Source organism: Cucumis sativus, chromosome 3 (genome assembly GCF_000004075.3).
Source record: "Cucumis sativus cultivar 9930 chromosome 3, Cucumber_9930_V3, whole genome shotgun sequence".
In the NCBI taxonomy this organism is placed as follows: Eukaryota; Viridiplantae; Streptophyta; class Magnoliopsida; order Cucurbitales; family Cucurbitaceae; genus Cucumis; species Cucumis sativus.
Genome location: NC_026657.2, coordinates 14,969,495 through 15,113,673, shown reverse-complemented (window position 1 = coordinate 15,113,673; position 144,179 = coordinate 14,969,495). Strand labels below are relative to the sequence as shown.

Here is a 144,179-nt window from a genome sequence, read left to right as displayed (position 1 = left end):
GAACGTATGTTCCTACTGATAGTGGTCGATCGTTTTGTATGTCTGCCCTTGAATTGAATGACCCAAGTCCAATAGGATCTAATCCAGAAAGAAAATCTTAACAGAATTCAACTGCCTCCTCACATATGCTTGCTTCTGCAATGCATCCTTTCGGTCGAGTTCTATTGCGAACATAACTTTTCAACACTTTCATGCATCTTCAAATGGGTACATCCACCACAAATATACAGGTCCACAAAGCTTTACTTCTTTAACAAGATGAACGACAAGGTGAATCATGATTGTAAAGAACGAGGGTATGAAATACTTATCAAGATTGCATAAAATCAGAACTATATCTTATTGCACTGCATCAAGATCTGAGACGGATAAACTTTTGGCGTAAATCGCATTGAAGAAAAAGCAAATCTATTGATAGTGTACCTCATATTCTTCGGTAGAACTGAACGTTTTGCAATTGGAAGCAGTTGCTGCATTAAAACATGACAGTCGTGTGACTTAAGGCCAGTCAGTTTTAAATCATCCAAAGAGACACGACTGCTAATATTTGATGAATAACCTTCTGAAATTTTGATTTCTGACAAAGTCTTACACAACTAATACTTCTCTTCTCTTGACATTGTATAACATGTCGCAGGAATGTAAGTTCTATTACCAGTAAACATTGGTGCCAATTCTGGTCTAATTTTCATTTCAACCAAGTCAAGTCAAGTATTCATCTCATCCTTACTTTTTCCTGGTATATCAAGCAAGGTGCCCACTATGTTCATGCATACATTTTTTTCAATATGCATTACGTCTAAACAGTGTCGAACATGCAAGTGTTTCCAATATGGTAGTTGAAAAAATTCTGGTCTTTTTTTCCAATAGTCATTGCCACTTTCATTATGCACGGTCTTCCCACACTTCTTTCCACATGAAAATATCATGTATTTCAGCTTAAGGTACATGGTCCCTATTAATATAATTAGATTATTCTGAGGAGATATTATTCTGGAGATATTATTTGATATTAAATTTTTTTTTTTTTTATGGAATTCTAGCCTCCACACCCCTGCCTCCGTTGATCATTCATCAACGGAGGCAGAATCATCTCTCATTAGCCATCAACGGAGGCAAAATCATCTCCCATTAGCCGAAGCCACCCCTTAGATCTGCAAATCTGCCGTTGTCGTTGCACCTTCCCTTTGCCACTCATTGCTGTTCAAATCTGCCACTATCCAAACCCCAGAAACCCCATTTGTTTTTCACTAGCGTCCGCGGCGGCCATCTCCTTCATAGTTCTTCGTCCGACCTCTTGTTTTTCTGTTAGCCAAGCAGCCGATTGAACCTCTACCAGTTGAAGCCGAACGCCCAGCCGAAGAGTTTCGGTTTTGTCCGTCGTCCAAGAAGCTCCGCTCGCCGCTGCGTTTCGTTGTCGTTGCTCCATCTTCTTATGTTGTCTCGACAAAACCCATGAAACCCCATGTCCTCAGATCCTCGCGTCCGCCTCCAATCTGTTCCAGACCTGTCTGATTTCGTTCAGACCCATTCTTCATGTCTGCCTTTGAAGTTTAGATCGAAGCCCAGATCCAACGACGCCTCCATTCTGTTTTTGTTCAGATCCGCTAAGCCTCTCTGCTCCATTCAGTTCAGTTTCCGTTCTGTTCGCCCCAGATTTCCCGTTTAATCTGATTCTGACTTGCTCTAGTTTAGTTCGTTCAGTTCCATCTGATCCGACAAAAACACTTCTGTCCAATTCCGACCCTGTTTTCGTCCAGCTTTGATTCTACTTTGCTTCAGTTTTGCTCTTTCATTTTGCCCCCGGAGTTCTTGTTTCGTTCTTCCTAGGTTCTGTTATAGATCTCTATACGAGGATCTATGTTTCTATCCCAGAAGTTCTTCGTTTCGCTCTTCGTGGGTTTGTTTTAGCCTAGAAGTTCTTTGTGTGTTTGTTCTTCGGGTTTTTTATTCTATTCTAGATATATTGTTTCTTTTCTTAGTTCTTAGCAAACTCAAGTTTGTGATTTCAACCTTGAGTTTGAGGGAGGGTATTAATATAATTAGATTATTCTTAGGAGATATTATTGTTAGGAGATATTATTCTGGAGATATTATTTGATATTATTTCCTTAAGTGTATTTCTCTATGGTATATATAGGCTTGTATCTCTATTAAGTAATGAATGAAATATAGATTTATTCCATAAAATCAACAGTCCCCTCCAAGTGTTGGGATAATTTATGTCCTAAAACTCGTAGATTGTAAATATAATCCATTGACCTTTATTAATAAAGTGTTATTATTGTAATAATTGTTATTGATTAAATTATTAGTTTTTTCTTAATAATCCAAATCCAATAAACTAACATCCTAATTGTTTAATGAGTCTTAAACAGTATGTAGAGACATACAGGGATCAATGTTCAAGATCATCCTAAAGGGTCTATAGTATAAGGATAAGGTTAGGTACCTTATCCTAGTAACACTATTGATACGGCTCACTTTGTATTTGATACAAACGCAATGATTCAACGTGTTCGTGTAGTTGACATGCGAGTAAGGGTATCCTATGCAATAAGTTTGCATAAGATCGGACTGCGAAATAGTAACCACTAAATGTAACTTCGTTAACTAGTTAGGTTTCTATTTCACTAGGATGACCTAGGTAACTTAGTCTTAATTCTAAGTGTGTTATGAACTCTTATTCGCGAGGGATTGTCCTTTGATTTGTACGGGTGAGAGTGGTTAGATCGCCGACTCAATAATCTTATCATTTTGGGGATAAGACCGAGTGGGGAGCTAGAAACATAATTACACAAGATGAAATTCACTAATTCCCTACTTTAGGGTAAGTAGATGAGTGTTGCCTTAAATTGTGTCTCCAGGTCTTGAACAAAGAGCCCTACCCTCTCTATGGCACGAAAGGAATTTCTGTTTATTGGTAGGACCATAAAAAGGTTGTTCATTGGAGGAACACTGATATTTAAGGATGAGAGGTAACCTAGGGATGAAACGGTAAATTGACCCAACTAGTGTTATAAACACTCGTGAAGACTAACTTACTGTTATTGGTCTATATTCGTGGACACATAAATATATCTACAGTGAGAAGAATTCAACTGTGAGTCTTTAGTGGAGTGTACACACAGTTAACGAATATTGATTAATGTGATTAATGAGTTTAGCCAATTAATCTCAGATCGTTGTAGCTTCTGATATGTAGGTCAATTAGGTCCTATTCCTAGCTCGTAAAGGGTAATGAGATTTATTTATTGGTTGTAATTTGAAATGTTCAAATTTACTTAGGGAGTTAGTTTAATGTATAGTGATACATTATAATATAAAGTTTGTGAAACTTTATTATATAAATTTAACTTTGGATATGATTCAAAATTAATTTATGAGAGAAAATATTTAAATAAGTGCAAATATTAATTTAATGTGAATTGAATTCATATCAAAATTATTGATCATGAGAGAAACTTATATTTGAATATGATTCAAATATATATATATGATATTTAATTTAGTTATTAATTAATTGGAGAATTAATTAATAATTTAGTTCATTTAATTAAATTTGATTTAATTAAATTTGTAAGATATTGTAGAGACATTAATTAAATATGATTTAATTAATTATATTAATATAAATCTATAAAATATTGGAGAAATATTTATTCAAATAAGATTTGAGTGAAATATTAATTAAATATGATTTAATTAATTATTAACTAATTGATTAATTGTTAATTAATTAGTAGATTTGAAAATTGAATCTTATGATTCTGTCCTACTCCTTTTCCTATTCCAAGAAGGAAAAAGAGTTACAAATATCTAGAAGAAAATAGTTTTCTTTAACGAAATTCATTAAGAAAAAAAGCTAAAGTTTTTTTTCTTTGTAAAAAGAGTTTCCCTCAAATATCTCTAAACTTTTTCTCATCCCAATTGATTTCCACAAACCAATTTCATCCCAGACGATAGGAAATTCTCCGACGGGTGGTGTCCCAATTTGGAGATTGATTTGTATATTCAGAGACTTTATCGAAAGTAAGTTCTGGTATCTTATCTTTAAAAGCATGCTTAGAATTTATTTAGAATTTTAATTCTAAAATTTTGCCAATGTATAGATATTTTAAGATTTTCAAATTAAATTGGGTAATGGTAATTTAATTCTTCTGCTGCCGTACGGCTTTTATCCCTTCACCGACAAGGGTTGTGGAGGAATTCCATGATCTTGCTTCCCATTAATTTTTTTTTTTTTTTTTGTAATCTGTATGGATGATGTCTGGGCAAATACTTCATGTGTTCCATGTATGACATTTTTTTCCATGTTGCAATCTTATTGAAGTAGTCTCCTCTCCATATATTGAACAAGTCTTATATCCTTTCACACTAAAACCGCATAGATTACTATATGCTGGAAAATCGTTGATGGTCCACAATAAGACAGCCCGCAGTGTGAAGTATTCTTTCTTATATGCATCGAAACAAAAAACTCCATCTTTCCAAAACATTTGTAGGTCATCAATTACGGGTGCTAAGTACGTATTGATATCGTATTTCGGTTGCTTTGGACCTGATATTAACATTGTCAACATCAAATATTTTCTTATCATACACAGCCATGGTGGAAGGTTGTATATTGTAGTGATAATATGCCAACAATTGTACGTCGTCGACATATCTCCAAATGGGTTAATTCCATCAGTAGACAAACCCAAACGAAGATTTTTTTGTTTTGACCCAAAGGTTGGTCACATGTGGTCAATCAACCTCCATGTGGAGTGTCAGCCGGGTGTCTCAAAATACCATTAACTTTTCTATCTACCGCATGCCAACGCAAGTTCTTAGCATTTTCGAATCACTTGAATATTCTTATAAATCTTGAAACTATTGGAAAGTACCACATGATCTACTTGGCAGGCACACTACATTTCTCCTTGTTTGAGTTCTTAGCGATCTTCCACCTTGACAAACCACACTTAGGGCACTTGGTCATGTTTTCATATTCTTTTCTGCTCAAACAACAATCATTAGGATATGCATTTTGGTAACTTAGTCCTAAGGCACCTAGTGTTTTCTTCGCTTCGTATAAGGAAGATGAAATTTCGTTGTTATCAGGTAATAGATCACTTATTATGGACAGTAATTCAGAGAAGCTAGTGTTACTCCAATCATACCTAACCTTCAGGTTATACAATCTCACGAGGGCTGACATCTTTGTGAATTTCTTACATCCTGGGTATAAGGGTTTCTTCGCGTCATTAAACATAGTGTCAAAGGTATTTGATGCATTAGAATATTGTTCTTGAATGGATTGAACCATATTAACTATATTAAATAAACCTTAAATAAACCGTCGTTTTCATTAGTTTCATCCACTGTATTTTCCATCGTGTTGGTAACATTATCTGAGTTCAATTCTTCACCATGTCAGAACCATACCTTGTAACTTTTATCATTTTCATTGGTATACAAATGATACTGAGCTGTTGAGACATCCTTAAGTAAACGATTGTCGCAATTCAAACATGGACATCTAATTGAATTAGAACCTTTGGCATGACTCAACCCAAATTTAATGAACATTTTGACTCCTAAATCATATTCTCTTGACATCCTATTTTGGGTCATCCATGACTTGTCCATTGTGTAGATGTCTAAGTTGGCCTCGAAATAAACCTGATTACAAAAGAGATTATGGGCAACAACTTTTAAAACTCAAACTTTCAAAACGGTAGATAATCCTCAAAATACTCAATAATTTATTTGATACCATTCAAAAATTTTCTATCCCAACTCATTAAATCGAAGATACAAAATAGTACTATATAGATAGTTGTATTTGAAATGATTGTGGTAGGAAAAAACATCACACACACACAAAAGTATATTTTCCAAAATAGTTAATCAACAACAAACTTATATATACTAAAGAAAATATTGTAAGTATATATACCAAAAAAATATCGTAATCAACATCAAACTTAGTCCTAACAGCTGGTTTTCAACTTAATCTTAAAAGTATACTAAAGAATAATTCATAACTCCAATGATCCCCTAAATTTCAAAACCAAATACTAGAGCGGTATTGTTCAGCTTTTCAATCCACCCATAATTCCTCACATCTATATATCAGAGTTCATCAAGTTGAGAAAATTTGTTCAGCTCCCCAACTTGCCACCTTCCCAATCAACAACAAATCATTATTTCTTAATGCAACATTACTACCACACAGAAAACAGTTTAACAAACTTATTGACAACATTATATTCATTTCTTCAAAGTTAAATCAAATCATTATAGCACAAGAGAGAAAATTATGAAAATAAATTGAGGAAAGGGGTAATTTTTCAAAAAAATTGAAGTTTCATTCTTTTTTTCAACTTGAGCTTTTATGATCTACACATTTAATGTAGATTCCCTCTTTCCTTCTCAATTTCACCTATACCTTCATCACTTACCAAATATATAACATATACTGCCAATATTTTCCTTCAAATGTGAATAAAATTAATAATTGCTAAATAACAAAACATACTCCTAGTCCTACACTCCATCCCTACTTTAAAAAAATATTAATATTCTTGTAGATATACATTTACCTTTTTACCAATGTTTCAAAAACAAAAGCAAAATTAAGATATGAAATGAAATAGTATGGCATAAATGATGGAAGGGAAATTCACCAACAACTCATTCGTAATATTATCTAAAATTAATGCCTATGAGCTAGAATCACATGCATTCATCTTTACTCCAGACATGAATATGCTCACAAAATTTCTCATATTTCGAGTGGCTAAGCTACAAAGAAATAGTTGCAAATAATTTTTAGCAATTTAATATTACTAAAAAGAAAGCAAAATCGTCTAAATATTTTTTCTCCTATTTAAAATGATTTACAAAATATATTGAAATTAGATGTACATTTCACTCTTTATCATTCCAAACCCTAAACAAAACAAGAAAAAACTAAGAATTCATTCACCCATTCTCAAATAGTGATCTATTTCGGCTATAAGTCTGATATATTGTTTGTCCAAAATTTAAAATTGCACACATTACATACATTTTGACATGGAGTTGAGGGAAAGATTACAAAGAAATAGAGAAATAGAAAAGGAAGAGACGACTTACCGATAGAGGAGGTCACAGATGCAGATTGAATATTCAAGAGAATGCGACAGATTGGAGATTACGGCCACGACTGGATTGAACTGAATAGGACTGATTAGTAGATGTGATGCAACAACAAGAATACCATCTGCATAAAAAAATTCAAAACAGTTTTCAGTTATTTAAATATTCAATTAAAAAAAAGAAAAGAAAAAAAAAACGAAGGAAGGTAAAATCAATTTTCCATCACAATGATAAATGAGGAACAAACCTCTAATTTTTCCAAATACTAACTTCTCATAAGCAGCAATTTCGAACTTCACCTATGAAAAGGAATCCTGGACGCGTGTTATCAATGCATAAAATGATAAGTCTAGAGTATAATGTTCAGTAAAAGAAGAAAAAAGAAACAGAAGAGCCAAAAGTAGGCAAACAGAGAATGAACAAGGTGCCATCAAATGAGATCTTCATTATAAAGAGTATGAATCATTTAGTTTAGCAAGAAAACAAAACAAAATAATATAAATCACAACTATTTATCGTGGGAAACAAGATATTTCAATGATTAGGATATGAAAATGTCATAAAGTCGAGATAAAACAAGCATATAACTTGCATCTAAAATTCCAAAAATATTTGATTGACACGTCTTGGGTTCTGAATTTTAGAAGCAAGCTTGAGGATGAAATTTCTGAATAGGTCTTCATCCATCAACTTATCTCCATTCTCATTCTTCCTCACACTGAGGGAGGACATTTAGAGCTGAATTGGATAATAGTGGATTTTTTACTATCAAATCCTTAATATCACAAAACCTTTAAGTTGGAAATTTAGTGAAGCCTGAAGCTTTAAAGGTATTCTCTTCATTTATAGGCTTAAACATCCCACTTTTAAGTGGCAAGTTTTGTTTTGCGTATCTCTAATCATTTTCCACTTTTTAATTAGGTTTTGAAAAATGTACTGTCTCTGTTGTTCTTAGTTAAAGAAATTCTGAAAGATTGATGTTTGATCTTTGTTTAAATACTTTTATATCCTTACATTTAGTTTGAGTAATTATACTTGCTTAGTAAGATAACCTTTATATCAATCTCTATAGCTTTTCTGTCTCAAACTGATGATGCAATACATAATGTGTTATTGTACCTTTGTAGAAAATGATTCACTAGTTTTTGGAGGGTTTAATTACAAATTTGGTTCGTGTGTGTCTATGATTTGATAAAATCATGTAAAGCCTACTGTTGAAGACAAAACAACTTTTCCCTAAAATCAATTTTCCATGTATATAAAATCATGTAAAGCCTATTGTATATATGTATATAGATATGTTAGGACTTCGGAGTTTTCATATATACTTGTGTGTCTAGAACAAAACAACTTTTTCCTAAAATCTCTCTCATTCTAGTTTCCATTTTCAATTAAATAATACTCTCTTTCTTATTCATACATAAACCAAACTAAGATTTGATATCTTGTACTTCTTCTATTCTATTGGATTTCATTCATATACAATACCCATTTTCTAAAAATAAGTAATGAATATCCAGCTGTAGGTGTACAATATTTCCTATAAAAATTTAGTAGGTTGTTTTATCTGCAAAGCTTACAGAATATATTGCAACAACTCATTCCATTTCATTATATTCAAAATCAAATCTATCCTACAACAACATATAAACTTGGCATAATTAGTTTCTAATAACATCCAATGATTTGTATGTTAACTCCACATAGCACTAGTACTACTACTATATATGTTGGTTATTGTAATAATATTTAATACATCCCCCATCCATGAACACATGAAACTTGGGTGTGTGTGTATGGATTTGAAATAGAACAAAAGCTAAGGTCTAGGGACGAAGGGTAGATCTAGATTTGAAATAGAAATTGGATTGGGTCAACCATATTGGAAATTGGAGCCAGTCAATGGGACTTTCGATAAATAAAATTAAATTTCAATGTACACTATCAACACAGAATCAAACCGTCACAGAGAGAGGAACAAAGAGAGAAAGAATAGAAGCTTACCAGCAGAGGAGGTGACGAGGGGCACGAATGGCAGCGACGAAGAAGAGGGGCACGAATGGCAGCGCCGAAGAAGACGGGAACGAATTGAAAAGGTTTGGAGATTGCGCAGGGATTGCGGGGGTTTCGTTGTTCGTTAATGGCAGCGATGGAGTGAACAGATCGGCACGTCGAAGCAAATAGACGGCCACGCCGAAGTGAACAGATGGTCACAAATAGGGGCGGATGGGGACGGGGCCGGAAGACGGTCAAATTGGAGATGGATACTTCGCGCGAGAATTGAAGAAAATAATAAGGGTTTAGAATTTGGGCAAATATTTTCTAAATTTCTAATCTTTATTTATTATTTTTTAATAAAAAATAAAATATTATTTTATGTTTTTTTCTATGACATCAAATAACTGTCGCCGAATGTATTATCTGAAAAATTTCGTCTTTTTCTATTAGAAATGCGAAATTTTACATTTTGTGACAGTTTTTTTTCCTCTCTCCATTTTGTGATATACACAAATGTCATAGTAGACATGTCGAAATGGTACAATTGTGTAACTACCTTGGGAAGGAAAACAATACTACAATGTGTAATATTAATATATCTAAAATATTTCATCTTACCAATACACTTGGAAACATGAAAAGGAAACTCCAAATTCAATGTTCGTAACTGCAAATTACTAGATAGGTTGATTTCTTCACGAGCACAGTTCAATCTTCTCAAATTCTTTGCCTCTATTAATGATTATGCAATGAGTTTCCATCTTGTCATTGAGATGAAAGCCCAAATTGACACATGTTGAGTCCTTTTGTCTATGGACTTAGTGTATAATGTCATGCATCTTGAACTTAGTGTACAACAGACCATGCAAAATCGTGTATAATGTCATGCATCTTGAACTTCTTGATCTCTCCCCATTTGTTTTTTCTTATGTCTTGAAAAAATGACCTCCCTAGTAGTTCTTTGAAATAATCATCACCAACATCTTCTATTGCCTTTTTAATCTGTGGTTAAATGAAACCTTGTGTCATCAATTATTTTATATCAAATCATTTTTTTTAATCTCATAATCTTTAGGGAACAAAGCACAATATATAGGTGAAACATTGCTTCAAACAACTGGATGAGAGGTGGTTAAAACTGATCTTTAGTATGGATTGCATTTCATTTTCTTGTTGCATAATTGTGCCAAGTTCATTGTCCTTGAATGACAATCTTTTTCTGAATTTTTAGAATACACATAGGCTCTCAACTACCCTTATTGCAAGAGGAGAACCTTTTAACTTTGCCACAATCCTAATCGATCACAACCAACTTTGAATTTTCAAACACCTCTAGTTAGTTGGAAAATGTCATTTATCTAAACAACTCCCAAAAGTTGTCCTTGTCTAGTTCACTTAAATGATGGGGAAAACTGTGTCGAAAGTATGTACAACTTGATAAGTACGAGTTGTGATCAAAATCCTACTTCCCTTTAGCTCCACCCATAAGAAAAAGTTTTTAGACTAATCCATTTCGCCCGGTTAAGATTCCACACATCATCCATAACAAACAAGTATTTTTTTTCCATCAATTTTCTCTCGAAGCATACTTTGCAACGTATCGAAATGAAGATTGAGCTTAAGTCTCTTTTTTGTGAGAGACTATAAAATTTTCAACAATTACTTTGATATCAAATTCTTCAGAAATACACACTCACGTTGTCAATTCGAAATGTTTATTTTCTTTCATATCGTCGTAGATAGATTGAGCAAGAGCAGTCTTTCCTAATCCTCTCATTCCAATAATGGCAACCACAGTAAGACTTTCCTGGCGATGTTGGTATCCAATAGAAAACGTACAATATCTTTCTTGTCATCATCTCGACCAATTAATTCTCCTTCAAGTATAAAGAGGAAGTCTTTGATCGTTTCGTTGCTTCATCATTTCATATCTCTCTCATGTTATTAAAAAGATTGAATTGAGCTTTATCCTTAACGATAGTATTTAGTTTCACCCTGACCCTTTGATTTGATGACCAATTTTCAAACGAAATACAATTTGATTAGATTCTGAGAAGAAAATACATATTTTTTTGGTACTGTTAGTTCTATGTTTGGCCATAACTTGCCTTTTGGAGGATTCATATAGGATAAGTTTTGTATTTGATCCTTGAAACCCATTCCTCCACAGCATAAGTTTTGTATTGCTTCTGTTCTACGTGGAGTAGTAGTGTTTGAATGAGGGAAAGAGTGTCTTTCAGTTTGTGAAGTTCTTCAATGGAAACTGGTCCACAACAATCCAAGCTCATGGAGTGAGAAAGAACCCAATTTGGTGGCAATATTTGCTGCAAGGCTGAACAGAATTGATTCTGCCATATAGATGACAATTAAACAGTGTGAGATCTTTTGGTCTCACACTCAACCCATTTTTAATGACTTCAACTACCATGCATATTAATAATTTTTTGGGTTTCTTTTGAAAACGTACATGTGTTAATTTTCGATCTATATATTCATTGATGTGTACTATGCTTTTATTATGTATCTGTTTTTCTTCCTTTCTTTTCACATGGAGAGGTCAGGTGAGGTTGGTAGGTTGAATTTAAGCTTTTCCAATACATGAAAACAAGCAACAAAAAGAATCCAATGATACATAACTCGGTTGTTCAATTTGAAAAAAAGAAAAGAAGACATACATGGCATTAAAGTTATGTCAAGAACTAAATAATTTGTCCATTATTTAGAGTCTGGATAACAATACATTTAGCAAATAAAAGATTGTCAAGAATTTTATTATACAATAATACACCATTAATGTCAAGTTTGTTAACATTCTTGGCTTTACCTTTTCCCTAGCCAAGTTATCACATTATTCTTGACAAACTGAATTACTTGACACATTGTCGAAACAAATGGTATGCAACCATTTGTATAAACTAAAGTTGTATTGTTTCATGTCTTTTTGTAATTGTCAATATGTGAAGAAGAGACATAACTATTCTAATAGCTAGCCACAAATAATGAAGAAGCGTGTTTCTTCCTCAAATTACTTGGGAGAATTTTTTTCACCATTATTTTCTCTCGCAAAACAATTTTTTTTTGTATATTTACTTTATTTTCACAAAGCAGAGTACGTGGCATTGTATCGAAAGGTGTTGCTTTAATGAGAAAATAAATTTATTATATCTTGAGAGACAATTGCTCAGAAAGCTTATGCACTAAAGTGAGTGTATGAAATTGTCTTAAGGAAATAACATGATTTCTTTGGACACTGATTCTATTTTATATACCATGTTTCACTACTACAATAAATATCAGCTTATGATAACGTTAAAGAAAACGAATCTTATTAAGATGTTAATTTTTTTATTTAGAATATTCTAATAATACAAATCTTAAAAAATATAATTTTTATAATAATAGTGGTAAAAGTGAGCTTAGCTTAATTGGTAATTATATATATATATATATATATATATATATATATATAACAATTAAGTTCAAACTATTAAAAACTTAATCTTATAAGAAAATCATCTCAGTTCTATTAGGAAAGATTTCATCAGATTTTCTAATGTGACAACTGAAGTTAAAATATCAAACAAAACAACATTGTTTTGGGTAATCTCTATTTCCTTCCCCCCTGAAGTTTATTTAATAGTGAGTGCAAGACTTTGGATACAATTTACGAACAAACTATTCCTTCTGTTTAAGTGCTAGGAATTATTTTAATCCTGCACTATTGAAAATAATATACACAGGTACACAACAATGACAATTTAAATGTGAACAACAACCTAAAAAATGGAGTAAAAACCATGTGACTCTATTCAAAATCTACACCAACAACGATATAATTATAGCTAGCATCATAAACAAAATCATCCAAGATATATATATCTGAACTGTTGGAATGTCTAGAATTCGTTATGTGTAGCCTTACGAACAACCTAGTACGGAAGTCTTGTTGATCAAGGTTCAGGGGGTAACGGACTTCCTAGTGTGTGTTTGGGGGTAACGCCCTAGAAAGCTCTTTGGTTTTCATAATAGAGCACATGTACTTATTTATGAGCTATTTACGATTTTGGCCCTAGAGTTCAAAAGAGTGCAATATATAAACTCTCTAATCTACTGGTGACATTTTGTAATCTGAAACATTCTCTCTAATAATATTTGTTCATCCTCTACTCTGTGGACATAGCTACCACACTATTATGAACAACGTATATCTGTATGTCTTTACGTTTTTTGTTTTTGCTTTTCTGTTGATTGTGTAACATAAACAATTTGACAAAAATAAAAGTAGATACAATATAAAGATGTATTTTGTAAAAGTGACACCTAATCCATGGGTTGTTCCTTCATGTTGTCCATCTCTCACAAATTGTTTTAATTGGATCATCTTTGACTAACGGGTTTCATCACCCAAACTCAGACGTGTCAAATAATTAACTGAATTCACCCGGCACTAGTCTTAGTGGCAAGTTTGGGTTGATCACGGGAAGCACAATAGTGCAAATTCTCAAACAAATTAAACTAATTTTCAACCACGTGAATGTGGGGTTTAAGTTGAAATTGATGTCAGAAATTAAATTGCAAAGAAAAAAAATAAAGCTTGTAAAAATCTTATATTAAAAAAATCTAGCTGGGTTGTTACAGTTTCTCTCTTGTCCAAAGAATTCATTCATCAAACGACTATCATTACTTACCAATAGGTAATCTTCAACCTAACCAAATTAATTGAACCTACCGATTAAATTATCCTAAGGTTCTTATTTGTTCTAATTCAATAGCATGTGATATCGAATTTTCCAAAAAGCATTACATTCCCTTAGGTGGAATCCCTACACTATAAGAAATCGGAGTTCTTCCAACACCGTCGAGGATGTCGTCAATAGGAACGTCAAGGATAGGCAAATCTAGCAACGTTGAAATGTTACCATCAGCAGTGTTGTTGTTTTTCGACGATGTAATTAGTAGCGCCGGGGCTGGCTACGTGAAAAGTGAAATATATTATTTAATTGTTCAACCATCCCCAACCGTACCCAGGCAGACGTTGAAAGTAGGACCCTATTTTCAACGGACTACATCATTGCGTTAGGAAAAATGGACGGATTAAATAATAAATGACATTTCTTTTGACGTCGTTGCATGGCATTGGGAAAGTTTGTGCATACTTCCGACGCCATAACTGAAACGTCGGTGTTTGAGGACTTTACTCCTGACGCTTTATGTAAAGCATCAGGAGTGGTTGTGTTTCCTGACGTTTTCGATGTGCGTCAGAAGTGCCCCACACATAAACCCTTTTAGTTCTGTAAATCACAGAACTCACATAAGGGAAAGAAAGAGAGACGAAATCGAAAGAGAAGAAGGATTTGTCGAGTTTCACCGCCTATTGTCGTTTCTTTGTATGTCATCATCTGCTGCCGTTGCACCTATTTCCAATAAGTAGTTTAGTTTTAGTTTTATTTTAGTTTATTTTTAGTTTAGGGCAATTTTGATTTTGAATTTCTTTTAATTATTTAGATTATAAATTTGTTTTAGGAATAAGATTTTTGAATTTCAAGTGTTTCTTGGATTTATGAATTAATTTCAAATTTGACGAGGGGGTTGAATAGAAAATTGGGGGGGGGGGGGGGGGGGGGAGGGGGTACCCGCCTGTTCAGTTAATTCAATAGCTTTTTTCATTGCTTTGCGAAATGAAACTCTATTCTTTAATTGTCCGGCTATAAATTCTGCGAGAATATTAGGGTGTCCATAAGGGTTTCCTATTCTTGTAATAGCAATGTTGAGTTTTCGGTTCCCAGAATTGAATTCTTTTTGTACATTAATCTGTAATTCTTCGATTTTTCGAGATGAAATAAATAAATAAATGGATTTTTGTTCAAGAATGAAATCTTATTGGAACTGTCCATATCCAGTTCATCCTTCGGAACCATATCACATCCCTGTATTGAAGGCTTGAAGGGGGAGGGGGTTGTATTTAATTGAAATTTTGTTTTGGCTATTCTATAGTTATGATAGTCCTTAGCCTTTAGACGTTCAAACTTGATTGTTGTTTATTTTTTTATAGTTTTGTTTGTTAGAACGATTAGAAATTTGTTGTTGATTTATTATGGTTATCCTGCAGTTATGGTAATCTTTTCTCTTTAGTGCAAACTTAGTTTGAAATATGTTAGTAGTTTTGGGGGGTTTAAGGTTTAGGTAGCTTGTAAAGTATGTTGGTAGGGATAGGTAGGTTGTAAATATTGCAGTTATTGTATGGTTAGTTTTTTTTTACTATCATGCAATTATGGTAGTCTTTTGTAGTTTAAACTTAGCTTGAATGAAAAAATGAGGAGGGAGGGGGTTGGACATAGCTTATTCATGGAGGAATATCCGACTAATGATCAAATATATTTATGTTTTAGGTCTTTAACGATGGACAAGGGTTGGATGAAAGTTAGGAATAAGTTCTCGGTTGAGTATAGAGAGGGTGTGTCCCAATTTTTAGAGATTGTCAAATTCCATGTCGATGCTTACGAACGAATAAGGTGTCCATGTAAGAGATGTATGAACACAAATTGGGACTCACTAGAGGGTGTGGAGTGACATCTATTAACCATTGGAAATCCCCCTCCTATACATAATGAGTGTATCATGGAGAGTCCGTGAACTTACATAGAGGTATCAAAAGGTTTGATGAAGGAACCAGGTTACTCAAAAGGTCTTAGTTGGGGACCCAAGCCCAAGTCCTACAAAGTTGTGCTAGCAGTTCTTCGACCACACATATTACAAAAGATGTTAATTGCAAACACGTGTTTGAAGTTCATAGACAATTTCTTGATATTTTTATACATTTATACGTTTGTTTTAAAGCACGATGCTAATGTAAATATAGATAATATAAGGTTAAAATGTCATTGTCTTTTGTATTTTAAAGTTTGTTTAGTTTTAGTCTATTATATATTTAAAATAACATTTCTATTAAATATTTAAAATGGGATAATAATGTAAATATAGATAAATAAGGTTAAAATTGTAAGATTCGTTTTTAATTTGAGTACAGGAAGTAAAATTCAACTAAGTATTAAAGAAATTGACGTTTGAATAAATCCATGGAAATGATTAAGCGATAAAATCTTTTATGGTTAAGTATAAGTTTTGCAATTAAGAAGTTAATTCGTGAGAAAGTTTTTAGAAAATAAGGATTTACAGTAGAATCTATAAGTTTAAACCCTCTCAAAAGAAAGTCTTCGCGTAAGTTAAGAAGTGAAGTTTTGACTAAAACGACTAAGCGTTTGGGTAGTCTTTGCGATAAGAACCAAGAGTTTCACAATTAAGAAGTCTGCGAGGAATAAGTGTTCTAAGTGTTCTAAGCGAGTAAAAGTTGATTAGTTCGTGTGGAAGGTTTCTTATAGTACAAATATAACCATACTATAAGGTAATTCACGAGAAGTGGTAAGTGGTTAAAGTTATTTGTAATACGGGGCTAGGTGAGAAGTAAGGTTTGACAAAGAAAATAACAAATCTTATTTGAAAGGGATTAACGTGTAAGATTAAGGAGTTAAGCATGGCTGGGCTGAGTATTAAATTTACACGTGTAAAGTTTTAAGTAGGAGTTGGCAAACTGAGAAGAGTTTAAGCATGACTAAGATAGTTTAAGGGCTCTATAAATATAGAATTCAGTCATTAAATAAGCACAAAAAGATTTTATTTAAAAAAAAAAACTAAAATGTTGCCATTTTGTTTTGGCGAGAAGAAGAAAAACAAAGTGTTAAGTATGACGATTTGTTCCAAGAAGGCTCCACGAGAAGAGAAGGAAGAGGAGGATTTTTGGTAAAGTGTGGTGAGTGCTTTTCTTTCAAAGCTTTGTGAGTATTTTCTCTCAAATGAATTCATGTTAAAATCTTTATTATGATATCTCTTTACTGATTTGAAAGAAGAATTCAAAAGAAAAGTGTTTCAAAAGAGATTTTTATGAAAAGTTTATATGTTTTCAAGCATGATTTATAATGTTAAAGCTTGATTTGATGATTATGATTTTTATACTACAAAATAGTTTTCAAATTATTAGTTGTTTCTTTGAGATGATGCTAACTTTTATGTGCACATAAAGAGTCAAGGTCACCAAGGAGTGTACGAGCTACATGATGATAAGTAGCTGACTTATGCGTTGAAATGAGCGTATAAAGCTTAGCGGTCTGAGCAACAAGGACGAATTTGTATGTTCTCAGATGCTGTTGATACAATAGTCTAAATATGAGGTAATGAGACCAAGTATAAAAAATGATTCGGGATCCTTGGCGAAAATAATAATTAACTAATGTGCTTTTGTTTGAGATGATTTTTGTTATGCAAAAAAGATATGTTATGTGAAATGTATATTGATATGATTTAAATCTATTGTGAAAATGATTACATGCATTTTGACATGTTTTGTGAAATAAAGTGTTTAATTGATACACTGATTTGTGTTGGTATTTATGATTTGACGAAAATGATTTATCAAAGGGCATTGCAAAAAGGGTTTCATAAAACGTCACTAGTCATTTAGACTTACATTTTAAAAATCTCATTCCAAGATTAGGCGTTTAGGTCAAGTAGAGAAGCAGATTGAAGGATTTGTGGTGAGATGACTCCATAAGTTTTGGAAATAGTTAAACATTAGTTATTTAGTCAAAGTGTTATAATTATGTATCAAACGTCTGTTATTAATAAAGTATACGTTTTGGTATGTATTTATTATACGTGGCATTTAGGTTTACCACCGTTGCGTTTTGAGTTTTGTTTCTAGTTTAAAATGAGATGAGAATAAGATTTTGCGATAAGAAAATTTCAAGGTTGTAACAAACTCGCATCCTATTTGTACTACTTCGGCATTATCATCGTAGTACGGTTTGAGGTGTGTGACAAAAATATCATTATTTTTGTATTTTAAAGTTTGTTTAGTTTTAGTCTATTAACTTACTTGAAAAGTGTCAACTTTTGGTTGGTTGCAACTATCAACCTCCACATTTTTATAAATGAAAATATCAATTTTTATAATTTATAGTTGGTGTGATATTTTTTTAATAGAAAAACAAAACAGAAATCAAGAGGAAAATAAACAAACCCCATTCTTAGAGTATAAAATACAAAAAGCTGTAAATATCATAACAAATTTTAGGTTAATTTACATGTTTGCTCTTCAACTTGAAGTTTGGTATTTCTCTATTTGGTCTTCAAAATTTAAATTATTTATAAATAGCAAAACTCTAAATTTATGTTCATATATAAAAAAGAAAATATTCAAGTAAAGAAAGTTAAGCCCAAAATGCATCCATTTGATAGAGACCTGGGAGGAGTATACAGTATGATGAGGTTTGTTTTGGAGATTTGACAAATTATATTAATTAATCTACACATTTAGATTGAACTTCTTAACTCTAGAATAGGAAGTTATATATGTCAATTATCGATGAGCAAAACTTACTCTAACATTTTCGACGATTTCTTATTATAATAAAATAGTGTAGCCTTACACAGGACATGTGTGTGATATGTTGTTTTGATAATTTTATGTAAGAAAAAAGAAATCTCAAATTTGAGAAAGTAGGTTAAATCTCATTACAACCCAATGTTTTTAGACCATTATGCATGGAAAATGGTGGAGGAGAGAAGTTAGCTTTTTTTTAATTAAAAAAATCTAATTTAATTGTAATAATAATATAAAAAATTTATTTCAAAAAACAAAACTCGAAAATATTTATAAATATAACAAAATTATATAATCATCGATGATATATATAGATAGACACTAACATACTTCTATTGTTGTTTATCAATATTTATCATTGATAAATTTTTTGACATGTGAGTATGGATATAATTTAGTTCTTAAATTTTGAGTTTGGATTTAATTTAGGATCTTGGTTTAAAAATATTACAATTTTATCTTTCACACGTGAGTTTTATTTCAATTTGGTTTCTATTTTAAAATTTTCATTTTAAACCTCATTTGTTCACTAAATCGCGCTTTTTCGAAATCAATTCACACAAATATAAAAAAATCTTAAAACCTAAAATCGCCCTTTTTCGAAATCAATTCACACAAATATAAAAAATCTTAAAACCTATTGAAGTAAAATGTAAATCTCAAATGTAAAATTATAATACCTTATAAACTTAAATACTAAACATGTAATATTTTTAAATAGGTTGGCTAAATAGAAACTAAATCAAAAACCTAATACTAAAAATGGTTTTTTTTTCCAAAGAACTCCTTAACCCACTTTTTAAACCCAATGTTTTAAAAGTGGAAATCCCATTTGGGAACTCAAGCACAAATGTCATCAAAACGCAAATTTTTAATTATCTGTAGTATATATAGAAGTCTCGACGTGGAAAAATCTATAGTATATATAAAAGTATGGATGAGGAGAAACTTTTTGTTTCTAATTTTGTCTTTTTTCGTAGTAGATTTGTTTGTTTCTTCCTTCGGTTTTATTGTAATTTGCTTTTCATTTACTTTTAATTTGAAATTAATTATTGACAAATATTTGGACATAAATAATTTTAACATTTTCTCTCCAATTAATTATATCATTAAAATATCTCTAAAAACCATTCTCATTCCCTTAACTTCTACCTATTCACATTCCACTTTCATGCAAATTAATTATTTTATAATTACTTCAACCTTTAAAATTCTTTTTCCTTTTCAAATCTTTGGGTATAAATATCTCATTCTTTTTCTTTTCTATGCATGCTCACAATAAAAAGTTAAAAGTGTGTGGGTATAAATATCTCATTCTTTTTCTTTTCTATGCATGCTCACAATAAAAAGTTAAAAGTGTGAAGAAATTAGTCTTCTAACAAGTTCAAATGAAGATTTGTGAGCCAAAGTTTCTACAAAAGAGCCCACAAACCCTTCTTCATATTTTTGCGACGTCTAGGAGCAACCAATCAACCCAATGAAAACGATGCAGAGAAATTGATGAGAATTCAAGGATGAATAATGTAAAAGTGAGAGACTAAAGAGACAACGATCAGAAACATTATTTCCAAAAAATAACAAAGTGACATGCGGATACCAAATAACTATTTTTCAGTTTTTAATTATTGTTTTATAATTAAGTTAAATGTGAATAATACATTCTTTGCTCATGTTATTTTTTTCATTTAATTAATTTTTTATTAATAAAATGGTGAAGTGTGGTTAATACAATTTTATTGTGTTTGAAATATGTAACTTTTGTTAGAATCTAATTATTAATTATAGTTAAAGGTAATACAACGTGTAAAAGTAGAAATATGAGAGTAGTTTATCCGTTTTGTCCTAAAAAATTAATTAAAAATAATAAAAACTTTAAATTTAATTTATTTTAGAATTTTAAAAGTTTTAGAAGTTGAATAGTTTGATCGAGTAATTATTAAAAAGTCATAACAAATTTATAATTTGACAATAAATTCTAATAAATTTAAATTTTTGAAAAGTTTGAAAATTTTATAATTTAACCGACTACTCAACTCTTGAAATTAAATAGACATCATCTTTATGTACATTTTTCTATAAAAATCTTGTATGTGTATTTGTTTGTTTTTTCCAAACTCAGCCCCTTTTCCAAACTTAGTTGTTTGATGTATAATGTGTTAGAGCATAATGGATAATCACACTTTTCTATAAAAAGTTACGTATGTTTATTTTTGTTCTTCTTGAGAGATAATTTATTTATTCGGTATGATATGAGATATTAGATAAGTGTACTAAGTTTTTTTTTCTTCCTAGAATAAATTATAAAGTAAATGCTTTAATAAATAATGCATGGTTATATTTGAAAAAATAATTTTAAATTTGATTCTAAACATCAACAAAAGTAGATAAAAAAAAAATTATCTCAAGTGCATATACTAATATCTTCCTTCCAATATATGTTTTCACGTTTTCTTTAATTAATACAATATTCTTCCTAATAAGAAATGATATAAACTTTGAAAAAAAATATTTTTAAAATGAAAGTAGTATGTTTTACTGAAAACAAAGTTTTGTTATAATTCAAGAATTTAACATTAATTGTAAGTTTGTTTTTTAATGCATTATATCTTATATAATATATTAAACCTTAAAATATTAACATAAAATCAATTTTTATTTTCTTCATTTTCCACTCTCATTTTGGAATACCTATGAAAACATTTTTACTTTAATAAAATCATTATCCAATAATTTTAATGATAAAAATAGTAAGGTATCTTTTATACCTTTTATTTTTAAATGATGTATTTTTTGTACTTTTGAAAATTAATTTTGTTTAATTTTGTTAAATGTGATTTTTCTTATTTTTCATATTTTTTACATTCATTTAAAAAGTTGAAAGAGTTACGCGCTATGTGTTGAAGGACTAGTATATATAAAAGCCTTAATGTGGAGAAAATTTTTTCTCTCCATTATACCCTTAAGTTTAATTTTGTGTTTCAATTCACTTTTTGGTTTTATGGTAAATTCATTTTTTATTTTGTTTTTTTTAATATAATTAATTATGGAAGATTAATGGTTTTTCATTTACATTTTAGAAATTAATTAAAAATTAAATATCTTTTTATTTTTAATTTTGTTTCTTATAATATAATTAGTTATGGAAGACTAATGGTTTTTCATTTACATTTGAGAAATTAAATATCTTTTTATTTTTAATTTTTTATAATATAATTAATTATGGAAGTGGTTTTTCATTTACATTTCTTCAACTTTCATTTTTCTACACATTATTGAGTATTTTATTTCATTAGTTTGTTATTCTTTTCCTCTCAATTTTTTCTCCAAAGGTTTAATATTTAGCATGTAAAGATGGAAAATCATTTGAGGAAATCGAGTGCATATAAAGAGAGGGTAAAGACACAAAGATGCATTTAATTTCTTGACACCCCTAGACCCTATCTCACCTAGCTAGCTATGCATACTCAAGAAGAAGACAACATTATTTATTACTTGATTTTTTTTTCATTTCCTTAAGTAACATAAGAAATAGAAGATGATAGAGTGTGTTACTCACATGAAGCTAACCTCTTTAATTTCTATGAATATGTATTTCTTTTTTTATACTATATATAAAAGCATGGATGAGGAGACATTTTTTTGTTCCAACTTTGTCCTTTCATTATAAGGTAATTTTGTCGTTTAAATACAAAAATTAATGTAGTTTTTTTATAAATTAAATTAATTTTTTAAAATTGTTTTATTAATATGATTGTTGAATCTTGTGATTATATTTTACTTTTATGTTATTTAATTAATTATTTATTTTTCTCTCGTTTCAATGTTTCTTCCTAAAGGTAAGAAAATAACTCTCTCCACATCTAAAAAAAATCACTTTTCTCTCTAATCAATTATTTCTCTTATTAAAACTTCTCTTTTCCACATTCATTGTTTTCATCTCTCTCTTAACCTCTTATTTTTCAACTATTCAGATTCTCTTCTCTCTTATTAACTCTTCAATATGATCTCCCAACCTTTCAATTTCCTCGTGTTTGAATTCTTTTAGTATAAATATTTTATTCTTTTCTTCCCTTCAAACTGATCATAAGTCACAACAAAAAAAACTAAGATGTAAAGAAGAAATCAAATTATCATTCTCATGTTCTCTTTTGTTTTTTTTTCATTTTTGTTGTATTTATTTAATTCTATATATAAATATGTTTGTATTCCTTTCTGGATGTTTAAATCATGTAATCTTAGATTTTCTTTTGTTGGAATGTAAACATGTGATCTAAATATATGTTTGTGTATTTTTTCATGAAATATGTTTGAGTCGTATAACCATGAATTTTTTTTTTTAGAATGTAATAACAGGGAATCTTGAACATTTTAAAAGAATACATTATTTGCTTATGGTTTTTTTCATTTAATTAATTTTTGTTTTCTATTAGAGTTGTTTTATTGATAAATTTGTGAAGTATGATTAATAAATTTTTATTATGTTTGAATTATGTAACTTTTATTGGAATCTAATTATTGATTATAGTTAAAAGACAATACCATATGTAAAGGTAGAAATATGAAAATAGCTTTTTCTTTTTTGTCCTAAGAAATTTATTATTAATAATAAAAACTTTAAATTCAATTTATTTTAGAGTTTTAAAAGTTTTAGAAGTTGAATTATTTTATCAAGTATTTAATAAAAAATCATAACAAATTTATTTTACAATAAATTTAATAAATCTTAGAATTTGAAAAGTTTAAAAATTTCAATTATTGAACAAGATTACTCAATTCTTAAAATCAAATAAAAATTACATTTTTGTCCCTCCAATAAGCTTTGGAGAAAAAAAATTATATTTTAAAAATGAAGTACATGTTTTGCAAAAAAACAAACAAAGTTTTATTATAATTCAAGAAATTAATTAACGTTCATTCAAAGATTATCTTTTAATGCAATATATATATCTTATAGAATACATTAAACATTAAAACATTACCATAAAATTACTTTTAATCTTACATTTTTTCTTCAATAAGCTCATAATAATGATAACAATAGTAATGTGTATTTTTTGTAATTTTGAAAATTAAATTTGTTAAACTTTGTTATATGTGATTTTTTTTAATGACTTCATATTTTTTACATTCATTTAACAAGTTGTTAAAAGAATCACGTGCAATGCACGTGTTCAAAGATTAGTTTATATAATAGATTTATAAATTTACATTCTCAAGTTTGCAAACTAAATAATTATTCTTTAACTATTGGATAACTCACATTCAAGGAAATTAATAAGAAAAAACTTTTGGGTAACTCAAATCTAAAGTTAATGAACTAAAATTATAAATTAATATAATTGTTAATAAGAAGACCATATTTATTGGGGAAAGAAAAGGAAAGAAAGCATAACGGTAAAGGCAGATAGTACGGATCAATCAATGACCAATTTAGCTTTGAATATTAACAAATTCACTACGAACAAAACAAACCTTTCCTATGTTTTTTTTATTCTTTTTTAGAAATGCATCCCATGCCTTTTAACCAACATGACCTTATAATTTTTCATTCAAATGTTATTGTTTCCGTTAATACAAAAATAAAAGAAAATTGTTTTAAATGATATGTTTTTGTGTTATAAATGTATTCAACTATATTTGTAAATATTTTTTTTCGTTTAATTTTTATAAAAGAAATGAATGTCTGTAGATAAGAATGAAATTCAACATCCAAGTTGGGGAATTTTCATTAATCTCAACTAATAATTCTCTCGTCAACTTTTAACATTCCCACCAGAGAGAGAGAGAGAGAGAGAGAGCAAGAAAAATGTAATACATTCATTCCCATGCCATGCATTTAGTCCACATTATGCATTTTGCGTTTCTTTTCCATTCCCCCTCTCTTTCTTCCCTTTTTATTTCCCTTTTTCACTCTCTGATCAACACCAAAATCCCCAATCGCCTCCATTGCTGAGATTATCCCATCACAGATTTTATTCAATATCCGCCGGTTTCCCTATTTGAGGGTTTTCAATATCTTGTTTTGGGCATGGAGAACCAGTTTTTTTCCATTTTTCAACGAAACCCATGTTGGGATCAAAGGTTTATAGTCTTTCCTTTGATCTTCCTCTCTCTCACTTGCTCCTTCTCACCTTCCTGTAAGTATATTCCTCTCTCTAATTTTGTACGGTCATGCATATTTGTGTTCTGTTTTGTCTGTGGATTATGAGGGGATAGAAGAAATTTAATACAAAAGCGTAGGTTGAAATGCAGATGGATATGATTCATTGGACCCTTATGCTAACATTACAATCACTTGGGATTTCTTGGTAGAGAATGGGGACACTTATGATGTAAGTATAACTGTTATGCTCCATAATATTTAATTTACTGGTCAAGTTTTAGTTTATCGCTGTTATCACTTATCATCTTAAACTAAGTACTTAACACTGTTTCTAAAAGATTATAATTATTATTGTGTTAGTCGAATACTTTATCTTAATAAATCAATGCCAATCTGAGACGTGAACGTCATTGGCTTACATTTAGTGTTGTTATGTACTTGTACTGTCATGGTCCACTTTCAAATCCGTAATCCAAAAACACAATCTGATTGATGAGTTGAGGATGACAATTAGTTCACTTTCCGAAATTATGTTACTAGTTCACTTTCGAAAATTATGTTACAAGTGTTACAATATAAGAACTATGAATCCATTACATTTACCGATACCGTTACTATTTGACCTTAGACAATAATAATAAGGATAACAATAAATGTGACGAAATCATTAATTCTAAGTAGATGCAATCAAAAGCAATCCAACTAAGTTTGAGATTGAGGAACGATTGATCTATCGATAGATTCTCGTTACAATTACCTCAATTTTCTTTATGAATTGGTTAACACGGGTTAAATGTTAGTCGCATATTATTCTAATCATATTGTTAGTTTGTTTCATTTTAGAATGATCTATGAATGAGTGGATCTATGAAGTTTTATTTTATTTAGTATAGGCTACACATTCAATTCTCAACTTATATCAAGCTTAATGGAGTTCGAAAAATAGTCGACTTGAAAACGGTATCTTATTTCTTTTTGCTTTAAGATGATGCAATTCCAAAATAGATTTATTCTTGTATTTTTTATTCTAGAAGTTTAATGTTCATGATTTTAAGGTCAATTCAAGCATAAGAATCGAAGGCTTAAATCGTCACCCACATGTGTGATGTAATACCCTTTTAAAAAAAATCATGACTTTGAGATTGCAACTGTAGACTAAAACTTATAGCTTCCAGTTCTCACTTCTTGAAGAGCTGAAGTTTCTCACTTTTGGCGTTTTCTAACATCTTATACTTTTCAAAGTAACGAATATCCTAATAAGTGGAAGTGTTTGGCCATTTTGGCTTAAAAGTGTTCTTTATTTATTTTCACGGTCTCTTTTAGTTCTTTTTGCCCTCATTTCTCATATCTTTGTTCCATCTACAAAATCCAGCAGTTTGTTTTAGTGGTTTCTCATGTAAGTTTTGCTATATAATATAATTGTTATTAACAAATCTTCGAGGAGCACATCTAACTATCTACACATGATCAAGACAATAGCAAGGATAACTTGCCACCTTTTTTCTTTAGTTCTAAATCAATTGATCAAGAATTGATCATCATGTTAAACTTCACAGGTGAGGGTTTCATTGTACAATTTCCAACTGTTTCGCCATGTGGAGCTGCCTGGTTGGAAACTTGGGTGGTCATGGAAAGGTGAGGAGGTTATATGGGGTATGTGGGGAGCAGAGACTACTCAACAAGGAAATTGCTCCAAATACGTAGGCAGAGAGCTTCCTCATTGTTGTGAGAAGAAGCCGGAAATTGTTGATCTAATGCCGGGAGCTCCTTATAAGTTGCAAGTGGCCAATTGCTGTAAAGCAGGTGTTCTATCTTCCATGAGACAAGAGTCTTCCAATTCTGGAGCTGCCTTCCAAATGAATGTTGGGAAGTCTTCTGGAAAGGATGTAGATAGCAAAATGCCAGCAAATTTCACACTGGGGCTTCCTGGATATACTTGTAGTGAACCATTTCAAGTCCCTCCAACCAAGTTCAGTAAGGATGGTGGTCGCCGGTGGATGCAAGTTCTAGGTAATTCTAATTACTTGAGATGACTGACACAAAAATTTGTTCTTCTATGGTTTTATAAAAGATTTTAACTTTTTTTGTTAAAATAAATCGTTTGGGTTCTAATCAATAGAAAAATTAAACAAAATGTGAATCGAACTGGCCCTTTATCTTGTTAGTTTAAAGAAGCAAGAACGGAAAGGAGATTTTTTCCCACCTTCAAGGTCACTTCTAATACCAACAGTAGATCGAGTTAATGCAGAAATGAACATTGCTCAGTTATAATTGGCATGTACTTCTCTTCGGTTAAAATCATAATGGGAATTGATATTTGTGTGTTAGTTTTGTGAGATTCTTTTTGACATTTAGAAAGTAACTGGATTATTGTAGGTTAATACTTGATAGAACTCCCTCTGAGATTTATTTGTACACTGTTTTCTGTTTGTAGAAACATGGAATGTGACCTGTGTTTACTCTCAATTCCGATCATCACCGACACCGGGGTGCTGCGTTTCATTGTCATCCTTCTACAACAGCACCATTGTCCCTTGCCCTCAGTGCAGCTGTGGTTGCCAAGGGCTAAAGGGAACAAAATGTGTCAAGTAATATGCCACACTTTGCCTCCCCTGCCATTTTTTAGTCTTGGAATAAGAGGTATTTCTTTGTGTGACTAATAATATCTTCCACTGTCCAAAAATATTTTACAGGTCAGGTGAAGCTCCTTCAGTGTTGCAACTTCCACATGAACACAACACTGCTGAAGTAGAAGCATTGGTGAGGTGTTCACAGCACATGTGCCCAATAAGGGTGCATTGGCATGTGAAACAGAGTTATACACAGTATTGGAGGGTAAAGATAACAATCACAAATCTAAATTTTGCTAAGAATTACTCTGATTGGAACTTAGTAGTAATGCATCCCAATTTGCGGAATATTACTCAAGTTTTCAGCTTCAACTACAGCCCCCTCAATCAGTATGGTAACATCAGTAAGTTTCACCACTGTCCATTGGATCTTATCTCTCACATTTCTCTTTTTTTATCAGAATTCATAGCATGTTTAAAAGTAATTTTTAACTCTTTAAAATGGCAATTAAACTTATGGAAGATGCGTACATAATGTTGGAAATTTCTACAAAACGCTCTTTTATATATTTGAGCTACTTTTGAATCTATCAAAAGCATTTCTTATACTTTAAATGCTCTCTAAAACTTGTCTTTAAGGCCTCATAATTTATAAGAGACTGATTCTTTTCTGGAAAAAAAACATTCTGAGTATAAACTGCTGTTGTGCTTCTGAAGATGACACGGGGATGTTTTGGGGGATACACTTCTACAATGACTTATTACTCACATCAGGAGAGAGAGGGAATGTCCAAACAGAAATTCTTCTCCAAAAAGATTCAGAAATTTTCACTTTCAGAGAAGGATGGGCATTTCCAAGAAGAATTATGTTCAATGGGGATGAATGTGTAATGCCACCTCCAGACCAATATCCAAGGCTCCCAAATAAAGCACACAGGAGCATGACAGCCCCATTGGTAGTTTTCTTCTTCTTGTTTCTTTCTCTATCATTATGACAGTGGAATTTAGGAGATGGCAGTTCAATACCACAAGTTACAAGTAGTATAGCATAGTTTTGAGTTTTATTTGTCATATGGTTCTGATGATGAGAATATTAGTTGAGATGATGAGCCTTTTTCATACCCGTTCACTATCATTGTTTCTAGACTTGATTCTTTAAACTTTGAAAGCCAACCAAATGCCAAATGATGAAATTATTCTAAAAGTGACCTGTTCCTGTTGTGATGAATTCTTGTACATTAATGGCAGCAGAGGTGTGAGATTTAACAACTGCACAAAGAATCTGAGATGTTTGCCATGTTGGTGTTAAATAATAGCAAGTAAAGTTTATTGAAGTTTTCAAATTTATCTTGTAATTACTTTTCCTTCCCTTTTTCTATTTTGCACCTTAAAACTTTATCTTACAATTCTATATCCCAGACAAATTCTTCCTAACTTAAACTTCATAACTCAACTGGATGTTCCAAACAACTTCTCAACTATGTCGACATTTCAAGATCTTCGTATTGAAAGATAAGTTCAATACTTAGATGAGATGTACAAATTAAAGAATGATGTAACTCGAGATGCACCTTATCCCGAAATAAGGAATTTTAAATAACCCGCAAAATTGGATTAAATATTGTGAAAGAAAAACAAAAATAAATATATTGAAGTGAAGTACAAGTGTCTCACTGTTTTCAAGTCATTGGCTGTGTGCTAATATATTTCTTTATTAGTAGAAGGAAGCACTGAGCATCATATAATCTCATGCATGTCTTCATTAATACAACAATTCAACTAAAGATGATGCAATTGCAAACCACCATGCAAGTTCAAAACTCCACAATTAAACAGGTATCTTGTCATTTAAGAGAAAGGAAAGACAAAGTATTTATATTCATAGAACTGTTGAATTAATATGTAATTAATAAAATTTTCCTAAATACGTTTTTTACACTAAACAACGAAAATACTCTTTTATGGCTGAAATGAAACTCATAGGAAAAGAACTTATCAAACATTAAAAAATGTAACATTGTTGAGATTGGTTGCCTTATTTTATTAAAGATAAAATTGAAGCTTAATTTTCTATAGTCAATTCGAACATTTTTTAAAAATAGCAATATTTACAAGTTATAGCAAACTTTATCAATGATCTATCATTTCTATCAATTCTGGTTAATAAGGTTAATAAAGATATTTGGTTGGTTATTGCTGTGGTCGAAGATAGAAGTGTGGCAAAATATGTAGAATTGTGGAAGTTTTGGTGTGTTCCTTCCTTGACCTATGAGTTAGGATACTGCCAAATCAAAACTACTTGATGATCAGATTGCAAGTGAATATTGATTAAGGGGGAGTGATCCTGTTAATGTTATGACTATTGTTTTTGTACAATTGAAATTCAGATATTTGAGTGAGTTCATGGTCAGTGTACCTTAAATCATAACATTGGCCCCATATGTAGATGTTGTGTCGTTGAACTTGGTTACCATTCTTCGTGCTTTTATATGTTTCATAGTTGTTCTTTGTGTTGTTAATGCACGGTAAAGCAAAAGCAAACAGTACAACGATAAGTGTATGTTTTCTCAATTGCTATTAGAGCAGATTGGGTTCATTGAGTTTTCAATGGGATCGATTAAGGAAGGTGGGTCAACAACTTGTCCTTCAGTCTTAGATAGAACAAACTACTCATATTGAAAAGCTCGAATTGCTTTTCTCAAGTCTATTGATCGAGTGGACAATCTCCTTCTCAAACATTGTGCTAGGATGTGATTGATACAATGAGTAATTTTTGAAAGAAAAGAAAATGTAGATTGTGAAATGGAGAAGGATAAGAAAAATAGTTAAAGAAAGTTAAGAAAATAAGAGGGAAATTATCATAAACTGCGTTTAATAGGTTTTGTGTAGGAAAACTAACACCCTTTATAAAAAAAATCGTTTTCAAATCTATTAGACAAGCAGTGTAACAATTTTTCAAATCTCAACTATTCTTTTCTATAAAATTGGAATAAAACTAATTTTTCTTCCGTAATCTTTCCTAATCTTATACCACATCATAACTAATTGTCTTCATCTTAAATCATAATTTATGTGTTTTATAATTAAGTTGACAATCTTACTATACAAATCTTATTTACAAAATAATTTTATATAAAATTTAGGAAGATTATAATAAAAAATTTGACTTGTTAAAAGATTTGGTTAATTTCAATTCATTTCGAATAAAATTTTAGAAGTGAGATCTATAATTTTTTTTTTCAAAAATTGATTATCTGCATAGTTTACTAATTGTATTTTTAATACTTGACAAAGTAAGTTTAATTTTTTTTAAAAAAAAAATTGATTATCGGCATAGTTTACTAATTGTATTTTTAATACTTTACAAAGTAAGTTTAAAATTTTGAAAAAGAATCTCAGCCTAATCATAGATTGAAAATCTCGACAACGATCTCACCCAAGATGAACAACAACACTGATCTACAGGATGGAAGGAGTGTTAGAGGGCGAGGTGCCCTTCCAGCCTCGTATCAGAGTGGAGTTCTGAAAGCTCTCGTTCTTGTAGTAGTAGCCCTTGATGCTCTTGTTGATGGATTTCTTGTGAGATGGGTGTAGCGAATTGCTCTTTGAATGAGCTCAAATCACCTTGTTCAATGATTGTGCTCTTTAATTTAAAAATAAGAGCAAATTTTACTAGACAAAAACTATTAAACGTCATTTCTAACAATTTTCCAAAACATACCAGAAAGAAAAACAGAAAAATAATGTTAAAAGGTGAAATTTTTGTTTATGCATAGTCGTGTCTTTTAAGTATTAGAAAGCATATGAAAAACGAGAAAATGAATAGTCATCACCAACTCCATTAAGCGACAAGGAGAATTCTTCACACTCCCTCCCTCTCTCGTTCCTTTGTGTAACCAGGGATTCTCAACCCCCCACAGTATAAGTTTTCAACACATCCTATGGGAAAAAGTCACCACAACAATTATGTTTAAACCCTCACATATATCTATATTGAATGCTCTAACAGTAAACTAGAACCCTATTTAAACATTTTAATGCTCGAACCAAAGAACTAAATAGATAGACTAAACAATTCAGTCTAAACTTGTAACCACTCCACACCACTGAGTATCAACTGGAAAAAAGAACATCTAAAAATGTAGATCAACTCAACCATAAAAACAGTTTAAGCAATTCTAAAGTCCACGAAAAGAGAGAAAAAGAGAGAAAGCACTAGGCAAGCATTCCATCAGTAAATCAGGGATTTCATTGGAAATCACAATAAGTTATTTCTCACCATGGATGCATTACACAGGTACTGAATGTCTGTTCCAAACAGCACACAGAAGATGTTCACACTGTGGAAGCGGAACCTTTTTCTTCTTTTTTTTGGGGGTGGGTGGGGGGGAATGAAACTAAAAAAAATGGTGCTTATAACTGATGTAAATTATAATTGATTAGACATACAGTACATACAGATACCACCTCCGGTAGGCCACAGAACCCATGTAGAACAAACAAATACTACGGCAATGGACCACCAGGTGCATTCAATTCATATGAAGATGTTAACTCCAGAAAAGGCAGGAACACAGCGGCAAAGAATTAAAAGGGTAGAGAGGAGAGAACGAGATAGACAGGTCTACGGTACCAAGACTGGAAGAGATCAGCAGTGTCTTGCACGAAGGGACAAACATTTTTCGTTTCACCAATTTGGCAAAAATCACCCAGGCACAAACACATTTGAAGCCAAACCAGACACCTAACTGCGCACTGGACCTGTTACCGAGTCACGACTTGAACCAGAATCCTTTTGCTTCAATGAAAGGTTAGCAAATTGATTGTCAAGGTCTTTGCTCGAAGTACGTCGATGACTCGAAGAAGGTCGTAGTTGTTGCGGTTGTTGCTGCTGCTGATGCTGCTGGTGCACAGTTCTTAACCTTCCAATTTCCCTCTCCAGTACTTCCTGCTCCACTGGATATAATTTCATCTCTTAGCTTTCTTGTACAAATAAAAGGGGGAATATTGTATTTCTTGAAGTACGGGTGGTAAGAGTTCTTTAAAAACATGGAATTAGCTACGAAATAGCAATCTCCGTCTCCAGTAATTTATATACACACAATAAAATTCAGAACATTCAACCAAATCTGAAAAGGTTGGTTACAAATTCAACTGCAAAGTAAAAGTTACGAGGCCACAAGAAGGGAAACAATACTAAGACTCCCTAGAAGCCAAAGGGTAAACAACACAACAGTCTTCTCAATATGAGAAACCACACTCCATTTAAGAAAGCAAACATAACCATTTATTCTGAGCTAAAAGTCAATGGCAAAGTGATGAGATCGTGAGTGGAGGAAAGTCACTGTATGGAGAATTACTTCCAACCATAATTAGAATCGAAAAAAGTCTCAGGCTAGTGTGAACAAATGAAAGGAAGCTGCCAATTCATCCTAAAAAGTATAACACTCAAGACAGGAAAACAAGCTTCAATGAAACTTCTGCTATGTACCTAGACAGATGCCACTGCCGCAATGAGAATGACCAGTCATAGTTTAAAGCTACCAAAATAATTAGACAAACCTAAACTACCGAAATACTGTTTTCGAATGGGTTTAGAGAGACTGTTGGGGAGTATTTGGAAAGCTGAAATGTAATCGGGATTATTGGAAATCAGAGGGACATTAGAATGCGTGTCGAACTGAGGAAAAACAAAAATGGGATTGTAAAACATGAAAACGATGGAAAATAGGTTTTAGTTGAAAACTACAAGAACTGAATGAGTTTAGTATTACAATTCGGGCTTACAACACTCAACCCAAACATGAATTTTGGATTACATTACATTGCATTCCAATTCCTTTACAAGTGCCCAAACGCCCCTGTAATGCGGCAGTCTGCAGTTGCCATGAGCAGGGTGATTGTTTGATCTGTAACCATCAAAATTCAAAGCTTCAAGCCACTGTCAGATTGTATGTCATCGCAAAAAGCTTTGGGAGGAGCCTATATCAAAACTTGGCAATAATTTTTAAACTCGAACTTTTGGCATCATACCCAAGCTGTAGTATCCTCCTTAAAAGATCATGTCTTGCTAGTTTTTTTTTTTTTTTTTTTTGGCTTGGGACCACTCAACCAACAGTAGAAAGATGTCTTTGTCACATAGGCCTTTGATACGGAATTAGGGAGCTTCATGTCTAGTTCAAGTTAATAACTATTCAGCGTCATCTTCCAAAACCCAGGAAGATAAACCCATCTTTTGGAAGATAAACTTATCTGAAAGATAGTAGTTGCTCCTATAAGATAGGTTCCTTATTAAGGGTTCTACTCAAAAGCAGAATTAATGTTTTTCTATACTTTGAGAATCTCTCATGATTTGTTTCTACCATTACTATTAGTTAGAGAGATACATAAGAGAAAATGCACCATGTGGCTGCTGACATGGCATGCAGGCTTCAGCCCTAACATACAAATACTATTTGAAATCCCAAATGTAATTCTGTAGGAAGTATAGAAACCAAATTGAAATATTTAAAAGTGCCGGACTAAAATGGTATAGCAACAAAAGTACACAATTAATCCACATTTTACTAATGCTAACACATTGTTTTGTAATTTTATAGCTATTTCCTAATCTAAAAAAAAATAATAGTAATTAATTCTTTAAATTAAATTTTTTTAAAAAAAAGGATACTGTTTCAAAATCAATGACTTCGTTCGCCAACATGTTTTCGTACTTGATAACAGTTCATTTAGCATTTGATTAGTATTATTTTATGACATGTGCTCATTAAATCAATCAGCGACGTTTTTTAGTTATCTTTGTCAATATATATATATTAGACAACATTATTCTTCGATAAGTCTGAATTAATCTGTGGATCATTTTATTCACCCTCAATATTAGACATTGGATTTGGATATCCACTCGTTTGTTTTCTTGAATTTATTTCTATGAACATATAGAAAATGAGTTCTAAGGTTTGTAAATATAGAAATCAAATAATATGATCAAAAAATTGAGTGTTGTGATCCAAAATGAACTTAGCATTGAAAATAAAGTTACATACTAATAAAGATAAAAATAATGTTGATGAATATTCTTAAGAAATCATTTTTTAATCAATAATATCAATGAAGATAGCACATGAATTGTACTGGCGTTACTCACATACAATAAATCAGGGCAGTTCTGTATTCACGTGCAAATATATCAAGTTTGGATAACTAAAGCTTCAATATTTTCAAATATTAGTTAATTACTTGTTTGTGCATGCAATCCAAAAGCTTTCCAAATAAAACACGTACTTTCAGAAAAACATATAATTTCTGAAAACCTAATAATATGTAAATATATTAAAAACAAAAAGGTGTAAAATATGTTCAAAATCTTTTAAATGGGCCCCTCTAAGTGATGCAAGGATCCACATAGAACCGTATCAGCTAACTAATGATGTTGCATCATTCATCAAAGTACAAGAACTCAAATGAAATAATTAACGTGCAAGGATAAAATAGTGACCAAGGATCTAATGTCTACCTATAAATCAAAACTATCTTAACATCTACTTATGTGGATCAATATATAGAGAACGCGAGATATATCGGGAATAAGGGCTTACAGTATTTAATTAGCTGCTCTTGAGCTAAATTCTCCAACCGCTGCTTGAGGGCTTTATTTTCCATGCTAAGAATAAGATTTTGCTGGTTGAGAAACTCAAGCTCAGCTGAGACCTCAGTGCCCTCTGCCTATGGAATAAAATATATTGAGGTGATATTTGAGCTTTTACATCAACTGTATGAACCATCTAATTCATAATTTCAGCATACAACACTGACCTGCAAAGCTTGTACTTTCCTTTCAAGCTCAGCTATATATTGAAGTTTCCGAACCCTTGAACGCTGAGCAAATTGCCTGTATCATTCAATTTAAAAATTAAACTAAATGCAAGTTACAAATGCACTTAACAGGATCACGGTTATCCACTCTTAAATAAAGGAACAACATTATCAAGTATTAATAAAATCATCTCAAAGTCATGCTATGTCAGATTAATGAAAACAAAAATAAACAAATAAAAGAAGAAATCATTAAAAAGCACCCAGTGAAACAGTATACAGTATAATTTTTTTACAAAAAAAAGGTGACCAGCAATATATTATATATTATATATTAAGAAATAAAACGAGGCTAATGCTCAAAGTACAATAGAGATAAAGAGACATAAAGAGAGGCTGTGCTATACACATATATTGGATTAAAGGCTGTACAATATATCTATGTATGTGTGTGTATGTATACACACTTGAGTTCTTTTGATTGTTGCCATTGGAATTGAAAACCAGAATTTAAGCCATGCTACTCGAATTTGAGCTCTCTAACAGCTATTCACTTTGTGTGTGTGTGTGTGTGTGGACAAAGAAAAACTGTAGTAGCTTTTCACTTGTTGACAGGAAAAATTACGACAATTCTACGTAAAAGTTATATCAAACAGTTTTGGATGAATTATTTAGAAATGTTTTAAGACAATTGATTCTTCTGCATTAAATAATATATTGTAGAAATAGGACTCAATAAAGTCATTTACTCCTATACCAGTTGAAAGATTATGGATGATGGTAAGTGTTCGAAGATAGAAATACAATTCTTGGTGTGGAATTCAAGTAAAGAGATAATATAAAATAATCTTTCCAACCTAAAATAAAAATACATAATAAAATAAAAGTCATAAAATAATCTCTAGTAAGACATGGGTTTTAAAAAAACACTCCACGGCATACATACATATATATACATATATAAAATCTTCAATGAATTATAAAAACCTAAAAGAATCTAAAATACAATTATAAGTGGAAGCAGGAAAAAAAATAAAGCTGAGCATATTCAATTAAAACAAGCACCGTAGGTCTAGACGTTAGCCTATTCTGTCCAGCGTATATATCCAGATATTAAAATAAAGTAAAACATCATATATACATACTGTTTGGCACGTTTATTTTCGGTATCAGACACAGTTGATTTTCCATGAGAAGTATCCTTCCTGTCAGAAGCGACTTTTGGATCGTGTGAACCAGACTCAACTGGATCCTGTTTCTCACTTGCTGTAGAAGGCAAACCATCTGCTTCCTGCGGAGTGCTTAATGGTCCTGAGGTATGAATACCTATGGTCTCCCTAGGAGAGTGAAGGGCAATGGGATTATTCATGGTAGATAAAGAAGACTCCCACACCCTATTCTTCTGTTTTGTTACATTCGGTTCAGTATAGAATGAAGCATGCCTTGCATCTCTCTGATGATCAAATTCTTGTGATAACCAAGAGTGTCCAGGAACTGCATTTGCATATCTAAATTCTTCTTGCATAATACTATCAAAATTTACATTAGCAGCATCCGTATATGCAAAGGAATCACTTGATGAACGTCGATGACCAACTCTGCGAACAGGGGTCTCTGGCTCATTGAGAAGATCATCAAGCCAAGAAGGCTGCTCCTCTATTAAAATACTTTCGGAAGAAGTTCTTTGATGATAGATGTTACCATCTCTTGGTCTCTGAACAGCTTTTGCTCCAATTACAGTATTAGGAACATATTCAGTATATGATGGAGAAACACTAGGAAATGGACTTTTAGGAGGAAGTAGTGCATGTTTCCCAGAACTCATAAAGCTTCTAACGTTGGATGACCCTTTAGAATTTGCCATAGTAAGAAATGTGAAAAATTCCTTTTCCTGTAACATGAAATATGTCAGAAAATAAATATAGTATGTGGTATATGATAAGAAATATGCTAAAATAACGTATTGCTTTAGCATTCAGTATATGGTGCACGATTATGTTGCTCACTCAGAATAAAAAATAAATTAATAAACTCTCAGAAACTATTAACTATGCCACAGAGTGGCACTCAAAAACAAAGAACATTCAAATAGCAGATCAGCAAAAAAAGAAAATACATCAAATAGTCCAGGACTGGACACCAAAACTTCACAAATTATGAAAAAAGTGGAAGTGGCTAACGTATAAATAAAACAAAGGGAACCCAAGTCAAATAAAAATCGAAATCCTACACAACAATACCTACCCTAGGTAATAAAAAACCATATACCCTAAGATTAATATCGATCATGAATCATTATCTCCTCAACTAAATAGAAGCATCAGGTCATTCAAAAGAATAAGATTTGTAAGGCTTCACGTCACCAACTAACGAAAAGAAAAAGATGCAAATTCCTCCCCTTCAATCCCCTCCTACATTTTCTCAGCAACCAAAATAAAGAAACCCAAAGGACATATTAAAAATTCAATCAAATTGAAAAACAATTTCAGAGATGAGAACAAATCCAGAAGACAACCAAACAAAACCGAGATTTGAAGGGTAAACGAGAAAAGTGGGAAGAAATGGCATAAAATCAGAACGAATTGAATATAAAAAAAAATGCAAGCGGGAAAATGGGAAACAATTCATGTGTTTGACAAAACATAAAAGAGAGAAAAACAAACCTTTTGTGTGTAGCGATTGAAGAAGAAGGAAGATCTTCGAAGCGTAACGCGAAAAGGGAATGAAATCAAAGCGAGAAAAAAAAATAAAGAAAAATGTTGTGAAAAATTTTTACCTTCTGTTTAGGGTTTGTATTTGGGGACCCCCAGCTCGCAAGAATCAAGATGCTCAGCTCTTTCTCTCTCTTCTTCTTCTTCTTCCTTCTTTCTTTTTTCTTCTTCTTCTTCCTCCTCTCTCTCGTCTCTCTCCCCTCTTCCGTATGTCTGAGAGTGAAATTAAGTGGGTGCAGGTGAAGGAGGTTTAGGAGGAAATTTTTGATAAATAACACCTTTTTTTGTTTTATATTTAAAAAGTAACATTGTTTTATAAAATTTGTAATTTTGTTTTTCTCAATCAATCTCATACCGGCTTCGAGATTTTTTTCAAATTTTAAAAATCTCTTTCGATGAAATTTCTCGATCTCTCTCAGTCGAATGCGTCAATGAGATAATACGTTTATTATTAAAAATTTAAAAATAAAGAGATATAGCAAATGACCGAAACACTCCTGGAATTCCAAATTGTTTGATATCCTCACAGAATCATGAACCGTAAACACTTTTATCATTTTTCCCTAGAATTTCTAAAACAAATCAATTTCCCTCTGATTCTTGCATCCCAAAATTTGAAGAAGTTATCCTCGAACTGAAATTGGTCAAGGTGAATTACTTTAAACGATTCCATAGATTTTATCTTAGTTTTTAGTTTATGTTTTTAGGTTTTTCGTTTGAAATCTTGAGTGCATGGACAACTCTGTAGTTTCGGTGCTCTAATTTAGTTATTGTTGAGTTAAACTAGGTCGATTGAGGTTATTTTCGTCAATTCAGTGTAAATCTCGTTATGGAATCCACCGAGCAAGACAGAAAATGCTCGAGTCCTAAGTTTCTTGGGCACGACTTCGGGCAAGATTAAACTGAAATTCATAAAATATTTAGAAGTATGTTTTAGAACTTGGTGCCTCTTGGGCCAAATGTGCACCGATTATGTATTATATGAATTCCTTATTTTAAACTTGGGGTATCTCATAACAACAATGTCCTGAGTTAATCTCTTATTTAGAACTCAATGCATCTCAAGCAAACGATGCCTCAAGATATCACTTCTGTAAAATCCTTATTTAAAATTTGGGGTATCTTGAGTTGATGATGCCCCTAGTTATGTACTCTAAAGCAATTGGTAATGGATCTCAATGTATCTCGGGCGACCATTGCATCGAGAAACATGCATTTCAAAACATTATGTGATAGAACTGAGACTAATTACAAGACATTTATTATGTGCTAGCCCATAAATCAGGTCATTGATTGGAAGAATGAATTTAATATTAGGTAGCAATTGCAATAATAAATTTAAGAAAAACGAAATTTCAATATGTAAATGATATTTGTCAACCTTACTAGAAGTTCTTTAACCTAAACGAAGTCAATTTCTAAATCATCCAGCTCACACGATTTCAATATATAAAAGTAATTTGTGAATCGTATTACAATTTCTCTAAGCATAGATAGGCATCAATAAAAAAAGGTCAATTGTTGATGAAATAGAGGGATATTTTTTAGTTTAGGGTTTTAAAGAAGAAGTGGTTACATCGTGTTAAAAAAATTTACAACAATAAATCTCAAAATCACTCGTTGTCATTTGTTGGGGTGCATCAATCACACGATATACCTTCCATGATGTCGAAGGTAAATTCGGCTTCACTGTGAACACATCAACGTGCTACATCAAAGTAGGGACAACGCACCTCATGTTGTCGAGTTTGTTATCAAGGTTCGCTAACGTCAAATCAATAAATGAATCCCAAACGTTGATTTGTCTCTTGATCATGCCAAGCACGATCAAAATCCAATGGCATCCCCTGATGTTGTAAGGCATGTATATGAAGTCCATATCCATTCATGCCTTGTCACAATCCGATAACTCGCCCATCACGTATTTCAATACGATAGCGTCTTTAACCCAAGTGTACTGAACGTCAACTAGGCGAGTGTCCCTTTTAATTTCCTCGTACAGACCTGAGTTACGCCTTAGAAAATTCTAAAACGTTGGGTGAACCAAAACACAAATTATTAACAAGTTAAGAATAATAATTGAACCGAAAGTTGTTTAAACATACCGTGATGGCATGGCCAGCCGTAGTGAATCATTTCTTGACGTGTGAGGGATCGAATTAACCTGTAACTTCTTATAGGTGAACAAGAACAATGTTTCAATTGTCTGCAAATGGTGAGAAACAACTAATTAGTATCAGATGATGAAATACGTAATGAAAAACATACCAAATTTGAAGTACATACGTTGTCGTCTGTGAATGTATGCAGGGTTAGGAGGTTCATAAACCACAGAAGCACCCTTGAGAATCTAACTATCTTTCGCAACTTCGTAGCTCTTCGAGGGTCCACGAGGTATGCCAAGAATTACTTATTGAACTTCACGAGGATCTTGCAGATGGTAATTATAATTTGTAGGGGCGCACCCCTTTTTCTTCTCTTAGCCCCTTGTCCTTGTTCGAAAATTAAGGAATGCAATTTTCACGGTATACCTCTCTTCCTTGTCGTCTTATCCTTAGGTACGACATTTGAAAAAACCAGAAGGCGAGATGACCTTCATGTCAAACTCAATGGGCTGTACAATTCATAATTCAGTTTATTAGTTAGTTTTATTATTACTAAACTAACCATATAAAGGAATGCAGAGTTTGAAACCATTTACCTCATCCTTCGACTTTAGCATGGGTTAAGGAAGCAGTACTAGCACATCCTGGCCCCCTGATGGTATGTAGATGGGTATGATACCATCCTCGAGGTCGCCACTGATGGATGTCCCCTTCTCCTCGTCAGCAAGCTGGTCATCAATGTCCAGAGCAGGAACATCCACAAATGCATCGCCAACAAAAGTCTAAGACTCTGGTGCATTGAACGACGTACCTTTACCACCGTCGTAGCATGGTTGGGAGTCAACTGCCTTATCCTATTAAAGAAGCAGTAGCCTTGCATAAGTGACAACTAATACTTAACTAAGGCAAAATAATAAAGTGTTCCAAGTAATTGACAATAATACCTTAACCAATGGCATCAGAAGCTTTTTTAGGGTCTATAACTTAGCTAAAATGGACAACAACTCAGCTGACACAGATGACTCTATTTGTTGTGAGGAGTCCTCCATCTGATCTAATCCACCTTCCATGTGACATACATATTGGCTGCAATCACACGTCGTCTAGGGATCAGGCTGGATAGAAGAAGGAGAGGGATGGTCCATGTGATGGGGAGAAGGAGAGGGATGGTCCACGTGAAGGGGATTGTCGACGTGAGTGTGTGGCAAGGCATCCTCGAACTGCTTAGGAGGAGAGACATGAGGGTCTTTCTAGTAACCTTCCATCATCGGAATTTTAAGATGTTGATTGAGATAAGCACACTCCTCATTCGTACATTCAATCTCATGTATTCAGGCTTAAAAATGGAACATCAACCGGTACTAATTAAGAGACTAAACCCTAGAATACTATAGTGAATGTGGAGGAATAAGATGAATCATAACATACAATTTGCGACTCGAAGACCTGGGACTCAATCACCTTCAACCCAGATGAGTGTGAGCAACTCTACTGCATGATGCTCATGAAAGGGTAAAAGCCCTATGGTAGCGGAAGATTTTACAGAACCATTACTCAATTTAATTTCGGAATCCCAAAATACGAGTACATTGACAAAAATTTAGAATCAAAATTCTAAATAAAAACTAAGCAATCTTTTTATTTAAAAGATACAAAGAACTTACTTTATTGATGTCTCTGAATCTGCAAACCACCGAACTGGGACACCACCTGTTAGAAACTTTTCTATTCTTTGAGATGAGATTGATTTGCGGAAACCAATTGGGATGGAAAAAGTTTAGAGGTATTTATAACTGTTTCTTAATATTAATATAATTAATTAAATCATATTTCATTAATATTTTATTCAAATCTTATTTGAATAAATATATTTCTAATATCTTATATATTTATATTAATATAATTAATTAAAATTTCACTCAAATATTTATTTAAGATTTGAATGAATATCTCTAAAATATTTTATAGATTTAATTAAATCAAATTTAATTAAATAAAATTAAACTATTAATTATTTCTTCAATTAATTAATATCTAAATTAAAAATCTTATATTTAACTTAAATTAAATTTAAATCATATTCAAATATAAGTTTATCTCATAACCAATAATTTTAATATGAATCTAATTCACATTAAATTAATATTTGAACTTGTTCAAATATTTTATCTCTCATAAATTAATTTTGAATCATATCCAAAATTAAATTTTATAATAAAGTTTGATAAGCTTTATAGTATAATGTATCACTATATATTAAATTAATTTCCAAAGTAAATTTGAACATTTCAAATTACAACCAATATAAATAAATCTCATTATCCTTTACGAACTAGGAATGGGGCTAATGGACCTACAGATCAGAAGCTACAATGATCTGCGATTAATTGACTAAACTCATTAACCACATTAATGAATATTTGTTAACTGTGTGTACACTCCACTAAAGACTTACAGTTAAACTCTTCTTATTGTAGATATATTTATGTGTCTACGGATATAGACCAATAATAGTAAGTTAGTATTTCACGAGTGTTTGTAACACCAGTTTGGTCAATTTACCGTTTTACGCCTAAGTTACCTTTAATCCTTAAATATCAGTGTTCCTCTAATGAACAACTTGTTTATGGTCTTACCAATAAACAGAAACCCCTCTCGTGCCACAGAGAGGGTAGGGCCCTTTGTTCAATACCTGAAGTCACCATGTAAGGGAACACTCATCTACTTACCCTAAAGTAAGAAATGAGTGAATTTCATCTTGTGTAATTATGTTCTCAACTCCTCACTCGGTCTTGTCCCCAAAATGATAAGCTTCTTGAGTAAGTGATCTAGTCACTCTCACCCGTACAAATCAAAGGACAATCCCTCGCAAGCAGGAGTTCATAATACACTCAAGATTAAGACTAAGTTACCTAGATCATCCTAGTGAAATAGAAACCTAACTAGTTAACGGAGTTACATCTAGTGGTTACTATTTCGCAATCCGATCTTATGCAATCTGATTGCATAGGATACCCTCACTCGCATGTCAACTACACATACGCTTTGGATCATTACATTTGTATCAAATATAAAGTGAGTCGTATTCATAGTGTTACTAGGATAAGGTGCCTAGTCTTATCCCTATACTATAGACTCTTTAAGTTGATCTCAAACATTGATATATGTATGTCTCTACATACTGTTCAAGACTCATTAAACAGCTTAGGATGTTAGTTTATTAGATTTGGATTATTAAGACAAAACTAATATTATAATCAATAATAATTATTACAATAATAACACTTTATTAATAAAGGTCAATGAATTATATTTACAATATACGAGTTTTAAGACATAAATCTCAACAGATCGGTATCACAGATGATTACCATTTGCAACTCGAAAACCTAGGACTTAATCACCTTCAACCCAGATGAGTGTGAGCAACTACACTGATGCTCGGTATCGCAAATGATGAGTCCCTATGAGCAATCCGCCTACTGATCGATGACACTGTCTCGTAGGCCCAGATCTACATATACAGTGATATTGTTAACATAAGCATATAACTAATAAAATAAATAAAACACAGTGAGCATGTAACTAATAAAATCAATAAAACAAAGTAAGCATATAATCGCAAATCTAAAAAACAAAGGAAAATCGTAGAGGTTATACGACTCTGGGGACTTGTGTGTTATTGGCAGGTTTCTTCTTGTGTAAGGCTACTTTTCCATGAAGTGTCCCATTCAAACTTGCAAAGGTCTTGGTCCATACCAACTCACCCTAGTCATAGCTGATAGAGGTGTTCACAATTCGATTCGGTTTGGTTTCAAATTGAAACCGCACCGAACCACGAAATGTAAAAAAAAAAATCTAATATGAAACGGAACCGAATCGCATGTTTGTGTCAAACCAAATTAAAATTGAACCGCATATGCGGTTTGGTTTCGATTTAAATTCCAAAGAATCTTAGGCCACCAAAGCACCGAGTTCTATAAAAAGACCCCTTTCTATTTTGAATCTCAGTGGATCTCAAATCAACATATTTAACCGAGTTTTAGAAACAAAACCTTTATGCATATTTTTTTAGTTTATTTAATTTATTATAAATGAAGCAATTTAGTTCGATTTATAATCGGTTTAAAACATTAAACCAAACCGAACTGCATAAACCAATATTAACTTTGAACTGCAATCAGTTTTGATTCGATTTCGATTCGGTTCTGTTTGTCAATTCGATCCAGTTTTCAAATATTTAATGAAGTCCTATCACGTCTAGGCCTTAACCCCATTATTATGTCGAAGTCCTCCTTCTCAAAGAGACCTTCTCACCTAATAACTTGAAACTAATTGTGTTCTCTCATCCCTCCTCGATCTCTCTTAACAAAATATAATGGTAGAGATCAGGTTCATTGAACACCAACTTCACTTTCCAGAAGTATCCAAAGATGGTTTTCCTAAACATGTGAAGTTACTTGGGTGTTAACTTATTTTTTATACTCGACACGGTTTTCAATAGATGTGAACAACATGTCAAGTTTGCAAGGAAAAAGTCCTTTGAATTGATTTTGGTCACAAGAGGCATCTGTAAAACACAAAAAATTGATCAAAATAAGTATTCTATGGGTTAATCTCTGAGCATTCTCAATCGAGATTACATTACACTAGGAGAGTACATTAACTTTGGCTACATTACACTAGGATGCCACGAGGTTAGGGTTTTGCATGCATTCTATGTGATAATCTCGATCCCAAACTGAGGCATAATCGACCACGAGAGTACCCTACATAATGCATATGAAACTCATCTAATCTCGGGACTTCTTCAACAAATCTAGAGCACAATTCATGCATCTCAATCGAGATTCATCATCTCCACTTACCAAGATTCATGAAAAAGCCGAGATTCTTAAAAGGAGCCCACGATAAACAATAACATAAACCAATATTAACTTAAAATCTCAATAATAACTACATCAAATTTCTCATCCGCCTCAAATTTGATCAAACTAAAAATCTAAAAACATAAACTAAAAAACTAAAAACAAAGTAACTCAACTTGACCAGTTTGAGTTTGAGGATGACTTCTTCAAATTTGGGAAAGGAAGAATCAGGTAAATTTGAAAGATTTTTGGAGTGTTCTCGCTTAGTTCTCGGTCGAAATGAAAAAAGTTTTGAGGGTTTAGCGCATTTTGTGAGAATATCAAACAGTTGGTATTTCAAGGGCCTTTCGATCATTTGCTACATCACTTTATTTTCAAATTTATAATAAAAAAACACATTATCTCAGTGACGCACTCAACAGAGAGACCGAGAAATTTTATTGAAAGAGTTTCTTTACATTACTAGCTAGAAAAATGGGTTTTAATGGCACTACTAATCAAGATATTGTGTCTTTGAAAATTTTAAAAAAATGGTGGAGTGAGGTAAATCGTATCGTTGAAAATAAAAATACGGATTATTTCTTGACACAATTTAATTTATTTTGACACAATTTTTGAATGTTAAGTAACGACAAATTTTTCATGTCATTAAAAAAAAATTCAAATGAAAAAATCCCAAATTTCAAAATTTTTTAATTTCTCTCCCTCACACAATTAAAACTAAATAAAAACTTCAAATTTTCTCTCAAGAAAAAACGTTGTTGAAGGAAGCCTTAACGCAATTTTTTTTCTCTCTCCACCAAAAAAGCAAAAAAAAAGTTATCGTCGAACCAAATGGACTACCACGTCGTTGTGAAGAACCTTACCTTTCAATTTTCTGCCAACCGCCACCGTCAATTACACACTTCAATCACTGTCATTGTTAACGCCACAACAAGCCTTCGTTGTCGAACCCACCAATCTAGCCACTGCTGTCAAATAAATTTATTTAGAAATATGAGTTTTAATGACACTTGAAATCAAGAAAAAATGGACGGGAGGGAATAAAATATGTTGTTAAAAATAAAATGTGAAATTTTTCGTGACACAAACTAAGTTTTCTTGAAACAAACTGAGTTTTCTTGAAACAAACTGAGTTTTCTTGACACAAACTGAGTTTTCTTGACACAAACTGAGTGTACTTGACAAAATTTTCGTGTCGTAAATTAACGACATAAATTATGTGTCATTAAAAATTACTCTAATAAAAAATCAATGTTTTTCTTCATTCGTATGCTTTCTGATTAAACAATAATAATTCAAAACTTTCATTCCTCTTGCGAACCACGACAGAAAAAAAGCCCTTACTTTATCCCATGTCGCCGCTGTCTTTCTCTCTCGCAAACGCTCTCCGACGACGTTTCTCCCTCTCTTGCAAATGCTTGTCAGGATTTTCCCTATCTCTTAAAAGCTCTGTGTCCGCTGTTTGAAGGAGCACACCGAATTTGCAGGTAGGTGAAGAATCTGTGGACAATGAGATCGATCAAGTCCATTTATGAGTTAGTTTTATTAGATTAGATCACACATACATGTATTACAACTAATTTATCTTTTGGATTATTGTAAAACCTTTACCGAGAATGTAACTTACATTTTTTATTATCAATAAAAAAAATATTTCTGAACATATGTGGGTATAAGTTGAATCGTGTATTTAATTTATTTATATCCATCATTTATATGTCAAAAATATGTGTTGTGACTTGAAAAATAACAACACCAAACAAGTGTCAACATATAGTTTTTATTAAACAAAAATAGTATTTTAACTATATATCATAAATTTGCCTAGCAGTAAAAGTTAAAAAATTAACTAAGAGGTCATGGATTTGATCCATGGTGACCACTAACTTCATGAATACATTTTAATCTTTTTTTTTTCTAGCTACTGTATTGGTATGTTATTATTTTTTACGTTAAACTATAGAAAATATTCTTTTGAAATTTTGTATTTTATTTTAAAATTATCTCTAGATTTTCAAAATTTTCATTAATACCCTTTTAACTTAGATGTGTCGATTCTTTTACATGTTAGTTTTTTTTATAAATTTGTGTTAGAAGTTTAAAAAATCTCTTTAATATTTTTCTCATTTCTCATCTATTTTTTTTCCTTCACCTTTTTTGTACTATCTTGATATATTCTCTTCTTCTGGTACACTTTAATCTCCCTTTTTTTTTCTCTAAAGTCTGTATAAAACTTTTCTCAATTCTCCTCTTTTCCACGTCTTCTAAAATGTCATAATTTAAAATAAATCGAAACCTTTCTCACATTTATATACACATCTGAACCATAAAAATAAATAAGAAAGTGACTATTGAATTGAAAAAAAAGAAACAAGATTCAAAACAACTCATTTGTGTACATGCATATGCATATATATGTATATGTTTAGTTTAATAAATATTTTGCTTGCAGTTATTTTCTTCTTCTTCTTTTTTTTTTTCTTTTTTGTTAATAATCTCAACAAGTTTACAAGGTGAATAATTGGCTCAACCACATTATAAAGGTACTGAATAATAAACCCCAAATCCAACACATATTGGTTAGGAATTAAAGATGAATAGAGGTGTCAGTACTCCTTCTCTAGCCTCCTTCTTCAACACACTCAAGATGAAAGCTTCATGAGAATAGAAACGGTCGTTCGGATTCTGAGGAATCCTTTTGTTTTAACTAAATTAGTCAAGAGAGATGAACCTACACCACATATGCATAACAATCGAATTCACTTTTAGGACAAATTAGGAGTGAAATGTTTAAACTACCCTTATCTAATTTTACATTCTCTTCTCTTCGAAGTTAAGAAAATAGTAATAATAAACATTTCATGTTCTTCTCCTCCTCTCGAAATTTTTCAACTTTCTCGCGCGCTTCTATTCCAATGTCGTTCATTGCTCCATCATAGTCTTCGCGTACTTCTCCTTTTCCTCAAAATATTTGAACTTTTCTGCGCGCTTCTACTCCAGTGTCATTTGTCGCTCTATTGCAGTCTTTGCGTCCGCTTCTACTCCAATGTCATTCTTTGCTTCTCCGGTCCCATTCGTCGCTCCGTTGCAGTTTTCGTGTTCTTCTCCTCTTCCTCAAAATATTTGAACTCTCTAGTGCGTTTCTACTCCGGTGTCATTCATCGCTCCATTGCAGTTTTCGTTGGGACCTAAACGTCTCACGGTGAATGTTCAGTTTTTGTTGATTCGTTGAACGTTGTCTCTTACGATCAACGTTCACCATTGCAGTTTTAGTTTTTGTTGGGACATTAACGTTTATTGTTTTCTTGTGGCAGTTGAAACCTCTCCTCGCGACTTTTCTTCGTCAAATTTCAATAGATGATTTCCTCTTCTATGTACTATTTTTATAAATTTATATAAATATGTGACAGTTGTTGGGTGTTTATTGTTGGGAAATTGAAACTAGTTAGCATTCAATAGGATCTTTTGTAAATTGAAACTAGGTAGCATTGAATAGGATCAATTTCTTTACTAAAGGTGGAAGATATGAAGTTGTAGTTTGGACTATATGTGTTGAATCTTTTGAATGGTAGGCTTCCCTCTTACTAGTAATCTTATAAACTTGTTGTTGGATAAGCTTGATCTTGATTCCACTAAAGCTAATTGAACTTTCCTTTAATCCCTTCTAGCCTATGATTTTATGGATTGGTCTTTCTTTTTGCTTGAATTGCCTCATCATAATATGTCAGTAGTTTTGCACTCCTTGGACATTTCAATGCCAATTTATCCTATAAGTTGCAACATTATTTTAGAGCTTCTGAAAGAGACGTTAAGCAACCTTATTAACCTTATTAGTAGAAATTTTGTTACATGTTCTTAGTATTTACTTGGATGAGAAAGATTCTTTAAAGAAAAATGCAACGTTTATATATGTCTAAGAATCATTCAAGGTGTTACAATATATGTTTAGAAGTGCAAGCAATTCGGTTTAGTAAGCCTCTTATATACTTATGTCATTATGAGTTTCAAAATGAAATTGCTAACATTCCTAAGTCATTTAGAGTGATTCTATGTGTGTTTAGTAAGTTTATTAGGCTCTTATGTTTTATCTCGCACATTTCAAAATTTCACTACGAGTTACAAAATAAAATTGCTACTCTTCCTAAGTCATTTAGAGCAATTCTATGCATGTTTAGTAAGTTTATTAGGCTTTTATATTTTACCTCGCACACTTCAAAATTTCAGTATGAGTTTCAAAATTTCAGTATGAGTTTCAAAATTTTCTACCCTTTCTAAGCCATTTAGAGTGATTTTATGCATGTTTAGTAAGTTTATTAGACCCTTATATATTATCTTGCACGTATCTCGCATCTATCTCGCACATTTCAAACTTTCACTATGGGTTTCAAAATGAAATTGCTACCTCCTTAAGTCATTTAGAGTGATCCTATACATGTTTAGTAAGTCTTAGGCCCTTATATTTGCATGCATGTTTAGAGAGTCTCTTATGCAATTATATTTTATTTGTTCCTTTTTTGTTCGGGCTTCAGTTATGACATCAACATCAACTGAGGAACTCATGTACAAGATTGATCTTTCTCATCATTTCTAGGTTTTAGTTAGTTCTTTGTCTCATTTAGAAAATACAACAAGTAATATTAAGGCTAAACTAAAACTAGATCAGTTAACCTTATTTAGGAAAACAAAGTTTGGCCACTTTTTTATCTTAATATTGTCTTTAATAAGTCATCCATCCACTACTTATTGTTAAGGGAGGTGGAAGATGAGGGGAAGGATCATATAAGTTTTTTGCTAGGGGAGTTGTGTGTACTTTTGGGTGGGAGAGAGTTTAACATCGTAATGAGTTTATGGGGTCCTAAAATGGAGTCTATTCAGTTGTTTAGGAATATTAGATTGTTGGACAAGTTCTTCAAAGACAAAAAGTCTATTTATGTAAGCAACTTAGTGGACATACTTTTGGAATACGAGGGAGATGACGATGACATGATTAAATTAGCTTTGGTGTACTTTATAGAGCTATCTTTTTTAGGAAAAAATAAGCAAACCAAAGTGGACAGGAATTTTTTAAAAATTGCATATGATTGGAACACATTTAACAATTATGATTGGGGAATGATTGTTTTTGGATGCCTGCTTAATGCCTTAAAAAGAGCCTTGGACATGCAACAAGTCAAGGGAAAGAAGAAGTGAACTAAGACAAAATATACTATCATGGGATTTTCGCATGCATATATGCTATATATATATATATATATATATATATATATATATATATATATATATATATATATATATATATATATATATATATATATATATATCCCAAGGCACTTCCTAAACTTGTTTGGGCATATGAGTCCCAACTATCATTAGATGTGGTGTAGATAAATTAAAAAATGATGTCATACCACGAATGTTGAGGTGGGTGTGCCAACTATCACCGAAGTCCCATGTCCAACTGAGTCAAGTGTTTGACTCGCCAATGGTAAGTAGCAACCAATAGTAACTAAATTAAGGAATGCATGACTTTGTGTCTTTTTTTTTTACCTAAATACATTTGCATTTTCACTTTCTAGTGCATAGTTAAGGTGGCCATTGAGATGACACCTGAAGAGGAGCAGTTGAGAATTTCTTCAGGCAAACTTTGTGACAAACTCACTCGTCTAACATTGTTCCTGCGAAGAACGGTGGTTCAAAAAGAGCAAGAGAAGTTAGTAATGACGAAGGTGACTTAAAGAAGAGTAAGAAAAAGAAGTTGAAGTCTAAGATGAAAGAGGTTGTTCAGAAACTCCAGGATCGAGTAACAGTTGTTCAAAATGAACTTACAAGTCTAAAATCAAATGTTCAAGAATTGAAGGTCATGATGTCCACCATATTAAAAACACATTGAACTTAAAAAAAAAATGTTAGGAATCAAAGTCTTGCTTTGAGAAACTGTTAATGCTCCTTTGATCTTTGTATTGAGTTTAGTTGTTTGATACTTGGTAAATTTCTCATATGTTAAGTTCCATGTTCTAGCTAATTTTATTGCTTAGTTTCTAAAATTATCCTTACTAATACGTTTTTCCATTGCCAAGACACTTAATCTCATTGACAAATCTCTCTTCCAAAAAAATATTTGTCCTACATCCAACTCCTCACTTCTAGAGCTTTCTTCAGACCAATCACTCCTTTTTATCTTCAACCTTCGGCTAGAGGAGTTGTAGTGAACTTTAGCGTTTCCTTTGCAATCTTTTGTAGAAGCATCTCTATGTTGTGGGATGTCAAGCGATTCATTGGTCATCTCAACTGACTCCCATGTAAAAGTATCATCTTTTTAATCATATGACTCATATGACTTTCATATAGCTAAAGTAGTCCGTATCGTGTTATCATGCACACGAGCCAACTTGAACTTCACCAATATAACTTTCATTCCCATCTAATGTATCCATTGCAATTGGAGAATGAGAGTTTAAGTTACGAAATTGGTTGCTCCCATATATGAAATTGCAATCTTTGTTTAACATTTTCTCGCTTTGAATGCTTCTAGGCTCCGTATAGGGGGACCTCCAATAGATTTTCACTAAAAATATAAAACTTCAAATCACAATAATTGCTTAATTCAAATGGAGAAGCTTCGTTTTCCACTTTTATCTCATATATGCATCTTATCGTTATGTCAACTCTATAGGATCAACTTTTGCAAGGTCAAATAATTCTACCTGTAAATATTTGTGTGTTATTTATTTATTGACAACAATGGCTTTTAACATACCTCCTTCATATTTTCTTCGCCCCTCATCCCATGCACCACCTTAACGCACTAAAATCCAAACATGTGACATCCTTAAACCACCTTAAACTTTTTAGTTCCTACAAAATTTGATTTAAAGCTAGAAGTTGACATATCACATAAAAAAATTAAGTGTATGACTTATTTTGCGAGATTAAAAAACAGTCGCTAAAAACTAAATAAAACATACATAGTCGCACCATAAATAAGTATATGACTAATTCAGCCTTGGACATTTAAAGTTTGGCAGTTGCAAGATGTTTATGAGATTGCAACATACAAAAACAGTAGTTAAAAGCACCCTAAATCACATAAGAACGAATATATAATTCATTTTCATTTGAACTTAAGAATTTGCGAGATGTTTGCGAGATGAAAAAGAAAAACAAAATAACTTGCTGACATTCTTTAAAACAACTTTAAATCAACTTGAAACAATTAAAAATTATATTAGGTTTATACACTTAAAATTAACATATTATATGTGTATATATATATATATAACACAACATAGTATGAAGGAAAAAATAACAAAAAAACTAAAAACCTAAAACCTTTTTCAGGTTTATTAAAACACAACACAGTCCGTGAAACGTTCACTAGAGGAGAGGGTGAACGGCACCAAAGTAGAAGCGGAAAAGTTCACAACTTTTTCACATAGGAGAAGAACGTGCGAATGTGTTTTTCCTTCTTCTTTGCGTATTGTTTTACGTTGAAGAGAATGGGTAAAATATTTAAGGGTAATTTAGACATTTCACTCTCAATTTGTCCTAAAAGTCAAATATTTCAAAATCAATTCCAAAATTCACTTATTCCTCTATTTTTGGCATATTTTTGGCAAATTTCCATCTTTTTTTTTCTTTTAAATTTGGTGTAGCTTAGCTTTTCAATTGTGCATTAAAAAAAATTGGACATTCATTGTTTGTTGACTTGAAACTTTTATTATTATAAAAAAAATGACTTTATAGGGATTTTCAAACGAAAACATTAATCATAAAAAAATATATTATTTATATACCAAAAAAAAAGAAAACGATACTGATCCCAGATACTCACAACATATGAATTCATCTCAACATCTCAAACACAAGCATGTAAACTCAAACAAAACAACTTCTTACCCTAAACACATACATATATGAACTCCATAAATATATAAACATCAACGGTCATACATCATATCTCAACACAAGGTCCCAAACAACTACATTCTATTAGAGTAATCGAAGTACTTCTAACTCTTTAACATACAACTTTAGTTAATCTAACCATATACAGTAATATAGTTCTAGTTAGGTAGAACTTGTTAATTAATTAGTTAGATATCAACTTAACTTAAATCATATCCCAAAACAAGTTCATATAAGCATTCTTCAATCTTCAGCTTCTTAAATATGGATCAAATACTAATCACTAGTTTATGGTTAATTGAATAAGTTATATATTCCCTTCCCATCACAATTTCTTGATTCTCCAATGGGTTATTTTGTGTTTTTACTTTTTTATTTTCCAAATTCTCATGTGCTTTTTAAAACAAACAAAAAGAAAATGTTTTTTTAAAAAGGAAAAGCTCTGTACGTGCAGAGCAATTCCAAAAGAAAAGAAATAAATAAAAAAAAGGAGAAAACATGTTCTACTGTTTGTTGGTAATATGAGAGAACAGATATTTAAATATTGAAGTAGGAATTGATACACATTATTAGGATCATTTAGAGACACCCACATAAGAAAAATATAACAATAATACTATATATAAAGATTCCATTTGCCAAGTTGCAGGAAACAACTAAATATGTTCCCTAAATAAAGTTGGATCTCATGGTGCCCATCAAAAAAAAAAAAAACTAGAGATATGTCGCATATGCCTATTTGTTGAGGAGGTGGTCGATCTTGAGTTTTTTAATCTTCGTGTTCATAAATTCTTTAATCAAATAGGAGTGCGTTTGCTTCTCAACTCAAACTAATCTCACAACATCACTTGATCTAATTTGATAATAATTTCATTTTCATTCTTTTGTTTTTCAAATTTATGTTTTTCAATTAATTTTACAAGATAATTTTATGGGTGAAGGTGATTTTTATAAATTTAATTTTTGAAAAGAAAAAAATTACAATATATATTTTGATAAAAAAAAAATATTTTAGCACATTCATAAAAAAACTTGTAAAATTTCAATATTTTATGTGGGTAATGATTTGCCATTAGATGGTGTATTTCAAGTTTAAATCGGATTTTTATGTATGGATTACTTTGTTATTTTTATGAGATTAAAATAGAGTAATTGTTTGAAGGGATTTTTTTTTACATCTATTCAAAATTTTACTATTAGTGGTAATAGATGTTTAATTATTAGCGTCCATCATTTTATAAAAACAAATTTGTTATATTTATAAATATTCAATTTATTTTGTTGTATTTAAAAACTAAAATATATAATATATAATATATTATACATTTGGAACAACTATTTAAACTACTATTTTCTTTTTCTGTGTGTGGGTGTTTTTATCCCTTGTCTATTCACAATAAAGTGTAATATTTTATTTTTTAAGAAAATTGATTTGACAGGTAAAAGTGTAATGTGTTTTAATTATTGTTTTGAAATCATAAAATGTATTAAGAAATAAATTAAAATCTACATGGACGGACAGTGGTAAGAAATTTGGCCAATAATTAAATTGTCATGTGACAAATGTTGTTATAATTATATTTTCATTCAATTTTGATAATTAAGTTTACTTATCCTAATCCAACCAAATTAAGCCCAAATCTAATAAACATATAGGCCCAAGCTCAAGCCCAAGAAATAGATGGATCATGAAATTTTTCTATAAATAGAGACATTTGCCACTTATTTGTGGAACAAGCAAATAGGCTCAATCCACCTAAACTCATGAAATTTCTCTATAAATACTTTGGTTGAATTGAAATTCAAGATGTACAAGTTCGTGTCAACACTTCATAAGGATTTAGCTTGAAAAGAAGAACATGCTCATGAAAGTCCTTGAAGAAAGGGATAATGAGATTGCATCTCTCAAGAATCGTGATGTTGTTGAATCAAGTCATACATATGACAAATCGTGATGTTGTTGAATCAAGCCATACATATGACAAAAGAAAGACAATTGTACAAGAAAACCTAAACCTTACATCGTTGTCTGTTCGGAGGAGATGATTGCAAACTCCAAAAAAGCTGGAAACTCCTTGCAAAATATGGTGGACCAAAACTCAATATGGTGGACCAAAACTCAAAGGCATTAGTGAGGGCAAACTGTAAAGGCATTAGTGAGGGCATTAGACTGCTTATGTGCATCCTACGATCACACGAGACTACTGTTATGATGTAGGGTACTCTTCCCTCTTCCGATGCGATCGTCATTCTTCAAAAAATTTCTTCAAGTTAGTTTTAAGGATTTAAAATGAGTTTTAGTTAAGAACATGTTGTTTTATTTTTTAAATAAACAGTACTTTAAAAATTTTATTTGGTTTAGAATAGGGTCTTTGATACGATTGTTTTAAATAAATTTTATCTATTTACTTCGACTTTTCTGGGTCGTTACAAAAATGAAGAAAGAAAAAAACCAAAATATGAGAAAGAAAAGAAAAGAAAAATAGAAAAGAGAAAAAAGAAAAAGAAGGAATCATATTTTTATAAAAAAATGTTTTTTCTTATTTTCTTTTCTTCAGCAGCTCTCTCTCTCTTCTCCCATTCCCGCTTTCCTTTTCTTCTCTTTCTTTTCAATTCATTATTGTGTGGATCACAGAAACAGTGCATAATAGTCATTTATTTTAAAAAATCCCTTATTCTTCTCTATTTATAGAAAAAATGGGAAATCAAATCTTCCAACCTTCTCAACAAACACGGTACGTAGTTAGATAGAAATTGAATTTTTAGGGGAGAATTCCTCCCTCTTCTCCTATTCTCTTTTTTCATTCCAAACAAAACAAAAAATGACATAATTATAAAAAAAATATTGAAACCATATCCACCTCATATCATTCCTATAATTAAATCCAACTTTTAACCAAACAAAAAGCCAAAAAGAATAAAATTCAAGAATAAAAAGAAGAATATTCCTCCAAAAATAATTCAGCAAAACTTTTCACATTTTAGTTTGGGGCAATTCAACTTTAGATTAACATAAGTTTTTAAAAGAAATTAAAACTTCCACTCAAATTTACATTTTTTTTTTTTATGAATTGATAATATTCCAAGTCTATCATTTTTTTAAGTCTCAATTATCCTATTAAATTTATTGATAAAAAAAAATCTATCGAACATATTTCAAGTGATTTTTATAAAAAAAAAAAATCACAAATCTATTGGTCATATTCTAAATGATTTTTATAACATCCTCAAGACCGAAGACCAAAAAGTTCTAAAGTTTTTATCTTGTATTCAAAAGAAAGTCATCAATTTCACAATATTCATCAATATACAAATTTCAATTCCACCAATTATTATTCTTCGAAATCTCGTGTGAACAATAGTGTTTGTGTAGATACTATTTTTTTAATATAGAAATGGAAAAAAATCAAAATTATCAACAAAATCATCCAATGATTTTAATATGGTAGTTTCAATTCATCTCTCATAGAGAAGGTGATACAAGATTCATATAAAATACAATACAAAAGGATGAAAGGGAAAGCCTTTTACAAATATATAATATATGAAACCTACGACGACTTTCGATCAATGAAAAAAAAAGTTAGTGCACGTTAATTACTACTAAATTAAACTCACTTTAAAACATGGTGGTTTCGAACCTTACTAATTTGATCTATTTTAAGTGTAAATTCTTCCGTAGCTTGATGTTTTCTTTTCAAGAAACTTTAATGAAAGTATCATTTTAGTCATTCTAACTTTAAAGTTTGAACTCCATTTATAGCTTATTGTTGATGACATGATAATTAATATTATTATTTAACGAATTTTGAGAAACAACATTTAAGATTGATTGAAAATACAAAAAAAAACTAAAATTGGACCGAAGTGAACAAACTTCAAGAGAACCAAAATGTAAGCTTAAATAGAAACCAAATGGTGAAATATTTCCATGTAAAAATATGTTTGAGATATCTTATACATGGGCCACTTATAACTTAGGGCCTCTATGGACTTTAAAATATCAAGTTATGGCATTCTGTGATGGCTGATGTATTCATTTTCTTACTAAAAAACAACAAGAGGTGAAATCATGAACCAAGAAGCTTCTTCCATTTTGCATACCCAAGAATAACCAGGAAAAGCAACAAACACCCTGCTGAAGTACCTCCGACAAAGTACCCGAACACCCCATCTCTCTCGTACAATGTACAAGGGATGTTCATACCAAACAACCCAGCGATTAAGGTTTCAACAGCTATGGCAAATGAAGCAATAGTCAGTGTTAACTGAAACTGAATGAGTTCATTTCTTTGGTTGTCAAGTTGAATGTTGACGTAATCTTCGGTGTCGTCGATGTACTCCCTAACCTGCACATTTAAAAATGAGATTAATTTAAGCCTTAAACTCAATACTGATTCTCAAAATGAAAAAACTCAAGAGAGAAAGAAAGCTTAAAGTGAAAATAAATATGAAGAAAAAATTCAACATATGAAACTTTGCATTAGTAAATACGATTCTTCTTCTTCCTTTTTTTTTTTTTTTTTTTTGAGGACAACAGTTGGGGGAGATAATGAAGATGGAAAACACTAGTTCTTACTATTTTCTACAAATAATGATTAAAAGAAACTGGACTTTGAGCCTTGAGGCTTCACAAATGGCGTCTTCCGCTACCAAGCGCCTAAGCACATACCAAGAGGGGTTTTTAAAACACTACTTGCCTTGAATAATTACTTTGACACTTTACACTCTTGAAAGTGTATCTGAACTGCTTCCCAATTTCAAACACAAGGGATACAAGTGAAAGATTAATGCCTTGTACAAAGCACTTTAGATACTGTTTGACTTTTATTAAAAGCATCTTTATGTTCTTCCCACACATGATAATTTTGGATGAGAAACCAAAATCACTCCCAAAATACTACTCGGTAGTTATTAAACCACAAATTCACCCAAAAGCTTAAGCTAGTGGTTGAAGAAAAATTTAATTATATATCACCAACAGTCTCCTTTACTTGTGGGCTTGAAATATTTGAAAGGCCCAACAAGTGAAAATCGATTTTAATTGGGGAGGAAACGACAATGGAGAAGCTTGAACACACCTCCCTAGACCACCTGCTCTGATACCATATTAAACTACCAATTTACCCAAAAGCTTCGTCGATGGTTGAAGACAAATTTAATTATATATCACCAAGAGTAATATAGCCTATAGGCTGAAACTAATTACTTCCTTAACCTAATGGTTTTTTTTTTCCTTTGATATCAGTGAGTGTCCAAACCAGCTTACATGCACTTAACCTAATCTCACAAGATAACTGTAAGACCCCCAATCATTCACACATATCAAAGGAGGGGCAGAAAAGTAAATGGACAAATAATTAATGATGAAGGAAGAATGGGAGGAGATCGTGCGTGTGTGGCTCAGGCACAGAAATAGGAAAAAGATGAGAGGAGGAATATAAATAGGTCTTTTAGGTCTAGGGGAGGCTAGGTTTTATTTTATCCTTATGTTGGATCGTGCGTGTGGGGCTCAGGCACAGAAATAGGAAAAAGATGAGAGGAGGAATATAAATAGGTCTTTTAGGTCTAGGGGAGGCTAGGTTTTATTTTATCCTTATGTTGGCGGCTGCTTAGCCTAGGAGTATATCCAGTTTTTCCCAAGAGGAAGCTGGGTTTGTTTTTATTGTTCTTTTGTTTCTTTTGAATCCTTATGTCTAGTGTACTCATTCTGGCTATATATAAATAAAGATAACAGAGTGCTGCCTCTGTTTATGCCATTATAAGGGAGAAACAGTTAAGTAATCACGTAGAATCCTTACATTTGGTATCAAAGCCTCCACACTGGGGGTTGATCACGCATCTGATGGCTCAGAGACAAATAGAAGAACGGGTAGAAGGAACTGAAAAGGAAATTATGAGTCTGAAGGAGATGATGCTGGAAATGAAGAAATCGATGGATCGAATGACGAACGAGCTGAGAGAAAACCATGGCGCCAAAAAAAGAGAAGAAGCCGGGACTACGGAAGGCCCCATGTTGAAACTGATGGGAAAGCTGGAAGATACCTAAACCATAGCCGAGTCTGGAGGAGGCAACGTAGACCGAAGTAAGTACAAAAAATAGGAATGCCATTGTTTACAGGGGTGATCCCTGAATCTTGGGCCTACCAAGCGAAACATTTCTTTGAGATAAACAACTTGCCGGAAGCTGAGAAGGTCAAAGTAGCAGTCGTTAGTTTTGGACAGGAAGAGGTTGACTGGTTTAGGTGGAGTCATCACTCAAAGAGGGTGGAATCTTGGGAGGATTTGAAGAAGAGGATGTTTGATTTATTCAATGATACTGGACAGCAGAGCTTGGGGGCAAGATTAATCTGTATCAAGCAAGAAGGGTCATACAGTGATTATGTTAAGAAGTTTGTTACATATTCAGCCCTCCTCCCTGACATGGCCGAAAGTGTTCTGCTGGACGCGTTTCTGACGGGTCTTGAGCCAGCACTGCAAGCAGAAGTAATCAGTAGACACCCTCAAACTTTAGAGGAGTGTACGAAGGAAGCTCAACTGGTGAATGATAGGAATATACATTAAAGCTAGTGATGGAAGAGATTGATAAAGTTGAGCCCAAAAGAAGTGAGAACAGTAGCAAACTTAAGGAAAAAGTGAGAAGGTAGAAACAAGGAAGACAGAGTTTGTTATGAAGCAGATAACTAACCCACTAAAAGGTGATTACCAGAAAAAAGACCCCCAATTAAAAGGCTGTCGGATGCGGAATTTAGAGCAAGGCTGGATAAAGGGATTTGTTTCAGGTGTAATGAAAAGTATTCCCCCGGTCATAGATGTAAAGGCAGAGAAAAAAGAGAGTTGATGCTCCTTATACTAAATGAGGAAGATGACAACGAAAGGGAATTAAATACAGAGGATGAGGCAGGCGAAGTAATAGAACTGAATCAATTGGAATTGAAGGAGGATACCCCTATTGAGTTAAAGGTTGATCACGGGTGTTACGTCCAAGGGAACTATGAAATTAAAAGGACATGTGAATGGAAAGGAAGTAATCATCCTGATTGACAGTGGTGCCACCAATAACTTCATCAGTCAAGTGTTGGTAAATGAACTACAACTGAGCATCGACCCGGGGACTCAATTTGGAGTTACCATTGGGAATGGCACCCGATGTGAAGGAAGAGGGATTTGTAAGAGGGTAAAAGTGAAGTTGAAAGAGTTAACGATCGTAGTGGACTTCCTGGCGGTAGAATTAGGAAGGGTAGACTTGGTGTTAGGGATGCAATGGTTAGATTCGACAGGGACCATGAAAGTACACTGGCCATCTCTAACCATGACGTTTTGGACGAAGGGTAGAAGAATAATCCTAAAAGGGGACCCTTCTCTAACAAAGTCAAAATGTTCGTTGAGAACCTTAGAGAAAACATGGCAATCTAGGGACCAAGGATTTCTCTTAGAATTTCAAAATTATGAAGTGGATTGTGAAGGCGAATCAGAAACAGAAGCATAAGTGAAAGGAGAGGAGGAAGGATTACCCATGGTTCAACAACTGCTCGAGCAAATATGCAGACATCTTTAGGCTGCCCACAGGTTTACCTCCAAAGAGAACCATAGACCATCGTATTTTGACCCTGCCCGATCAGAAACCGATTAATGTTCGACCATATAAGTATGGGCATGTACAAAAAGAGGCGATTGAAAAATTGGTGTTAGAAATGCTACATGCAGGGGTTATTCGTCCAAGCCACAACCCATATTCGAGCCCGGTCCTCTTGGTGAAGAAAAAAGATGGGGGTTGGAGGTTTTGTGTAGACTACCGTAAACTCAATCAAGTAACCGTGGCTGACAAATTTCCAATCCGAGTGATTGAAGAACTCTTAGATGAACTTCATGGGGCGACAGTTTTCTCAAAGTTAGATCTTAAATCTGAATACCATCAGATTAGGATGAGGGAGGAAGATGTGGAGAAAACAGCTTTTCGCACGCACAAAGGACATTATGAGTTCTTGGTGATGCCCTTCGGTCTTACGAATGCTCCTGCCACCTTCCAATCTCTCATGAACGAGGTGTTCAAACCATTCCTTCGAAGGTGTGTCCTGGTTTTTTTTTATGACATTCTAGTTTATAGTGTGGACATAGATGAGCATATGAAACATTTATGGATGGTATTTGCTATTTTGAGAGACCATAAGTTGTTTGCAAATAGAACTAAATGTGTAATTGCTCATTCCCAAGTTCAATATTTGGGACATTTGATTTCCAGCAGAGGAGTGGAGGCTGACAAGGAAAAACTTCGTAGTATGGTCAATTGGCCACGGTCGAAAGATATAACGGGGCTGAGGGGATTCCTTGGACTGACTGGGTATTATAGAAGATTTGTGAAAAGCTATGGAGAGATAGCTGCACCCTTGACTAAACTACTTCAGAAAAATGCATTCCAGTGGAATGAGGAAGCCACGACAGCTTTTGATCAACTGAAGCTAGCAATGACAACCATACCCGTGTTAGCATTGCCGGATTGGTCTCAGCCCTTCACGACCGAAACTGATGCTTCAGGAGTAGGTTTAGGTGCAGTTCTATCACAAGATGGTCATTCAATCGCATTCTTCAGTCAAAAACTGTCCCCAAGGGCCCAGGGTAAGTCGATCTATGAAAGGGAATTGATGGCGGTTGTCCTTTCAATGCAAAAATGGAGGCATTACCTCCTGGCAGAAAGTTCACGATTATTTCAGATCAGAAGGATCTGAAATTTTTGTTGGAACAGAGGGAAGTTCAGCCTCAATTCCAAAAGTGGCTCACAAAACTCTTGGGGTATGACTTTGTGATTTTGTATCAACCGGGTCTGCAAAATAAAGTTGCGGATTCTCTCAAGGAAGGACCAATCAGTTGAGTTAAACACAATGACAACCACGGGCATCGTTGATATAGATAGAGCTGATAGAGAAGGAAGTCAAGAAAGATCAAGAACTTCAGAAAATTATTGCCGAACTTAAAAGAGGGGTGGATCTAGGAGGAAAATACCAATGGAACAATGGCAGGTTGTTATATAAGGGAAGGATGGTGTTGTCGCGTAATTCTTCCCTCATTCCAAGACTTCTACACATGTTTCATGATTCCATACTAGGAGGGCACTCGTGGTTCTTGAGAACCTACAAAAGGATGAGTGGGGAATTATTTTGGAAGGGGATGAAGGCTGATGTAAAGAGATATGTGGAAGAATGTGACATATGTCAACGCAACAAATTCGAAGCTACCAAGCCTGCTGGAGTTCTTCAACCCATTCCTATCCCCGACAAGATATTGGAGGATTGGACCATGGACTTCATCGAAGGTCTGCCACTAGCAGGAGGATACAACGTGATTATGGTAGTCGTCGATCGCCTAAGTAAGTACTCCTATTTCTTGCCTCTTAAACACCCGTACACAGCCAAGCAAGTGACTTCCATTTTTTTGGAAAAAGTGGTCAGCAAACATGGAATACCCAAATCCATTATTACCGACCGCGATAAGATCTTCCTTAGCAATTTCTGGAAGGAGTTGTTCACCACCATGGACACAATTTTGAAGAGAAGCACGGCTTTCCATCCCCAAACTGATGGGCAAACCGAGAGAGTAAACAGATGCCTAGAAACCTATTTGAGATGCTTTTGCAATGAGCAACCGAAGAAATGGAATAAACTAATTCCTTGGGCGGAATTATGGTATAACACAACCTTCCATGCGTCCACCAAAACTACTCCTTGCCAATCGGTCTTTGGACGAATTCCCCCTCCATTGCTGTCGTACGGATGGAAGAAATCTCCTAACAATGACGTAGAAGTCATGTTGAAGGAGAGAGACTTAGCAATCAATGCCTTGAAAGAAAACTTATGCATAGCTCAAAACAGAATGAAGAAAATGGCAGACCGGAATCGCAGGGAGCTCAAGTTCAAAATCGGTGACGAAGTGTATTTGAAACTACGACCCTATCGACAAAGATCATTAGCTAGAAAGAAATGTGAAAAGCTATCCTCGAAATTTTATGGGCCGTATGATATTATTGAGGAGATAGGAGAGGTCACATATCGGTTGAAACTACCGCCAAAGGCTGCCATTCACAATGTCTTCCACGTTTCTCAATTGAAACTGAAGTTGGGGAAACAACATGTAGACCAGCAACAACAGTCCATCCTAACTGAGGATTTTGAATTACAATTGTGGCCGAAAACGTATTGGGAATACGGTGGAACAAGGAGTTAGAAGGAAATGAGTGGTTGGTCAAGTGGAAGAACTTACCAGATAGTGAAGCAACATGGGAATCAGTCTACCTATTGAACCAACAGTTTCCTCACTTTCACCTTGAGGACAAGGTGAACTTAGAACCCCGGGGTATTGTAAGACCCCCAATCATTCACACATATCAAAGGAGGGGCAGGAAAGTAAATGGACAAATAATTAATGATGAAGGAAGAATGGGAGGAGATCGTGCGTGTGGGGCCCAAGCACAGAAATAGGAAAAAGATGAGAGGAGGAATATAAATAGGTCTTTTAGGTCTAGGGGAGGCTAGGTTTTATTTTATCCTTATGTTGGCGGCTGCTTAGCCTAGGAGTATATCCAGTTTTTCCCAAGAGGAAGCTGGGTTTGCCCTTATTGTTCTTTTGTTTCTTTTAAATCTTTATGTCTAGTGTACTCATTTTGGCTATATATAAATAAAGATAACAGAGTGCTGCCTCTGTTTATGCCATTGTAAGGGAGAAATAGTTAAGTAATCACGTAGAATCCTTACAATAACCCGCTTGACCGAGTCAAGCATTTGAGTGTCAAGAAAACTTGTAAGATATTAAATCCAATGTAGATGGTCACCACGAATTGAATCCATGATCTCTTAACCCTTTCACCCTTTTACTTTCCCTTGTTACTACTAAGTCAACCCATAATAGTTGACAGTCTATCTATAGTCACAAGCCCCACAACTATAAACATTGTAATTTGCATTTAGATATATGTACATATCAGCCATTAGCTTCTATATTACGAGGGAGCAAATTAATTATCAAGGCTCTCTGAAGCTTCATTAATTCAAATGGGACTCCTAATTGGGATTGCCAAAGATTTACACATTAGATTATTTCTCAAGTACTCAACTATAAAGATAAATAATGGGTAACTAGTGACTTATGTTATTATCACGAGAAGCCCCCACCCCTTTACCCGAATAAAATAAAACCAAAGAGGAAAGAAACTGTTCCTGTTGCTGTCTCGTTATGGAATTAAATCAAATTATATCATGAAGAAACTTAGTTCTCACCGATAATATCCTGTTACGAGTCCCATCCAGCTGCATAAAGTATGCCTCGAGCAACATCTCCAGGTCCTCTACGTCATTATCATCCAAAAGATTGCTGGTCACCACACTGCCACTCCTGTTGGAACTAAGTCGACGAAGATGAGGAACAACAGCAGTTGTGCTGTTGGAAGCCCCACCTCCTCCCATCAAAGCATCGAATTGTTGATTCTGCATCCATTTCCTTGTCAAATATAGTTGTGCCATATCTTCATTATCATCCAATAGATGTTCTATCTCGTCCCGCACCTGCCATCATAAAAGCTATGAGTCTATTTCTTTTCCTTCTCTGTCGTTGTTTTATAAGAAACAATTTCATTGACAAATGAAATATCCAAAGAGATACACCAGTAAAACCTCATAAAGAGCAAGGTGAACCAAAGGGACACCCCTAGTTCTAGTAGAAGATAAAGTTACACCAAAAATCAAGAGGAATGGGGCAACAAAAAAGAGTGATAAAATAGAAAAATGTAAGCTGGATTGACAATGCAAGACGCCCTCAAATAAGGACAAGCCTGAACATAATAACAATTCGAAAATATCAATCATAGCCACAACAAAAAAAATTGAAAGACCAATCCGAAAGCATCATCAGGCAATCCAATAAACAATCAATACAAAAGCCATATCTGGGCCAACTTGTTGGAGGGAGAGCACAGAGCTTGTAAGCTGTAAGGGATCAAGCCAGTAATGACTCCTTTCTAAGCAAAGATGCAGATTTTTCCTCACAAGAGATTAAGCATTCAAGTATTGGATTTCTCTAATGCATTTCCTTTGTTTCGTTGTATGTTTGTTGCTCTTTTTCTCAACAGGGAAAACCACAATACAGAATCTGTTGTCTCCAAAAAAGGAGCCAATGCAATTAAATGATGCCCCATATAGAAAGGCTCGTTTGTCAGTGGAGGGTTTTAAACAAAATCATACAATTGTGTTTCAAGAGATTCATAAAGGAAGATGGAAAAGGAGAATCCAGCAGAGTTAGGATGGGGCTCGAAAGGTAGTCTTCAATATCATCTCTGTCGGTTTTCTTATTGGATAAGATTTACTATATTTGGTTAAATCAATGAAATATGAAAAAGAGTGATACTTCGATGATATATGTTAAATTGGATCCTTTTTTGATAAAACCCAATTGTCTTCTAGGGGATTTCTCATATTACAACTTGTCCAATTTACTTGATGGATAAAGAGTTCCATTTTCTCATGATAAGAAGATTAAATAAGAGGGACAGAAAAGCCTCGATGATAGGCTAAGAGAAGTTGTAGAAAATACTTCCAATAAGCATATATATCAAAATTGTAAAACTACAAAAAGAACTGCCCATTGTGCACCCAAAGAAAACTACAATATGTGTGTGTGTGTGTGAAAGTTGTTCCTTTCCTATATCTAAAAAAGTGCATGGGTTCCTTTGATTCCAAGTGGGAAAAAAATTGATAGGACTGGGCAAATTGGTGTTTAGCCTTTTTTTCTATTTAAGAGGGTGATAACCCACTTGAGAATTGAGGGTCGACGTATTTGATAACAAGGATTCCAACCCAAAACCAGCATTAAAAGGAGTAGCCAATCTATTATATAAGGAGTGTGAGACCCTTGATTTTTCCAATGTGAGATCTTCAACAAGATCCCTCAACTTGGTGCCTCTCAATCCCAATTTTTTTATTAGACCAAAATGTTCGTTTTGACTTCTTCATGAGCTGGTAAATTATCAATCAATTGTTAGGCCACCCATCATACGCCAATACAGTAGGAGAAAGAATAGGAAAGAGAAGAAGGAAGGGGAGTTGGTTATGTAACCAACTGCAGGTGGGGACCACAGACGAGTGGAGCGACGCACGATCCAAGGGGGACCACGGTAGGTGGGGGGGAAGAGAATATAAATAAGGGAGAAAAGGAGAGGAGGGGGTAGTTAGTTTTTGGAGTATGAAATCCCACTGTCTTATTCTTGAAAGATAGGATAGCAGGAGAGGGAGAGGAAACCATCGGAGAGGCTCGGAGCATTTCGGTTAGAGAGTGTCTTTGTAACTTTTTTTTGCTATTTTCATCTTAATATCAAGCATCCTTCAATCCTTTTATATCGACAAGTGGGAATAGCTGGAATCCCATCAACTTGGTATTAGAGCTCGTCGATCCGAAAAGAAGGGGAAGCCATGGTTCAAACCAGAAGTGAAGAGAGAAGGGATACACACGAACAAGAACTCAACAAGATTCCGGTGATGGAGGAGAAACTTACGGTAATGTCGCAGAACATGGAAAACCTGCAGGCCCAAGTGGAGAAAACACACCAAATGGTGATGATATTCATGGAAACGATGGCCAAGGAACGGGTATTAGCTAGCGGAAAAGGAATCGAGTCGTCAGTACAAGAAACATGGACGGGAAAAATGGCGGAGGGAGAGAGTTCGGCAAGTAAAGAAACGAAAAATGGGACGACGGAAACGAAGGAAGATGGCGACGGGGATAGCAACGATCGAAACAAATTCAAAAAAGTTGAAATGCCGGTATTCGATGGAGATGACCCAGATTCATGGTTGTTTCGCGCAGAGAGATACTTTCAAATACACAAACTCACGAATTCTGAAAAACTTACGGTTGCCACAATCAGCTTCGAAGGGCCCGCACTCAACTGGTATCGATCGCAGGAGGAGAGAGACAAATTTACTTGTTGGTTAAATTTAAAGGAACGACTACTGATCCGATTTCGATCTTCCCGCGAAGGGTCGTTGTATGGCCGGTTCTTACGAATTCAGCAGGAAACAAGCGTGGAGGAATATAGGAACCTCTTCGATAAGTGGGTGGCACCATTATCGGATATTCCTGAAAAGATTGTGGAAGAGACATTCATGGGAGGGCTGTTACCGTGGATTAAGGTGGAGATGGAATTCTGCAATCCCGTGGGATTAGCCGAGATGATGAGATATGCACAGATGGTGGAACAGCAAGAGATCTTGAGGAGGGAAGCAAATTTACCTGGATATTCTGGAGCGAAAGTCACAAATAGCAGCTATTTTACACCCAAAGCAAATTCCGGTCTAAAGGAACAAGGGAATAAGGAGAACACGGTATTTCCAATACGGACGATTACACTGAGGGGATCGCCGGCAAAGGAGATTAAGAAAGAAGGACCCTCTAAACGGCTCTCAGACGCGGAATTCCAGGCCAAGAGAGAGAAGGGACTCTGTTTCAAATGCGATGAGAAGTATTACTCCGGGCACAAATGCAAAGCGAAGGAAATGCGAGAGTTACGGATGTTTGTGGTCAGAGCTGACGATGTGGAGGAAGAAATCATTGAGGAAGATGAGTATGATCTAAAAGAATTGAAAACCATGGAGCTGCAGAACGACCCTGGAGAGGTAGTGGAGTTATGTATTAACTCAGTAGTGGGATTGACGAATCCGGGGACCATGAAGATAAGAGGCACAATCCAAAGCCAAGAGGTTGTCGTGCTAGTAGACTGCGGAGCCACCCACAACTTCATATCTGACCGGCTAGTCAGGACACTGAAAATATCCACAAAAGACACTGCCAACTATGGAGTAATACTGGGATCAGGAACAGCCATCAAAGGCAAAGGGGTGTGTGAAAAAGTAGAGTTGAATTTCAATGGGTGGACAGTCATGGAGAATTTCCTACCATTGGAACTGGGAGGGGTAGACCTGATACTTGGAATGCAATGGTTACATTCCTTGGGAGTGACAGAGATGGACTGGAGGAATTTAACCATGTCCTTTTTCCATGACAACAAAAAAGTGGTGCTAAAAGGGGATCCAAGCTTAACTAAAACTCAAGTGAGCCTAAAAAATCTCACCAAATCATGGACTGAAACGGACACGGGATATTTGATTGAGTGCAGAACACTGGAAGCATGCCAAGCTAAGATAGAAACAGAAGAGAACAAGAACGAACCTGAGAGCATCTTGACAACCCTGACACAGTACGAGGATGTATTCAAGTGGCCTAAGGAATTGCCTCCCAGCAGGGATATCGAACATCATATACATATAAGGGAAGGAGCAGACCCGGTGAACGTCCGGCCCTACCGGTACGCGTTCCAGCAGAAAGAAGAACTGGAAAAATTGGTGGATGAAATGATGGCTTCAGGAATCATCCGCCCCAGCACAAGCCCCTACTCAAGTCCCGTTCTCCTGGTCAAGAAAAAGGATGGGAGTTGGCGATTCTGCGTGGATTACAGGGCACTCAACAACATAACGATTCCAGATAAGTTCCCTATCCCAGTTGTGGAAGAACTGTTTGATGAGTTAAATGGTGCCAACTTATTCTCTAAAATAGACTTGAAAGCCGGTTACCATCAACTGAGAATGTGTAGTCAAGATATAGAGAAAACAGCCTTTAGAACTCACGAGGGACATTATGAGTTTTTGGTAATGCCGTTTGGACTCACCAACGCACCAGCAACCTTCCAATCACTAATGAACTCGATTTTTAGGTCGTATCTGAGGAAGTTTGTCTTAGTTTTCTTTGATGATATACTGGTGTATAGCAGGAACCTAGAGGAGCATTGTCAACATATTGAACTAGTGCTGGAAGTCTTGAGGGAGCATAAGTTATTTGCTAACTGAAAGAAATGCTGCTTTGCGGGTTCAAGGGTGGAGTATCTGGGACATGTATTGTCGGGAAGAGGAGTAGAAGTCGACCCTGAAAAAATTAGAGCAATCAAGCAATGGCCAATCCCAACAAACGTTCGGGAGGTTAGAGGGTTTCTGGGGCTGACGGGTTATTACCGCCGTTTTGTACAGCATTATGGATCCATAGCGGCACCCCTGACTCAGCTGCTGAAGCTTGGAGCATTTAAATGGAATGAGGAAGCATAGGAAGCGTTTGAGAAGCTTCAACGAGCAATGATGACCCTGCCTATATTAGCTCTGCCCGATTTCAATGCGCCATTTGAAGTAGAGACAGACGCATCAGGCTATGGGATTGGGGCAGTACTAATGCAGAACAAAAGACCCGTAGCGTTTTACAGCCACACACTAGCACTGCGCGACCGGACCAAACCAGTATATGAGAGGGAGTTAATGGCAGTGGTAATGGCAGTCCAACGCTGGCGGCCCTATCTCCTTGGGAGGAAGTTCATAGTTAAAACAGATCAGCGATCACTAAAATTCCTACTGGAACAGAGAGTCATCCAACCGCAATATCAAAAGTGGATTGCAAAGCTGCTGGGGTACTCATTTGAGGTGATGTACAAACCAGGGTTGGAAAACAAGGCAGCAGATGCCCTCTCACGAATACCACCAACTGCCCATCTCAACCAACTAACCGCTCACACTTTGGTAGACATCAAAGTAATAAGAGAGGAAGTTGACAAAGATGAATATTTGAAGAATATCATCGACAGAATTCAGAGGGAGGAAGAGGTAAAGAACTACACTCTGCAACAAGGCATACTGAGATACAAAGGGAGATTAGTAATCGCGAAGAACTCTTCATTAAGACCAGCCATTCTGCACACATATCATGATTCAGTCCTAGGGGGTCATTCAGGATTCTTAAGAACATATAAAAGAATGACAGGAGAGCTGTTTTAGGTGGGAATGAAGGCAGAAGTGCAAAAATATTGCGAAGAATGTATGACGTGCCAACGGAATAAGACTTTAGCATTATCTCCAACAGGATTATTGACTCCCCTCGAAATACCAAATAGAGTATGGGAGGATATATCCATGGATTTTATTGAAGGACTGACTAAATCAATGGGGTGCGATGTCATATTCGTAGTGGTGGATCGCTTCAGCAAATATGCGCATTTCCTCAGCCTTAAACATCCCTTTGACGCAAAGATGGTAGCTGAGTTGTTCGTTAAAGAAGTGGTAAGACTAGACGGGTTCCCACAGTCAATCGTATCTGATCGGGACAAGATCTTTCTGAGTCATTTTTGGAAAGAACTCTTTCGTTTAGCGGGTACCAAGTTAAACCGAAGTACAGCCTACCACCCCCAGACAGACGGATAGACAGAGGTGGTCAACAGGTCGGTCGAAATTTATCTAAGATGCTTTTGCGGGGAAAAACCGAAAGAGTGGATGAAGTGGTTATCCTGGGCTGAATACTGGTATAATACCACATTCCAAAGATCGTTGGGCGTGTCACCGTTCCAAGCTGTTTATGGGAGAACCCCACCAGCCCTGGTATATTATGGGGATCGGGAAACTTCCAACTCAACCTTGGATGAGCAACTGAAGGAAAGAGATATAGCATTGGGAGCTTTGAAGGAACACCTACGCATAGCTCAGGACAAGATGAAAAGTTATGCTGACATGAAGAGACATGTCGAATTTGAAGAAGGAGAACAAGTGTTCTTAAAAATTAGGCCATACAGGCAGGTGTCCCTGCGGAGGAAGAGAAATGAGAAGCTATCACCAAAGTATTTCGGACCGTATAAGATAGTGAAGAGAATTGGTCAGGTGGCATATCGGCTGGAGTTACCATCGGCAGCAACAATCCATCCTGTGTTCCATGTCTCACAGTTAAAAAAGGCTTTTGGGGAGAGTGCGAATAGCGAAGAGCTCTTGCCATTTTTTACTGCAAATCACGAGTGGAAGGCCGTGCCGCAGGAGATTTACGGTTATCAAAAAAACGAGAAAGGAGGATGGGAAGTTTTGATGAGCTGGAAGGGTCTACCGCATCATGAAGCCACTTGGGAAAGCTATGACGACTTTCAGCAATCCTTCCCCGATTTCCACCTTGAGGACAAGGTGAAACTGGACCAGGAATGCAATGTTAGACCACCCATCATACACCAATACAGTAGGAGAAAGAATAGGAAAGAGAAGAAGGAAGGGGAGTTGGTTATGTAACCAACTGCAGGTGGGGACCACAGACGAGTGGAGCGACGCACGATCCAAGGGGGACCACGGTAGGTGGGGGGGAAGAGAATATAAATAAGGGAGAAAAGGAGAGGAGGGGGTAGTTAGTTTTTGGAGTATGAAATCCCACTGTCTTATTCTTGAAAGATAGGATAGCAGGAGAAGGAGAGGAAACCATCGGAGAGGCTCGGAGCATTTCGGTTAGAGAGTGTCTTTGTAACTTTTTTTTTGCTATTTTCATCTTAATATCAAGCATCCTTCAATCCTTTTATATCGACAAGTGGGAATAGCTGGAATCCCATCATCAACCTAAAAGCTTAAGCTGGTAAATTTAATTTATATCAATAGTTTTAACATTTTCCTTCACTTATGGGTTATGGAATTAGTAGAAAGCCCAACAAGTAAAAATCAACATAAATCATGGAGTAAACAACATTACAAAGTTCAAACAAAACACACCATGCTCTAATACTAAGTTAAATCATCAAACAATCCAAAACTTTAAGCTACTGGATTAGGAAATGAAGTTATATCAAAATATTAGTTTAGCCTCATGCTTTCTTTTGGGGTTTAACCTAAGTAGATGATTTGATTGTTATCCAGCTTACTAAGCATTGTTGCCCCAAAGGTCATCTAATAGCTTATCAATCCCTAGAGTTGGAAATTTATCCGAGGATTTAAAGCTCTATGTTCTACAAATACATACTTATTAGAATTATATGCTTAGACATTGAATTCAACAGAAAACACGGTGAGGTTCTTTTAGTTTCACCAGATATTGAAATGTTAATATACATGAGATTTGGCAATGCCACCAATTGCATCTACGAGTTTTAAAGAAACAGATATCAATTCACAATCCTAAGTAACATATTCTACAACTTGCATACAGATTGGCAAGCACAAATCCTCAAACATTCCCACCTATAAACGTTTCACCAAGTCTAAATGAATCTGGATTTAGGATCATGGTCGGGAACTTTGGAAGGGAGAAAAACCTTTTTCCAGTTGCTACTTTAACGATCAGTTATTAAGCTTGCATCACATTACCTGATAACATTTCTGCCCCTCACCCTCCCCCTCCCCCTCCCCCCTCCCCACACACACCCACCCCAACACACACACATCATAGAAAACACCTCAAGCTGAGTATAATAATTAATTAAAAAGGAGGAAAATATTTCAACAGAAAACAAAATCATTCAGCATTTTAAAGAGTTTGCAGAACTAGAAAGAATAAGAATTCAGCACACCTTCTGAACACGTGCAAGAATACGAGTAAGATTACTTTTCAAACTCCTCACACGTTCTAAATTCTTGGTGCTGACATTCCTAGCCAGTTCATCCAGAACTGGATAAGCATCCCTCTCAAGGTCTGCCACGCTGGAATCTAAGTACAAGCACACTACCTCCAAAGCATTTTCCAGAACCTGAAACTCAAATGGGAGCTCATACTGCTCACCTTCAGCAGCCTCTGAAACTGGCAACCACTTTCCTCCTCTCGAAACATTCCCATCATTTTCAAGTTGAGATGAGCCTGTCTTCGCGAGTAGCTTCCTTAGCTGATCTACAAATGGAATAACCTCTTGGCGAAGAGGGTCAAGTAGTAGGACTTCTTCTGCAGTAACTATAGCTTTTATAAACTCTAAATTAACAACCATTGCCTTTTCCCTGGCTGCAAGAATACCAAAGAGAACCCAGTAAGGAATTCCAGACTTCATCTGACGAGAGAACACATGAATTGTTGAATACGACCTGACTTCGTAGTTCCCAAATTTAAACTCAAGAAGAAAAACAACAAACGAAGTGTAAAAAGAAGCAACCAAATCAAGAAAATAGCACATGTATAATAAAAAACGAATTAAAAAATTATTTGTTTTTTATGGTTTCTTAAAATGAATGTAGAACATGAACAAACTATTTAAGATGAAATGCCAAGAAAAATACACACGACCTTCTCTGTGATGGATAGACCGAAAAATACACACAATCTTACCTCTTCAAATTCTAGTTTTCTCCTCAGCTTTCTCTCTCAATTGAAAAAGACAAAACCAACTAAAAATACTTCACTTTCTTTTTTCATAGACTAGAAAAAGAGCTATATAGCTTCCTATAACTCCCCCTCGCTATGACTTCCAAAATCAGTTATAAGAGTTTAGGCAACAAACAGCACTTCTACAAAGTAAATATATAGCTCAAAACTTGTTGCAGCGTAAAATCAAAACTTACCGAGTATATTAGATGAGTGTGAGAAAACAGGACCAAGAATCCTCATATCCCTGGCCGGAATTCCAACACGTCTGATTATAGCGTTCTTGTCCCACTCTAAAAGCTCTGATTGCCCCCACCGGTCAAGACGCATCCACAGCCTACATCCTCCAGCCTTCTTCTTCACTTTTCCCACAGCCCCACCACCCCCACCACCAACCAAGCCATTCCCATTGTTGTTAATGGGAGGAGAACTGGTACTAATCTGCGGAGGTAGCTGTGGCGATGAGGATGGTGATGACTGAACCACCTTCTTAGGGCGGCGGCGACTACTGCTCCGGCGAAAAGAAAATGGTCCTTTGCCCATTTTCTCTCGCTCACGACCCCCTTCCTTCTCTCTTTGCTAAACAAAAGAACCTTAGAATTCCAGGTTTATCTGATTCCTCTTTTTCGAACTTTGTGGGAACGATCGCCAAATTTGTCAACTATATGACCTTAAACTCTTATACCCGCCCCCTTTTTCTCCTCAGCCTACTGCAATGACCTCCACCGCTTCCACTAGTAGGCAAATTTCATCTCTCTGTTAATTCCTTCAATTTTCAAAATACGTTTTCCACTTCATTAAATCTGTACTTCATAATTTTTTTTGCAAAGAATGAGAACGCCATTGAATACGAATAAGGCAGAGAAACCCCATCAAACAAATATGAAAATCAGACGCAGACGAACACACGATAACTGAAACCGATGACCAATTTCATAGACGACTGAAAATCAGACAACAACTCATAGCAGACTTCATAGAACACAAATAAAAACGTAGTAATTGATCATTACAATATGAAAAGAAAAAGAAATAGGCAAAACCTTAACAGGAGAATGAAAAACCCGCGGAGAGCAAGTGAGAGAAACCTTGGTGGCGAATTGAAAATTCGAAAGAAAACCAAATTTATGAAGCCGTAAATGGGATTGGGAATATGATGAAAACGAAAAGTTTTGGTCAGTTTCAGCCCAACAGTTCCAGACGCGGAGCTCCTCCTATTTTACTCACTCTTTTTCTCTTTTTTTGGAAAATTCTTACCCACTGAAATTAAGAATTTTATCTCAAAAATTATTTAACTGTTATTTTCCATTTTAAAATAAATTAAAATATTAGAATGTTCATTTAACTGTTATTTTCCATTTCAAAATAAATTAAAATATAGAATGTTCGTTTTAAAAAATAATAAAATAAATTAAAATATTTATAAGTTATATCAAAATTTTGATTTATATCCATTGTAAAAACTGATAGAGTTACATCTATTATTGTCTATCAATGTTATTGATAAATCATATCAATGTCTATTATTTGCTATATGTTGTACGTATTTTGTCAAAATTGCTATTTTTAATCATTTTCTATATTACTACAATGTTCAAATTATCAAAGGGACATTTTTAAAATAGCAAATAAATTAAAATATTGTAAGTTATAGCAAAATTTTGGATTCTATTAATGATACAAACGAATGCATTTCTATTAATATCCACCAACATCACTCGTAGAGTATATTAGTATCTATTATTTATAGAATCTGAAAATTTTAATGTGTTTTACAATTTATTGTAAAAGATTAGTTTTAATTTTGTATTGAATTGGATTTTTTTTTCAGTTAGCTGTCTTTGGATTCTTTTTTTGAAATTCTAGATACCCAGTCCAATTTAAATTAATTTGTTTATATGTACTTTTGTGATATTTGTTTGCATATAAATGATAGACCAAAAGAAATCAATATCTTATTATAACATGATAGAGCAAAGAAGAGTGTTCTCTCAAACAAATTGTCATTTTATTTAATAAAAAAATTTGAGATTTTATTAATTAAACTCTAAACTTAATTGATTTAAATCTTTTATTAAAGTTTGTCCATTCAAATTATAATTGTCATTCCTTTTAAGGAAAAAAAAAAGGCATTTTAAAGAAGTCTACCCATGCATGAAAATCGAGGTATTGACCATCTTCCAATACAATTCGAATAAAGATTATAAATCAATTCAATTGTAACCATTTATAAGTTTAATAGAAAAAAAACTGCATAACTTGTTATTTGCAAACTAAATCTGAATAAAAGTATAAATTGATACATTTAAATTTATATATTTATGAAAATTCCTAATTTAATACTATTACGATTTTTGAGTTTAAACTGAGAAGGGTGTAAATTAAAAATTTTCTTTAAAAAGTATTATTAAAATAAAAAAGAGACGACAATCTATATAGTAATGATTATCGACTAAGAATTTAGAGTCGGTTTGGATTGAATTAAGAAAAAAGTTTAAGAAACTCTTTTTTTTAAAACTCATTTTCTTTTTAAACTTTTTTTTAAAAAATAGTTTAAAATACATATAAAAATCTATTTTAAGTGACTTCCAAACACTTAGGATGTCTTTGGGGAAAGGGTTGAGTTATAAATGATTAGTGTTATAATAAAATTAGTGTTATGATAAACCTAAGTGTTATGATAATATGTGTTTGGGGGAAAGGTTATGTAGAAAGAGTTATGAGATGATTATGATAAAATGTGTTTGGGGTAAAGGTTATATATGAAGGGTTGTGATAACATGTGTTTGAGGGAATGATTATGTATGTAGTGTTATGAAATTTATTTTTTATACATTTTTTAAAAAAATTCATATTCTAAATCCAACCAAAATTTTGTATATTTAATTTACTAAATTATTCTATTTTCGTAAAACAATTTTCAATAATTTATTTAAACGTGACGTCTATTTCCAACATTTTTTACGTTGTCGTCATGTGCAAATAATTTATTGATTTTTTAAAGAAATTTGTATTCTAAATCTAATACACAAATTTCTTGGACGTAATTGTTACGTGCAAATAAATTATTAATTTTTTAAAAAAAATCATATTCTAACTCCAATACACAAATTTTGTATATTTAATTTACCAAATCATTATAGTTTTCGTAACACAATTTTTTTTAATTTATTTAAATATAATATTAACTTTTTTTTAAGTAATCGTTTCGGTTGAATAAATTACTATTTTTCTTTTAAGGATAAAACATTCTCAGTTTTCTTACCTTAATATTATGTTTTTTTTTTCTCATCTTTTTAAATTAAAGGATTGTTGTTCCAGGAGCAACAAAAATGATAAAAAAATTATAATAAATGAATGAAATATATAAAAATAAGAAAAAGAAAGAGAAAAAAAAAGTACATTTTGAAAAAATATAACATAATTTGGTAAAAAATTAGATTCAAAATTTAATTCAAATAAATCTTAAATCAAATCTCACCATTAAATTGATTTTTTTAAAAAGAAAATTCTTATACATTTAAAGTTTAAATACTTCCAAAAAAATATTTGTTATACATTTTTTAGGTTGGTTTAAGAATTCTAAAATTAGTTAATTTAATATTAAATTGCCTTATTTGATTTTGTTTTGATATTCTATAAGTTTAATAAAATTCATTTTTAGAAATTTATTTAACTCAAATTTATCCGAAATAGTTTAGATACATATAGATTAGTTTTAAAATAAAATATTTGAAAAGGTAAAAAACAAATAAAAGAAGAAAAACAAATAAAAGACATAAAATAAAATAAATTAAATTAAATACGAGTACTAAATGCATAAACTAATCGCAATTAATATTTATTTAAAATTTATTTTGTAAATAAAATAAATTAAAAACAAAATTTTTTTAAGATTATTAAATTAATTAAAAAACAAATGGCATTTGATAAATAAAAGAACAAGTTTTTTTTAAAAAAAATGAAATGGTAAAACTAAGGGGAATTGAAAATGTACGATTATGGATAATTGAAAAAGTAGGATTATGGAGGGTTGAAGATGGATTGAGAAGGAAGAGAGAGAGGGAAGAGAGAGGGAGAAGATGGGTTATGATAAACCTAAAACAAGGGCCGGTTGGGTTACCATAACCCCAATCCAATAGTAATAATCTTTTACTCAAACGTTCCCTTAAGTATTTTTCAAAACAGGGGATCCATTAGGATTTTAAGTGGCTTCCAAACAGTTATTTTTTTCAAAATAGTGGATCAGTTTGGATTGATTTACAAAAGAAAAAAGCTCATTTTTGTTTGAACTTATATTTTAAAAAAAAAATGTTTAAAATAAACTTAAAAATCTATTTTTGTGTGGCTTCCAAACACATCTTTTTTTTAAATAACTTAATTTTAAAATTAAACACAAAATGTAGTCAAAATACATCATTATTTTTTAAATTAAACTATTGAAAATGTAATCCAAACACACATTAGTTTCTATAACGTTAAAATCTACCTCATTAAGTTTTTCAACCAAACTTTTATTGTGTAATTTAGTTGGTATAGAATATAAACAAATTTAAACTTAACGTGTAATTAAGTTCAATTAAACCTTAATAATCTTTTTTATGATGGACTAAGCTGCAAATTATAATAGTTAAATTTTTACTTATTAAATTAAATCTGTTGTTTTCTATTTGAAAATTTTGAAATTAAATTTTGGATGAGGCCAGATTTTCATGTGTATATATCTAATACTTTTTAATTACATGTTTAATATAGTTTTTTGGTGCACGTTAAAGTAAATATAGCTTGACTTAATATTTATATTATCAAATTTAAAGTCAATTAAACCAAATCTCATACATATTTAACCATTTTTATATACATATTCGATAATTTTAAACACCAGCTATTTTTCATACGAAAAATGGAATTTTTTAAATTCAAATACAATTATTTTAATTCGAAAAATTGAATTTTTTAAATTCAAATACATGAGTTTAGAAGTTCATGAATAGGTATGTTATTAAAGTTTTAGCTATTCAAGTTAGTATTAACATATTCAAACTTTGTTATTTAAGTTGGACCAAAGTATCTTAGTTTAGATGTTTTTTTGGATACTTAAACTTAAAGGTCGATAGTAATTATGTTCTTTTAAAACAATCGAGTTTAATGGTGATTATGTCAATGGTCCAATATTTATGGTTGATTCCAAATTTTAACGTGTGAACTTGATCAAACCCTAAACATACTCTAAACCTAAGTGACAATTTGATTGAACCAATGTCAATTTGAGTAAGAAGTTGTCTTTCACCTTTGCATATGTTTATATTACTGACGTCAGAAGTAAGTTACTTGAAAATTGGGAACAATAAAACATGTGCTTTGAGCCAGTTTTAGATTCCTAGACCTTAAGCATGCGTTAGAATTTTTCTCTAACTTGACCTAAAAAAATTCTATACAATTGAAGTGTTTTGAGTCGAATTGAACTTTAGTAGATTCTAACTCGTAGCAAAAGAAAATGCTTACATTTATAAATTAAACACATCTAAGTAAATTAATATGTTGAATTACTAATACAACAACAAAAGATTTTAAACGATGTAAATAAAATGTTAAAACTCAATCATGAAAAATATTCCAACCTAGGTTACAAAACTATAATGATCCAACTTAACCTAACATAATTGATTGACCAAACAAACATAGAAAAATAACAAGTTTTGTGGAACATTAATGTGTCAAAGTAAGTATTGAACACACAACATCAACACAAGTTTAACTTCACGAAACATGTTAGTTAGAATACTCCACAAAATGCATTATTTAAAAACCTCGTGCGAACAATAAGTTTAACCTAGTGATATTGTAGGTAAAAAATCCAATCTCATACTTCAAATTTGTTGTACGAAAAAAATGTTAACATCTTATCAATCTTTTCTTTAAAAAAAAAAATCTCATCAATATTTAAAAATATTGGATTGAGATGTTGTTAGTGTAATACTTCTCTAATTGTAAGTTTAAATATATTTATGTTCATAAGCTCGTTTGGAACGACGACGTTTATTTGTTCCATTTTTTTTCCTTTTAGAAAGGAAATAGTTTAGGAAAAAAAACAGCTAAGAGGAGTATTTTTATGAATATGGTTTATAAGAGTTACTTTTCTAAATATAAACATGAGAAGGAGTTGAGGTCGTCCGCAAGATTTAGCGCACTATAAATACCTGAAAACCTCACGCCTGTAGTTTTTGGCTGAAAAAAATCGGAGCTTAGCGGACGAACAGAGGCTAACCGGAAGTGCTTTTCAGCTGCCGGCGTGAGCTCGGAAATCTCTTCATCTTCATGTAAATTTCTGTTTTATTGTTTATGTCTCAGTTTTTCTATTTTGGTTTCCTACAAATTTCTCTTTTTCTCGCGATTTTCCTGTGTTTGTTTGCTTGTCTGTAATGATGACTTCACCATCTTCTTCGTTGTCGAATGATCGTGTAGTTCTTTAAAACAGAGCGTTTGATTGGGAATAACTGTGAGGAAAGATCGTATTGCAATACGAAAGTGAGAAACTTAGATTCGTTCGTTTATATTATTTACATTTTTTTTTTGAGAGGGTAAATCCAGTCTTTCTTGTGTCTTTTTGGTGTTCCCGTTGTTTTTTTATGCACGGGAAGAAGGGACTTTAGTTAATCAATTCTGGCTGTCGTCATTGTTGTGCGTTACGAGATGATGGCGAGTGGGTTAGGGTTTTCTACGAAACTTGATTTAGTAGCGAACGCGTGGATTACATAGTTTACTTAATGGATTGAACTGGTGAAGCTATCAAGTGGTTATGCTGAGACGGTTTTGATCTGCATCTTGCCGTTAATCTTGAAACTTCATTCGTGTTGAATTTCTATGATATTCCATGAATCAACCACAGGACTGTTTGTGCCCTTTTGCATCTTCCTTATTTCTTGGATTTGGTTTTCCTTCAAGTCTCTTTTTGATGTTTCCTTGTTTGTGCAGTTTGGAGATACAACATTTATTGTGTTGAAGAAAAATTCCAGAAAATATTATCCTGGTTAGGTGGTTTCTTTTGATGCCATGACTGTCCAGGCCAATTTGCGTCTTCTAACCTATTCACAGGAGATTGTCGATGGACAACCAATTTATGTTGCCTCAAATTGTCTTCCAATCAAGGCGTTGAAATATGAACCTGCTGGCCATTCTTTCCATAATGCTGCCCTTAAACTCCTTGGTTGGGAGGACGAGGAAGTGAGCGATGAGAATGAGCAGGCGGCTGATGATACAGAACAGAAGTATGCTCCATCATTTGATTCGTACAGCAGCAAAGGTAAAAAGAAATCTGGTGGAAGCACACAACAAGATCATTATGCGTTGTTGGGTTTGAGTCATTTAAGATATCTAGCGACTGAGGAACAGATAAGAAAAAGTTATCGAGAAACTGCTTTGAAGTATCATCCTGACAAACAAGCTGCGCTTCTTCTTGCTGAGGAAACTGAAGCTGCAAAACAAGCAAAGAAGGATGAAATAGAAAGTCACTTTAAATCTATTCAAGAAGCGTATGAAGTGTTGATTGATCCTGTCAAAAGAAGAATTTATGACTCAACAGATGAGTTTGATGATGAGATTCCTACTGATTGTGCTCCACAAGATTTCTTTAAGGTGTTTGGTCCAGCTTTTATGAGGAATGGGCGTTGGTCTGTTAACCAATCTGTTCCATCATTAGGCGATGATAAAACTCCATTGAAAGTAGTTGATGATTTCTACAACTTTTGGTATGCCTTTAAAAGTTGGAGAGAGTTCCCACACGCTGATGAATTTGATCTTGAGCAAGCAGAGTCTCGGGACCATAAGAGGTGGATGGAGAGACAGAATGCTAAACTTTCAGAAAAGGCCAGAAAGGAAGAATATGCTAGGATTCGTACACTCGTGGATAATGCATACAAACGAGACCCTAGAATCCAAAGAAGAAAAGAAGAAGAGAAAGCTGAAAAACAGAGGAAGAAGGAAGCAAAATTTTTGGCAAAGAAGTTACAGGAAGAGGAAGCTGTTAGGCTTGCTGAAGAGGAGAAACGTAGAAAGGAGGAAGAGGAGAAACGTGCTGCAGAACTGGCTCAACAGCAGAAAAAGTTGAAAGAGAAGGAGAAGAAACTCCTACGAAAAGAACGGACTCGCCTTAGAACGCTTTCTGGGCCTGCGATATCTCAGTCTTTGCTTGATCTTTCTGCGGAAGATGTGGAAAATCTCTGTTCTTCTCTTGACATTGAGCGGCTGCGAAATATTTGTGATAAAATGGAAGGCAAAAAAGGAATGGAGCTTGCGAAGGTTCTTAGAGATGCTCAGGAATGCAATAGTTCAGATACAAAGCATCAGGAATGCAAGAAGACGGAAGAGCAGAATGGTTCTACAACTGCTAATGCCACTGCCTCACTAAGCGGCAGCCTTCAGAAGAAGGAGAGGCCTTGGAGCAAAGATGAAATTGAGCTCTTAAGGAAAGGAATGCAGAAGTATCCTAAAGGAACTTCCCGTAGGTGGGAGGTTATCTCAGAGTACATTGGTACAGAGAGATCAGTTGAAGAAATTTTGAAGGCAACCAAAACGATCCTCTTGCAGAAACCTGACTCTGCCAAGGCTTTCGACTCATTTCTCGAGAAAAGGAAACCGGCACAGTCCATTGCATCTCCGCTTTCAACTAGAGAAGAGTTAGAAGGTGTATCCTCTAAAAAACCCGAAGACAATGTGGCAATTAATGGCAATCTGGACATGTCCTCGGTAGGACAAAATGTAAACAACCAAACTCCTAGCAATCCATCTGCAAATGGAGTATCCTCTAGTTCAGAGCAAGACGATTGGTCAGCTGTACAAGAAAGAGCACTAGTCCAAGCTCTAAAAACATTCCCAAAGGAGACCAACCAGAGATGGGAGCGGGTTGCTGCCGCCGTACCTGGCAAAACGGTGAACCAATGCAAGAAAAAATTCACATCAATGAAGGAGAACTTTAGAAGCAGAAAGAATGCTGCTTAATTCCTGAGGAAAACTTTGGCGACAAAAGTGTTCTGTTCTTCAATCTGAAAATTGTTTTGCCATTTATTCATATCAAAACAGAAGGTTTATATCTGGATATCCAACCGATTCTTCACTAAGGTCAGTCTATCATATACCTAAGCATAGGTTTTTTTTCTTTCTATTTCATGAAATTTTATCATTGCTTACAAATTCTAGTTAGTAACTTGAAATTCCCTGAAGAGTTGAGAGTAATCGCGTACGCGGAAGAGTTTTGTATTTCCTTTTCTTATGTTGTTTAAAAAAACAATTCATGTAGATTCATGTTGAATTATTTATAGCATCTGGGCATTATTTAGAACGATCAGTTTTGGATGATCTTTTTTTTCCTTTTTTTTCTTTTTCTTTTGGAATGTCTAATTTGGTAAACGAAATTGCTGAAGATGTGATGAAATTTATTATATTTCTTTTTGTAGTTCATCATACATCATGTTTTTTCTTATCAATGAATTTCTATTTTGGCTTCTTAATCTGAGCATAACTTAGTAGATTAACTGAAAAATAAGCAATACTAAGGGTGTTAATAAGATTGGTAGTTCCTTTGCATATGTGATATTGACAATACATAACTTAGAGATGTTAAAGGGAAAATCAAAATTTCATTGAGGATTGTGAAAGTGCAAAACGAACATATGTAAATGGGGATAGATTATTATAGAAATTAGCCCACACTAATTATATAGAAAGAAAAAGAAAAGAAGAATATTGAATTGATGAACATAAGAAGAGAGCATATAATGGATAGTTTATAAATACTTAGAAACGGCCTTCAAATTCAAGTATTTTTGGTCTAAGGCTTTTGCAGCACTCCTTAAAAAGAAAGCATGCAGTCTGCACCAACGACAACGATTACCCATAAGAGTACTTATACCCAAAAGAGAACTTGTACATATTTTGTAGGTCTATCAAATTTTATATTTGCTGTCTAAACAGTTCTTTAATAACCCTTTTTGAACAAAGCCTTGAATATTTCCACATCCAAGTTTCGGAATAAAGATGATATGTGACCTTTTATGTCACTGATTTCCCATTTAATAGAATTATGTATAATTGGAACAATATTTTTAATTACTTTCGTATGCACATACATATATTTATTTATTTAATATGAGTTGTTTTTTTTAAAAAAAATAGTAAAATGAATTAAAATAATTGTAAAATATCCATTTATCTACTGTAACTGATAGTCTCTTATCTTTATCTATCATGCTATTGCAAATAGATTGTTAGATTTTATTATAGTTGTAATGTTTTAAATTTTTTTTATTATTTAAAATAATTTTCTTAGTTTCTTTTATTAATATTTTACTATATTTTGTAAATATTTTTAAAATTCTTATGGTTTAAAATAATTAGCCTAGTTTTAATCTTGTTAAATTAAAGATTTGTTTCAAGCCAAATATGAAAAAAGGAAAACAAATTTTTAACATAAACGTTCTAAATTACCCCGCCAGAGTCTATCCTTGAGTTGATCAATATAGTTTGTGATATTTGTAACTTGAAAAAATGGTTAGTTATACATTTAATAGACATTAAATCTTGAAAATTCCATTGCAATTATCCTTTTTAATTTTTTTTTATTAACTATTTTGTTTTCAATTTTTGGTCTTTAATTTTTTAAAATCAAGTCCACAAACATCTCTTATACTTCTCAAAGTCTTGCTTTGTACTTATGTTTTTAAAATTTCAGTCAAAATTTCAAAATTAAAGATAAGTAAATTTTAGATATAGGTTTTTGTTTAATTCACTTTTAAGAGATTTGTTTAATTCACTTTTAAGAGTTAATAAGAGAACAAGATTCAAGAAGGACTAAAGTAATTTTTATAAAAGAGGTAAAAGAACTAAATTCATAAGAATTTTTCTTATAAAACAAATGAAAGGACATTTTTTTAAGTTTGAAGATAATATTTATTTTCTCAAGTATGAAACAAACATTTACTTTTAAAAAATATTTTAGTTTCAAATAGTTCTTAAACTACAAATAATAAAATTACATAGTTGTAGTTCCATTTGATAACCATTTTGTTTTTTACAAACACTACTTTTATCTCAAACTTTCTTCATCTGTTATCTATATTCTACCAATGGTTTAAAAAGTGAAGTCAAAATTTGAGAAAAAAAGGTAAATTATTTTCGTTTTTTTTTTAAGTGACTCAAAAATTAATAAAGATGTTAATTATTGTAAGATATGGAGAGAAAATAAGTTTATTTTTCAAAAAAAGAAAAGAAATTGTTATAAAAAAGAGACCTAAATAATTCAAATTAGCTGATTAGGCAATTTTTATTAATCTCCTCTGCCTTTTAAAATGGTGTGGAAAACGAAAGCCTTAAACCTTTTTTCTTAGTTAATAGACAAATTAGAAAGAGAAGGTAATAAAAGGAAGGGAGAAGCTACCCCTAGTTTTTCCCCTTACCCCATACACATCTCTTTATATTACCTTTGAAGCGTACGTTTGGGTTATTTGTATTATATGTATTGTTTATGAATTGTAATAATCTTTGATAATCAAGAATCTTAGAATCTTGAATGAATAGTTTATGTATTTTCAACTTTCATTTATTTTAGTCCTTTTTATATTTTTAATCATTTATAAATGAAATAAACATAAGAATAAAGGTACAAACAAGCACAAAATATACATTTTAAAAGCATAAAAATAAGGTATTAAGACTAAAAGGAACGTTTTAATCCCTAATTTAATCATTAATTCATTAACTCTATTGATTTTCTTTGACACTAAAGTAAGAATGATATTAGTTTAATTTGTTTATAGCAAATTTATCTTTGACAACATAAATTAGCAAATATTAAAATTTAGCTCACTAAATAAATATTCACAAAAAATTTATTTATTTTTTATTTTGCAAAATATATTACATTTTATATCCTATTATTAAATTAAAAAACACGTATCTTCTTTTTCTTTTTAAATCTCTTTCCTTTTGCATATCGCTCCAGCTTTTTCCTTCAACAACACTTACCAACTACAATGCCATAAAAGAGAAAAATATCAGGAAACCAAAACCAACATTCTCCATTCATTTTCTCCTTTTGTTTCGAGTCTAACGAACCAACATTATTGAGCACTAAAAGTGAGGGAGTTCAATTCTTTCCTAAGGAAAAGGAAGAAGACATCACAAAGGGAAAATGGAGAAAATGAAGGAAGAAAAACAAAAACCAATCGCCAAAGCGTTTGACAGTAGATTGTTCTGCTGAGAGTGGGCGGTAAGAAGCGGAAGCATACCTAACGATCCATGACTGAGTACCACAATCTACGCTACACTTCAACATTTGAAGCTCTTAGAACAAACAAAAGTTCTTCATCATCGAAAAAAGGAAGAAATCCAAGGGAAGTGGGGAGCTCAATAGAAAGAATGCCCAAATTTACTCGGGTAACATGCGGATAGAAATTAGCAACATTTAAAGGTCAAAAAAAGGATACAATCTCTCCTTTCAAAACACATTGATAATTAGATTTCAGTTCAAAAAACAGACGACGCTAAATTGAAACTTACTCGTAAATTTATGTGGGACTGCTCCATCACATATTTTCTTTGAGCACACAGCAGTAAAAACTCTGAATCGTTCTTTAAGCATGAACACCTTTGTTGAGACTGACCATTCGAGCAGAAGCATCCATCTGGGATCCTCTGGAAGATCCCGACTGATAAGCAGTTCTCCCCGACCCATATGCAGCATCTTGATAACGGGTGCTTTGGTATCCTGAATTGCCTCCTCGAGACTGGCCCATCCTATCTCTATAGTATCCACCACCCCCACCTTGGCCTCGCCCACCACTGCTGTATCCTGCACGCGAACTAGGACCGCCTTGCCTTCCTTGATTATAAGACATGTTATCTGGCCACCTGCTACTCCCACCTGCAGCTCCTCCAGCACCATATTCTTGGTTGTCCCTTCGCCTCATTGGTAAATCTAATCCTCCTCCAATTCTTGCCTCAACTGCTCTCTCATTACTTTCAGCAAGGATTGACAACTTATCAGCCAATTGGAATGCCAGACCTTGTAACCGGGTGTGAGTAACATCGTGAAAGATGATGCACCCACTTGGCTGATCCCAACTTGCATGGAGCTCCTCATTAATCATCATCTTGCTCACGATACTATGTGTTTGACCCTCTGCAAGGTCAAACATTTGGGTGAGTTGGTCCGAACTCAGAGAATCGTAGGATGAGGAGTACGTGAGAAGGTAAGTCCTCAGAGCCTCCTCCTTGATCTTTCCTTTAACCATTTCCAGCACTTCATTACACCTCCTGAGTAACTTCCATACATCTAAAGATGCAATGACGTCATAAGCCTTCTGGAAATCACCCTTACGAAGTGCCCTGGTAGCAGCCATTACATGATCTCTGACATTCTCAGGAGGACCCGTAAATGTCTGTCTCTCACTCACCTCTAGTAACCGTCTAAAGTTCTTACTGATAACTTTACGCTTTGAATCGTGAACATTGCCTGCCATGTTGGGTACTTCCAGCAGCATAGCACTTATTAAATGCACTGCCTCAAGAAGCTCAAGATTTATGTGCATGTGGTATGGCATCTGCCTTCTTCTTTCAAGCCTTTCCTGATATTGGTTGAGAAAAACAAATATTTTGTAAAACAGAAGTGCTCAAATATAACAATGTTATGGAGCCTAAAGCTACATTTAAATTTATTTAAAATAAGATCAATCTTCCAAGCAGATTGATGTTTCAACTAAAAGCTGAATTGAAGCTTGATTCCAAACAATTTTTTATGATATATATACCGGTAGTTAAAAAGAAGATAAGCAGTTAAAGTTGTAAAAAATTGCTAACGGAGGAAAACAATAAAACTGGTCACTATTCTTAAGATATGCTCTTATGATAACCAAGATATTGTGTTTGACGCCTAATATATGAGTAAAGCCCTCAACTGGAAGCAAACAACATTTACAATTTGAGCAATAAATGAGCCCCTAAATTATGACATATCAAACTCCCCACTCATTTTTGTTCACTAACAAAACAAGAGCACATCTCTTATGGATTCACATGGACATCAGCTCTGTGACAAGTTAGCATTCAAGACAACAGCTCCAATTCTAAAACCAAGAACATCCCCGCCCGCAACCTCAGCAAATAAAAAGAGGAAGAAAAGAACAGTCTCATCCTGACATCTATTCTTCAAACGGGCACCATTATAAGTAGTACTTGCATCACTACATCATAGAAGTGCTAGAAACAATTGTAAAGTTAATGAACATAGAATGCTCACTCAACCATGCTTACTGAAAAAAAATGGACTGAATATATAAATTCCATTCTAAGGGCTAAAAACGTTAAGGATTAAGTTGGCTAACCTCCCTAGCGTTAAGGGAAGATTGCAGAAGCCACAACTAATCCCTAAGCCATCTGTGTAGGTATCACAGATTTCCTTCAGCAAAACAAATCAAATTGGGTAGACACATACATCAGATCCATAGATCTCATATCTATAAAACAGGGTAAAACTATTATACAAGCATCTACCAAGTGGAATACATTTGTAGATACCATCTTTTAATGTTTTAAAAAATTAAAATTCTTTTAGAAAAGATAACACACACGTCCTACTTCAAGCACGAGCATTTGGACATCATATACACCACCACAGATGCATCCATAGGTTAGTCAACAATGAAGGAAATGGTTTGCATGAAGGAATACCTGTTCTGGAGTCTTCTCATGGTATCGGCTTTGTGAGACACCTTGTGCAAGCAATTCCTTCACCCTTCCACCTGAATATAATTCTGAAACACAGCCATGTCCTTCACTGATCAGACCAACCCGAAAGCCACACAAACCAAGTTGAGCCATTGCCCTATTGAAAAGGATCTGTGTTGAGATGTCCAAGTGTTGAATACTATCCTGTAAGTGACTCATCAGCAACAAGTCACGAGAAATATAAAATTCATCTAAGAGAGCATGGTGGTAAATATCACAAAGCATAGCTCGTGCTTTAGTGCGCTCATCTCCATACTGGTATATGAGGGTTACCAGAATGTCCATAAAAGCCCTACTACTCTCTGGAAAGGTGGGTTTACGAGGTACAAGCTCTGGAGTGACAATAAATGCAGCAGGGCCCCTACTCTCCTCAACCACTTTAGCCTCATCACTTGCATCTCCACCATCATCTTCCGACAGCTCTGCAAGCTTTCTCATGGCATCATAAACCTCTTGTGGTTTGTAATAAATCAGTTCAACACGCCTCAAGGCAACTTTTGAAGCCGCTTTGTAATCCCCAACTCGTTCCAAATATCCTTGGACATTCTGAGCAAGAACCATAAACATTGGCTCATCTCTGAGCCTTTCAACATACTCACGCGTATGTGGATCAATACACTGCAAACTCTTAAAAAACTCAGTGTCAATCCGCTCAACAAAAGCAACCAAGTTTCCCCAAACACGAATTGTTCCCTTATAGTCAGCTGGCTTCTGGCTTTCATTCTCATCTGGTTCTACCATATCATCCACTACAATGTTGGGATTCTGCACAAGAATGTCAATTATAGAAAGCATGTTTTGCACACACTTCTTCCACACACTGATAGGCATATGCCCACTGAGACCTGGATTCACGTCAAATTGAGCAGATACAACACTGAACAAAATCTCAAGCTTTTGTGCAGGAGTCTTAGCAACTTTTGTTAAGAATGTAAGCTGTTCAACCTGCTCAAATCTACCAGTTCCCTTCCTACCTCGAGCAGCCACAACTTCCTTAAACTTTTTGTTGACAGTGTCCCATGTGATCTCACTAGGATCCTTCATAAACTGCTTATCCATGAGCTTGTTTTTTTTGCTCTTCTTTTTCTCCCAGTTTTGACTTGGATCATCTAGATCTTCTTCCTCGTCTATATCTGGCTCTGGCTCTGAATCAGACATAATTTTAGAAGGATCATCCTCATATTCAGATCCTTCATCATCATCATCATCATCATCATCCATCTCATCAGCCTTTTCTTCCTCAACCTCAGGATTTTCTCTATACTTGGTAATTACCTCTTCATATTGCTTATTGTTCTTCTTTAGCTTCTGCTTCATTGAATTCAGTGCCTTAGAATTACTAGTACTCATTTTCTTCTTAGCTTCCTTATTAGCCATAGCTTCATTTAAGAAATCCTCTAGCATCACAAGTGCTTTAATATAAAGAGTCGGCACCTTCTCAGACTCAGTAACACGCATGACTTTCTCAAGCTGCTTATTTATTTTATCAAAACTCTCCTGCAGGCTTACCCAATCATTGATCTTCATAGCATTTTTCATCTGATCGACAGTAGCAGACATCTCCTCAAAACGCTTATCTTTAGCCGACCTAACAGTACGCTTCTTATCTTCAGAATCTTCACTATCACTGGCATTCCCTTGCAGATATCTGCTTCTGTTCGGTTGGTCGTTGGAATCAACCTGAATGTCATCAAGCTCTTCACCATAGTCACTCTCCTCCGCTTCAGAATCAGAACCACTACCACCACCCTGTTTAATAATTCAGAAACAAACAAATAAAACTTACAAACCATATTAAAATCAAAACCCAAATACGAATAACACGAACGTTTAGATTGAAGGCAATACCTGGGTCCAGAAACGAGAAGCCATTTTGTCTCTCTCAAAGTTAATCACAGAACACGGATCTAAAAACACTGAATTGTACAACAAGAGAAAAAAAAAACGTTACTGGTGATACGCAATTCAAAACCCAAATTCCTATAAGGAGGAAAATGAAAAAAGAGTTACCAAAGCGCCAATCAATGATACACGCATTAAAACGTACGGAGTAAAATCGAATGGATTGTAAAGGGAAAATGGCAGAAGAATCAAATGAGAACCGAAGCAATATGCGAAAACATACCTCTGAAGTTCTTTCGCAAGCTTCCGAGAGTAACAAGGAGAAAGGAGCGGCGGCAAGATAACGATAGTGGAGAATAGGTTCTGCAACTCGGAAGAGAAGGTGAATTGGACAATTAGGGTTTTCTTATTTTTATATTCTTTTTCCTTTTTAAAATAGAGAGTTATATTTATTTCCAAAAATGCCCCTAATTTCATGCTTGGTTAAATTATAAAATGAAACTGACCAAAAATAACCCAACGGTAAGATTGGTTACATTTTGTAAATATTTCGATCCGTTATGTTATATTTAAAAATGTCATGAAATTTATGTTCTAAAATTTGTAGTTTATAGTTTAAAATCATATCATATTCAATAAAATTATTATTAAGAAATTACTAGTGAAATTGAATATTATAATCTCGACTATAATAAATTAAGGTCTCAAGGTTATCTTGAGTAAACTTGAACTTTATGTAAAGACATAAATGTGGATCAAGTTTGAGTATATACCTAAATGGTCTATAGTATATGAATAAAGTTGGATGTCTAATTTAGGAGACATTATAAATGTGGTATGCTTTGTAGTTAGTACAAACGATTTGGTCCTAAATGGTTCATATAAAGACATGAAAGTAAGAATATCCTATGAAAATAGTTTACATTAGACTGAAACCATGAAATAGTCATTTTTACGTTATAACATCATCGATTGTATAAAACTGACTACTTTGATTATTGATGATCTAGATAACTTAATCTTGAGCTAACTATGAACTCGTGTTCACACGTGATTATTTTTAAATCTGCATAGGTGGCGGGAGCTCAACATCATTGACGTGATAACCCTCTCAATATATTTCAAGGGGTAAGACCAAGTGGATTGCTGGAGACACAGGGTGCAAGATGAAATTCATTTCTATCTATAGGGTTAGTAGATACATTGTTTCCTTAGGAACTCAATCCAGATCTTGAACAAGGGGTCACACCCTCTCATTGGCCCAAGAGGGATTTGATTTATAGGTCGTTGGACATTAAACCAAGTGTTAAATAGTGGGTTAGTGAGACTTAATCTTCAAGGTAAAATAATATTTTGACTCAACCAATATTACAAACAACTTGTGAATGATAAATTTACTAATCATGGTTATATCAAATGGACACAAATATATCTATAGTGAGGGGAGTGCAACTACAAAACTTTAGTGGAATGATTTGTTAGTTAACAGACATTGATTAGCTCGATCTAAAAGAGTTTAGCCAATTAATCTCAAATTATTGGAGCCACGATTCGTAGATCTATTAGGTTCCTCGGCTAGCTCATATGGAATTAACTTATAACAGTATGCTGGACTAGTTAACTATCAATACTTAAACTTTTTTTTCTCTCAAATAGAATTAGACGTTGAGGATAGCTCATATTAAACAAAATGACAGTTTCATTTATTATACTTTTCAAAGACAATCTTTTCAAACTTCGTTTTAATCATACTACATAAAGAATAAAGGTGAATTCGTAAAGAAATGGAAAGGAATAGTGAAATATAATTGCATTCACAATAACAACTCTAGGTCTCTCAATCATCAAATTCATATAATACGAATATTATAAAAATATAAAATACAAATGGAATGGAAGATAAATGTGTCAAGCCGTAGAAGGTAATTTCTTGCATTCTTTGGCTCCATGGTTGTCTTTTCGAATGCTAGGAAGATGGTTATTTCAAACTCCACTTATAATCTCACAAATTTTCAAGTTCTCACCTAAAGCTAGCTTAATGAAAAGAAAGAGGAAAATTGAATAACAATTGTAGTAGATTTGGCAGAGCTTCAAAGAAGATAGTTTCAACTCAAAAAGTTTGTATTTAAATTAGAGCTCTTGATGCCTATTTATAAACATTAAGAGTGTGAAGCAGCATTTTGATGTACAATTTACATTAAACTCCTATGTATCATTGCATCGTTGCAGTTCTTCCCTTGTGTCATTATAAATGTTGTCTGACATTTATGCTGACATCTTCACCAACTCAATTATCTTGTAGTGATTCTCATTGCGTAAAATCTTTTTCATCGCATGATTTGTTGACATGAGCTTCTCTTCAACACTTGACACCACTCTTTGCTCTGCATCTTCTTTTTTTCGCGTTATCATGAGTTTAGCCATGAAAGTATCGTGATAATAACTAGACATTTTGTCTTTTGCAACTCCTATATTCCATAGTTTATCTTTTTCATGTAATTCATCACATTTTTCTCTCAATTCTTCTTCGTTACTCTAAGTAAAAGGCTATTATAATTTGTCTTTCTACAAGTTATCAATTTTCTCATTTCTTATGGTTAATATTATTCTTGTTGGTTTTATATATTTCCTTGTGTTAACGATTATATTATTTGTTGCCCTTGTTCTTGAGTGATTTACGAAGCAACCATTACAACACTTGTGAAGATTGACAAAGTTTGTGACATTATATAATCAATATAAATTGTGTCCATAAATATAATCAATGTAAACAATTCAATAATTCATGAGTTGTTCGTAAATACAGTTTAAGTCAAAATGTCCATTTCACAATTGTAATGATATTTTTCTTAAGTATCATTAATCATCTAATGAATAATTTGTTTGTGATCCAACCATAAATTAAGTCATTTTTTAGATGGTCAGAGGGTGAAGCTTCTTGTTCAAGTTCCAAAATCAGCACTTAATGAAATTGCTCATCTACTTACCCTATGTAAGATTGAGCTACACATAATCATCTTGTGAAATATGAATCTCATAAATTAACAAGTTTACAACAATTGTAAAACATATGGTTAAAACTATTGGTTCGAATCAATCAAAAAGAAATTATACTATAATAGACGATACTTGTTATTTAATGCTTCAAACTCAATACAAGATACAACTTTCTTATTACACGATGCCTAATACTTGCTACTTTTTCTTTTTTAATTTAAAGGTTAGAAAAAAAAACTCGATGCTCGATATGGAATACTCGTTGCACGCTACTCAATACTCGTTGCTTACATTTCAAAAAATGCATGATAAAGCCTTACTTGTTGCACGCTACTCCATACTTGATGCTATACATTTCTTGCTAGATACATAAAAGTTGTAAACTCTGTTATAAATTTGATACTTCATGTTATGTACTTGATAACCTATAGAAGTACAAGTTATATTGTAATCTTTTATGTAAAATAATGAGATCTAAACGCGTACGAATAGAAGAAAACAAAGGAAAAAGTAGGCGATTTGGTTAACTTTCGAATAACATAACATGAAAGATAGTGTTATCCTTGTTTTACTGCGTTTTAGTGCTCTTATCGAAGGATTATAGGCAAAAGAAGTGAAACTTGGCAATATAACGTCCACACGATAAGACACATTCAACTAAGGCAAGAACAAAGTAGCAAGTTAGACGTTTAGGGTACTAGCAGAAAAAATTGGTTGGCTCAAAAATTTGAAAAATGATAAAAGGACAGCCTGAGCGGCGTCGATGCATCTTTTCAGAAAGCATTAATGACGTATAACCTCTTGTCAACATCAACTCTTGTCTATAAATGAAGCCTCTCACTTCAGAACAAGGTGTGTGCTTATTTTGGCAGGAGAGCAAGCTACATCATCATCCATCCTCCCTTTCCCTGAGTTTCTAAGTGGGAGCCCATAACAAAAGAGAGAGAGAAAGAGTTCTTCCCCCCTTCATCTTCTCCCTCATCAACAAGCAAAAATCAGAGCCAAAGAGGATGGAAAATCATACTCTAAGGTGTAGTTCCCTCTAATATCTGCCCTTCTGTATTTATATCATATTGTGTTGTAATATGTACTCTATGGCCGAAAAGCTTAAAGTTATTTTATTCAATACATGCATTGTACTTTTTATTTCATTCTCCAATCTTCTTGTTTCTTGCCTTCTTTGATTTGTTTAGTTAGCTTGCTAGCAATAAAATGTATTTTAATGCTTAGAGAATCATGGTGTCTGCCTTTTAAGCTTTGTTGAGTTAAGTGTAGATGTCAAGAACATTGTATATTCAAGAGAAGAACAACAGTTTTTTTATTGTGATCATCTGACAAGTGAGAACACACATTCAACTATGCGATTGGAGGGAAGATTGTAGCAATGCAATCTTACTGCCTAATTTATCCTTTACATACATTGTAGAAATGACAATGGGTGTGGCAAAAGCACTAAGAGGTTGTGCGCCTTAATTAGGGAGAGGCAACTTGAAATGCTTATAACATGATTAGATATAAATCATAGTCTAACTTTGTGTATTTGGGTCTTAAAAGGTAAGCAAGTATGACGAAGGCACCGAGGGGTAGCTCGCCCTAATACAAAGTTAAAGTATGCTTTATATCGCCTCGAATCATTAAGCATAGTTCATTGTGTTTAGTTAATTAGACTATTCCTTCATCATCATGTCTATGATGAGTTTGCTATTCATTTTTCCTCATTTCGTCATGTCATCTTGCACCACCAAAGCACCATAGTGTACATAGTTATGATAGAAAATATATTGTTCATATGACATACTGTATAGATTATACCGCATGATTTAGTAGCATGATAGGATAAAATAGGAGCTTTTCCTTGTGTTCGATCCTGGACTTACTAAAAAATCTCTCTTTGCTTATACTTGCACGTTAGAGAGAAAAACTTGCACGATAATATCTATCTTAAGCGATTTAACAATGCATGAATAGAAGTACACATTTTAATGCATAATCCTATTTAGTTGCCTAATAGTCGCTCAATTAGAGCCTAGCATGCCATATTCACGACCATAACACATGTGCATAATAGAACACACATGTAAACAAGCAATACTTAATACACAAAGCTAATTCTTTAGACAATACAAAAGATTATGCTAAAAACTCATTGTCATAAACAAGCAATACTCGATGCTTAAAAGTTACACGGTTAATTTATCCATTGTCATAAACTCTTTACTCGAAGCTCAAGTTTTAGTAAAAAAATGATGAATCTGTTGTGAACTCGTTGAACGACATGCAATACTCGTTAGTTGAAAGTGTGTATTAGTTCATTTACAATCATTATATGAGTAACAAAATATCACATAGGTGTCCAAAAATTATAACAATCTACATGTCATTCAAAGTTATTTACAACGACAGTTTACACATAGTCCTGACACAATGCTAGTTCAAATAAATGTTGACGTATAGTTTAGCCACATATTGAAATCTAAATTCTAATATCATATCTTGTCGAATAGTATCTAGCCTAGAACCTGCCGCTAAGCATTCAAAAGTTTTAAAACAAAAATTCTACAATCCAAAGATGTGGTAGGATCTTGTATATTGCATGAGTTGCTTTGGTATATCATTCATGACCAAGAACAAGGTCATGCTTTGTCTTTGGTATACCACATACCTCAATAGGAGATGAGATTGTATGAAATACATGCATCAATAACTTACTTAAATCATGCAAGGATATGTATGACAGGTACAAGTCGTACACAATAATATGACCTTGGTTGATGTCGAATGACTAGCATCATCCGATGTTGACAGTAATTGATCGAGTCGTAAATATAGTCAACTTTTGCCAAACTAGATTGGTGATTTTCTTCCAAACTAAGAATGACATCCATGTACACGTCCTTTTGTCATGCCAATGCGACATATTCCTTTATTTTGTTGGATATCACTTTAAACACATTGTCGTCCTCGTTGGGGTTCAAGTGAGTTTGTAATTAAACAAACATAATGAGCAAATAATTTAGAAAAGTTGTGGTATCTAAATTAACAGGAAGATGTCATATGGTAATGTTGTGAACCTATGAATGCACACCTTCGAGTGATTAACAAGGGACCTTTGGAGAAAAGAAAGGAGTTGATAACCTATAAAACTTAGGGTGTCAAAGAGAGATAAGGATCATTATGTAACATGTTGATTATGAGAAGGAGTAAATGATGATCTTACGTCATATTCAAATTACCACTCCATGTCCTTCATGAGCTTAAGGAACAATTGTTTCTCTGTGTGGTCTTGTTGGAAAAGGGCACCATTACTGGGTTTGTTGTAGGGCCCAATCTTCGTCTTCACATATGGTAGTAGCTATTATTACCTGAAATGCATGACGAACCTCCGGAAGATTGTATTTGATAATATTATGCTCTTACTAGTTTTCTATTTTTTCTTATGTCTTCCGACCTTACCAACCAATCCCATTTGTAGTCCGAAAAATGTCTTCTGCCACATTATGTTTCCTAGTGCATACTATTAAAGTAGTCCATGGATGAACAACTTCAAGTCGATATATGCCCCATTTTCTCTCTGCTCCTTATGACCAACTCAGTACAATATACAACAATCATTTTCACAACGTCAAGTCATTTTCAAACTCCATCTCCTTGTACGACGGTTTTAGGGTAGTTATGTGAATACCCCATGCGATGGATTTGTTGTAGTATTTTAATACTGAATCTTCCAATTCACATTCGATTGTTCTAATGACACAGTCTAATGTCCACTACAGTCCCGTCATCACCAATAAGAAATCATGCATCGTGAATCGAACGGTAGTTCCATTCAAATCAAACATCATGTCATCTTGTCTATCATCTTTCACCTCCTCCCCAGTAGGATGTAGCGCATCGATGAGCTACTAAATATGATGTCCAGTCCATAAATCGCCCAAATACTGTCCTCTTGAATAGATAAAGTTAAATGGGGTGAGTTTCTCCTTAACAATCTTGGTAGTTACCCCATTGTGAGAGAGCAAACTTGGGGCTTGGCCTGAAAAACGATCCTTGACCGAAATTTTGAATAGCCTACTCATAGACGGACATGAGAAAAAATTATTAGCCATTGTGTGAAATACTTGATACTCGATGCACAATACTCGCTTCTCAATGTACATTACAAGATCCTCGCTACCTTTTACATGTTACACGATGCAGTTTAAATGATGTTACATGCATACTCACCAAGTGCACACTGAATGATTATGTTTGACAAAAACGAATTGAAAAAGTAACCCCTGACATTTTTTTGACAAACTGAAAATCTATGCAAAAAACGAAATGAATGGAGATTCTCATGTGTAGAAGACGAAACAGAGTTCGAATGTCATGTGTTGAGAATCGAGCCAGCGACATGTAAATAATGAAGCAAAGGTCAAACGACGGGTTTCTTAACTATTGAATAGAATATGAGTTCAAAAGAAGAAGATTAAACGAAAAACTTCAAGAAAAATCTATCAAAGAGCTAGAGAGGGAAAGTAAACGTTGTGAGATAACACAAAAAGGAAATGAACATTATGCTTTTTTTTAAATATACAAGTTTTAAAAGTTGGGATCGAGGATCGTGTGTAACGAGGAACTTGCATCGTGCATTAAGTATATAGATTAAAATAATGTCGAGTAGCAGAGAGGCAATGGCCCCAAGACACACAGATTGAATTGAAGGGTTAGTAGATAATTTGACATGCCACTTTTAATTCCCTTTAAAATGACGGGGGAAATTTGTTTTGTGCAAACAAAAAAGCGTTGTGTGTTTAATAGCATCAAATTCAATAGTAAGATTCAACAACCATGAATTATGATTGAGTACTATTGTGGAAGTACTTAACTCTTTACTCCAAACAGTCGTCCGAATAAATCATCCGGTGGGATAGACTACACAAGAGCGTGGAATGTGGGCCAATTTCGTTGACTAGTTTATGTACAGCTTTGACTCGAAGTCTTCCCCCCTCCACTGTCACCATACCATGTGAGCGCCATCGAGCTCGCTGGATCGAATCCAAAATGGCAGCAATGTCGATGCAATGCAACACACTGCCCGCACATTGCTTTATTATTTACGAATCTACACGAGTCGCAAGCGCGCAGATCGAAATAATGGAGAAACGAAGGCAATCTAGAATATTATAGTATTCGGTAGTTCATGGCACATGTTGAAGAAGCAAACAACATGGAAGATCCTGTGATTTTTCCATTAAAAATCATTTCCTCTTTCTTCTTCTCCCCCACCGCCAAGTTTCCTGGATCTTTCGTCTTCGCTGACGGTCCATTCGCCCACCAACATTTTCCCCTTCCTTCGGGAAGGTATTTGGTTTACTTTTCGCTCACATTTCTTTCAGGCCAGTGATAATGGAACTTCAAGGAGGAAGGTCACTGGCTGAAACGCCTACCTACTCGGTTGCTTCTGTGGTTACTGTCATGGTCTTTGTCTGCTTGGTGGTGGAGCGGGCAATCTATAGGTTTGGAAAGGTATGCCAAAATTATACTCTGTTTTGCTAGTAATCTGTTTGATTGCATTTCTATAGAGAATGACTGAATGAGACTGATACCTTTATGGAATCCGCAACTGATTGACACGTCCATTAGCAGATGTAGAGAACAATTGTATTAGAGAATAAGAATTCATGTACACCTCAAGCGTTAAGAGAGTTTATACAGTTTATATAGTGCTTCTCTAAATGCTAGGATTAATATCTTATAAATGGCATAAATATAGCAAATATGAATTTAACCAAAAAAAACTTAGTACTTGGTTTTTGGGAGCATTCAAGGCATTTCAACACTTTATTTGGAAGATTAGTTGACTGGTTTTTTTATCCCCTCTTACAAATGTGGGAAGGGAATTTGAGGAATAGGAGACTTTTTCGTCGAATGGCTATGTTATTGGAAACAGTTTGGTACGGCTTTCTGTAATTGGAACTTTTTCCATAAATCATGTCAACTAAAAACACCCATATTATAAGAAATCTTTTGAGTCTTATCACATGTGATCTGATCCCCAAGAAATAAATATTCATTCACGTGTTGATATTTTTGTGTAATTGTTTGTGTTAATCAGTATTTTCATTGTATTGTAAAAGTAGACACTATAATAAAAAAATGTCGAGCACTAGAAGGATCTTGCACTTATTGTATTCAAATACTTTTCCTGATTATTTTTCCGGTTGTAGATAGAAGGTCCGCATTAAAATTTTTGCTAGTCCCTCAGCTACCAAACAAATAACCAAGGCAATGTTTTCGTTCTACCATCCCCTCCTCACATTTACACCAAGCTGATAATTATTGAGAATTAAGAATAGTATACCGGAGCAAGTTTGGTCGAGCAAGAGAATATTGAGGAATAACATAAGTGAAAATTGTTAATTTTTTTAAATGTATGAAATAAAAGAAAATGAGTGTTAGTGACAAGAAAAACGAAGGTTATAGATTTTCTTGATGGAGGTATTTTGTGTGCAGTGGTTGAAGAAGACCAAGAGAAAGGCTCTGTTTGCTTCTTTGGAGAAGATTAAGGAAGGTAAGCTTAAAATACATTGTTACTTTGGCCAGTGATTATGTAACTAAACCACCTTAAAATTTTCTAAACATGCTTTAAATAGACCGAATGAACTTCTCTATTCCAAAAGACATAAAGAACACACGCCAAGCATCTCTCATTAGAATGCCTTTGAGTTTATAGTTTTGCAATTTTTGCACGTTGAATTTTGTTTCCCTTCTTGGTAGAGCTGATGCTGCTTGGACTGATATCTTTGATGCTGGCACAATGTGCAAGGTGGATATCTGAAATTTGTGTGAACTCGTCCCTTTTCACCAGTAGATTCTACATTTGTTCAGAAGAAGATTATGCCACCAATGAACATATTCTGCTTGAAAGTTCTCTATTGTCTCATAATGAAATTGTCATTCCTCAAAGAGAATTAAGTGCTCTTCCGCATCAATGTGGTGAGGTAACTGAGCATCTGCTTCTATCTTTTGTTTTAATGTTTCGGCAGACAAAAACAGACAAAAAAGGGTTACAAAATTCTAACTGTTGATTTCAGGGTCGTGAGCCTTTTGTTTCATATGAGGGACTTGAACAACTTCACCGGTTCTTGTTTGTTCTTGGGATCACTCATGTTCTTTATAGCTGTCTAGCTGTTGGTCTGGCAATGAGTAAGGTACAAAACTTTACTAATTTTAAATTTTATTTGACATGATTAGAGATTTGAAATGTGGAACACAAATATAGATTGAATAATCTTGGATTTTCACAGCAAGGGAGACTGCAATCATGGATCTCGACGTAGAGTCAAATAGAGATCCATTTATCATCTTGATTCATTAACGTGACTTACTAGTTTAAAGTGTGTTAAGTCACCAGAAAAGTTCAAATTATATATATTCTTTAACATTATTGCTAACTTCCTGTCAAGAGAAACCTTATAACATGTCACTTAAAAAATCAACACGACCCACACTTTGTGCCTCTTTAAATAAATTCATTCAATCAGTGTAATAAATAAAGTAATTAACACAAGACCCAACAACAATATTGATTGACCTAGTGTTATCAATAGTGAGTGAGAGAAAATAATGTTACCAAATATTGAACAGGTGACTTTTAGTATGATATTATGTTACTTAAATTGCTATTGGCTAAATTATACAAAATACCCCTAAACTTTGTATTTTTATAGAAATATGTCCTTGAACTTTGAAAAGTTCAAAAAATGCCCTTAAAGTTTCAAAAACAGTTAAAAAATACCCTTGTTTAATAAATGCCATTATGATCAGTTATGAATACAAACTGATAATATTCGTGTCAGATATTGTTGAACTTTTAAAAGGTGCATTAATATTCTTAACATTAGGAAAGGGAATTTAAAAACTGCTTCTGCTGTTTGAAATGAGCGTTAATACAAAATACTCTTAGTTGTTGGAAACCATTGGTGTTTCGGTTGAAGCTTTCTTGAGTTCGAATAGAACCAAGTTTAAAGCAAATTATATAGATATCATCTTTTTATATAGATACACATTTTGTTTCTCATTGTCCAATTCTTACAACAATTTTGTCACAATAGAATATAAAGCATAACTTCAAGTTAAAGCATAAAATCCTACTGAACTCCAAAAATATAAATCTCCTCTTAAAACTTACCAAAACTGTAAATATCCAAATACAAAAAAAAATGTATTTGGCTATATTATCATACACTCAACTACTGACGTATAATCTTGTGAAAGCATATAAGTCCTAAGGTTCCCTTGGTGTTTCCGTTATTGGTCTTTCCTTTTGTTATAATCTATATACCTTAATTGAATGACACAATTTTTCTTTTTAAAAAATAAGATAAACAAAAGGTTAAATAGTTAATAGGACAGTAGGAGGGGCGAAAAAAAATAAGAAAATGGAGAAGTTATAGGCCATAGATTGAAGTAGGGGAGGGAAAAAAAATTGAAGAGGTGATGAGGTGTAGATAAACAGTAAGATAAAAGTAAACGGTATTAATGCAACTTCTGAAATTTTATAAGTATTTATGCAACTAGGCGTTACTGGTTTCTATTCATATATTAATAGCAAGGGTATTTTTTTAACTTTTTTTTTATAAGTCAAAAGGGTATTTTTGAAAGTTCTGAAAGTTCAAGGGTATTTTTTAGACAAAATAATAACGGTTTCCATCCAAACTAACAGGAAGGGTGTTTTTGAACTCTTTTAGAAAGTTTAAGGATATTTTTGGAACTTTTGAAAGTTTGGGGTATTTTGACATGGTCTAAAGTGCAAGGGCATTTTGCAAAATTTAGCCAATTGCTATCGAAACTTTTATATAGATATCCTTAAGAAAATGATGTTACTTCGATCTTCAATGCATTTGTGTAGATCTTCATTGTTTAATTACTTGGGGAATAAAATATTGTTGACTTAGAGAGTATCTTTTTGTGTAAAATAATGTTCTCTCAAAACCATTGCCAGCTTTACTATATTTCTATGAGCCTCTTTCAGATATACAGTTGGAGGAAATGGGAAAGTCAAGTTAAATTAGCTGCTGAAGATAATTTACCAGGTATACAAATTCAGGACAAAGGGAAATACTTTCCTCCTTGTTTATTGATGCTTAAGGGTTTTGTTTTGTTTTTGTTTTCCCTCTTTTCCTTCTTGTCCTTAGACAAACCAAATACTTTCATTGAAAAAAATAAAAGAATATACAGGGGCGTAAAGAAAAATCAAACCTAACAAAGAAAGGAAAGGTATTCTTGATACTGACTACAAAAACGAACTCCATCTTTTTAATAAGCTATTCAATCATTTAGTTCACCCTCATTCGATAATATTCTTTCCTTTAGATTGTTTTTCTTACCTATTGTGGCATTGTTTTGATTCTAGCTAAAAGAAATAAGGTCATGAGGCGGCAAACGACGTTTGTTTTCCATCACACATCTCATCCATGGAGCAGGAGTCGTATTCTCATATGGATGGTATTTTTTTCTCTTTTAAATGATGCTCATTTTTTTGTATGTTTCTATTGCTGTGCTATCGCCTAGATTAGGATAATTTTGCACAAATAAACTTCTGAAAGTAACTCATATTTTATACGTGAATGAAGGGTTGCCTTTTCCATCTTAGAAGAAGAAAGAAAATGCTGCAAATGCGTTTTTTTACTACTAAATATTGAAGGATAAATTAGTATTCTCTAGTTTTATACAGGTAAATTGAGAGAAAAAACACATTTTGAATAATATCAGGAAAATTAAAAGGTTCGAAGATTCAAACTGAACCGATGAGATAATGAAAGTTTCCCCAATTTCAATCTAAGTCAATTGATGAGTTCAGCAACTTGTAGACTAAAATTTCCTGACTCATTGGATGACCTTTTTACCCTATACTAACAATATAAGGATGGTTTTTGATGCAGCTTTGTTTCCTACGTCAGTTCAAGAGTTCGATAAAGAAATCAGACTATTTGGCCCTCCGTTTGGGTTTCATTACAGTGAGTACTCCGTGTGGGATTCATTCCTATATAGAAAGACATTATTTATATAGCCAACACGTGTGTGGAAGAATGAAACTCATGGGAAAACAGCTCTGACAAGGTTACTAGAGCTAACCCTGAGTACATTGAGCAACTGCAGTTTTTATTCTTGTAATGCAAAACCAAAAGCATATTGTGTCAAGTTTTGGTAAAGTGACGAGAAAAGAATTATGTAAGACCTCCAATTATTCATACATATCAAAGGAGGGGCAGAAAAGTAATTGGACAAATTAATAATGAGGAAGGAAAAAGAGGAGGAGATCGTGCAGGTGGGGCCCAGGCACAGAAATAAGAGAAAGATGAGAGAAGGAATATAAATAGGGTTTTTAGGTATAGGGGAGGTAGGTTTATTTTTATCCTGAAGTTGGCGGCTGCTTAGCCTAGAGGAATATCCAGTCTTTCCCTAGAGGAAGCTGGGTTTGTCTTCATTATTCCTTGTTTTTCTTGAATCTTATGTTTTTCTGTACTCATTTTGGCTATATATAAATAAAGATAGCAGAGGGTTACCTCTGTTTTTGGCCATTGTAAGGAAGAAATAGTGAAGTAAGCAAGTTGAATCCTTACATATTGGTATCAGAGCCTCCACACTGGGGGTGATCACGCGTCTGATGGCTCAAAGACAGATAGAAGAACGGGTAGAAGGTACTGAAAAGGAAATTATGAGTCTGAAGGAGATGATGCTGGAAATGAAGAAATCGATGGATCGAATGACAGACGAGCTAAGAGAAAACCATGGTGCTAAGAAAACAGAAGAAGCAGGGACTACGGACGACATCAGGTTGAAACTGAAGGGAAAACTGGAAGAGGCCGGAACCATAGTCGAGTCGGGTGGAAGCAGCGCAGACCAAAGTAAGTACAAAAAATTAGAAATGCCACTGTTTACAGGGATGAACCCTGAATCCTGGGCGTACCGAGCAGAACATTTTTTTGATATAAATGACTTACCGGAAGCTGAGAAGGTCAAAGTAGCAGTCGTGAGTTTTGGACAGGAAGAGGTAGACTGGTTTAGATGGAGTAATCGTAGAAAGAGGGTGGAATCTTGGGAGGACTTGAAGGAAAGGATGTTTGATTTCTTTAATGATACAGGACAGCAGAGCTTGGGGGCAAGATTAATCCGTATTAAGCAAGAAGGCTCATACAGCGAGTACGTTAAGAAGTTTGTTACATACTCAGCCCCCCTCCCGGACATGGCAGAAAGTGTTCTGCTGGATGCGTTTTTAACGGGTCTGGAACCCTCACTGCAAGCGGAAGTAATCAGCAGACACCCTCAAACTTTAGAGGAATGTATGAAGGAAGCTCAGCTGGTGAATGATAGGAATATAGCATTAAAACTGGCGATGGAAGAGTTGGATATAGTTGAGCCCAAAAGGAATGAGAACAGCAGCAAATTTCAAGGAAAAAATGAGAAGACAGAAAGTAAAAAGACAGAGTTTGTGATGAAGCAGGTAACTATTCCATTGAAAAATGATTACCAGAAAAAAGATCCCCAATTAAACGGCTGTCGGATACGGAATTTAGAGCAAGGCTGGATAAGGGGCTTTGTTTCAGATGTAATGAAAAGTACGCCCCAGGCCATCGATGTAAAGGGAGAGAAAAAAGAGAGTTGATGCTCCTTATACTAAATGAGGAAGAAGACCACAAAAGGGAAGAGGATACAGAGGATGAGGCAAGCGAAGTAATAGAACTGAATCATCTGGAATTGAATATGGATAACCCTATTGAATTGAGGTTGATCACGGGAGTTACATCAAAGGGGACGATGAAATTAAAAGGACATGTGAACGGAAGGGAAGTAGTTATTCTGATTGACAGCGGGGCGACCAATAACTTCATCAGCCAAGTGTTGGTAGATGAACTACAGCTGAGCATCGATCCGGGAACTCGTTTTGGAGTTACCATTGGGAATGGCAACCAATGTGAAGGAAGTGGGATTTGCAAGAGGGTGAAGGTGAAGTTAAAAGAGTTAACAATCGTAGCAGATTTCCTAGCGGTAGAGTTAGGAACGGTAGACTTGGTGCTTGGGATGCAATGGCTAGATTCGACAGGAACCATGAAGGTTCACTGGCCATCCCTAACCATGACGTTTTGGATGAAGGGTAGAAGAATAATCCTAAAAGGTGACCCTTCTCTAACGAAGTCAGAATGTTCATTGAGAACCTTAGAGAAAACGTGGCAATCCGGGGACCAAGGATTCCTCTTGGAATTCCAAAACTATGAAGTAAACTATGAAGGAGAATCGGAAACAGAAGCTGAATTGAAGGGAAAGGAAGAAGGATTACCCATGGTTCAGCGATTGCTCGAGCAATATGCAGATGTCTTTAGGTTGCCCACGGGTTTACCGCCAAGGAGAGCCATAGACCATCGCATTCTGACCGTGGCCGATCAGAAACCAATTAATGTAAGACCATATAAGTATGGCCATGTACAAAAGGAAGAGATTGAAAAATTGGTGTTAGAAATGTTACAAGCTGGAGTGATTCGTCCAAGCCGCAGCCCATATTCGAGCCCGGTCCTCTTAGTGAAGAAAAAGGACGGAGGGTGGAGATTTTGTGTAGATTACAGGAAACTCAATCAAGTAACGGTGGCTGATAAATTTCCAATTCCCGTGATCGAAGAACTCTTAGATGAACTTCATGGTGCGACAGTTTTCTCAAAGTTAGACCTTAAATCTGGATACCACCAGATTAGGATGAGGGAGGAAGATGTGGAGAAAACAGCTTTCCGCACGCATGAAGGACATTATGAGTTCTTGGTGATGCCTTTCGGCCTTACGAATGCTCCTGCCACCTTCCAATCTCTCATGAACGAGGTGTTCAAACCATTCCTTCGAAGGTGTGTCCTGGTTTTTTTTTATGACATTCTAGTTTATAGTGTGGACATAGATGAGCACATGAAACATTTAGGAATGGTTTTTGCTATCTTGAGGGACCATGAATTGTTTGCAAATAGGTCTAAATGTGTCATTGCTCATTCCCAAGTTCAATATTTGGGTCATCTGATTTCCAGCAGAGGAGTGGAGGCTGATGAGGACAAGATTCGCAGTATGGTAAATTGGCCACGGCCGAAAGATATAACTGGGCTGAGGGGATTCCTTGGACTGACTGGGTATTATAGAAGATTTGTGAAAAGCTATGGAGAAATAGCTGCACCCTTAACCAAATTACTTCAGAAAAATGCATTCCATTGGAATGAGGAAGCTACAATAGCGTTTGACCAGCTGAAGCTAGCAATGACAACCTTACCGGTATTAGCATTGCCGGATTGGTCTCAGCCCTTCACAATCGAAACTGATGCTTCAGGAGTAGGTTTAGGTGCAGTTTTATCACAGAATGGTCATCCCATCGCATTCTTCAGCCAGAAACTGTCCCCAAGAGCCCAGGGTAAGTCGATCTATGAAAGGGAATTGATGGCGGTTGTCCTTTCGGTGCAAAAATGGAGACATTATCTCCTGGGCAGAAAGTTCACAATTGTTTCAGATCAGAAGGCTCTGAAATTTCTGTTAGAACAGAGGGAAGTTCAGCCTCAATTCCAAAAGTGGCTCACAAAACTTTTGGGGTATGACTTTGAGATCTTATACCAGCCGGGTCTGCAGAATAAGGTGGCGGATGCTCTCTCAAGGAAGGACCATTCGGTGGAGTTAAATACAATGACAACCACAGGCATAGTTGATATAGAGATAATAGCGAAGGAAGTTGAAATGGATCAAGAACTTCAGAAAATTATTGCCGAACTTAAGGGAGAGGTGGATCAAGGTGGGAAATACCAGTGGAACAATGGCAGGCTGCTATATAAAGGAAGGATGGTGCTGCCGCGAAATTCCTCCCTCATTCCGAGTCTTCTACACACGTTCCATGATTCCATATTAGGAGGGCACTCGGGATTCTTGAGAACCTATAAAAGAATGAGTGGGGAACTATTTTGGAAAGGAATGAAGGCTGATATCAAGAGATATGTAGAAGAATGTGACACTTGTCAACGTAATAAGTTCGAAGCTACAAAGCCTGCGGGAGTTCTGCAACCCATTCCTATACCCGACAAGATATTGGAGGATTGGACCATGGATTTTATTGAAGGGCTGCCAATAGCAGGAGGTTACAACGTGATTATGGTAGTCGTCGACCGCCTAAGTAAGTACTCCTACTTCTTGCCTCTGAAACACCCGTACACAGCCAAGCAAGTGGCTTCAATTTTTTTGGAAAAAGTGGTCAGCAAACATGGAATACCCAAGTCCATTATTACCGACCGTGATAAGATCTTCCTTAGCAATTTCTGGAAGGAGTTGTTCACTACCATGGGCACCATTTTGAAGAGAAGCACGGCATTCCATCCCCAAACCGATGGACAAACCGAGAGGGTAAACAGATGCCTAGAGACCTATTTGAGATGCTTTTGCAATGAACAACCGAAGAAATGGGATAAACTGATCCCTTGGGCGGAATTATGGTATAACACAACCTTCCACGCATCCACCAAAACTACTCCTTACCAATCTGTTTTTGGAAGAACTCCCCCGCCACTGCTGTCATATGGATGGAAGCAATCTCCTAACAATGACGTAGAAGTCATGTTGAAGGAGAGAGATTTAGCACTCAATGCACTGAAGGAAAACCTATGCATAGCTCAAAATAGAATGAAGAAAATGGCAGACCGAAACCGCAGGGAGCTCAAATTCAAAATTGGGGATGAAGTGTATTTGAAACTACGACCCTATCGACAAAGATCACTAGCTCGGAAGAAATGTGAAAAGCTATCCCCAAAATTTTATGGGCCGTATGAGGTTATTGAAGAGATAGGAGAGGTCGCTTATCGATTGCAACTACCGCCCGAGGCCGCCATTCACAATGTCTTTCACGTGTCTCAACTGAAACTGAAGTTGGGAAAACAACATGTAGTCCAGCAACAACAGCCTATACTAACTGAGGATTTTGAACTACAATTGTGGCCGGAAAACGTGCTGGGAATAAGGTGGAACAAGGAGCTAGGAGGCAATGAGTGGCTGATCAAATGGAAGAACTTACCAGACAGTGAAGCAACGTGGGAATCAGTTTACCTATTGAATCAGCAGTTCCCTCAGTTTCACCTTGAGGACAAGGTGAACTTGGAGCCCCGGGTATTGTAAGACCTCCAATTATTCATACATATCAAAGGAGGGGCAGAAAAGTAATTGGACAAATTAATAATGAGGAAGGAAAAAGAGGAGGAGATCGTGCAGGTGGGGCCCAGGCACAGAAATAAGAGAAAGATGAGAGAAGGAATATAAATAGGGTTTTTAGGTCTAGGGGAGGTAGGTTTTATTTTTATCCTGAAGTTGGCGGCTGCTTAGCCTAGAGGAATATCCAGTCTTTCCCTAGAGGAAGCTGGGTTTGTCTTCATTATTCCTTGTTTTTCTTGAATCTTATGTTTTTCTGTACTCATTTTGGCTATATATAAATAAAGATAGCAGAGGGTTACCTCTGTTTTTGGCCATTGTAAGGAAGAAATAGTGAAGTAAGCAAGTTGAATCCTTACAAATTACTCCTGTTAAGATAAGGATCTAGATGTCTCAAGTACGGTAGTTGATGAACTCTAATTTTACTAAGATGATCAAATTGGAAATAAATTTGAAAGGTAGACCATTGGAGTTTTGAATCTTATTTTGAGGATAGACGTACAAGGGCAATACAATGTATAAAATTAGGTCAATTTTTTGTCTCATTTACATTACATTTATGTCAAACTGCTTCACTTAAGTGCTGCTCTAATAACATCCAGAAGCACAAATTACCGATCTCTTATGATTTCCACAAGTACATGGTTCGGAGCATGGAAGACGAGTTCCATGGAATCCTTGGAATTAGGTATGCAGTTATTTATGAATTAAATCTGTTTCATTGGTAAGAAATAAGATGGCTGAATTTAGTTACATCTCATGCAGCTGGCCGCTATGGGGCTACGCCATTCTTTGCATCTTTGTCAACATTCACGGTGACTTTTGATGACAGAATAATGTTATAAAGACTCCATATACGTTTTATTTCTTCCTTTTTTTCCAACTGTTTAAAGTTATCTCTATACAACAGGTTTAAATATCTACTTTTGGCTTTCTTTCATACCGGCTGCTGTAAGTAATATCTGTGTTCAAGTGTGATACATCTATAGATATACAATATTTCCAAACCAAAAATGCAAATTGTTCTAAAACTGACGAACTGCCTGATCGTTTTGGTACAAAGCTTGTTATGCTCGTTGGGACAAAACTTCAACATGTTGTATCCTCTTTGGCTCTTGAAGTTTTGGAACAGAGAGGTGGGATTCAAATAAAACCAAGAGACGATCTGTTTTGGTTTGGAAAGCCTGTGATTTTACTACGGTTAATACAGTTCATCATATTTCAGGTCCAGTACGCATCAAATTTTCCATATAACTAGATCATCAGTTCTAAAAAATGATTGATGTTGTTTCTTTGTTTATTACTCGAACTTGCAGAATGCATTTGAGATGGCGACATTTATCTGGTCCTTGGTAAGAATATACTCAAACTCAATCACTTGTGTTTCTTTGCTCACATTTGCCAAAAAAAGTGTTTTGGTTGTTTCCTTTCCAATCACGGGGAATTAAATAGTGTTGGATATATTTCTTAACTTCAGTGGGGATTTAAGGAAAGATCTTGCTTCATGAAGAACGACTTTATGATAATCACGAGGTTGACTTCAGGGTAAGTTTTTCGTTCAAGATGTTGATATACTAAGAAATTAAAAGATTTATGTTGTTTCATGTTTGTACATCTACTGCTTCCTGGTTCATGTTGATATGATTTTTGAATGTTTGATAGTTTGTTTTGCAAAACTGGGGCATATTTGTTGTGATGATTGGTATTATTAGGGCCCTTTTTTATAATAGATTCATTCTTATTTTTCTAAAAAAATAATATAGTTTTTCTATTAGATTCCCAAATATCCCTATTAAATACCACAAAACCAAAATGGTTGATAGATTTGGGTATACTAAATCTATTATATATATTCTTTGCAATCCTCTTAGCTTCTAATTCGACTTTCCATCTAATCTTGCAATCTTTATGTTCATCAATTTGTTCAATTCCTTGTCTATGCAGTGTTCTTGTACAGTTTTGGTGCAGCTATAGCACTGTGCCACTTAATATAATTGTTACACAGGTTTGTCCAACTTTTCTTTTTTACGATATAATATTTTTCAAATGGATTTTTATAAATTTAAAAAGTTGAGTTTTCTACAATTTCAATACTTTTGTGAAAACCTTCAGATGGGATCCAAGTGTAAGAAAGCATTGGTGGCTGAGAGCGTGAGAGAGTCATTGCATAGTTGGTGCAAGAGAGTAAAGGAGAGGTCCAAACGTGACTCTGCACATTCCATCACTACAAGATCAGTATGTTCACTTGAATCAATGGTTGATGAACGAGATGAAATAACCATTGCTTCCGGTACGTTGTCACGGAGCTCATCTTTTGAGACCTCAAATCAGGTGACCGTACAATCTACTGCCCAACTAGAGGCTATTATTGAGTCTTCAAGCTTAAGGAGGCATGAAGAACTTCCCCCCACCATGGCGGATTTTCTATCACAATCTGCAAGAGTTTCTCATGCTAATGGCCTAGAAAATAATGCAGAGAGTGGCGAAGATAGCAAGGTCGAGTCACTTTTCGACTTGTTCAAAAGGACATGAACACGTTTTTACACTTTTTGTAAGGTTGAACTGATTCGGTACAACAATCTTCATCGACCAATTTTTTTTATAGCCCATGAAGAATGATTTCAGTGTCATATGTATATTAAGTTAGGAAGAGATTAACAATGACGTGATGGTAATCATCAAGTTTAATCCATAAGAAAGAAAACATTCAGTACTTATTGATGTCTCTTATCGATTTCTTTTTCTTCTCTCAAAGCGTACGAAAGGCTGGATTGGGGATAAGCTGAAAATGGAGGATTCGAAAATATGTCTGCTTTGGTACCTTAAGTTTGTAGACTTCTACCTCACTTTCTTTCTTTCTAATTTTGTTATTTTTATTCTACTAATAGTTAAAAGAAAAAAGAAACTTGTATAACAAAAATGTTAAATATTTACGGTCCATATAACAATATAAAAAAGATCCACGAAACTAATTGTTTCTTTAGACAATTTATTTTGATTATTGCAAGACGATTTTTCAGTTATTTTTTGCAATTTCTTTATACTATTGTCTTCAGAATTTCACTTGCTTGCAATTTCTTTATACTATTGTCTTCAGAATTTCACTTGCTTGCAATTTCTTTCATTTCCACTCTCAAAATTTCTTCACTCTTCTTAATCTTTCATTTTCTTTTTTTCTTCTTTGTCGAATATCTAAACGATATTGTTACAGGATCTAGATGATCGTGTACTAATATCTAAACAATTAGTTATCTATTTCATATAGATAGTGATAGACGACTCTCACTAATAGATCATTTAGCTTTAGTGCAAGATCATTTTGACTGAATCTAAAATTGACTAGATTTGGTACAAAATCATTTACATTAGGTACAAGGATGCAAGATCGTTTAGATTAGGTATAATGGTGCAAGATCGTTCAGACTAGGTATAAAATCATTTTTCACACTTGTTGGACCGATTAATCGCGATTGTATTTTTTTTTATTTTGTGGGCTTGTGAGCTTTTACTTTTTTCAAAATTATTCTATACCGTGTAACTATTTTCACGCTTTGTTCTATTTTTAAAAAAAACCAAGCTAAATTTTGAAAATTAAAAAAGTAGCTTTCAAAACGTTTTTTTTTTTTTAATTTGCTTAAGAATTCAACCATTGTATTTAATAAAAATGTAAATAAAAAACCAAAAACAAAATGGTTATCAAATGAGATCATAATGAACATTTTTATTAAGAAGTTATACTATAAGGATGTGTTTGGCCATCCATTTGAAGCGAGTGGAATAGTCGTCTACATGTTTGGAGCTCCATATATAATAATTGTGTTTACAGCTATTTATAACATAAAATTATCTACAACGTCATTATTTCAAATCTCTCTTCACGGTAATAGTTACTATTTATTATAGTGTCTAGTCCCTTTTTCTTTTTGTCATCGTGTTAAGTAATGTAACGACTCAATTCTTTATACTAAGCTGAAGTCATTATTACTAAAATAAATAAATATTTTCTAAACAAATAAAATAAAAGAAGATACTAAATCTTTCAATAAAAAAAAACCTCAAATACTCCTTTCTAAATTATAAATAAAGTACGTAAAAATAAAAATAATAGAATAAAAAAAACCTCAAATACTCATTTATAAATTATAAATAAGTATGTAAAGATAAAAATAATAGATAAAATACTCGTTCATGTCTTATTTGTCTTTTAAATAAAATAACATAAAAGTAAAATATAGGTTCGATAAATCTAAATAAAATACCAAAAGTCAAAATACTGTAAAGATAAAGCAGAAACAACATAAACTTTTCCCTTGTCATTCGCCAGCTTTCCTCTACCTCTACCTTTGCTTGAAAAGTTAAAAATAAAAAAAAGTGAGTATAAACATATATTCAGTAACGGACCTACTATTAGTCTAGCCTGTTAAGTTTTTGATAGGGTTTTGAAGTAGGTGTTGAATAGAAAATTTTGAGACTAATCACAAATTGCCACATCATTTATTAAATTAATGGTAAAAATGCAAATAATTGAATTTGGAACTAATTAAAAAATTAATATGTATCCCAAATTCAAATTGAAAACATAAATTGGTCAATTATGATAACGCCACATGTTTTCATCATAACCGTTGGATCAAATTAATTATTTTGGTTTAATTAAATATTATCTTTGGACTAATTTCAATTGAACCAAAAAATAAACTTAATTGAGCCTAAATGATAAATATGACCAAAATCCGTGTAGTTGAGCCCATGGATCGAGTCTATGGACCAACTAGGCTTAAGCCCATAAAACCTAGTAGAGAACTCTATAAATAGAAGAGTTCTTCTTGTTGGTAAGAGTTGAAAATTTTTTACTCTAAAAGATCTATAGAGAATTCTAATTCTCTCAAGAGCTAGAAGACTCCCTAACTTTTGAAGTCGACCATCCTCGAAGATTGAAGCTCCTTTGAAGATAGAAGTTTTCTTCCAAGACTCCAACTCCAATCTTCAATCTTCCTTCGAATGCTCCAACTTCAAGAACATCACGTGCTCTGCTTCCTCCAAATCAAGCGTAAGCATCCAATCGAGAGAGAATCACAGGATCAAATTCTAGAGATCAAACTATATCACATCAAATCAACAAAATATAACATCAACTCAAGTTCAACTCCACGAACCAAATTTCTCCGAAAATCTTGTGCAAATAGTACCCATAACTATCGTGCTCTCGAACACACACTATCTTGTGATCCCATAGAAACACATTTGATCTTTGGTGAACCCAAAGGAACACCTCAGAAAATCGGGTTGTAAGTGACCCCATCGAATCACTCATAAAAGTTATAAAAGTTATCATGACAGGTTGGTGGTCTCATCGAACACACAGAGTCATAATAATGGTGGTGATCCCGAGGGACACCCATATGAGTACGACCCTAACAAACAAAGTTAACAGAACACCTCAGTCTTTAACATGTAGCATATCATAAATATCATATCTATGTCATCTCGTATCTTAATGATAACATATCTAAGTTAGCATGTCTCATTCATAACATGTCTCGATCATAACATATCCCGATCATAACATATCTCAGTCATATATAAAGATAGTCCATGTAGTCATCTATGCAGTCATTTATATCAGTCATCCCCAATAGTCACATTATGCATCTTAGCTACCTTAATGCATAATAAGAGAAAAATACATGCAAGCTCTTTAATCTACTGTAGAAGGTCTAGTAGTAGAATCTCTTACCTCGAGATTAGCTAAAATTCTGTTGACAATCAATTTCCAATTAACACAGTCTTTAACAGAAACAAAATTAAAATTATTAATTTTGTCAACCAATCACCCAATTATTTACAAAAGTATCCAAACTTATCTCAAGGCTAAGGTTGAAACTAAAACAAACTTGAATGGTCGGTAAATTCCATAGCTCCAATCCTCCAATTAAGAAATTTAGCCAATTAAATCTTCAAGAAATAATCCAACATTAAGAAAATAATTCACCTTTAACCAAAATTGAATTATTTTAAAACCAAGGTAATTGATATTTGATGGGTAACCCAAAATCCAATAAAATATTTACTAAAACTAACCAAAATCTTAAATGGCTTAAGGAGGAGAGGAGAAGACTCACATCTAGGCTAAGAGGGCAATCAGCTCGATTTATGGAATTCTTTCTCCTTCTCCTTCTCCCTCCATTTCCTCACTTCCCTAATTTTATTTTTCATTTTTCTCTCATCTCTCCCTCTGTTATTCCATTTTCCCTCATTTTCACAAAACCTTTGATTTCTCTTTTTTTCCTTTCCCATTTTTCATTCAAACTACGAAAGCAATGGTAGTTCCAGTGATTTCACTGTGGAACATGACTCACTCAAGTCCCAAGACATGATCTTGCAGTGAAAATTGGATTTCGGTGAGGAGGTATATGGAGTTGATGTCGTTTTCCATCCTCACAATCTATACGACTATGGATTGCCCTGGAATGCCCTACGTTTCTTGCTTGGAGGAATCCGATTCAGGGGATGAGACATCGGCGAGGGTTGAACGTGTGGAGAAGGGCATGTGTGGGAGAAGTAGGCCTATTTTCTTTAGAGGTGTACCTACTGTTGTTACTAAGTTGTTCAATATTGTGGAACTTGATGTTGCAGTGTTTGAGAAGAAGGATTATCAACAATGACTAGATTATCAGGTGGATGGCGAGTTTTTGTAAGAATGTGAATGATTTTGATTTTCATATTTGTTTTGAGCTCAAAATTCATTGTTTTTCATATGAATTCCTAACTTGATAATTCAATTCTATTATTTATGAACTTAATTTGCATTACTCTAGTCAGAGAGCACTAAATCTTCCATGTTTGTAAAACTATCATCTAAACTTGAAAAACTTCTTCCATCAATACCATTAGATGAACGGGTATTTGAGTCTCAAGAATACTAAATATTTCAGGTGTACAATATGCCCTACAGGAGATAGCTTTAACTCATGTTCCTTCAACTTCATTTAGTTCTGTTCTAAATGGTTTAAATTTTGGGTTGGGCAACAAGCTTCTTGGATGATATATGTTTCTCTAACTTGGCTTACCATCCTTAATTATTAAGTTTTTACCCACATTAGTTACGATGATTCTAATCAAGGGCTCCATAATGTTTATAAGATATATAGATGAGTCAATTCTCTCATTACCAATTAATTTTGAAAGAAGCCTCATGCTATCTAATATGGTATTAGATCCTTAAACTAAATGAATATTCAACTCATTAAAAAATTAAATTTTGATCCAGGAATAGTGAATACAAAAGGGTACTATCTTGAAAAGGGTACATAAAATAATGCATAGTTGAAGAAGCAAATAAGAGATGAATCAGATAAAGAAGAAGCAAACCATTAATTTGTGAACTTTTTGAGTGGCTCTTTTTATTAGTTTTCTCCATATATTTTTTTCCTCATTTTTATTGCTTATATGTTACTTAAAATTTGGCTGCTTTAGTTGAAGATTGAACAACCGGTGGAAAGCAAGTATCAAACAATGCTTGATGCCCTATTAAAAGCAAAAGATTTGGACATACATGGTGTAATTAGGTTTAGGGTAGACAATACAAGAATTGGAGTTACCGTTTTGTATCTCTTTGAGCTTATGCCAAACCATTTAATTGTATTCTTGAAGTTGATCATTTGTGATACAGAGTATGTGACTAATGTGATTGAGAATAATTTTGTTCTTTCATTGTCTTTAATGTATTATTCAAACCCTTACTAGATGCGTGCTAGATGTGTGCAATATGCATAGAATCATTCTAAATGGCTTAGGAGAGGTAGCAATTTGATTGTGAAACTTATAGTAAAAGTTTGAAATGTGCGAGATGTGTGCGAGATAAAACATAAGGGTCTAATAAATTTAATAAACATGGACAAAATCACTCTAAATGACTTAGGAGGGGTAGCAATTTGATTGTGAAACTCATAGTGACAGTTTGAAACATGCGAGATAGGTGTGAGGTGTGTGCGAGATAAACCATAAGGGCCTAATAAACTTACTAAACATACACAAAATCATCTCGCATGTATCTCGCACATTTCAAAATTTCACTATGAGTTTCAAAATGAAGCTCTATGGACAACGTTCAATGGAATCTCATGGTTGTAGTTCATCCACAGTCTTAGTTCACTAAAGAGAATTTGCGTGCAAGGTAGAAGTGAAGAAATCACAAATATGCAGCACAATATTCATTTTTAGGGTTTTTTAATAAAATAGTAAGTTGGACTTTTCACATGCTTATTTGTCCCATAACTCAACTTTTTAAAAATTGATCCCAAAAGTGTTTAGTCTCTTAACAAATATCCTTTTTTGGCAATTTTCCAGTGTTAGTGACCTATGCCCCTCTGCATTCAAGGAGTCTTCAAGCCCATCCCCCAAATTAAATGGTTCAAGTTCTAGGAAAAAGTTGTGATAATCTTTCTGATATGAATGAATATATTTACTAGTCCTACATTTTCCCCCAAGTTTTTGGTTTTCTATCTTTTTGTTTTGTTTTGTTTTTTTTTTTTTGGCACCATAATGGTTTACAAATTTAGAGGTTTCATTATGGTTTCTATAGCCAAGTGTTGAATAGATAGATAGGTCGATATTGAAGGGTCTCAATTGGCCAATGTTGTGTAGAACGAACCTTGTTATTGATGTTATAATGTAATGTATTGATGTTTTTAGTACGAGTTTTACATTATAAGCTCCATAAGAGCTCATTATGAAGGATAACCACAAACTTCCCTTATGTACTACATATCATATACCAAGAGAACCAATGACTTGCGAATGCATGTTGGGTACTAACCTCCAAAGTTTCAACAATTCGACGGAAATGATAATTTAAAGCAATACGTTGCTCACTTTATTGAAACATGCGAGAACGACAAGATTGAGAGGAGACCAACCAATCAGTCAGTTCGTTCGAAGCTTAAAAGAAAATGCCTTCGAGTGGTATACCAATTTGAAGTCGTAAGTAATTGACAGCTGATAACAGCTGGAAAATGAGTTTCTTAACTGCTTCTATAGCACTAGGCATTTGGTCAGTAGATGGAGCTGACAAACACCAAACAACGAAAGAGAGAGCTAGTCATCGACTACATAAACTGATGAAAAGCTCTAAGCATGGATTGCAAAGACCGGTTCGAAGAATTGTCTACATTGGAGATGAGGACCCAAGAAACTTCCTCGATGATCATCTAGAGGACGTATTAGAAATCATTGCTTGTCATACTATTAATATAGTGGAGACAACAATCATATATCTTCAAAAGAAATCAATGGTTCAAAAGAATCCAAGCATAGAACTTCTGTCTTTGATCGCATCAAGCTTTCAACTACTCGATCTTTAATCTTTCAAAGATTGAGTGTGGCCATGAAAGAAGAAGAAAACAAACGTCTCTGATCCATGGACCAACCAGACCCAAGCCCATAAAGTCCACTATATAACTCTATAAATAGGGAATTATCTTCATTTGTAGGGAAAAAAAATTTACTCTAGAAGGACTATAAAGAAATTGAATGGATAACCCTATGACAATTTAATTTGGGAATCCCAAAATATCCTCTGGTATGAAATTGGTTTGTAGGAACCAATTGGGATGAGAAAACGTTTAGAGATAGTTGAGAGAAGCTCTTTTTTTTTTTTTTTTTGCAGAGCAAAAGTCTTTACTTTTTTTCTTGATCAATTTTTTTAAAGAAAACTTTTTTCTTCTAGATATTTATAACTCTCTTTCCTTTTTTAAATAGAAAAAAGAGTAGAGAGAATCATAAGATTATATTATCAAATCTACTTATTAATTAACAATTAATTAATTAAATCAATTTAATTAATATTTCATTCATTCGATGAATGAATATCTCTTCAATATCTTATAAATTTATATTAATATAATTAATTAAAGCATATTTAATTGATATTTTATTCAAATCTTATTTGAATGAATATCTTTCTAATATCTTATAGATTTATATTAATATAATTAATTAAATTAAATTAAATTAATATTTCATTCAGAACTTATTTGAATGAATATCTCTACAATATCTTATAGATTTAATTAAATAAAACTAAACTATTAATTAATTAATAGCTAAATTAAATATTTTACATTTAACTTAAATTAAATTTAAATCATATTCAAATATAAGTTTCTCTCCTAATTAATATGAATCCAAATCACATTAAATTAATATTTGAACTCATTCAAATATTTTATCTCTCATAAATTAATTTTGAATCATATCCAAAATTAAATTTATATAATAAAGTTTGATAAATTTTATATTATAATGCATCACTATACATTAAACTAATTCTCAAAGTAAATTTGAACATTTCAAATTACAACCAATATAAATAAATCTCATTACCCTTTACGAGCTAGGAAGGAGACCTAATGGACCTATAGATCAGAAGCTACAACAATCTGAGATTAACTGGCTAAACTCATTAACCACATTAATCAATATTCATTAACTATGCGTACACTCCACTAAAGACTCACAGCTAAACTCTTCTCACTGTAGATATATTTTTGTGTTCACGAATATAGACCAATTACAGTAAGTTAGTCATTCACGAGTGTTTGTAATACCAACTGGATCAATTTACTGTTTTACCTCTGAGTTACCTCTAATCCTTAAATATCAGTGCTCCTTTAATGAACAACTTGTTTAGGGTCATACCAGTAAACAGAAACCCCTCTCGTGCCATAGAGAGGGTAAGACCCTTTGTTTAAGACTTGGAGACACCGTTTAAGAGAACACTGATCTACTTACCTTAAAATAGGGAATGAGTGAATTTCATCTTGTGTAATTATGTTTACAGCACCTCGCTCGATCTTGTCTCTAAAAAATGATCAGCTTATTAAGTCGGCGATGTGACCACTTTCACCCGTACAAATCAAAGAACAATCTCTCGCTAACAAGAGTTCATAATACACTCAGGATTAAGACTAAGTGACCTAGGTCATTCTAGTGAAATAGAAATCTAACTAGTTAACGAAATTACATCTAGTAGTTACTATTTCGCGGTCCGGTCTTATGTAAACTCATTGGATAAGATATCCTTACTCACTTGTCAACTACACGAACATGTTGGATCTTTGTGTTTTCTAATCACCATTCCCCATATAATTCTATATAGAAATTCTTTTATTTAAAATTGAATTGCATTTTTATTTATTTAATTTAAATAATAAATATAAATTTGCATAGCCATATGCATAGTGTTACCAAGATAAGCTCCTCGGTCTTATCCCTATACTATAGACATTTTAAGCTGATCTTGAACATTGATTCCTATATGTGTCTGCATACCGTTCAAGACTCATTAAACAACTTACCATGTTAGTTTATTGGATTTGAGTTATTAAGACAAAACTAATAATTTAATCAATAACAATTATTACAATAACACTTTATTAACAACGGTCAATGAATTATATTTACAATCTACGAGTATTAGGACATAAATCCCAACAGAAACTCCATAACTCTTGAAGTCGACTATCATTGAAGATTGAAGCTCCCTTTGAAGATGCAAACTTTCTTCCAAGACTTTAACTTCAAGAACATCATGTGCTTTGCTTCCTTAAATCAAGCATAAACATTCAACCGAGAGAGAATCAGATGATCAAATACTAGAGAACAAACCACATCTCATTATAATCAACATCAACACAAGTTCAACTCCACAAATTAAATTTCTTAGAAAGTATTGTGTGAACAACAAGATTGTTTTATAATGCATTATATCTTATAGAATACATTAAGCATTAAAACATTAAAACATTAACATAAAATGACTTTTAATTCTCTCCCATTTTCCACCTTCATTTTGGAATACATTTTATCCAAAAAAAAAAAAAAAAACTTTTTGAAATTAAACTCATTATTAAATAATTTTAATGGTAATATAACTTTTGTAGTTTTTGAAATTAAATTTGTTGAATTTTGTTACCATGTGATTTTTTTATTGAATTCAAATTTTCTACATTAATCACATATTTGTCTCTATTTTTTTTTTTTTTAAGTAGTTTTTCTTAGCTTAGGATCAAAAGGTACAAGTAATTTTAGTTGTACATCACATTTTGAAGCTAAAAATAATATGAAGAGGAAATATAATTTTTAAAAAATCTATTATATGTTATTTAGTATGGCAGGTTAAAATAATAATAATAAATTTAAAAATTGAGAACTAAAAATAGGGTCTTTTAAAATATTAAAGACCAAATAAATTTATTGTTAAAATTGGGTGACTTAATTTTATTCATTTTTAGGCTGTTGAAAGTACGCCTCAAAATTGCTTCTATGGATCAATGTGTAAGCAGTTGTATAAAGTTCCCTTTTTCTCTTCATTTATCTCACGCATGCATTGGTTCTCCCCTCACGACTCAACACCCTACGACGGTCAACAGCAACTACAACTGAAAAGTAATTCTTCTTTCCTTCTTCCTCTCACCTCTTAACAAGCCACAATTCTCCTCACCATCTTAGTCTGTCAGCAATATTTTGTTCCTTAATGTCCTTTAGGAAGAAGAAAGCCCTAAAAGATCAAATTGAAATTGGTCCTCCACGATTGGAAGAGGTTAGAGGAAGAAGATAACAAGTGGAAGAAGAAATTGAGTTTGTTGTGATTTAAGTGAAGAGAAGGAAAATTTCGTTGAGGGTAAATTGAACTTTTCACTCATATATTGCCCTAAAAAATGGACTATTTTTTACCATTCCCCAAAATAAAGATGGATTAATCTATAGTATCATTCACAACTTGGATATCAAAGAGAAATAAATAACAACCACCCAACAACATATAAATAAAACAATAAACAAAATGATTTACAATGGAGAGCTAAAGTGATATACGTGAAGCTAAAAGACAGTATCATTCACATGAAAGTAAAGAAGCCAAAAAGAAATGAAAGTTAAGAACCCAACAACAGATAAACAAAACCCGAGTTGTAAATAAACTTAAACCAGTAATGAACAATACAATTTTCAACAAACACTTTAAAAGAGAGATATCATCATCATCATCATCATCATCATCAAGCTAAGAAAACAATGTCCATTATGCTTACTCTCATCAACAAAGATAGAAAAGATAAAAAGAAAAAATAAGTTTAATCCCTTCTTGTTCCTCTGTTTTAACCAGCAAAGGAATCCTCCTTGTGAGTCTCAATTACAAGATCAGACTCAGGCCTAGCAACACAAGTTAAAACCCAACCTTCAGCCACTTGCTCATCATCAAGAAAACTCTGATCAGATTGATCCAATTTCCCTGATACCACTTTCCCAACGCATGAAGAACAAGCCCCAGCTCTGCAAGAGTAAGGAAGATCAAGCCCACTTTCCTCAGCCGCATCCAAAATGTAAAGATCAGCATCACATTCAACCGTTTTCTCTCCATCTGGGGTTATGAGTTTCACCTTGTATGCCTTCATCGCCAGTCGTCCGCCGCGGTGTTTCAGCCCGTACAGAGACTCACCCATGTTGGGAAATGGCTTGAAACTCACTCCACCGGTAGGATTCCGACGGATGAAGGAGGTGGCCGGAAATGGGGAGGTGATTGCAGTGGTGCTGCTCATTTTTCTTATTGTTCTTGTGTTGGATTGGAGATGAGATGAGATGAAATGGAATTGAGAGAGTGGAGAGGGTTTTTTAAAGAGGATTTTTGGGTCGTGTGGCTATAACGTGGAGAGTGAAATAGAGAGCGTGTGGATGTGAGTTAACGCCTTATCTTTTGGCAACGAATGGTAATGGTTGTGGATTCTTATCCTTCCAAAGATTTGGTTTCAAAATGTGAACAACAGCTGCTACCGAGTACTAATGCCTTCATAAACCATTTTTTTAAAATACAATAATAATCAATAAACAAAATATACTTTTGGTCTCGAGATGTCCCAAGCCCGAGTATTTACTAGGATTTGGAATCTAGATTCGATGTCTAATGGTCTCGACATTACTCTTTGTCTCTACCATTTAACGCTATTGGCATCACAAACTAACACCAATGTTTTGTAGTTTATATGATTGAGTCATCCAAAAGAAGAAGGCACATTCTTGGAATACGTAGAAACATTCAATTCTTTTGGGTTTTTCTTAACCATTATCTTATGTTTTTAAGTCTATCTCAATTAGAAATGATCCTAATTCATTCACGACTCACACCTAAACTTGGAACATTACACAAGATTTGAACTCTTTTTCCATCATTGAGTTTTCATTTTTGCAAAAGTAGTTTAACTGAATATGCAATCTTGTGATTCAAATTCCTCCAATCCTATTGTATTATAAAAACCTTGTAATCTAACTTTCTTTGACAAGAATTAGCAATTTAAAAAAAGTCTAAACGACATATCTAACTATAACGTCACCATTTTGTTATATCATTTAGTTGTAATCTTACTTAAAAACAATTTAAAAACTCAAAACTTAGAAAGAACTAAATGTCACTCTCCCAACTTGAAGGAATTAAACCAAACCTAAATTCAAATCTCAATTACTCAAAATATATAAGTTTTGGAAACTAAATGATGAAATAATAACTTATTCATTAAAAGAATTTTGTCTATTGGTGACTACTTGTGTCATAGTGATGACTTTGTATGAGTATTTTCTATTTTACATTTATATGATAAGTGGATCCACTAAATTCTTGAAACTAATAAAAACACACTGCATTAAAAGATTAGGACATTGTGTAAACATTCTTCTTAAGACAAGGGTGGAACTTCAATTTGGTGTCATTGAATTTTTGCATTGGTTAGTAATGAATAGAGAAGGGTTGAAGTGGATGAATCTTATCAAATTTGAATGAATTGACACACAGTTTTCTTTAATTCGATAGAATGAGAAAATTCAAATCACTGACTTTTTCATTTTTAACACATGTTAAATGAAATATATATGAACACAATGGTGGATCTAGAAATTTTATGTAAGAACACTATATAACAAACACACTAAAAAATGTTTTAAAAAATATTAGTAGCTTTAAAGATTAATTAATTTAATACGTATTGCAACTATTCTCTACGAGTTTTTATATTTTAAAATCGATTTATGATAAGTTTATTATCAACTTATCCAAGAAATATTTCTCAATATAAGCTATAAGACAATAATTCATCTATCGATCTCCAACTCGATTACGTAGTCGAGTCTTCATAATATTCATAGCAAAAAAAGTTTTCTCTAAGTAGTTGTTGCAACCGGTAAAATCAATGTCAATGTGAGCAATGGATAAAATAATGGGTAGACCTTATCTCTTTTTGTAACAACTATTTTCACTACAAGATCACCAATGCTTTTTAGTTCAACAAACTCAAGAGAGTTCAATAGCTGAAAATTCTCTTGGATAAAACTGAGCAAGTCGACTAAGTTTTTGTTTATCGAATGCAGCAAATGACAAAAATAATTATAATAGGCAAATATCTAACCCCGAAACCTTACGATTTTGTAGAAGAGCATAGTTATTACACCAAAACTAGAATTTAGTAAAGGTAAAACATTATTTAATATATATTACAATCTAACACTTCAAAATTAATATTAAAATACAAAAATCGAGAATGTGAGAGGAGTCCCGACTCCTTAATAAATCCACCCATGTATGGACAACAAGTTGGATTTACGCTCATGTTGTCCCATTGAATTTTTTATTGTTATTGTTTTGAGTTCAACCGTGGTAAAGCAAGAGATTGAAACTATTGATATTTTATATGATAATTAAAGTAGTATCTTTATTTACTAAATTATCTTATATTGATTTCAATTTCCATACACGAGAAGAGAATTTGATCCTTTTATTTTACATGGCATCGTGACAATTAAAGTTCAAAGTTTTAATTGATATGACCTAAAATTTAGATTTGTAAATTGATATTGGCCTTAAAAATAATTTTAAACTCACAATTTTTCTCTTTGAAAAATCTTTTCTTTCAAAGATTTGGAACTTGTTGGATAAAAATGCACACAAGGAACCATAACGAAGAAGGAAATAAGAAAGAAGAACTACTTTCTATCAATAATAGACTCCGATCTCTCAATGTCTATCACTGAAGTAATTGTTGATTATTTTGAGTCTATAGAAAGTATAATTTCGTTATATTTATTTTTAAAAAAAATTAGCTCATTTTCTATATTTAAAAAACATTCGAAACAAATAAATACATGCATATATTAATAAAAAAATATTTTTAAAAAAACTTAATTTTATTAAATTCACGTAATAAAAACTATTTAAAATACATTTCAAAGCTATTTCCAGACGTTACCAAACATTATATTCTTTAAATTAAAATTCCAAACATATCTTAAATATTAAATTGAAGCATTTTAAACAATGGAACCAAAACATATATTTGAGCTTTAAAAGAATGTGATCAAAATAATGCTTCAAAACCACACCAAAACAAGAAAAAATGGCAAATTATCTCAGATTTGTATTTCCCTAACTAAAAACCTTTAGAAGAATTGGATTTAAGGACAGACTTGAAAACCACAAATTTAAATGGCAAAAACTTCAAAACTTTATGAAATATCATGAACCAATAAAGAGCATATGTCACTTAATTTCATTAGTAAAGCTAAAGGTAAATCATTTGCAATTTAATTCCTAGCCTAACCTAAGTTATTTAACAATGTAATTTAGCTCTCAAACATGAAATTAAGTGAAACTTCAATTTTTCTTTCCTTTAGACTATCTATGTTTCTTCTGAATTTTAGTCAATTTACAAAAGATCAAACCAACACGTAGTTACTTCATAACACAACTTCTAAAGTTTCTATGAACTCTTTTTGGCTTATTTTGCAGGAAAGACAAGGAGACCGCATGCCACAATATGTGGTTTGTGTTAGTTTGCTCAAAAAGTGTGGGAACAATACTTTTCTAATCTCATTTGGTTCACTTATCTCTTGCAAAGAGGATTGGTAGTCGATGTCGATGGACCTTTAGGCGAGGACCGTAGGCAAACTGAGAAATATGGATCTTACGAAGGTGATTATTGTTTTGTGGAGCTACAAAAATTAGCTTCATTCCTTGCATAGCGATGATGAGAAGTTCAATCTTCATTGCATCTTCAAGATGAATGATAAGTCTTCAGCTTTCTGGAAATAAGGTCAGTGAGGCGTGGGAGTTAGGATAGATGGTTGGAGGGGTGGGGTGGGCAGTTTGTGACTCTCAAAGATCTTCTATTTGCACTAAGCCCATTGACGTATTGGAAGGGGAGGTTATATTGTCAACAGCCATCTTTTGTGGGTATAATCGAACTCGTTAGACATCATTCGTGCTCTCAACGAGCTGTCTGCGAATATGATGTAAACTAAGGATGAACCCTCTATGGATTTTATTGAAAAAATCTGTTGAGACTTTAATTATGTTAGTGGTGTGTTTTACGCTCTAATTACAATAGTGAGGTATTCTCTACTTGAAATGAGGACCTTAGTTATCGATAGTCTCTTGCATAGTGATGTTATTTAAAATTAGAACAAATATCAATTTATATCTCTAAATTTTTGGAGTCGTATAAGATAATGTGCATCAATTTAAACCCTGAACTTTGAAGTTATGTCAATCTAAACCCTAAACTAAATAATTGTACCAATTTAAATCTAAAATTTTTACAAATATATCAATTTAAATCCTAACCTAAATTGGTTTTAGAATGTTGGTGTAAAACTAAGAAAAGTGATCAAAAAACTCCATGAGACATCTGATTAAGGACCTGAAGGCAAGCCAGAATCATTTCATGGAGATAAATAACTAGATCTTGAAGCAGACTTAACTAACTAACTAAATAGATATTCCTCCTTGTGTGTCTCAATGACAACATCTGACTGCGGGTAAGCAACACAAGTTAAAACCCAACCTTCATCCATCTGATCATCCTCAAGGTAGCTCCCATCTGACTGATCCACCTTCCCTGATACTACTTTCCCTGCACAAGAAGAGCAAGACCCTGCTCTACATGAATATGGAAGATCAAATCCCATTTGCTCAGCTCGATCAAGAATGTATTCGTCATCCGGGCACTTGAACTCCGTCTCTCCTGTTGGTGTGATCAACTTCACGTTGTACTCTGCCATTGCAATCACTCGCCCACCTCGGCTGCTGCCACCCTTCAGCTTAAACAAATCTTGGCCAAAGTTCAACACCAACCTTATCCTTGTTGTTGGCTGCTTCTGGAGAAACGAGGTGTTCAATGTCACACTGGAAAGTGCTGGTGAACTGGTCATTTTGCTGCTCTACCAAGATGAATGGCCACTGACTTCTGGATCTTATTCGTATGCCTTACTCAGCTTGTAGTAGAAGAGGAGCCCACACCTGTAGATAAGAAATGAAATGAAAGGCTACGAGCTAATACTCTGTCATTTTATCAACAATCATGGGACCATGGGAATGAGAGGCCATGGCTTCCACACGCTCCTCTACCTTTCAACAGAATCATATGGCCTTAACCTAATCTTCTACATCATTTTAAGTCTCTCTCTCAAGAAACTATACAATAAACATTCTTTTTGCTTTTTGCTTTTTCATTCAAGTCACAAAGTTTTCAGTAATTTGGGGATTCTTATATTCTAAGTTTCTTCCTCCACACAACTACATCCCAAACTGCCAAACTCAAAATCATATCCTAAAGCCAGTCTTACTCCTTCAGTAATTCTTGAGTGTCAATCCATCGACTATCATTTCAAATAGAACCATAATATAGAAATAGACCTCGGTCATTTCTTTATGATGTGTGAAGACAAAAAAAAAAATATTATAAAAATGACATGGGTCTAACAATTTGGTCAACTTTTCTACATTATGAAAAGCAATCTCTCAAACTCTAAATCAAGATATTCAATTACAGCTTGGGCAAAACGCATCAATTACCAAAAAGAAAATATCTCAGGGCTAAGAACATGTCCCCATCTCAAAATCTTTTAATTTCTACAGGTATTACTGCGTTGCTAGGCCTCCCATGTGTCAAGGGCTTCTCGAAGTTATTGCCTCCACTATGAAAATGCTTCAAGGTAGCGTAGGTCTTCTGCTTCCAAAAATACCCCTAATCACATTTGATGTTCCTGTAGATCCTCCGTACGAACAAATTGGAACCCAAGTAACCAACAGCTCCTGCACAATTCAAATTTTATGTCATAAGAAAAGAAACATGAACAAAAATATACAGAAATCAAAACATAGCAAGAAATTTGGCTCTCAGATGACCATCAACATTTGCTCATAGACAGAACTAAGAAAGACAAAGCCTTCTTCATGTTCAATTGTTGAAGATGCCACTTTTAAGGTGAACGAGAAAGCACGTAATAACTTGAATATGCCAGTAAAATTGTAAAACTCACCACAAAGAATTCCCAACCCAAGGCAGAACATCAAAGTGTATCCAAAATAGAAGCTGGTTTGGAAAAAGCCGGACATCTTGGTCTTCACATAATAGTAGTATATCGAGTAGAAGTAGACATAGACAGCAGTTGAAGCAGCAGAGAAAAATGAAGTCCACTGCCAGTGATAGTTCTCGGCATTAAGCAAGAAATATGTTCCCACAATGGTCACGCAGACAGTAACTATGATGAGAATTAGAAAAACCAGCAGCATGAATCCATATACGTAGTACACCTGTGGATAGGGGGACAACAAGTTATAGGCCGAGCTAGTAAGTTGCTATTCCAATACTGCCAACACATCCTAGAACGTCTTGTTGGAATTCCTAAATTGATTTTAAAACTTGAAGAAACAAGCATCTCATCCATAAAGTGCTTTAGGGTGTGTTTTGTTAACTTTTTTAAGTGTTTAGTTTAAAAATAAGTCATTTTGGAAAGAGAAGAAATGAAATGTCAACCTCTCAAAATAGTTTACAAGACACAATTAACGACTATTTTAAACAGTTTTATCAAAAGAGTTAAAATAAAAATGACTTTTTGGATAAACGTTTTTTTCTATAATTAATCCAAACATGACATAAAAGTAACCAAATGATTATTTAAATGTTATGTTACTTAGCATGCAGTGTACTGAAGTTTTGAACTACTACACTGACAGTTAATTAACTACTAAACTCCAAATTATTTTCAACTTCCAACAAGAAACAAGACAATACTACCTTGTAGTTCCAGAAGGATGTAAAGACAAAATACATCTCTATGAAAATACTGCCAAAAGGCAGCAATCCTCCCATCATGGATACAACAGATGGTGTGAGGTACCATTTCTTCTCAGGGATAGGACGAGGAATAGTCTTCACACGACATGGATTGTTAGGGGCACCACTCCAATTACGTCCAATTACCGTACCAAGAAGAGCCAAAGGAAAAGAAATGAAAGCCCAAATGACAAAGACCACAACCATCGTACCAAAAGGAATGGCTGCTAGAGACCCATAGAATATAGCAATAGTGTTCAAGATGAATCCAATTCCAAAGCACAAAAATGGAAATAGAGATGCTGTGAAGATCATTGATTTTATCCAGTTTTTACCTGTCATGATAACAACGTTAGAAAGGGCCAAAGAATTAAGCCAAGTGCTGAAGCCGCTGAAAGAAATCTTTAAAGTATACTGGTATTATAACCTCAAAGAAATATGTTGGGTAGTTTTACAAATCAATATTGCGCTGAAGCCTAAAGTTAACAAATCAGTGCAGTCACTAAACTAGTAGAAATACTTACCCCCATTGCGTGAGTACATCCCAGCACTAACATAACCAGAAATGGATGACGTAAGAGCATAGCATACAATGAAAGTTGTGACAATTGCTCCTCTCCTGTATATAGAAAAGCAACAAAAGTGTCACTTGCAATCTTCCCCTTTGTTTGTAGTTAGATGGAGCGGTCATAAGCAGGTTGTGATGAGTGCTTATTGACACAACTTTTAAAACATTACAAAAAAAATTACTTAAATTTGTTTCCTTATACACCTTAATTTAAAATGTCAGACACACTTCCATACAAAAGTTAGATTTCCTGACTTACCCAACATACAACATTCCAACAATTGCCAATAGGATGACAAGCAGAACAAGCAATGCAAGCTGAGCACCTGTACCAACAACAGCTGAAAGAATTACTAAGTTACGAGGAGGCCGGAAAACATCCCCATGCACAAGTTTCCAGCCAGACTCTTCACTAACGTCTCGCTCCTGAAAAAGAAGATAAAAGGTACAAAAAGAAAACAAAAAGTCATAAGATAGAGAAAAATGACAGTTGAAGACATTGAAGCTTAAACTAGCATATAACATATGATAGGGAAGAAAGTATGACCAGGGTTTCCAGATCATCATCTTCACGTGCATATTTAGCATAGTCATTTCTAAGAGTCCTCATCAATATCATAGAGACCAAACCAGTGAGGAAAATGACCATCATGAATGAATTGAAAATGGAGAACCAATGAATCTGCAAAGTTTCCAAATGCCAGAAAATTATTTCGATATGGTATGTGAACACAGGCATGTAACAAAATACCACAAGAAGTTAAAGAATTTACTAAGTTAGATGGAAGGAAGAATCTCAAGATATAGGGCAAAGATATGAAAATAACACAATAAGGGAGAAGGAGGGTCATCCATTACCTGATGCTCAAAGAATGGGTAGTCCAAATAAATATCAAATCGTCGAGCGAAAGTGACATTAGTCGAAATCCACTTCACAGCATATGTCAAGTCCAGTGTCTTCCCAACCTCTAACGGTTTTAAGTTTTCTTGGGTGAGATTCACGTGAATAATCTATAAAAATCACAATTTAGTTGTTAAATCATATCTATATTGAATGCCAACCCCCAAAAAAAATATTAAAAAACTATGCAAATCAGGAGGTGGAAAACAAACCTGGTCTTTATTATATTTGATGATGATGTTCTTATGCGTGTAAAGGACATGCTTCACGTTATTGCTATTCTTGTCAGGATGCAACTCACCAACAAAGCCTTAAATGAAAAGGGGCAATAAGCATCACTTTGGACCACCAAATTTTTCGTTGATCAAGATATCAAACTAAAATGTAATAAGAGAAAGCACTTACCCCACAGAGGCAAATCATCTGAAGATTATTCCCCATCCAGCATCATGAAATAAAACATCAGAAGAAAGTATGGATGAGATATGTGTAGGTCTTGCAACAATTTTTTGCATAACCAATAGACATAAATAAACTGTAGAAAAGAATTCATTCGTCGAATAAATGAAAGTCAAAATTTAAGTTTTACACTTCAATCAAGAATTGTTATGTACAACAGTCAGAGAGAAACTACAAAATAAGAACATGTATCGAATATTTAATAATAGATTTGAAGCTGAAACTGCAATTCCTTTCCCTTGGGGCTTACCGGTCATACAAGAAAAGAATACACGAGCATATAAATTAGCTCATGAGAAATATGAAATTAAGTAAGAGAAAAATATGGAAACTCAAACAGATTCTAGTGTCTTCATGCATGGTCAGAGCACCGGTCTTAAAATACTAGACCTCCAAATCTTCTAGTGACAGTCTGTTCACCAAATTTCAAATTTCTGTTCTAGATATAAGTATTTCTTTGGATTTGGATCACTCTATTTGAGCCCCTAATTCTAAGTTTTTAATACAAGAAACCTGTGTAGAACATACCCATAAAGAACTCAAACCAGTAGCCATTCTCAATTGCATCCTTAAACTGCTTGACCTTTGATTCATCAAGCTCCAGTTGACAAATAGTGGTCCTCTCCACATTTTCTGCAAAAAAGAAAAGTTAAGTAGTTGCAACAGTTCATCCATGATCACCACAAGGCCTAAATTCAACCTTCCAACATGAAAAGAAGTTGGCGTACTTTGGAACTTAATCTCAATTTGGCTGTCAATAAGTTCGTTTCCTCCAAGGACCTCGCCAAGACCACCCCATTTGTGAGCAGAATGACCAGATGGATGACAAAATGGAAGGCTGTAATAATTGTATGTTTCTTGTGGATTGTTGTACGGACCAACTTTATTCACCCATAGAGTTACTGACTCATCTTGTAGATACTACAAGGAAAAATAGAAAAAGGGTGGAACAATGGAAGGAATAGATTAACGTAAAAATAATATTATCTTAAAAGCACGGAAGAAAATATGTCAGATACAAGACAGTGTGACAACAATCACGCCATGGTTGAAAATTTGACCTAGATAAGTTAAGAAACGACTATGGAGGCTATTTCAGATCTGAACTCTGAAATAGCTGCAACTGATTATTGAAGTATACATAAAGGCAATAATTTTGTTTGATCCAAAATTACAATTACCACAGGCTGCAACAGCAGAATAAAGTGATTGCAGAAATAACACAAAATGATTAATAGCATAAAAAATATCCAAAGCTGATAGAGCTATTAATCTTTCTGGAGGCAGATAGCCAGATACCATTAGACTCTTATTACGCTTTAAAGAAACCCAAAATTTGGATCCATTAGACTCTTATTACAATACTGGGTCGATACTCTATGTAGAAAAGTATTGCCAACGTAGTACGGATACAACAATGTGCAAGAAACACAATGATAGTTCTCCTATCCGTCAGAATCAAAGCGCATAGGACACGCATCAATAAATCAGATTGGTAGCCTCCCATCCAAATTTAATGTCAGTGGAGCGTTGATCGGCAATCAGCTAGAGATTTTTAATTCATATTGAGACATTTTGTCTGGTCATATAACACTTCGAAGATAGCCCAGTACAAGACGTAGAAGTATGAATTTGATTATCCCATCTAATTAAGACAATTATCAACGACCATCCAGGCTCACGACGAGCATAAAATATAGTGATACACCCAAGATCTCTCGTACGTCCCCATTTCGTTTCACTTCAGAGGTCCATTTCGGACGTGAAAGACTGTCGACGCAAAAAAGATAGCATAGGTACAACTCCAGACGAGATTGAGATCTCGTAACCCTTAGCATCATCCACACTCCACTAAAACGAACATCCAACGAAATTCATGAAGTCCGAGAGCTTAAAAATATAAATAATCAGACAAGGTATCCAAAATCCCCCTCCCCCATCCCATCCCCAAGCATCCAAGACCTAGAAATACCAATTTCTACAACCACTAAACCAAAAACCCAGATCTAAAAGAACGCGGGATTCCACAGATCTGGGTCAATACAAAAGAAGATAGCAAGATCTGACAATTTAATGGCTAAAATAGACAGTGAAGAACCAATACAATGGCGCGTAAACTAATTAACATCACCATTTTGACTTTCATGGGAGTTGGAGGGGGGAAGAAATGGTGAGATCAAGAAGAAGGAAATGTGTACCTTGTGATCAGACTCGGAAGCGAGGACTATGGAGAGTGAGGAAATGAGAAGGGAAGAGAAGAAGAAGAAGGTGACGGAGGAGGATCGTAGGGTGGAGGACATGGTGATCACCGGCGAAGGTCGAACTGAATTGGGCGGTCGAGATGGCCTCCTTTTACCACTACCTGGATTTCTTCGTTCATTCAAGGCGATGCGTTTAAAAACTCCGATTCTCTGCATTTTGCTCAACCATGAAGTACAAAGTGGGCCACCTCGGCCCAATTGCTCCGACAGTTTTACATTTAAATTGGGCCTGGATTTTCGGAATCGGCTCATCCAAAAATACATATTTAACTTTTTTTTTTCCTTCCCCTTTAATAATATAATAATAGTTATAGTTTTTTTAAATAAATATTTTAAATGAGGAAGGTACAAATATCACGGTCCCATAAACCACAATAGACTATTGTATATGTCTATCGTGATATATGTATATCACGATATATCACAAGTAGACAATAATGTTTTATTTTATTTGTAAATATTAAAATAAAAATTGTTATAAACAAGATTAATCGAACGTCATAACGATTTAAAAAGAGTATCTCCATGTTTTTTTATTTATTTTAGTTAGCTCGAATAACTACCGATTCATATATCAAGTTGTTTGGTTGATTTTAATTAAAGAAATTGTTGTTTGTTTGCTTTTAATTTTTGAAAACATATCCACCCATTATATTTCACTGCCTGAATAGTGTTGTTTTTATGGTTTATTATTTTTTTTTTTTTATAATAGTTTACTTTAAGAAAAATTAAAATTACAAAAACTAAAATTAAACGAATTTAAAAGGATGTAAACCATGATGATTTTAACTCAATATTTTTTATTATGAAAACAACAAACAAACCACCACATAATCACCCTAAAATAGTGGCATTAATGTATTAGTTCAAGCATTGCAATTATTAATGTCTAATAATGTGAAATTAAATTTAGCATTGATTACATATGAACGTGGTATCTTCAAAACAAGGACTTCAATATATGATTAATGTTTCCTTAATCTTTTACGAGTCTACATTATATATTTGAAGTATACTTATCAAAGCAATGGTATGGTGTATAGACCTATTTTTATTAGTATTTGCAATATTTGCTACCATTTCTAATGCTAACAACCTTTCTCAATTTACTAATGATAAGAACCTCGTTGTATATATCTACTAATGCTAAGATAAAAAATTTCTATCAAGTTTGCGAAACATCAAATAGATTGAGTATGGTGTTTATTTGAATAAAATTATAGAAAACGATCAATTCTATGCTAAGGAGTTTGTGAAAATTGTGGAAAATTGTTCTCAATTAGAGTCCATTGTTACGTTACTTGTTAAGGTGTTCGCCTCTCAAATTTTTTAACCCTTCTCGTTCTCGATGGGATTTGTCTTAGTTATTCACGACATCATATATCTTTTTAGAAAAAGGATGGGCGGAAATTAATAAGGAAGAGTGAACCCTCTCTTTCAAGACACAAGGGCCAGCTTCAACTTCAAGAAATGCTACCTCTCCTTAAAGACGAGCTTTTCACCTCTCAGATCTAGGGCGCCTACCTAGAAGGTTCCTCCTCCTCTCCGTTTGGAAGCGCTATTGTTTTACCTCAAAAGGAGTCTTAACCTAGGCTTTTTCTTTTCGACTACAATATCATTGTCTTATGGAACCTTGTAAATAAATTCAAGGAGTTGAAACATAAGAATCAAAGTCAATTGACTTGAAACTTAGGCTGACGGAAATACGATCTAACGATCTTTCTTATTGTTCTAAAGAAGATGAGGCATGGGAAAGAGCTTTTTTATTTTATTTTATTACATATATATTTATTTTGTATTTTATTTATAGCATATTTTGTTGCCTAAATTTAAAAACAATTTCTTTTTGTTAGTTTTTTTCTTTAAATAATTAAATTAACTTAACTTTTTAATTAAAATTTAAATGAAAAAATGTTAAAAATTTTAATACTATTAATTTGAATTTATTTTAAATAAAAATAATTAAAAAAATAGAAATGATGAATTTTTCCTCACAAAAACCTAATCTTCAACCTCGACTCCCTAAAACGGGGAATGAGGCAGGGATGTGGATGGAGATTCCCCACGGGGACGAGGAGTGTCTCCTCGCGGCCCCATTGCCAACCTTTTGATCAGCTTCAGTGACCAGTGCTACCAAACTCTAATCATCATTTTTCGATGACTACCATCAACCATCGTTTCCAACTACAGTTTTCAGCAACGGTTTGTGACCAACTTTTTAATAAAAAACATTTTAAAAAATATATATATATATAAATAAATTAGTAAAACATATTTATTATAATTAATTGGTTAAATAATTTTATAAATATTTGAAAATCGTTTTCACAAGCTTGGAACCAAACAAAATTTTGATGGCTTAGAAATCAATTTTACAAAATCAATTGTACCTATTTTTTAAAAAAAAGTCACTACTCCAACTATTGCTCATAAACACGCCCTACGTCTATAAGAAACTTTAGCACTGGTAGGTTACAATTAAAGCATGAAGGACGACACTACAAGAAATCAAAAAAATTTTGACATCGAAACCGACGTTGAAAATTAAAATGTTGGCACAAATGACCAATACCGACGCAGGCAATATGGCATCGACTTAGAGGAGCAAGCCCGACATCACAATTCAAAACGTCGCGCTTGATCCGTCACTTTCATTTTTAAAAATTTATCATCCACATTTCCCCGACACACAATAAAACAACATGAGGAAAGGTCAAATATTAATTTTGTTCTTAAACTTTCCCCAACACTGAGGACAATAACATCGAAAAATGTTGAAATAAATATGTAATTGTTGTGCTTTCCTTGATGCAATGGAGGACGACGTCGGGAAATAGTTAAATAATTATTTAAATGTTAACATTTTCCCGAAGTAACTGTACAAACATCAGCATCAGTATAAACTAATGTCAACTTACACTTTTACCCCGTCGGGGAAAGTTAGTAATAAATTTTACGGATTAATTTTTTTCCAACCCCATTAGTGAAACGCTGACCTTAGTTTCGACTAATGTCAATGTTTTTCTTTATGGTGTCGAGAAAAGGTCTATTGGCCGACGTTTTCAAACTGCGTCGATAATTCCTAAATCTATTTGTTGTTATGTGTTCACATAATGCACGAAGAAGAAAGAAAATGAACAAGTCGTCGTTCATCCACCGTCGTTCATCTTCACTGTCAGTGTAGCCGTTGTCCACCATCATTTGTCCTCCCTCGTCGTCAACCCCCACCATCCTACAAAGCAAGGTTAGTTTTTTAAAAAAAATTATAAAAGTAAATGTAAACATTATATAATGTATGTATTAGAAAAATGTATCTGTAATGTGTGCATTGATATTATGTGTAATTTGAATTTGAGATTTTATGGGTAATGTATTATAGTGTATGTTTTCATGTGGAATGTATGAGATTGTCTAAGATTGTATGTGTAAATTTGAGATTGTATGTGTAAATTCATATTATATAATGTATGTGTAATGTATGTTTTTAGAATTTGAGATTGAATTTTTAATTTTAATTTGAATATGAATTTCTATTTAAATTCAATTCGAATTTGAATTTTTGAAAATGTCAGATATTTAATTGAAAACATTGACATAATCTGTGGTTGCGTTATTTTATGAATATCTTGCAATTATGGTAGCCTAGTTTTTTATGTCAAAATTAGTTTCTAATATGTTAGTAGTGTTGAGGATTCTTATGTAGTTTTTAATTAAGTGTTTATGAAGTGTTAGGTATGTTGGAACTGTTAGGTAGATTTAAACTTAGTTTAGATTTAAACTTAATTTTAGTGCAAGATGGGGGATTGGACAATATAGCTTGTTCGTGGAGTAAGTTGAAGTATTTGAGATGAGAGATATAAAACTAATCCAACCTATTTATGTTTTAGGTTCTTTTAACGAGATGAACAAAAGTTAGATGAAATTTAGGAATAAGTTTTTGGTTGAGTACAAAAAAGGAGTTTTCCAATTTTTAGAGGTTGCAAAATACCATGTCAATAATTATGTAAAAATAAGGTTATGCAATAGATGTATGAATTCGAATGGGGACTCATTAGAGGGTGTGGAGTGACATCTATTAACCACTGAAATGGCCTCCTTCTACATATACCAGATGTATCATGGAGAGACTATGAATTTACATAGAGCTATGCATAGACTTGATGAAGGAACGAGTAGTTGTAATCCTTATGATCAAGGAACTAGTAGTAACACATTTTCTAAAGAAAATGAAATGTTGGGCATGTTGCATGATTTGCAAGCTGATATTGAACATGTAGAAGAGATGAAGAAAGGTTTGGAGAATGACATGTCATTTAATAGTGAGGTAGGTTTAGAAGAAAATAGAATAAATGTGGTATTTAAGAAGTTGTTAAACCAAGCAAGATGTGAACTATACCCCAGCCGTTCAAAATTTTCTTCCCTAAATTTTTTGGTCGCGATGATGCACGTGAAGGTCCTCAATGGTTGGAGCAATAAGTTCTTCAACACGATGTTAAAGATGATAAAACATGTGTTTCCAATATGTGGTACCAATATACGTAGTTCATTCTATGCAGGAAAACGAAAATTGTGTGAGTTGCGCTTGAAATACGAAACTATTCATGCCTACAAGTATGAATGTGTATGGTTCTAGAAGGAGTTTGGAGATTTGCAACAGTGTCTGACTTGTGGTGAGTCTCGGTACAAGGTTAGTTCTAAGAGATCAGGGAAAAATTTTCTACAAAAAGTATTGCACTACTTTTCGTTAGTGTCAAGATTACAGTGGTTGTTTGTATCGCAAGAATGCTCGACAGACATGAGATGACATAAGGATAAACGAGTGAAACAGATGATGTGTTGAGACATCTAGCTGATGTAGAGGGATAAAAGCACTTTGATTATGAATTTTCTGATTTTGTTTTAGAACCACGAAATGTCCATTTGGGGTTAGCTTTAGATGGATTTAATATGTTCGGTCATATGAGTATCTCGTACAGTATGTGGCATATGGTGTTAATTTCTTACAATGTGCCCCCATGAAAATGCATGAAAGAGTCAAACTTCTTCATGTCATTGCTCATTCTTTGTCCAAAATCTCCTGGTATGGAAAATAACGTGTACATACAATCATTGATTTAGGAATTGAAATGTTATGGACTTTTGGTATGTGTACGTATGATTGTCTTATGAATTAGTGTTTTCAGCTATATGCAACCTTGTTGTGGACAATGAATGATTTTCCGACATATGGTGACCTATCTGGGTGGAATACGAAGGGGTATCAAGCATGTCCCATTTGCATGGGAGATATATCGTTGTTTGAGATAAGAGGAAAAATAGCTTTCATGGAACATCGATGCTATCTTTTAGATAACCACATTTGGAGTAGAAGTAGGCTACATAATGAAAAAGTATAGAGTAAAACACCTCTAGTGGTAATGAATGACAAAAAAATCTTGGAACAACTAGATCCGTTGGAGTTTCCAGTTATGAGTAAGCATCCTTTGTTAAAAGATAGGAAAAGAAAGGGTGCTCTTGATTGAACTAAGAAACGTATTTTTTTCAATCTTCCGTACTGGTAGAGACTACTTATTCATCACAAACTTGATGTAATGCATATTGAAAAGAATGTTTATGACAACTTGGTCGGTACGTTGTTGAATATCGAAGGAAAAACCAAGGATACCACGAATGCTTGATTGAATCTACAAGATTTAATAATAAGAAAGGATTTACATTTGATAGAAGTTGGTAACAGATTGGTGAAATCACATGTGAGTTATACGTTGACTAGCAGCAAGCGAATTTATTTCTAATATTTCACGATGTGTGAATAAAGGCGAGAGAAAAATATTAGGTTTCAAAATGCACGACTATCATATTTTGTTACATCAACTTATATCAATTGGTGTTCGACCATTCTTATTGAGAAATGTCTACACTGCTATTACTGAACTATGTAGTTTTTATCATGATTTGTGCGCCAGAACGATAAGAGTAAGTGATTTGGGAAGATTGCAGGCATATATCATAATCATACTGTGCAAATTGAAAATAATATTCTTACATGTTTTTTTCAGCGTAATGGTACACCTTTTCGTTTACTTACCATACGAAACCAAGGTTGTTGGTCCGATTTCTTACAGTTGAATGTATCCATTAAAAGAAGTCTCCGCACATTAAACAATATGTTTGTAATAGAGCATGTCCTGAGGGATCTATTGCAGAAGGATATCTGATGAACGAATCAGAGACTTTTTATTCGAGGTATCTCAGTGGGACTGAGATCCGATTTATTAGAGATGAACAAAAGGATGATAGAATTCCAGAGGATGAGGTGATTGGTTAGTTCGAAGTGTTCGTTCAAAAGGTACGACCATTATGAGCGTCACCTTTTTTAAGCATATCACAGGAAGAGAACCAACTCTTTCATTGGTACATCCTCAACAATGTGGATGAAATAGCAGACTACCGCAAGTACACATTTCTAACTTCAATTCATACCTTCCATTCAATATCTTAAGTCTTTGTTACAGTTGTCATAAAACTCACAATTATGTATTTTAGGAAACACCTAAGGTTGATATGTTGTCAGTGTGATACCATTTTTAAAAATTTTAAAAAACATCCATGAACATTTCCTGATTGGTTCAAAGCTCAGGTATACAGAGTAAATGAATTCAAGAATTCGTACATGTGCTACTTTGTATTTTATATATAACTATTCATGTACATGCATTTTAGGCTATAACAAAAATGTGTGGGAGTTCAAACCTTTCTCAAGATTTCTTTTCACTTGCAATAGAACCTTCACTTGAGGTTCGCTCTTACAGTGGATGTGTTATCGGTGGTGTACATTTTCACACCTTCGAACGTGATTCTCGACATACAACACAAAACAGTGGAGTCGTGGTAGTCGATGAAGGTAGTGAAGGTGCCGACAACAATTTCTACGATGTTTTGGATGAAGTGTTGCACGTTCAATATTCATTTAAACTACATGCTTGGTATTAAAGTGTAAATGGTTTGACACAGACACCAACAAAAGTCATAGGGCGCACGTGGAACTAGGCTAAAAATCAATAAATATGTCTCGTTTTTTGTTTGTTGAGGAATCGATGATTGTCGCAATCCAGGCACATCAAGTATTCTACCTCGAGGGCCCTAAAAATGGTACCAAGTGGTACAAAATAAACGTGTATGAGACATGCCAAAAATGGAAGATATCGAGAATGACCAACTTAATGTATTGGAAATCATCGTCGAACATCGTGTGGACGAACATATTATTGAGGAGGTCACTCTGTACAGGACTGAAGTTGATCAACTTAATGTGTATTGGAAAGATTGGATGTGCATCATGTCGCAGATGACTTCATAGATGATGATGATGAACAATTATCATCGCATCAAAGCGGATCAAGCGACAATGAATAATATTATCTTCTTCACGTATACACATTAGTCATTTTTCTATAGATTTGGTCATTTACAATACTGACATTTAAATTTGTTTAACGTTTGCTGGTTTTTGTTTACAAAAATTATGCTGTCATTTTCCATTGGTATTCATGAGGTAGATGTGTACCTAAACTTGGACGCGTAGATAAAGCGAAAGGATCTTCTTTGGTGGGTGACACTTCAGGTTAGTCTTGTTACCCTAAACACTTGTAGTTATGGTTACTAGATTTAATTAAATGTGTTTTGTAGTAGATCCCTCTTAACCCCCTCCCACATTCACTCTGAGGAGACGATTCCACTCCTATAACATTGAGTTGGAGAGGTATGTACAATATAATGGAAGGATCCCTATTTCATCCCCTAGAATGGGACATGCATGTCATGCGACACAACCCTCATTTCAATTGCACAATTGGTATGTTAACGCGAGACACGTTTTTGTCCAAGCCTTGAGGTGAACATATGTACCTCAAGTGCACATTGAGGTCGTCAAGGCGGCCTAACAGTAAGTTTGTAAATTTTTTAATATATATATATATATGTTGAATCTATATATGTAAAAGACTAATCTCAAACCTATTTCTTTTGTATCAATGATTTGTGCTCGATCTCAAAGATCCAACACTTAATTGGTTTGTTGAACATCAGATGCTCAAGTGTGATAGCAATTCAGGGGAAACACCCACCAACATTTTAAGAAGTACATCAACCTTAAAGAAGCATGTGCAAACCCACCTCTCAGATTGGTCAATCACGGGCAAAATTGACACTTTCTTTGACATCATTACATGACCGCACAATTTCAGGTGATTTATGTCATCCACTTAAAATCAATTAACAATACTTCATTTAATTTGTTGTTTGAAAATAACATTTTGATCATTGTTTGAATGTAGGAAGAATCAAAGGTTTGTAAGGCTGCTAGAACGAAGCAACCTTACAACCATAGAAGCGAATCCAAGTCATTCCTTCAACGACAGGTTGAGCTCACTGTAGAATGCGGTTGCTCGATCGACCGTGTTGAGTTACTGAGAAACGCACTGGTAGAACTGACGAGTTCATTTCGCAAGCAGCAGCATATGTGCATACAAGTTTATGAAAACTTTTTATTATATTTTCTATTTTAATTCTTATCATCTCCCAACTTACAGCTTGTATTGTGTAGTATCAAATGCTGGAACTTTAGTCCTAGCTCGTCCCAGAGGGTTCTCAACCATTCTCTGAAGACAGATATGCAAGACTGTTTTGGGTAGACGATCAGACTAGTCAAAAGTTCTTGGTTGGGGCTGCAAGCCCAAGTCCCCTAAGAAGAGTTTTGCTTCCACTTCTTACTCATCTTATGACCACCATGAAGGGATTAAAGCCCATGACAGTAAAAAAATTTACAGAGATCTTAGAGCAATTTAATTTAGAACTTAAAATACCGTACATGGCAAACAATTACATAAACAAATTTTCTTATACTTTAGACTCATGTTAAACATGCTCAACAAACTTTAGATTATAGAATTACATAATAGAGTAACTTACTTTCGATGATGTCTCTAAATCTGCAAATCACCGAATTGGGGATACTACTAATCGTAGACCTTCCTATCGTCTAAGATGAGATTGGTTTGTGGAAACCAATTGGAACGAAAAAAAGTTTTGAGAGAATTTCTGAGACAATTCGTAAGCAAAGACTCAGGTTAAAAAACCTATTTTCTTCTGTGTATTTATAACTCTCTATTCTTCAATGAGTATGAGATAATCATGAGATTCTATTGATTTAAAAAATATTAAATTAATAGAAATATCAAATTAATTAATTATTTAATATTTGATTTAAATCATATTTAATGAATATATCTCATATATCTTATAGTTTTAATCTAATTAATTTAATAAAATCAGATTTAATTAAATAAAATAAAATTAAACTATAAATTAATTCTCCAATTAATTAATTTCTAAATTAAATATCTTATATTTAATTTAATTCAAATTTGAATCATATTCAAATATAAATTTATGTCATCACCAATAATTTTAATATGAACCTAATTCACATTAAATTAATATTTGAACTCATTTAAATATTTTATTTCTCATAAATTAACTTTAAATCATATCCAAATTAAATTTATATAATAAAGTTTAATTAAAATATAAATTTTATATTATAATTTATCACCATACATTATACTAATTCACAAAGTGAATTTGAACATTTTGAATTACAATCAATATAAATAACTCTCATTATCCTTTACAATTTAGGAAGGGGACCTAATGGATCTATAGATTAGAAACTACAACGACATGAGATTAATTGGCTATACTCATTACCATATTAATCAATGTTCGTTAACTATGTGTACACTCCACTAAAGATTCACAACTAAATTTTTCTCAGTGTAGATATATTTATGTGTTCATGGATATAAATATAGTAAGTTAGTCCTTCAGAAGTGTTCATAACATCATCTATGTTTAATTACCGTTTTACCCCTAGGTTACTTCTAGTCCATAAATACCAGTGCTCATCTAATTAACAACATGTTTATGGTCATCCGTACAAATAAAAGGACAATGCTTTATGAATATGAATTCATAATACACTTAGGATTAAGGCTAAGTTACATAGGTCATCATAATAAAATAGAAACCTAACTAGTTAGTAGAGTTATATCTAGTGGTTACTATTTCGCGATCTGATCTTATGCAAACTTATTCCATAAGATAACTTCACTCGCATGTCACTTACAAGAATGCGTTCGATCATTGCGTTTGTTTCAAATACAAAGTGAGTCGTATCCATAGTGTTATTAGGATAAGGTACCCAACCTTATCTTTGTACTATAGACCATTTAAGCTAATTTTTTTTGTTAGCTTATTCAAACTCATGGTGTTACATCTTCTATTGAATTATGCCAAGTGTAAATCCATAATTTCTAGATAACTTATTCAAGTGTTAGAATCCCCAATTTATACATAAGTGCCAGCAGAATTAGGAAACAAGATAATAAAGAGAATAAAGAATGATAACAATAGATTTATACTTGGCATAATTCAATAGAAGGTGTAACACCATGAGTTTAGGAGGAAGAAATGAATGAATCGATATCACATCTGAATCAAAGGGATTATAATTATGAGGACATGAAAGTAAGGTTAAGAAATAGATGCTTTGAAGTTGTCCTTATAATGTGTCAGAGAGTGTTGATTTCAAAGCTATTTTCTCTTCTGGAAATCTATATGAATGATCATATATCCTCTTCAAACCTAATAACCGCGAACTGAAAAGAATTGTTCTCACTTAAGCAAATATTAAGAACTTGTAACAAAGTTTTTCTACTAACAAGGTTGCCCAACATCTCCTTGAGAAACTCTAAAACTATTAAAAATTATTAAAATGGTAGATTTTGGTATACTTCACAACTAAATATGATCACATTTTCTAAATTAATTACAAAACTCAATTCCATAATCTCACGAGTATCAAGCCACTCTAATTATTACAAAACACACTTAGCGCATCTACGTGTGGGGCTGATACTTGTGAGATTATGGAATTGTGTTTTGTAATTAATTTAGAGAATAGTAAAGATAAACCAAGCGATATACATCTAGGTTTCCTTACTTATAAGCATCATATTTGACTCTATATTTAACTCGAGCAACCTCTTAAACCCTAAACACCACACTTGTTCTCCTTTCTAGACACAAATGACTAGAGTCAAAACACCAAAATGAAGTTTGCTTCCAAACTCTCTTCGGCGCATGTTTAACTATGTTGTTGCTACTTACTCTCTTGAGCAGTTGGCGACCAGTGCTGTGTCACACCCCAATCTGTAAGACAACCAAAATGCAGGAAGTAAAGCGGATAGGACGTGATTTAGCTTAAACTTTGCTATAGGTCTTATTGCTAATTTTATTCCCAACTCCTTTTAAACTACTAAGTTATAAAGATAATGTAACACAGGGGAAGTCGTAACTTAATTTTATTAATAACAGGTGTTTGATGCATAAATAAAACACTTTGACCAAATAAATTATGCTTAACTATTTTCAAAACACACGAAGTCATCTCGTTGCAAATTGTTCAACCTTCTTCTCTTATTGGCCTAAACGTCTGATCCTGTAAGATATGATTTTTTAAAAAAAAAACGTCAGTCAAAAGACTTAGTGAGGTTTTATCAAAACCTTTCGCAATACGTTTTCATAAACATTTCGCAAAAGTAATATCAAGTCATTTAAACACATCAACAAATCATTTCATTTCACATAAACTTTTCTTTATGCTTAACAAATCATTTCATTTTGTCAAGGATTATGAATCACTCTCTACACTAGGTCACGTAACTTCGCGTTTAGACTATTGAATCATCAGCATCCAAGAGTATCTTGATTCATCCTTGTTGCTCAGGTTGTTAAGCATTATACGCTCCTTTCAACACATAAGCCAACTTCATCACCATGTAGTCTCGTACACTCATTGTGGCCTTTAAGGGGCCGTGTGGCCCAAGAGTTATTACTATGGGGTTATGGTTATGAACCCAACCCTTGTTTGGGGGAAGGATTATCATAATTTTTGTTTTAGGACTATCATAACCCCTCTTCCCTCTCTCTCTTCCTTCTCAATCCCTCTTCAACTACCCAAACCCTATTTCTTCAACTCCCCTTATTTCATTTATTTTTTAAATTTTACTCATTTATTTATCAAATGTCATTTTTTACATTAATTAATAAACTTAAAAAGAATATTGTTTTTAACTTATTTTATTTATAAAATTAATTTTAATTA

The 144,179-nt window shown here is 33.7% G+C and overlaps 9 protein-coding genes and 2 long non-coding RNA genes across 16 annotated transcripts in view; 3 read left to right on the top strand and 8 right to left on the bottom strand.

The window, feature by feature from the left end:
* Positions 1-1,719, bottom strand: part of LOC116402815 — a 2,342-nt gene extending 623 nt beyond the window's left edge. Inside the window, exon 1 of the long non-coding RNA XR_004215461.1 lies at positions 1-1,719. This exon is cut by the window's left edge and continues 257 nt beyond it. This is a non-coding gene — a long non-coding RNA (uncharacterized LOC116402815).
* The window catches only part of LOC105434863, a 15,910-nt gene extending 3,904 nt beyond the window's left edge, over positions 1-12,006 (bottom strand). The window contains exons 1-5 of the long non-coding RNA XR_004215545.1: positions 11,998-12,006; positions 11,283-11,474; positions 9,133-9,450; positions 7,376-7,427; positions 7,126-7,252 (exon numbers count right to left, since the gene is read on the bottom strand). This is a non-coding gene — a long non-coding RNA (uncharacterized LOC105434863). The remainder of the gene's footprint in view (positions 1-7,125; positions 7,253-7,375; positions 7,428-9,132; positions 9,451-11,282; positions 11,475-11,997) is intronic.
* A 12,403-nt stretch (positions 12,007-24,409) lies between these two features.
* LOC101210777 (COBRA-like protein 6) lies at positions 24,410-28,578 on the top strand. The gene is made up of 6 exons (XM_011652983.2): positions 24,410-24,699; positions 24,815-24,894; positions 26,222-26,675; positions 27,100-27,253; positions 27,359-27,639; positions 27,953-28,578. Exons 1-6 carry the CDS (start codon positions 24,591-24,593, stop codon positions 28,228-28,230), a joined length of 1,356 nt encoding a protein of 451 aa, XP_011651285.1. The 5' UTR covers positions 24,410-24,590; the 3' UTR covers positions 28,231-28,578.
* Positions 28,579-31,461: 2,883 nt separating this feature from the next.
* LOC101203254 (uncharacterized protein At4g06598) lies at positions 31,462-38,002 on the bottom strand. Of its 2 annotated transcripts, none has more exons than XM_004146206.3 (5): positions 37,827-38,001; positions 36,196-36,941; positions 35,051-35,126; positions 34,834-34,960; positions 31,462-32,191 (listed from the first exon to the last, which is right to left on the bottom strand). In XM_004146206.3, the coding sequence occupies exons 2-5, from the start codon at positions 36,912-36,914 to the stop codon at positions 31,980-31,982; spliced, it is 1,134 nt and encodes a 377-aa protein (XP_004146254.1). In that variant the 5' UTR covers positions 36,915-36,941; positions 37,827-38,001; the 3' UTR covers positions 31,462-31,979. The 2 variants fall into 2 exon arrangements, with proteins under 2 accessions (XP_004146254.1, XP_031738989.1); XM_031883129.1 differs by lacking the exon at positions 31,462-32,191 and adding an exon at positions 32,941-33,487 and having other exon boundaries at positions 37,827-38,002.
* An 18,517-nt stretch (positions 38,003-56,519) lies between these two features.
* LOC101203496 (magnesium transporter MRS2-4) lies at positions 56,520-74,007 on the bottom strand. Of its 4 annotated transcripts, XR_004215291.1 has the most exons (6): positions 73,843-74,007; positions 72,997-73,565; positions 72,021-72,442; positions 63,910-64,194; positions 60,157-60,252; positions 56,857-56,991 (listed from the first exon to the last, which is right to left on the bottom strand). XR_004215291.1 is itself a non-coding variant. In XM_004146207.3 (5 exons), exons 2-5 carry the CDS (start codon positions 73,340-73,342, stop codon positions 56,713-56,715), a joined length of 1,332 nt encoding a protein of 443 aa, XP_004146255.1. In that variant the 5' UTR covers positions 73,343-73,565; positions 73,843-74,005; the 3' UTR covers positions 56,520-56,712. The 4 variants fall into 4 exon arrangements, 3 of the variants coding, with proteins under 3 accessions (XP_004146255.1, XP_031738553.1, XP_031738552.1); XM_004146207.3 differs by lacking the exon at positions 60,157-60,252 and having other exon boundaries at positions 56,520-56,991; positions 73,843-74,005; XM_031882693.1 differs by lacking the exon at positions 60,157-60,252 and having other exon boundaries at positions 56,520-56,991; positions 72,997-73,533; positions 73,843-74,005.
* Positions 74,008-78,975: 4,968 nt separating this feature from the next.
* LOC101203745 (dnaJ homolog subfamily C member 2) lies at positions 78,976-82,165 on the top strand. Its single transcript, XM_004146208.2, has 2 exons — positions 78,976-79,119; positions 79,775-82,165. The coding sequence occupies exon 2, from the start codon at positions 79,853-79,855 to the stop codon at positions 81,794-81,796; it is 1,944 nt and encodes a 647-aa protein (XP_004146256.1). The 5' UTR covers positions 78,976-79,119; positions 79,775-79,852; the 3' UTR covers positions 81,797-82,165.
* Positions 82,166-84,846: 2,681 nt separating this feature from the next.
* Positions 84,847-89,860, bottom strand: LOC101203990 (eukaryotic translation initiation factor 3 subunit C). The gene is made up of 4 exons (XM_004146209.3): positions 89,703-89,860; positions 89,426-89,493; positions 87,521-89,326; positions 84,847-86,418 (listed from the first exon to the last, which is right to left on the bottom strand). Exons 2-4 carry the CDS (start codon positions 89,447-89,449, stop codon positions 85,426-85,428), a joined length of 2,823 nt encoding a protein of 940 aa, XP_004146257.2. The 5' UTR covers positions 89,450-89,493; positions 89,703-89,860; the 3' UTR covers positions 84,847-85,425.
* Positions 89,861-97,328: 7,468 nt separating this feature from the next.
* Positions 97,329-110,333, top strand: LOC101204236 (MLO-like protein 4). 2 transcript variants are annotated; one of them, XM_004146210.3, is made up of 15 exons: positions 97,330-97,924; positions 98,912-98,969; positions 99,176-99,399; positions 99,493-99,609; positions 101,433-101,493; positions 101,814-101,905; positions 102,343-102,417; positions 108,211-108,296; positions 108,374-108,423; positions 108,519-108,559; positions 108,672-108,833; positions 108,925-108,960; positions 109,086-109,153; positions 109,553-109,613; positions 109,721-110,333. In XM_004146210.3, the coding sequence occupies exons 1-15, from the start codon at positions 97,805-97,807 to the stop codon at positions 110,138-110,140; spliced, it is 1,671 nt and encodes a 556-aa protein (XP_004146258.1). In that variant the 5' UTR covers positions 97,330-97,804; the 3' UTR covers positions 110,141-110,333. The 2 variants fall into 2 exon arrangements, with proteins under 2 accessions (XP_031737820.1, XP_004146258.1); XM_031881960.1 differs by lacking the exon at positions 102,343-102,417 and having other exon boundaries at positions 97,329-97,924.
* A 10,227-nt stretch (positions 110,334-120,560) lies between these two features.
* On the bottom strand, positions 120,561-121,314 carry LOC101204479 (ferredoxin, leaf L-A). Its single transcript, XM_004146211.3, has one exon. The coding sequence runs from the start codon at positions 121,204-121,206 to the stop codon at positions 120,766-120,768; it is 441 nt and encodes a 146-aa protein (XP_004146259.1). The 5' UTR covers positions 121,207-121,314; the 3' UTR covers positions 120,561-120,765.
* Positions 121,315-125,148: 3,834 nt separating this feature from the next.
* On the bottom strand, positions 125,149-126,059 carry LOC101204727 (ferredoxin). Its single transcript, XM_004146212.3, has one exon. The coding sequence runs from the start codon at positions 125,855-125,857 to the stop codon at positions 125,411-125,413; it is 447 nt and encodes a 148-aa protein (XP_004146260.1). The 5' UTR covers positions 125,858-126,059; the 3' UTR covers positions 125,149-125,410.
* A 271-nt stretch (positions 126,060-126,330) lies between these two features.
* LOC101204970 (transmembrane 9 superfamily member 1) lies at positions 126,331-132,124 on the bottom strand. Its single transcript, XM_004146213.3, has 12 exons — positions 131,891-132,124; positions 130,421-130,613; positions 130,221-130,325; positions 129,639-129,656; positions 129,446-129,543; positions 129,191-129,343; positions 128,880-129,014; positions 128,592-128,758; positions 128,289-128,383; positions 127,726-128,099; positions 126,968-127,241; positions 126,331-126,740 (listed from the first exon to the last, which is right to left on the bottom strand). Exons 1-12 carry the CDS (start codon positions 132,107-132,109, stop codon positions 126,673-126,675), a joined length of 1,899 nt encoding a protein of 632 aa, XP_004146261.2. The 5' UTR covers positions 132,110-132,124; the 3' UTR covers positions 126,331-126,672.
* Positions 132,125-144,179: the final 12,055 nt, after the last annotated feature.

Bases quoted from the DNA above. Each gene is read 5' to 3' on its own strand.
- LOC101203990 (XM_004146209.3), bottom strand. From the start codon at position 89,449: ATGGCTTCTCGTTTCTGGACCCAG. The intron at 89,327-89,425 runs GTATTGCCTTCA...ATTATTAAACAG, and splicing joins CTTCTCGTTTCTGGACCCAG to GGTGGTGGTAGTGGTTCTGA. The intron at 86,419-87,520 runs GTATTCCTTCAT...AACCAATATCAG, and splicing joins ATGAGAAGACTCCAGAACAG to GAAAGGCTTGAAAGAAGAAG.
- LOC101204236 (XM_004146210.3), top strand. From the start codon at position 97,805: ATGGAACTTCAAGGAGGAAGGTCACTGGCTGAAACGCCTACCTACTCG. The intron at 99,400-99,492 runs GTAACTGAGCAT...TGTTGATTTCAG, and splicing joins TTCCGCATCAATGTGGTGAG to GGTCGTGAGCCTTTTGTTTC. The intron at 101,906-102,342 runs GTATTTTTTTCT...TTTTTGATGCAG, and splicing joins GTCGTATTCTCATATGGATG to CTTTGTTTCCTACGTCAGTT.
- LOC101203496 (XM_004146207.3), bottom strand. From the start codon at position 73,342: ATGGGCAAAGGACCATTTTCTTTTCGCCGGAGCAGTAGTCGCCGCCGC. The intron at 72,443-72,996 runs GTAAGTTTTGAT...GTATTCTTGCAG, and splicing joins ACACTCATCTAATATACTCG to CCAGGGAAAAGGCAATGGTT. The intron at 64,195-72,020 runs GTGTGCTGAATT...TTATGATGGCAG, and splicing joins TTCTTGCACGTGTTCAGAAG to GTGCGGGACGAGATAGAACA.
- LOC101204970 (XM_004146213.3), bottom strand. From the start codon at position 132,109: ATGCAGAGAATCGGAGTTTTTAAACGCATCGCCTTGAATGAACGAAGA. The intron at 130,614-131,890 runs GTACACATTTCC...TTTTCCTTGTAG, and splicing joins CTTCCGAGTCTGATCACAAG to TATCTACAAGATGAGTCAGT. The intron at 127,242-127,725 runs GTAGTATTGTCT...CCCTATCCACAG, and splicing joins CATCCTTCTGGAACTACAAG to GTGTACTACGTATATGGATT.
- LOC101210777 (XM_011652983.2), top strand. From the start codon at position 24,591: ATGGAGAACCAGTTTTTTTCCATTTTTCAACGAAACCCATGTTGGGAT. The intron at 24,700-24,814 runs GTAAGTATATTC...GTTGAAATGCAG, and splicing joins TTGCTCCTTCTCACCTTCCT to ATGGATATGATTCATTGGAC. The intron at 27,254-27,358 runs GTAATATGCCAC...AATATTTTACAG, and splicing joins AAGGGAACAAAATGTGTCAA to GTCAGGTGAAGCTCCTTCAG.
- LOC101203745 (XM_004146208.2), top strand. From the start codon at position 79,853: ATGACTGTCCAGGCCAATTTGCGTCTTCTAACCTATTCACAGGAGATT.
- LOC101203254 (XM_004146206.3), bottom strand. From the start codon at position 36,914: ATGGCAAATTCTAAAGGGTCATCCAACGTTAGAAGCTTTATGAGTTCT. The intron at 35,127-36,195 runs GTATGTATATAT...TGAATGATACAG, and splicing joins GAAAATAAACGTGCCAAACA to GCAATTTGCTCAGCGTTCAA. The intron at 34,961-35,050 runs GTCAGTGTTGTA...TTTATTCCATAG, and splicing joins GGAAAGTACAAGCTTTGCAG to GCAGAGGGCACTGAGGTCTC.
- LOC101204727 (XM_004146212.3), bottom strand. From the start codon at position 125,857: ATGACCAGTTCACCAGCACTTTCCAGTGTGACATTGAACACCTCGTTT.
- LOC101204479 (XM_004146211.3), bottom strand. From the start codon at position 121,206: ATGAGCAGCACCACTGCAATCACCTCCCCATTTCCGGCCACCTCCTTC.